General features: G+C 38.3%; 2 protein-coding genes across 2 annotated transcripts; one reads left to right on the plus strand and one right to left on the minus strand.

Moving 5' to 3' along the window:
• The first annotated feature begins 5,702 nt into the window (after nt 1-5,702).
• On the plus strand, nt 5,703-8,924 carry camk2n2 (calcium/calmodulin-dependent protein kinase II inhibitor 2). Its single transcript, XM_015399800.1, has 2 exons — nt 5,703-6,133; nt 6,563-8,924. Exons 1-2 carry the CDS (start codon nt 5,965-5,967, stop codon nt 6,631-6,633), a joined length of 240 nt encoding a protein of 79 aa, XP_015255286.1. The 5' UTR covers nt 5,703-5,964; the 3' UTR covers nt 6,634-8,924.
• A 15,501-nt stretch (nt 8,925-24,425) lies between these two features.
• On the minus strand, nt 24,426-118,499 carry ece2 (endothelin converting enzyme 2). Its single transcript, XM_015399808.1, has 4 exons — nt 118,381-118,499; nt 116,859-117,023; nt 68,699-68,982; nt 24,426-24,942 (listed from the first exon to the last, which is right to left on the minus strand). The coding sequence occupies exons 2-4, from the start codon at nt 117,016-117,018 to the stop codon at nt 24,652-24,654; spliced, it is 735 nt and encodes a 244-aa protein (XP_015255294.1). The 5' UTR covers nt 117,019-117,023; nt 118,381-118,499; the 3' UTR covers nt 24,426-24,651.
• Between the last annotated feature and the right edge of the window lie 1,051 nt (nt 118,500-119,550).

The raw sequence follows: 119,550 nt of genomic DNA on the forward strand, positions 1-119,550 counted from the left end.
TATATATATATATATATATATATATATATAGCATATATATATATATAGCATATATCCTTATAACCTCAAATACACACTTTTTATGGTACAGCAAACAGGTGGTTTGCCAAGATATTCAGCTTCTGCTGCATATGGGAACACACCACAAGTAAAACATCCATGCAGATAATTACTGGGATAAGCCAACAGGTTGAATGTGTCCTGAAACAGACTTCTAAAAGCCATTTTCAATATAAGTTCTTCATCATCTACAATGTCATCCAAAGATGGACATCCTGTTGTAAACTAAGTGTTTGGAGCTACTTATGGCCTGATATAACGGTAATGGCTTTATCAGCTGTTTTCCCTCTTTATTAAAGCGTATTCTCTCAAACTTCATCATTATGAACTTTATTTGTAGAGCACTTTAAAACAACTAACAGTTGAAAACAAAGTGTGTAACATAGCTAAAAATGATACACAATAAAAGAATAAAATACCGCATAGAGATATAAAATAAGGCAATAATCAGAATTTGTTTAAGCTAAATAAACAAGGTCACAACAATTAAATCCTGCCAGTGTTAGAAGCCAGCGAATAAAAGTAAGTCTTGACCAGTGATTTAAAATTTGTCAGTAAAAGAGGAGCAGCGATAGAGAAGGCTCTGCCCCTCTGAATGTCCTCTTAAACCTCGGTACCTGCAGCAGCTACAGTTCTGCTGACCTGAGGGACCAAGCAGGCAAATCAGGCTCAGAGAGGTAAGACAGGGCAAGGTCATTTAAGCACTTATAAACAATATTAAGACATAAAATCAACTGGACAGAAGTGATATGATCATATTTTGGGTTAGCAGTTAAAAGAAGAGCAGCTGCTTTTTGCACCAGCTGTAGGCGAGACGGCAAAGACTTTACACACCAACATGGAGTCCATTACAGTAATCAAATCGAGATGAAATAAAAGCATGGATAATGGTTTCAAAGGGCTGCATGAAAGAAAAGGTTTAAGTTTTGCCAATAGTCTTAACTGATGAAAACAGGATTTGACATCTGCTCCAATTTCATTGTGAACTGTAATTTTTTTCCCAGCTTTTTTTCTCCTTTTTTTTCATTACACTGTCACAAGTACAGAGCAACGAAATTTACCTCTGCATTTAACCCATTCCCTTGGGGAGCTGCCATCGTGCGGCGCCCGGGGAGCAGTGTGGGGTTAAGTGCCTTGCTCAAAGAGACAGAGTGGCAGCCTGTGGGAGTGGGGCTCGAACTCAGAACCTCAGGATTCTAACCACTAGGCTGCCACTGTCGCCAATCTTTTCAAACACAGATGAACATTAACAATGCTCTAATGGATGATTATAACGTTAATCATAAATATATTAAAAATTATAACTGTTTTTGACCGAATGTCAATATGTATCAGTGGTATTTAAACGTAGGCATTTTAAAAAAAAATCCCCAAATACACCAGTAAGAAAACAGATTTACTGAAATGTGTGATGTTGAAATCCTACGATATGAAAACAACAAACATGAAACATTACATTCATGAATGACAGTCCAAAGGGCTTGATGTTAAGTCGAAGAGAAAGCAAAACAAAAAAATTGATAGGGCAGGTTAGTCCAGTTTCAAATGATGGGACTCCATAGCTTGCACAGCTTGATCAGCGATCAACCACCCAATCAATCTTTCAATGACGTTACAATCAGCACGATATCTTGCACAGCTTCTTTAGACCCTTTCATTTATGTCACAAGAGTTTAGAGTGAACCTGCTTCTATCAATGAAAGGAATAAAGGCCAGTGTTGAACCTGCCAATTAGGGGGGTTCCTGTTAAATGCCAGTCAAGCTTCACAGTAGAGTGTAATGAGCAAAGAGCCTATCGGAGAACTTGAAGACAGATTTACCCCATTATATCTATTCTAATGAGTTGGTCAGAGACACTCACACATTATACATGTTTGAAGTCTCTTTGTGGGGCTCTATGTGAAATTATCCTATTCCTCCTTGCTAAGAGCAGCAGGCACTGGTTCCAATGAAGGGTTAGGGACCTCTGCTGATTATGTACAGCTCTCCTAGGGTAAATGCATGTCTCCTGCAATCTCCAACATTGCTCCTCAGACTGTGGGGGGAGACACATCAAACTTTCTTGCAATGTCAGAAACTGATGTGCTGTGCTGTAGAGTTGGACTGACTGCAACCTCTGCAGAACCCAGATGTTGCCCCATGCTCTTACTACTGACCCTGGTGTTGGCCAAATGCAAAAGCACTAAAAAGAAGTAAAAAAAAATGTAAAGGGTGTTACTTTTTGGAGCCTCCACCATTGTATCATTGTTTTCCTTTAGTGTACCTTTTGATCATTTCATTTACACCAAGATACTAGCTAACTTGCCTTACCTTAACTTGACTACCTTAACTTTCCACATAGCCCACCAGATCAGTAATCCAGAAGGTTAATTTACTGGATATTAAACTGTGAATAAATTGTTTGTTTCTTTTTTATCAGTGTTTTTAATAGTTTCCCGATACATATTTTTTAAATAATATTTTATCATTCATAATATTAATTTTAATGTTGCAAATAAGCCGTGCTAGCTTAAATAGTAGGTGCCCAAATAAAACTGTGAGAACTGCTGTAAAACCAGCTATGGATAAAAAGTCTACTGAGACCCATCACTTTAGATAAAAAAAAAATAGAAAAACAGTCAATGACCTGGGCTGTCTTGATACACCACTTATTAGAACTCTTAAAGCAAAGCCCCCATTCTAATAAAACAATATCTCTGCTGCATCCCATGGCATTCAGTCCAGCAAATGCCAACTGTTTTGAGAACAGATTTAGCTTGTTGGTAGGTTTTTTGAGGTTGGACTTGCAGCCTTGCACCTGTGTAGCTTCAAAGTGCTGCACACTTTCTCTATGAGCATTTTTTTATTCAGCTGTGCACTTACTGATCCAAGACAAGGATCTGTGTCAATCCCTTAATAAACTGGAAGATGTTATTCCCTGAGAACCAACAGCAATAATCTTCATGAAGAGAAATGAAGACAGAGTGCTTTGTTATTCAGTGTGTGCAGAGGGCGTGAGAGTAACTTCCTTATGTATAGGCTTTATTAATAAGGTTTTTTAAATTCCCCAGCATATAAAAGCTGGATCTATCTTTCCTCCCTAAAAACAATAAACAAACCTGCTAACATGCAGTCATATACATGCCTTAAAAATTGCAGATAATTGCCAGAAAGTAACAACATTTATGTATAATCACTAATCTCCAAAGAGATCTTGCTGTATCTCTCTAGCCAAAACACACACTCTGATACACCTACGCAGAGGGACAAATTGATCCTGGCTCTGAGCTCTGGGGTCGTTATTGGTGTTTTTCCTCAGCTATAATGTTCCTCCAGGAGGAACTCGATGTGTTTACACAGAGTGTGGAATATTTTTGAGTCTATCTATATGGCCAAGTTGTTATTTTAACCTTATGGGGACACTGTAAGGCCAGGAATATAGTAGGTTGTGGGGACTGACAGGTACTTGCAGGGACCAGTCAACTAGTCCCAATGGGGAAAAGTCATCTTGGTTTTGGGGTTAGGTTTAGTTTGAGTTAAAGTAGGGATCTGGGTATAGTTGTGCAAAAAAATGCAAAATGTATAGAAGTCCTTGGAAAATCCCCGTAGGGATAGTTGAACATAATGTATGAGTGGCTGTGTCTGTGTATATGTGTGAGAGAGGAAGAGATAGAGAGGGAGAAAGAATGTGTAATTTATTTGGTTCTGCTCCTTGAGAGAGAGAATGGGAGTGACTCAGCACAATGATTAATTTGTCCTTATAAGCAGTGCTCTCAGAACTCACACACACATATGCACACATTGGCTACTTTAGGGTGGTTGACCTTGTCAGAGATGCTGAGATCTATATAGCGAGGAACATCATTAGCAACAGTTACCTGCTATGACAGAGATAAGCTGTGATCAGATGTGACATGAACAAAGCAGTGCATCCAGTTGGTACAGTATATTATGCACATATGAAGCAGCATCTGGTAACATCTCAGGGCAGTAGGTAACATTTATTCCAACAGTCCTGAAATTAGTAACAAAACAAGGAAAATGCACCTGGTCTTTGTTTCAAAGATATATATCACAGCTCATTGATGGCAAAAGGCTGCAGTTTATGAAGAAGGAGCAACTTTGTTTTGAAAGAAATCTGCAGGGACGAACCCGACATCTTAAAATTCAGGAGCCCTTCAATCAAAATGATGACATCAGTTTGCCATAATGTAAGTGTGGTCATTTGTGGGTGCACAGTGACACACTCATTCTCATCTTGCTATTCCCATGAACTTTAATTGATTTTTAGCCATTTTCAACCCTTTCTATTCCTACTACTTAAAAATAACGCTACCATAACCATTCCCGTGCATACTTAACTCTTACGCGAACTTAATTCACACCTTCGACTGAACTCCAGCTGGAAGCAAAATAGGAACTGAGGACCAGCAAAACGTCCACATTTTGGTACAAAGGATCCTCAGTTGGATGGTGAAATTGAAAGTACCTGCAGGAGCACCCGCAGACACACACACGCATGTTAGGTTTCATTATTCCGGTGGAGATTTCTATTGACTTCCATTCAATCTTAGGCGATTTCAACAGCCTGACCCTGACTCTTACCCTAAACCTTACCATTTTGGGTCCCAAACCCTAACCATGACTCAATTCATACCTCCTCCAAGGCAGGGGCGGAGCTAGATGGGGGGCAAGGGGTGGCCGTTTCTTTCTAATACAGATGTTTGCAACATTAATAATCTCAAGTGCAATATTAAAAAAAAAAAATGTTCATATGTTAACAATTACTTGACAAAAAAAAAGTAGTTAATTATATACATCAATATACTAACATTAAAAATGATAAGAATTAAAAAAAAATAAATAGATTTTGTGTTTTATGGGGTAAAGAGAAAATGATGTGTCTATGCAAGTCATCTAGGAGTCTTCAGTGAAATCATAGATAAATAACTATTTTAATAAAAACTTATTGAATATTCAATTTATGTAGATATTAGTGCTTGTAAATATCAATTTTATGCATAATGATTATTAATAAATTTAGGTAAGTAATAACAATGGAAAAGATGTTCGCCCAAAACTCAAATCTGAAAGAATTTTATCCATTATACATTTTATATAGAAAGCATAGATGTTTGAATATATTCGTCTATTTGTTAACAAAGGCAATGGGAAAGTATAATTTGTCTTTATTTAGAAAATATGGATGTTTTGCTTGTTAATTTTCCTGTTGGAACAGAGTAGATTGAACGTGAGGTTTTGGTGCTTATCTGTTTTCGGCCACCCCTCAGTGTACATTGGTTATTGCCTGGCCACCCTTATAAAATTTTCTCGCTACGCCTCTGCTCCAAGGGGACCTGGCAGAGGTCCCCATAAGTTAAATGTTCATTAAGGCCAGATTATGCAATGCACATCTGGCTGGCCCCTACCAACATGCACAGTTATGTCGGATGGAAGCTATTTTTTCTGATATTAGTGGTAAAATGCCCAGCAGGGCCTGATCTAACCGGAGCTATTCCACCACTAGTCTGATGGTGTCACTCTTGCTCCTCGATCACTCTTATTACCCAACTCTCCCCCCCACTGGCACGCGCACGCTCTCGCGCTTCAACCCCGGATGGATGACTTCACCGCTTCGCCTGGGTTTCCTTTATGATCCCGGGATCTCCCACATCCCTCGCCAGACATCAGCCAGCAGCACCACTGAACGCAGCTCCCTCCCTCCCTCTCTCTCTCCTTCACGCATAAACACCATCTCTGGCTGCAGCTGCACCGCATCCACAGACCTCCCCGCACCGGGCTCCAACCTAAGAGAAGAGAATAACGGCTGCAACTCGCACCAAAGGGGATCTACAGCAACTCTTCCGAGGAGGGAAGACTACTTTGTGTTGCTTTTTCTTCCTTTCCTGTTCTACCCTTGCCGCGATGTCCGAAGTGCTGCCATATAACGAGGGGAAAATGAGCGGCTACGGAGCGGACAGCGAGGTCAGCCAGATGTCCTTTAGCTGCGGACTGCAGGACTCAAATGCCTTCTTCGCTGCGTCGCAGGCGAAAAGACCCCCAAAGCTGGGACAGATCGGCAGAGCCAAGCACGGTAAACGATGCTCTACACTAAAATCCATCAAAACTTAAAAAAAAAAAGATGCAAAAAACAATAGCATATAAATAAATTGAGCATATGTGTTAGTGCGTCTGGAATAATCCAGCCAAATCCATCAGTGCGCAATAGAGCTCTTTATTCTAGATGGCATTATGTTTAGATTCATAGACAGATTATCTCTGTGCAGGCAGGGACACACCCTGAGGGACTCTTTGTTAAACCCTAAGAATAAAAGGGCCATTAAAGATGCGCCTTTAACCACAATATGTGCCAGCATTTACTTTGGATAGCTCGTGCGTCTCTAATAGACACGGATAAAGGGAAAACAAAGCGTGTGGTGTGTTATTATTGTAATCTTTTCTTGACTCTAAAGCACTTTAATATAAACATCGTCATTTCTTTTTTTCTCCTTTATGTCAACAGTGGTCATCGAGGACGACCGAATAGACGAGGTCCTGAAGGGAATGACGGACAAGTCCTCACCCGGCGTTTAAAGCGTCTCTGATGGCCTTGCAGACTTTTTTAATTTTCGATCACCCGATTTGAAGCACTTGTCGGCTGTGCATGTTCGAGGATTGCAGGAGAGAGGGAGACAGATGAAAATTAAAAACATGGGCAGCTCTGAGCAAGAATGAGGATGATAAAAGGAGGAGAGTGGGGAAAAAGGAGGGTAATGGACAAGGCTTTGAGGGGGAAAAATAGACAGAGGTGAAGAAAGACTGGTGGACTCTAGAGGAAGGGGAATAAAGACCAAGTTTTATTGTGGGATTGCTGGCAATTCTTCATAAGAATCCCGATTTTAACTATGTTGAGATGGCTGCTGTGTATCTCAACCTCTGCTGACTTAAAATGATGGATTAACTTGTCATTTTTTCTTCACGATCATCTCTTTCAGTTGTTCTTTTCCAGAAATATATATATATCTATATATACATAAAGAAGCGCTGTAAACAACAAAAGACTGCAACTATAGAGGGCAAAACTAAATCCGGCCCTATTTCAGTAAGTTGTACAATAGGTAAAGCTATAAGCTCTTAAACGACCCCCCTCCCTGTTCCTTTCTCAGCCCTTTAGGCTTTGTTTTGTTGATCCAGTCAGCCACGAATTTTAAGGGAGCTGTCCTTTCAGCACTGATCTAATGCATCCCCTGTTGCTGCTAATGCTTTTACAGAAAAACAAAAATCAACCAAACTTTATAGAGTAAAAGGAGATTCATTGTATGTATAAAAGACATATTATCCGAGGATGGTGCAATGTTTATATCTTCTGTAGTGGAACCCCCCCTTTCCTGTTTGTTTCAGTGTCTAAACAGCAGACAAACAGAACACTATGCTCATCCTGCAGTTACCCCTCAGTGGTGAATGGTGCAGGATGGCACCTCCATGTAGCTGATTTATTCCTGCACATATCTTTTTTTTTCTCCTCCTCATTTTTATTTTATTTTATTTGTTTGTTATGCATTTCTTCAAATATCTACAGGGGCCTACAGAAATGTGGAGATTTCCTGTATATGATTTAAATATTAGCCATGAGAGTCATGGGGTAAACACGGTTTGAGAATTTTATTTTCCAGTTCTTAGTGGAAGTAGCTTTTTATTTATTTTATTTCTTTTTTGCCTCCATCTATTTTGCATGAAGAGTCCCATTCTGGTGCCAACGCAGGTGCCGCAACTTGTAACCCTGGCACGCTTCTTTTTAACAACAACAAAGAAGTCATATTTGTATTTTTATATCTAAATATTTGTTATTTGAATTATATGCTAGTCTATCGTCTTACGGTTCATCAACAAAGATATTTGTACTTCAGAGAGGGTTTGACTATAGGGACTGGGCCTCACACTGGTAAATCTCAGTTTAGTAGACTGGTCTTGTTCTATATCAAAGGTCAGGCTTTTTTTAAAGACTTACTGAATGTGTCTGGGTTTTTTGCACACATCAATGTTAAACTATTATTAAGAAGTCGTATACTGTGAGTTCAGCTTCGTTGATGAATTTGTTAGAAAAAATATGGCAGTTTTAGAGTATATTGCACTGTTTACGAGTATCCACAAATAACGCATTGTTATTTGACCTATTTTGAACATGACAATTTTTTTGTTTTGTTTGATTGATTTGTTTGACTTATTTTATTTATTTTGTACCATACTTTTCAACAAATGGTTGTGCATGAAACCTTAATATTTTCAAATATAAAAAAAAAAACATTGTTTTACGAAGCAAAAAAGCAACAAAAATGTCATGACATTCTAAGAATGAGTCATTGTATATTATGATGCCATTTTCACTGTATTTGGTGAATTAATAAATGGTGACAGAAAATGTTAATGCGATTCCTTGACGTGGCTTTTGTTCTGAGACATTCAGAGAGAAACAATGAGCCAGCACTTAGGAGAACTAGATCCGTTCTATGAATGAGACTGAAGGCAAAAAATAAAAGGTCACAATTTGTACCAAGTTAGCCACTGCAGGTAAATCTAGCCTTAGCCAGCCAGGGAGAGCTTGCATCATTGCCAGTTTGGGCCTCTGCAGCTTCTGGAATGATTAGCTATGGTCCTAATGATAGAAAACACAGATCCTTAATTAAAGAGACACAAATGAATCAGTGATCCAAGACTTGAGCTGTTAAACAGCTCTGTGCTGGCCTACACAAGTGAATCCATTAAATCACAAATCCCCAGTGAGCCACAACTAGGCACATAATCGCCCATAGGCATGTGCATGCTCACTTTACACAGCGGACTAATATATCAACTCTACAAGGTAAAGGCACATTTTAGGATCCTGAAAGTTATGTTTTAAATGTCATAATTTATCACAGGGTTAAGCTTATTGAATTTGTTCTATTTGCTATATCCTTCTACGGAACTGAATTTATCTATCAGAAAAACACAGGGCCAGTGATGACTGAAATCATTCAGTTTTTGGACCAAGTGTGTCTACAGAAGACAGTCATCTGACTTGGAAGAAGCAGAAACAGTGTAGGTTTCTGGCTCAATATTATTTCATTTTTTTCCTCTGGTAACTTAAGAAATACTCTGACCCAGGTGGAGAATCACTACCTTGACACAATGAAAGATCTGCAAATTCCCTGTGCTACAAAACAAATTATAGATCTTTTTCAAATTTTACAATGTTTTAACCTCCTCCTCAGTGTATTTTAACTCTGAATTTAAGGGCATAAAAAAACAGAACATAAGCTGTAAAGAAAGGGAAACATGGGTCTCCTTGTTTCCCAAAACTAAACAGTGTGTCATAATTTGGTTGTATTTAGCCCTTTAACTCTAACATATACCATGCATAAAGTTTAAGACACAACAAGGTTATAAAAGAACGAGGTTTAAATATCTAACGGAGGACTGTTCAATGCACCATCCGGAGCTCTACCAACCTGCCAAGACCCACCTGTCCTCCTAAAATTGAAAAGTGATGCAAGAAGATAATTAATTAGAGATGTTCAAGAGATATTCAGGGTTACTCTGGAGCAGCTGCAAAGATGCAGAGCTCAGGTGAGAGAAGACCACTGTTATTTGTGGACTAAAAATCTTGCTGTAATGCAGCTTAATGTGGCAGGGTAATGTGGAAGAAGGTATTCTAGTTAGATGAGAAGGATAATTTTTTACTTTATTGCATGCAAAATGCTACACATAGTCAAAAAATAAGCATAGTTCTTCTCTCAGAAAAAACTATTCCTGAAAGAAGGCTGCACAACATTGCAGACTGAAAAGCAGAGGTCCAATCGAAAGGTTTAGATCAAAGCATATTCATGTGATAGCATGCCCCAGTCAAAGCCCAGACCTAAATCCAATTGAAAAATCTATGGCAAAAACCTGAAAATGTAAGTGCACAGATAATCCAAAACCACCCGACCAGGCTTGATTAATTTTACAAAGAAAATGATCAGCATAAACTATCAGCATCTAGATATGCAAGACTTGAAGGTACTCTGAAAACATACTACTGTGAGGGGGTTCTTCAACACCAGTTCAACACTTTTCAAAAGACTTTGGAGACATTCTAAAATAAAACCCGTCTACATTTCCTTCTATTTTGAAATGATACACTCATTCATGTTGTTGTATCACATAAAACCCCATTAAAAACATGAACAGACTAAAGGTTGTAATGTCAAGATACTTTTTGAAGGTAAAGTAGGAAGTTATATCTGATGGGATAAGAAGCAAAAAATAAATACTGTACTACAGTCTTTGATAGCAGTATCAAGGAGGAAATTAGGTCAGCTGGTAGCACCCCTCTTCCACCTGTAGGACACAAACATGACTGATAACCACTCAGCAGTAATGACTTCCATGCAGCCGCACCATAATGTTCCTTGAAACAGGCTGGTTAGATTAACTGTTATTGGTTTAAAATAGCATCTTCAATTCCAGGACACATCCATAAACAGTTGCATGTACTGACAACAGCACATGCACAGCTATCTGTACGCTGTTCCCACTTGCGCTTTGAAGGACATAAACAAAGCATCACCAGTGTAACGCTTCCATTCCCATCAGCAGGATTATTGACTTCTCTGATAACACCAGCACTGCGCTGAATGAACAAATAGTGCTATTGATCATGTTGTTGTGGATGCTGGGGATGAACTGCTTGTATGCGTGTGTCTGTTTGGTGCCATGAACAATTACTCTTTAGCAGTAATGGGTAGCCTCTGCAGACCGGAACCGGACTGACATATTTGGGCAGATATTGGATTGTGCTACAGTAGCTCAGCTTCAAGCGGCTCTTCCTGTCATATGAGTGTCTGTTTGTTTATAGATAATTTTTACTGCAATTTATATTAGCTGACAAATATCTATTTAACAAATCAGTCAGTCTCGACTCATAAAGACTCAATAGATCCACATATTGAATTTCCTACAGGATATTAGATTTGACCATATCCATCCACAATCTGACTCAGTCATTAACATTAGAATGAGAATTTAAAACTTATATCTGAACAGTTTATATCATCACACAACCTGACAACAAAAGTATGCTTACATAATTATCCCATTCTCACACACTGACTGAGGCAGAACATGTGCAAATTTAGTACATAAACAAAGCCAACCAAAAAGGGATTGGGTGAAAGACAGTCTGTGAGTTCAGAAGGAAACAAAGTAGAATATCTAAGGATGTAAAGGTCTATTTGAGCTTCACCTTTGCTCATGTTAGTTTGCTGAAAATCTGCAAGGTTGCTAGGCTGAAAAGATTAAACAAAAGCTCTTAAAAAAAGAGCACTGCTGTGCATTTTTACAATACTTAGGACCATATGGTTGTACCAAGAGACTGCTGTAAAACTGTGAGGTCATGAACACACAGGTCTGGAAAAAATATGAATGGAGAAAAAAAAGAGGAGCACTTCATTCCATTGCAAAAAACATTTATGGTGTTTGAAAAAGGGTTATAGTAGTATGAGTGTCGAGGCATTGTGTTGTAGCACTGGAGTCAGGAATTCATTCATCTCTTTCTAATCATTTAGCAGAAGCTATTTCTACAAAAGGGGTCTAAAGGAAGTAATACTGACACAATCTTATCTACTTAGATAAGTGTCTTGAATGTTTTTATGCTTTGTTCTATAACACCCAAAAACAAGATTTCATGTGATGGATCAACACAAACTGGGGCATAACTATAAAGTTCAAGGAAAAGATAGTTTTAAATAAAACACAAAACTACAGGAAAGACAAAACTAACGCATTGCATGCATCGCAATGCATTGCAACTAATGCATTTTTGGTTAAAAACTATAACCATATATATACAGCTGCATGTCTTTTGACTACGTGTGCTATTTCATACTAGAAACGTATACCCCTGGGGAGTACATTTCAGGTTTTAATACTTTTGCATTGTTTAGATGAAGCCTTTTAGGGAGCCCTGCATTTACCTCCAGTATTAGGTTAATGCTTATTTAGAAAGCTGAAAAGGGACCATGTTTGGGAGCCAAATTCTTAAAGGGAAATATGGGTAAAACCAGAGTAGACTACTGTATAACGCATAAAGCAACATTTCTAGGATATATAGACCTACCCAAACAATCTACAGTATTCTCTTAATTTCCTTTTTGAAAGTGTTTCTCATATCTGCTCTGCTTCCAATACATTTATGTGGTGGCTATATTTTTGTCTAATCAGATTTCAGCTTCTGTATGTTGCCATGTCAATCAAACCTGCACACAGCCTTAAGAACCAGCAGTGTTGGCTGAAGTTCCCTAAAAATATTAGTAAGGAATGTTTTCTTCAACCAATCAGATTTCAGATTTGAATCAGCATTTTCTGTCATTTCATTTGTCAGTTAGAGCAAAAATGTTTACAGCCAATAAGCTAGCAACAATCTGCACTTGAAGGTCACTTATGTTAAAAGTTTTTCTGGCCCAAATGGCTGATTTTAAATAGATACTAATACCTTTTGCACAAAGACAGAAGGATGGATTTTAACTTATAGATAATCAGCATCTCTGGTGGGTGTGATATATATTATTTTCATGTTTTATTCTCTATTGTATCTAGTAATTAGATGCATATTGAATCTTAACGGCTACTCATGATGTAAATGTGGTGAGGCTGCGGTTATAGAGTAGAGGTTTGCTGTTGTCTCAACTGGGCTTCTAGCGTAATTGATCTCTGTACTCACCTTCACACTAATCTGCACTGCCGGCCACTGGTGAATACAAATGGTTACCATACTGTATAGATCTTTAGTTTGAAAAAGAAAACCATGAATTGCTCCCACCATTCACTTCAGAATTATCACTGCTTTGGTTTTCTCTGATGCATGATTTCCCACAAAGTAAACGAAGTTTTAAAATAATAAGACTGCACAAAACAGGGCTTTATAATTTTAGGAACTTAATTGAAAATGTTATAATGCCATTAATTGAATATTTATGAGGTTTGTAAACTTGTATTATTCCACACACTGCAATTTGTGGTTCACATCTCTTTCATGGAGAGTGTGTATATTTTGTCTACATTTTAAAATCCCCCTAGCAAACTTTACAGTAGATGATAGAAATACTCACAATGTTCCAGCATTGTACTTGTGACAGCCAAAAGGTTCTTTGCATAATTAGAATCTAAGAATAATTATTATTTTGTAAATAATCTACACTAACTTTAGTCCTGTTTCTCTGACTAGCTGGATGTGCTCTTTTCATTCTCGTACATGGGAGCTGGCTCAGAGTTTGTCTGCCTGGCTGTGTTTCCTGGACGGGGCCGCCTTTTACAGCTGTCTTTTGTATCTCTGCTTCTGTCTCCTTGAACCCCAGTCGGCCTCGGCAGATGGCCGCTCACACTGAGCCTGGTTCTGCTGGAGGTTTCTTCCTGTTAAAAGGGAGTTTTTCCTCTCCACTGTCACTACAAGCATGCTTAGTGTGAGGGATTGCCAGTCGAAGCAATCAACTGGTTTTCCTTAGATAGAAAACTTTGAATTAATTTGACTGTATGATCTGGTGAACTGTAAAGCGCCTTGAGATGCCATATGTTGTGAAATGGCGCTATATAAATGAACTGAATAGAATTTAATTAAACTGATTGTCCTTGTGGATTAAAAAACATTTTAAGAGTTTATTGCATGTATTGCATTTCTTTCTGTTAGTTTTCCAGCACCAACAATGTGTTTTTTTTTTGTATAACACTAAATGTGTTCCTTCAAGTTTTCTAACAAAATATGCCAAAGAAAAAAATGCATGCACTCTTTTAAATTCTAATGAATGATCATAATCTGGCAGATTTTCTGGATGTGAGGCTCACAGTGGGTTCAACTCCAATATGCTATGTGCCAAATTAACAGCCAGCTCTGTAACCACAGGCTGATAGTTTGGTAAGAAGTGTGATGAAGATGCAGGACACACAGGTTTCGAAACAGGTCAATCCAAAACCACAGCATGAACCGGCCAATACTGTATAAAAGTCACTGTAACCTCTGGTGTCATCGCACTACGCCAAAAAAAAGAAGCACTTTCCATCCATCCTGGACACCCATTAATATTTCTCCTCTTGTTACATAAGTTTGCTATTCAATACACTGTATTATGCCATTGTGCTGCCTCGGGAGTCATTGGCAGATACACCCTGTTGTCATTTCCCACATTGAATGTGGTGTAATAATAATTTGTGTACCCTCTCTGTACTGCTGGAAAGCAACAAGTCAAAGGAATATTTTATTTATATATTTAAAAAAGTTTTTTTTTTACATCTAGATTTACTAGTACCTTTTGAGAACTTTTGAAAATATACAACTGTTTTGATTAGGATGGCAATCTATGTTTCAACCAGGCCTTCTGCAACAACCCTTGATAAACAAGTAAGTAAATATTTTGATGAAAGTCAGCAGTTAAATCTCTATGATTAGAAGATTTTACTAGTCCTGACCTGCCCTGTGCAGTGATTGCAGGGTGGAGCCTAAAGATCACGGCCCTTAATCACTAAATCCGAATACTTGAAAACACTAAGGACAGATAAGCCACAGTGGAAGTTTAGCAAGATTCAATACACTATCCAGAGTAATAATTCTAACCTGGATAGTGTTCTTACCGTTGACCCACAAAAGGTGAAAGGATAGCAGCTACAGTGCCTTGGGAAAGTATTCATGAAGTGGAACAACACTATTGGATATTTTAAACTGATAAAAATAAAAAAAACTGAAAAATTGGGTGTGAAAAATGGTTCAGCCCCCTTTGGATAATACTTTATAGCACCACCTTTTGCTGCGATTACACCTGCAAGTTGCTTGGATTATGTCTCTACATCGCTAAACAGAAATTTGGAGAGCGTTTGTGGACTGCAGTTTTCAGTTCTACCCACGGATGGATTCAGGCCTGGACTTTGACTTGGCCATTCTAACCTGGATATGTTTAATTGTGTATCATTCCATGGAAGATTTTCCTTTATTTTAGTTTTCACTGTTGGAAGATTCATCTCCATTACAGTCTCAGCTCGACTCAAAAAAGGTTTTCTTCCCATCAATTTTATCCATCTTCCCTATCCCCGCTGAAGAAAAGCAGACCCAAACTATGATGCTGCCACCACCATTTCTGACAGTGGGGATGTGTGTTCAGGGTGATGAGATGTGTTGCTTTTACACTAAACATAACATTTTGCATTTTTGCCTATAAGTACAAGTTTGGTTTCCCTAGAGCACCTTCTTCCACATGTTTGCTGTGTTTCCCACGGCTCCTGGCAACCTTTAAACAAGATTTTTTATGGATATCTTTGAGAAATTGCTTTCTTCTAAAGGCCAGATTTGTTTAGTATAGGTCTGATTGTTTCCTATGGACAGAGTCTCCCACCTCAACTCTAGATCTCTGGAGTTCATCCAGAGTGATCATGGTTCTCTTACCTGCATCCCTGATCAGTCATCTCCTTTTTTAGCTGAAAGTTTAGAGGTACAGCCAGGTCTTTGTGGATTTGCAATGGTCTGATGCTCCTTCCATTTCAATACTATTGCTTGCCCAGTGTACCTTGGGATGTATAAAGCTGGGAAAATCTTTTTGTATCCAAATCCAGCTTTAAACTTCTCCACGGCTCTATCTTGGACCGACCTGGTGTGTTCCTTGTTCTTCGTGCTAGTCTCTATGCTTTAAACAAACCTCTGAGATGACCACAGAGCAGGTGCATTTATACGGAGAGTTGATTACACCCAGGTGGATTCTATTTATCATCATTAGTTATTCTGTTTAACATTGGATCACTCAGGGATCCTCACTGAACCACTGGAGAGAGTTTGCTGGACAGAGAGTAAAGGGGCTGATTCATTTTGCACGCCCCACTCTTCAGTTTTTTTTTTTTTTTTTTTTTGCTAAAAAAGCATAAAATATAAAAAAATATATATCAAAATTAATTAAACTTTCTAATTGTGTCCCACTTGTCGATTCTTCACAAAAAAAAAAAAAAAAAAATTATATGTTTATGATTGAAGCCTGAAATAGGGAAAAATGTTGAAAAGTTGAAAGGAGCCGAATACTTTTGCAAGACACTGTAGGAGCTACAACTTATATATATATGGACTGGGTGTTTGGCCCTCATAGGGTCAACGGTTAGAACTCTACTCTGAGTAGGAAAGGATATCCGGACTTATTTAATCCAGATAGCTATATGCTTTACTGATATCATGGCTCAGCAGACATGAATGGTGCTGATCAAATTGGGTCTAGAGCCTTTCAGAAATTAACAACAAAAACCAGAGTTACAGAAATGTAGCGAAAGGCTGAAAGTCGCCATTATAAAGCCCCAAATATATGAAGCTGAGGATATTATAGGAAATGTCACCACATGTCACCAAATAATGTATTTTTGTTAATGAAGTGAGCTATCCTATAAGGTCTATCAGGCAAAGGATTGTGGCTAGCCTTATAGCTTGTAGCGGTTGCTATGGACATCAGGAGGTCTCTATGCTAATTGTATTGCCGCCAGGAAACTAACTGCTTCCTGGTTCTAGCTCCTTCCTATCTACTAGCACCATTTTGATAGCACCAATTATTGTGACTTTGGACACACTTCCACTACAGCTTAAGTGTCATTACCGATTTAAGATATTCTGATTGAGCCAAAAATCCTTGAAGCCCTTTCAGAGCCTGGCAAAGGTTGGCTAACCTCCTGGAGTTTTACTTTTTATTTATCTAATTACTGTTAGAGACCTTGAGTGACGAAGGGACAGACAGAAATTTCAGTTGTAATCAGAAGGTGCTTTTGACTCGGTTTCCACTCGCTTTTCAAGAACTGTGATTGGTTGATAAATGAAAAAAAAAAAAAAAAACTGAAAGCAAAAGTAACCAATCAAAGAAATTAAAATAGATTAAGAAATCTGTGTCAAGACGATAAAACTAAGCAAAATTAATTTGTAACACAGCATCAAGATGTTAAAACAAATGCTATTTACATCCATCCCACTATCTTAAATGTGTAGAGGACAATATGCTGCTGATTATTCTCAGTCATCCAGGTCATAGTCATTCCAAAAAAATTAAAAAAATCCACTGGACTTGGTTTCCAAGTTTGAAGACGTTTCGCTTCCCATTCAGGAAGCTTTTTCAATTCAAAATGTCAGGACTAGCGTTGAGTTTGAGGTTTGTTCCAATTTTTGTCTGTTCTAATATGCATGTTTTCAAAACAAAAACAAGGCTTTGTTGGGCTACTGCATAAAATATTTCTGACATTTTGAATTGAAAAAGCTTCCTGGAAGGGAAGCAAAACGTCTTCAAACTTGGAAACCAAGTCCAGTGGATTGTTTTTAATTTTTTTGGAATATAGAGGACAATCTTTTATTTCCGGATGGATCATCTAAATTAGTGGTCCTCATAATTGTCAATCATTCTGGTGATATGTTTACATAAGGCCATCCTACCAGCTCATCCCATTGTCTTCTTCTGCGCATGCGCACTTTCAGGCGTATATCTGTGGTGACCTATGGTTTCAGACAGTCATTGAAGCTCACCTTTTTTCACCGCGGTTCTTTGAAAATGGCCAAGGGTCATAAGAGAAAAAGTGTCTACGAAGTGTAAGAGAAGAAAAGAAGGGCTTCATAAGAGGCAGATATATCCCATAATGCTTTGCGAGGAAAGCTGTCCTCGCAAAACATTATGGGATTTGCTGTCACAGCGGCCTGCTGTTGCCATAGGCTGCAACTACCTGACAGCGGCAACTAATAACTAAGATGACACAGCCACCGTGCAGTGTTCACTATATAGTCCCCGCTCTTTATAGGGATTGAGGGATTTAGGGGTTAGGGCGGAAGTTCAGATACAGTAAGCTATGAGAACTGCAACTTTTTAACAAAGCATGCAAGAGGAGAAATAGGATAGTGCTCTTGAGAAAATCCTCCACAATACCTTTAAGTTGCTTACTGTTAATTGTGCTCATCATCCTGGTCATTTTAACCTTGTGCCACAAGCTGGATTGTCGCGAGATCTGAATTTTCAGTCTCACAACAGATCCATCTAGAAAGATTCCCACTATGTCCATCTCCGAACAACCAGAAGGTGGGACCAATGACATGCCAGCAGTTTTATATGCGGCAGAACATGTAGGAAAGACGACAGTCAGAAGGGCCTTGCTGAAACATGGCGACTCTGGAGAACTCACCTGTCGATACCGCAATTCATTCGGTTCTAGCTAAAATAGCGAGAATTTCTCATTTAAAAAAGGAGCAAAGAGAAGCACTTCGAGCGTTTGTAGATGGGAAAGATGTCTGTGCTTTTCTTCTAAAAGGATTTGGCAAAATTTTGATTTATCAGCTTACAAAACGTCACGATTCGCTGCTACGATTGGCTGAAAGCGTATTATGGAAGACGGGTACTAGCTGGCACGTCACCCAATCAGCTCGAAGTATTGTACAAAATGTCCCTCCTTTTCAAGGACAGACTGAACGGTCATCCCAGATTGATAACATAGAACTCAACTCTGTTCTATACATATCAATCTGGCTTCTGCCAGGTTATGGTCATTCTATTATTTTATTTTATTGAAATTAATGTACACTAACCTGTTAGTGTTTTACTGTGATTGCCTCCTTTCGTGAAGCAGTCTGATTTCACAAAACCATAAAATGGAGGAAAAAACAAGGCTGAGAAAACCAGAGGAGTGACAACCTTTTAATGTTACTCTGGGAGCCTTTTATATCCCTTGGAGGAGTTGCTGATGTGCTGGTAGGCCAGCCACTCCTGGGAAGTTTAACCACTGTTCCATGTTTTCTTCATTTGGGGACAACCACACTTGCTGTGGTTCACTGGAGACCTAAAGCCTTAGAAACCATCTTATTCTTTCCTGACTAAAAGGGATTTGTGACCTTTTCATCCTTCTTAAATATATTTATATCAAAGCACAATACATTATTTTTTCTAGATCAGTTTATCAACATATTCTGACAAAAGTTCTTTTTTAAGGATTCTTTGATTCTACAGATCTGGCAGTAAACGGGCCTGAGTAAGCTGTTGAAATTGAATTTAGTTTTCCATAAAACAAAGATTATAAATGTGTGATCTTTGCACCCAAGAATGCAGTTACTTTTTTGTAAGTTTTTGTGTGCAGGTCAGATTCTACCATTTTATATAGTCAGGTTATCATGAACCAATATTAAAACCTGTTTTAATATCTGTCAGAAACAATTTATTGTGTAAAAAGACAAAAAAAAAAGATTTGCTTTGCAACTTTATCCCATCTCACATCTTTTCAATAATGCTCTAGTACTGCAATTGATTTTTAATTTCTGAAAGCTGTTGAAGGTAAACACATTTCTCTTAAGAACAAGCATATAGTTGACCATTTAAGTCACATAATCTACCTCATTAAACCCGAAAATAAATCTGTAAGGAACAAATAATGCTTCTAGAGGAAATAGAGGTAGTTCTTAAAAAGATTAGTGATTGTAAAAGTTATATAGAGAGAAGCACTGAGTCGGCAATAGATTAGTGCTGTGGGCAACCGAGCATGAAGGACAATTGCATTGAGAGAAAAAGAGAAAAAATTGGGCTTTGTTTTCTCATCTATATAATGACAAATAAAGAAAGGAACCATGGATTTTATCTGAGGGGAGAGAAAAATGAACAAGTATCTGAAAGACAGGATTTGTGTTGAAACAATGATAACCCTCTCCTGTATGAGGCCCGTGTTTTGCTCGCTGTTTACATAACCTAAGTCCAGGCAAGTTAAATCGCACAGTGGGGTCTCTGCCACTGCAGATCCATCAGTCCCTCCGAGGCAGCAGGAAGCCTAATGTAAACCACTTCTCATTTTTAATACATTCTTATAAGCACAGAATAAGATAAGCACTGAGATAAGATAAAACGGAAGGAAAGAGTCGACGCTCAGGGGCGTTAAAAAACAGGAGTGGAAAACCTCTCCTTCTGAGCAGACATATCCAGTCTATCCATCCACAGGGTAATGAATCCATCAAACATCCCAGTGCAGCACTGCTGCCGCATCCTCTCTAGTCAATATAAAAGTCTTGGCCATTTTGGACTTACATAAGCACCCTCCATGTTGTCCAGGTCAGTTAGGTTCCAGATTATTCTTAAATGCTCTTTTTCAAGTAGCAAAGTCTTTACACCCTTTTTGTCACCATGGAAGCCAGTTTGTAGCCAGACAACCATCAAACGTGCTGTAAACACAGTTTTGACTGTGTATAAATATCATAAAAGGACAAGTTAACGTCATAAAAGATAGTATGCCAGACACATTTCTTGCTTGCCCTGGAACAGATATGACAAAATGCTAAAAAAAAACAAACCCTCTACTAGAGAGCACAATCTTATCTTATTGAATCTAGAACATTGTAAACCTTGCAGATATGTACAGGTATTTAGTCTGGGTAAAAATAATCCCAATTAACTAACTTGATATTTAAAAGTTCAAACAACTACTACTAACCCCAACAGGTTGGTATTTAAATGAACTGAAGCTATATTTTTACATCTATACTTTTAAAATTGTTTACCACTGGCACAAATACATATGGTCAAAAGGTTTGCAGATTTTGACACAGGTGCGAACCTGTTTGTACTCGCAGAGTGGATCTTAAAAGATGGTGAAGTGTTTTGTGTTTGCAATTCAGCAGTGTGCTCAAGTCTTTTCGTTTTTTGCACGTTTGCCTTCATCAATAAGCACAGCATACTGTATTTTAATGACTAAACTGCGAAAATGTAAGGGTAAATTATATGCATATGTGACCATTTAACATGTGCAAAGCAATTTTCCAAATAGAAAGTTAATTGCGGCCGCATCTTATTTTAGTACTTCTGAAAGACAACCGCAAACTGACAACAAACATCTGAGGGAATTAGTACAAGGCCAGATATTGGAGAGAGATTCTGTGTGAATCTAAACATATTTGGAACATCAGAAATAATAAGATTAATATTAATAATTTTGATTATATTTAACTTTTATATTTTTTATTTTCTTCCTTTTTAACTGTTTCACTTTATGATAGGATACTGATTTCAGGTACACAACAAATATTGTTAAAAAGGGTCATAGAATGCAAAACCGAGTTTCCATTGTCATAGATGAACAACCATAGTTCAGTGGTTAAATGGACTGAAGTTCAAACCCCATCGACACCTCCTTTCTCAGCAAATCTCACAATTCTAAGCTTCCACCATAAAACAGGCAAATTCAAAACAAGCCCCGAATTGACGTCAATTCAGGGATGTTGCTTGGTTCTGGGGGGCTGCTGGGCCACTGACTGGACCAGACCGAGCATTTGCACCGGAAAAATGATCTAGGAATAAGGAAAAGTTTCTTAAATTAAGTGTATTAATCCTTAATTTCAGTAGGAAAATGAGATAGCTTGCCAATGGAATTAGTATTTTTACTGTTGATGTAAGATAATTAGATAACATGCACTTGAAATAAGACAATGCAATTGTGTTTTCTTATTTTAAGTGTAAATAGTCTTTTTCCATTTGCAGAATGTCTCTTTTACCTCCTCAATCCAAGAACAAATGCACTTATTTTAAGAAAAAATTACTTATCAAGATTTTGATTTTTTCCAGTGTCAACTGAGCCAGGGGCTGGTCGCTCCGTTCCGTAGCGACCAGCCTCAGAGTTCAAGGCTCGGTTCGACTTTGTGCTGCACTGTAGTCGACCATATCCCGGACGATTTAGAAATTCCATCCCGAAAATATTTTTAGGTATGAAAAGTAGGACATGTCCGGGAAAAAAGAGGACGTCTGGTCACCCTACCATATCAACAGTTTGATGTTTCAGTCAGTGAGTGCTTGTTGCTATGATGCATATTTGCTCAGCAGCTTCGCTCGTTGTAAACCAACCCATCAGCGCAAATCTCTTCTAAATGTTCATGATCATTCCATAAATGGAGGAAAACCTGCCATTTAATACTAGGGCTTTTAGCCAGGCTTGCATTAGGCTCATAAAACAGCAAATTTGCCATTTTCAGCCCAACCAATGTTACACACCCTAAGAAGAGACCTTAAGGACCAGCACCAAATACCCTATAGAATCATTCTATGACCCCTTTAAGTATTTTCTTTTTTTTTTTAAATCATCATCATAACCTCCATCTCTGTGGCTTTAAACCACATCTTTTGTTATAGCCACTCTGAAACTGCTGGTACAGCGTGCAGGTTTGCAACTGTTAACATTTGTGGAGCAGTATTTGTAGATCACCTCCAACAATAATATACATGCTAAAAAAAAACAAAGTATGCACAGGCAATTTAGCGCCTCTTATTTCAAATCTTTCAAGGTCAGATCTTTTATCTATTCCTAAACTTACATATTTCTCTCTGCATAAAAACACGAACAAAACGTTTCTTTTTCTTTGTATGAGATCAACGGTTAACTTCGGATCACAGATTTAGCTCAACATGCTGGGTGGAACCAGGGTCTACACAAAATTATACACCGGTTGTTTTTGTATAACAAAAGTCAAACCTCAACAACTTCTAAGAGAACATGCAAAAAATACAACCAGCCATTTTTGGTTGGTAATGCATATTGTGATTGCTCCGATTCAAACATTGCTATCAGCATTGCAATATACAAAGGTAGGCCATAGGTCAGGATGACTGAGAACCTTCATCAGCCATAGGTCAGGTTTTAGGACAGCCTTATTGGCTGATAAGGCATTTAGTCTGCACTCCTGAGTGGAAAAAGGATCCCTGGACATTACTGAAAGTGTGATAATCTCATGATTAGCAGCCTCGTCTTAAGTTACAAAGCTGTCTGTGCATCTTAAAAATAATTAACGATAACCTTGTTGTTCTAATAAATACATAGAAATGTATTTTCCTTGGGAAGATGACGGCTAAAAAGTAGAAAATACATTTAGGTTGTTTGGTTAAACAAAGCTAAATCTGACCAAACCATGATGTTGCTCCAGCTGCAAACTGGGGGAAGAAAAAGAGCCTTCAGAAAAATCACATCTTTTTTTCCTCCCAAGTCTTAAAAATAGGCGTTAATTAGATCTCTGTGGTGAATTAAAAATACATGATTTTTTTCTTTATTAATGTGATCCCCTTCCCTCCAGTCAGAAGTCCTCATCCCTGTCTGCACGCATGGCTGTGTGTGCCGTTAATGGGCTATATTTAAGCAGTGGAGAGCACATGACCCGCCAGCCAGTATCATGTGTCTCCAACAAATAACATGCAGGGTGAGACATTTCTTCTAGATGCAAGGAGATGTGTATAAAATGCAGTGTGACAGCCAAAGGGCATTTTTTTTTTAAAGCTTTTGGGTGGAATATAAAGCTGATTGTAGTGGTAGGGAAGGAGAGCAGTGTCAGACATGCAGACTGGAGAAGCTCATGTGCAGGCTCAACATGTATGGTTTGTTTTTTTGGAAAATTGTTACACTTCATTGCTCCTAGAGAGTCATTTTCGGTAGTATTTTCTCTCTTTCATAAGCTGAAATGACCATTTCCACAGTTCACAACATAGATTGCATGGTTCAATAACAACCACACTGCATTCTCGGATTTTCAGGCAACTGGAACCAGTTTTCTGTTTGTCTGCATCTCAATCTTGCATTTGTTTTCTTGTCCTTTACTTAATGAAAAGTTAAAAACATGGGGCGAACAGGCTGTGTCATTATCTGTCAGAATCATTTACGTGATGGACGTGTTGAGATTTTCAGCTTTTCAAGAAATGTAGAAGCAAAAAACCAAGGACAACTCAGATGTCATAACTAACAAAGATAACTTTGGTTGATGTTTTTTATTTTTTTATTTACTTTTTTTATTGCCTTTATTTAGCCAGGTAAACCCTGTTGAGATCTGGATCTCATTTTCAAGGGGGACCTAGGCAGAGATCTGCAATACAGTTCTACATGTACAGTTCTACATGTATGTTCTACAGTCACATTAGTTTGTTGCTTTTTGTACATCAGGATAAGATCTTTAGAAGCCTACTGAGAGGCGTCCTGTCTTGGTCTCGGCCTCTAATGTACTTGGACTTGTCTCTGCACTCCTTGGTCTCAGTTGGTGTGGTCTTGACTAGAACACTACTAGTTTGTAAAGTAAGTAAAAATGTAACATCCATTAATCAAAACAGCTAAGATATTGTTTGTAATATGCAATCCCATCACTAGTTCAGCAGTTTTATGATCCATGTTGATCCTGATCTGTTTCTCATAATCTTTATGTTGTTTGGTTAAAGTGTGTCAAGTATTTATTAACCCTTATTTAAAAAAATATCTGTAATGTAGCCTCTTGGTTCACATGTTGTTAGACATTATTTTTTGTTGCTAATTAATGTCAGCAGAAAAAAGAAGTTATGCTTAAGGGATTTTGTTCAAAAACAAATTCCTTAAAAAAATTCAGATTGTTATTAAATGCAGGTCCAGACGACAATTATATGAAATTCTAAAGTTAAAACATTTTTTTGCAGCAATTATACATATAAAAGTTCACAAAAGCATTAAAACATTACAATAGTAATAAAAAAAATTATAAAATTGTTTTGATGATTTAAAAAAGTCTGTCACTTGGCTTTAGCTTCTGCTTCAAAAGGCTGACATATTCCTGAAATGAAAGTCTACATTCCAGCGGGATCACAAGTTTATGTTGGAAAGGAAGTCGTTATCATCTTCATCTTGGTGGGTGGGAATGCTGGTGGGCTGGGATTTAAATTCCTCTAGAAGCTTATTTTCCAGAGCTGCATCTTCAGGGCTGAGCTGCTCCCCTTTGGTCATTACATACACAAAATATTCAAAGCCTTCTCCGTAGCTGTCATGTCTGACCGACCAGTTGTACTCGGTGCGGGCATAGAGGCGTTTCCTGAAGAAAGGCTGAGCGAATGTAATGGAGACAAAGCGGCCTCCGGGTCTCAGGCAGCGACTTATCTAAGAGAAAAACCAGGAGACAAACAAAAAGAATAGTTGGTGAAATGTCAAATATCCTTAATTTGTTCATTTTTATAGTGACATTCTCAGTTGTTATCCCTAGTAAAAAAGTAAAAATACACAACAAAGGCAAATATATTATTACATATACAATTATTTGCTTTTACTATTTAATTTACTATTTATTCAATTCTTCTTTCACAAAAAAATATATATGAAAAGAATTTCTAAACAGATGTTAATATAGTTTTAATATTTTTTTCTTTTCAAAAACTTAAATCTTAAATCCATGCCTTCTTCTTTGCTGAGGGAATATCACGTTTCAAGAGGCCTATTTCTCTGAACTGTTAATCTTAAATAGTTCCTAACAGAATATAGAAGAAAACATGCTAATAATTACAGTAGGGAATGGCACAAAAAAAAAAACAAGTTACGTGTTAATTGTTAAACAACTGAAACTGCGATGTAAAATCAAACCTTTAAAGCTTGATGTTGAAGAACTTCAGCAAAGACTAACAGTCTCGATACCAGCATTTTACCATAAGGGTCTGATCTTCAAAGTTTTCAAATAAAGGGTTCTAAATTACATGTGCAATAATCTTTTTTTTTTTAGGCAGGCGATATTGGGGTGATCAACAAAAATTGCTGAGCAAATGTCAATATATGCCAATTGGTTCAGTCCTACCCCATTAAAATGAAAAGATTGTCTGTGATACTGGTAGCTGTCTAAGAAATATGAGGTTCTGAGCCATGTGGTTGGATGTGAATGATGTGTGGATGTGTAAAGATAATTATCTTAACAATAAAAATGATTACTTTACATAGGTAATGTATGTCAAAGTGCTACGAAAAAAGGTAAAAATCGAAATCATGAAAAAAAAAAAAAAAGGAAAATGTAAAAATACTAAATACTAATTTAAAATAGAGCTTCTCTAAATCTCAGCATTGACCACTTCGGTGACATTTTCCTGACTCTGTCTGGGGGCAGGGTTATGCTCAGGTTAAGTTACACTTTAAGGATTTTTTTTTTTACGTGCTTGATGCCTTAGATGGTAAAACCCCAAAGCAAGTAAAGCTTGAAGCTCTTTTTGGCCTTATACTGCAGCAAGCTTTAACAGGATATAGATCAGGCTGTATAAACATGCAACATACTAATGAAAATGAAGCTAATATAGGAAATAGATTGTGAAGGAAGTCTGAAATATGTATGAATGGAGAAAAATAGCAGTTATTGATATACATACAAAAAACAAAGCAGAAAAAAAAATGTAAAACACTACAGTGCAGAATGTACACAGCTAATAAAACTTTCAGCTTCTACTGTAAGAGTCAGAGATATTTGCAGGAGTTCTGTTCCACCAGCTTGATAATTATAATTACACACTTGGTGCACCATTATGAAACCTCCAAGGTATCTAATATATCATTATTATTATTATTATTATTATTATTATGGACTGTCACTGCTTTTGGTGACCTAATAATAAATCATTGGTTTATTTATTACGGCTGTGGGGGAAGCAATCATTTAAGTGCCACTAAGATCTGAGCTATCTACTTTTTCCTTTGCTCAAAATTTAATAATAAAATCCATCCCCTATCTTTCAGTGTTGTTTTTTAAACCTTTGGCGTTTGAAAAAAAAAAATCCAAATGCGACTAAGATTAAGGTACAAACAGGTTATCCTGACGAGACGCTTCAACCACTAATCTGCTCCTTAGTCATGGAGACAATGAACACGGCGAGAGCACAAAAACACTGCTATGTTTATACAAATGCAGCAGCTTCTTGAAGGAACTCCATGGCTATAAACAGCAGTACAGGATAAGCACAATCACACATTCACATACACTTACAGTTAAAACGGCAATAGATAAATAGATTAAGTCAGACTTTGGCAGCAAGTTTAATAGGAGACAAGAGTGTGAGTGGGAGCAAGTGGATGGGATATGAAGAACACTGAGCTGTGTACAACAAAGTTTAAGTATTCAGTAAACAAGTTTCACTCACCAGGTCCTGCTATTGTCCACTTAAACAGAACAGAATATCATGTCGAAATGCTTGACCAAATCACAGGAAACTGCCCATGTAAGAAATCCTAACAACTGTCTAATGTCAATTAGCTTCCAGAGCAGACTGGTGTTGGTACAAAAAAGAAGAAGTTGCAAGATCTCGTGGATCATGGAATGTTTGCCTTTCCTTGAGAAGAAGAAAAGGAAAAAGACAGAATCCTGACTCTGATTAAGACAAGATGAGATGGGAGAGCTGATCTGATCTTAATTACATTAATGAAATAAAAAACAACTAAAATTGCACTTGAATACATTTGTTTGTGCAAGAACTCTGAATACAACATGGCTGTGGTGGATATAAACACATGAGATATATATATATATATATAAAATTGCACTTGAATACATTTGTTTGTGCAAGAACTCTGAATACAACATGGCTGTGGTGGATATAAACACATGAGACATATATATACATATTTCAGCCCTGGCTCTAATAGATGCCATCAACCTCCAACTCCAAAGACTTCTGGTCTTTTTACAAGGCAGTAAGGTCCAGTTGCAGATCACGTGACTCGTGTGATGCAAAAAAAAAGTGTTTCCATTGCAGTTTTGCAAAATATAACAATTTCAATACCACCGATAAACCACCCCACAAACTGCAGTGTTTCCATTCAGCAAAATTATTTCCATAACTACAAGATGTGAAATTTGATGGTTAATGGAAACACGGTTACTGTAGAGTAAAATTGTATAAAGCTATTCCAAATCTCGAATGTTATGTCTTGTGTCAAAATGTTCTCCAAGGCAGTCGAGTATAAAGGCTTAAACCAAAGAGGTCCAAAAGTTATGGAAACAAGTCTGTGCATGAGTAGAGAGAAACTATGGATGCATGGGGAACACACCATGACGAAAGACCCTAGGGCAGGAATCAAACCAAAGACCTACTCGATGGAAGGCAACAGTGCAGAAAAACTGTGCCACCGTGCAGCCCGCTACTAGAGTACTGAAATTCTTTCAACAAAGCAATGTAACCGCTAAAGCTAGAAAGTCCCTGTACGGCTACAGCAGGTGAAATAAGTATTGAACACGCCACCCTTTCTCTTAATAAATATATTTCTAGAGGTGCTATCGACATGAAATTTTCACCAGATAATGGTAACAATCCATGCAATCCACACATACAATGAAATCAATCCACAGATGTCCAGAAATGAAGTTATTTGTAATAACACACATGGAAAAAGTATTGAACACGTGAAGAATGGGAGGTGAAAAAAAAAGGCAAGGAAAGCCAAGACACCAGAAAGCAATCTTGCCCCTTGTCAGTGCAACAAATATCAGCTGGTTCATTCCCAAATAATGGCCTATATATAGTCGTCTTTGATATCTCAGAAGAAACGTGACATGATGTGTAAAAGTGAAGAACTTTCTCAAGACGTTCACAACCTTAATGATGGCATTGGTTACAGAATGAATTCTTAACTTCTGAATGTTCCAGGGAGCAAGTGTTCCAGGGTGCCCGTTTTAGAGGTATACAATGTTAATACAATAAGAATGACAGAGACTAACTTTATATTTCCACCTTTGTTTTCTAAAATTAGAAAAAAAGGAATTTTACTGATGGTATGGGGTAAATGGTAGTTGTAAGTTTTAAAGGTTTTCTACCTATGATTGTTGTTACATCTGTTCTCAAAAATGTTAAATGGTCACTTCTGTAAGAGAAAACATGGAATTAAATAAAATCTAAACTAATGAGGGAAACTTTATGATATTTATGAATGGGGTTATTTATTTTAGCAGACTTGAAAAAGATTTTCTCGCCTAAAGCAAAGAGGACCAAAAATAAAAAAAAAACCCTAAAAAACAAGTAAACAGATCACAGGTTGTAAAAACTTAATGTAAATCTGTATTTCTGTTTGTTAATACTTATAATTTTAATTTAAGCCAGATTTTTAAATCTGAGCATAATGAAAAGCCATCATGGATAAGTTATGAGGCCAGAATAAAGAGGTGCTCCTTCTTTCTAAAGAAAAAAGAAGTGAATGTGTCATTGGAGTGAAGAGTTTCTCTAATAAGAGCATGTGTATTCTGCTCTTTTTGAGTGATTCATATCCAGCAGCAAAGCAGAACATAAATTATTTACCTTCTGCTGCCACTTGGAAGTAATGCAGAGAAAGTTTGAAGAAGCAGTGGTTTAGGAGAAATATATTTATCACGCAGAAACAGGAGAAAGATGAAACCATCCATCTTAATTCTTCTCACTGAGAAAGTGAGAATGATCGAAATGCAGGGGAAAAAAACTGCAATGATGGCAAATATTTATTCATCTTAAACAGCAAATAATCCACTGCTTATAAGACAAATAACACAATTTTTTTTTTTTTTTTTGCAGAAATTTGTGTCCAGAGTAAAACTGAATTCAGTTGATCTTAAATGAAGTTTCATTGCAGTCTTACCAATATAAAGTGATCCATCCAATCACTTTTTCTTCCAGGCAAACCACAGATTCATAAAGTAAACAAATAAATCTTAATTGAATCAGAAAAATAAGAGGCATATTACATTTAACCCACACCTTCCTTACTCTTCTCTATTTTCATTCAATGCAGTAACTCACCCGCCCTTTATTACCTTATCTCAGTGAATAAAAAATAAAATAAAAAAAATAATCATCTTGGGCTATACATTTCTAAGGTGAAACATGGTGGTTGCACAATTTCCTCAGAAGAGACAAGGATGCAGCTCAGAGTTGATGGGAAGGTCACTGATGGAGCTAATTACGCACAACCCAATGACCCGTCAGAGGCTGCAAAAAATAAAAACAACAACAAAAAAACAATGATACTGGGGCGGAGGTCCACTTTCCAACTGGGCTTCACCAAAAGCACAACCATACTCCATAGATACGTTTAAATTACAGAAAAATCATCTATTCTAAGGATCCTCTCAAAGTCCATTGAGTAAAATTACCTGGTATACAAAGAAAAACAAAAACCTGCAAAAAAAGGGTGTCTTACATATGATCGACTGTGTTGGGTTATTTACACAAGAATGGGTCTGAGATTTTTTGTTTTTTTAATTAGACATAGTATCTGAACTGAGATGTAAAGTGACCCAATGGGCTGAGGAAACTACTCTGTAAATGCTTAATGAACGCCCACCACATATACAGATGTAAACACACACATAAATAAACACACATACACAGCGTCCAGACCTTTGCTGAATTATTCAGCGAGTTGCCGGAAGCCTGTGTCAAAGTGACCTCACCTTTCTTGGGTGTAACACTAAGAGGAAACATGAGCTCTGGTGCTTAGTTTCACATAAGAATTCCCTGGTGATCCAATTAACACTCAGGTGATAGGAGAGGTTTGAGAAACAATTTTTAACGACTGTCACACTCAACAAGAGAGACAGGTTAGGGCACAGTGACACTGCTGGTCGAGTCCATGGAATGGTTAAAGTGGGAAAAAAAACTCACACCTTCAGCTGACATGGTTTACTTACCCAGATATTTTCAGACCAGACTAAAACAGTGTCATGCAGTTGACAGTTTCAAGGACAATACAGTCACAATTTTGCACATATTAAAGAAGGAAAAATAAGCGAGATGTAGTAAATCCGTCTAATGGAGTTTCTGTTGCTTCATCTCTCAATGAAGACTGCATAGGAAATTAGAAAAGATTTTGTCTTCGGTTAGGGCCTCAATCTTTTGTTTAATTGTATTTCTTCTTCAAGTGAACTATTGTTTGTGCTCTTCTCTTCCTTGTTTCAGGACGCCCGGCTGGCAGCTGAACCTCCTCAGGGTTCAGATAAACCATACAGAGACTAACAATTATATGCAGGCTGATGTATAGTTCCAGGGTCAGTTTCAGGGTCCTGGATTGGGTTCACAAAGGCATCCTCCTCTAAAACCAGACCCTGGCACAGTTCAACGTGTTCCAAAGCTTTTATCTGAAGCTTTATTAAACTTGCAAACTGAAATATTCTAATCACTGGTAAATTGTGTTGTTTTCAGAAGACCGTGAAGGCACCCAATGTGGTCCTTGGGGGCCCCTTGGAGCCTGTGTGCACTGCATTGGTGACCCCTTGCTCTTGAGCATTACAACTCCAAGCTTGTAACTTGAGCTAAGACAAATTATAACTCAAGTAACCAAGAATTCTGATATAAGTTGCAAAAAAAAAAAAAATTAAAAAATGATGTGACAAGACTAGTATTGATAACAATGCCTCCAGCCTAAATAGTTTTGTATCCAAGCTAAGGGAAATGGCTTGGAGACCTACAGTAATAACCTGGCCCAGGATACTTCAACACCTTCGATAATAAGCATCCTGCCAGCCATCAGGGGGGACAACTGGGTCACTTGTCCTGGGCCCAGGGGAGAGGGGACACCTGAACCAGCCCCCTCCAGCTATGGTCAAGACCATTTTTTGTTATGTGAAAAGAAATAATGCTTTATTTATTATTAACTTAGAAACTTTTCCTGTCATTATTTTCTTCCAATCATCCACTGCAGTACCGGGGAAGTATCCCCACCTGCCACTGAAATATAAAATGCAAAATAGCAACGGGTGCTGTGGAAAAGCAACATATCATTATTTTAAAATTGGAAGCAGGATGTGGCAAGAAGCTCATATATTGAGAATTAGACGTACCTTTAGCAACCTTTTTCAGATCCACTCTGTTTAAGTTGGCTTATTGTCCCTCACTGACCTTTCTGTGATAGTTGTAAACAAGACGAGGATCCTACGAAAGTGACATTTTACCTGTTTCTCCAGTTCTTTGTCCTTATTTCTCCTTCTAACACTTAAATATTCAGTTCATGGTGAACCACAACATTACTGTTCTATCCCCATATCCTCCTTCACTCCCGTTTTGAGGTCAGTGCCATAAAATGAGGTTCAGGACATAAGTTTACCAATTGCTAGTGGTGAGCAAGTGAGGACACAATGATAAATCGCAAGGGTAAAACTATGGATGATATAGTGTGTTCTAGTGCTTTAGTACCAATTTGTTAGCAGTGTTTTATATTACATGTGACCTGAATAAAACAACTTTGCTGCAGCTGATGAGAATGAGAATGAACCTTACCTTAAAAAATCATCAATATGCCAAAACAGGCTAACATTTTATCTCCACAACACCTCAAACATCAATATATTTTATTTAGTATTTATTCTGAGGAGATCAAAACTAAGAAGTGCATTGAAAGTAGATGGAAAATCACAGTTGTCTTTTGCTTTTTGCGTCTAGAAGCCATTTCTTTTTTAATATTCTCCTATTCTCTTAAGCTTTCAGATTCACAGACGTAATTTAGGGTGGATGGACACAGGGGGACATGACCTCTGCACTTTTTACTGTCCAAAAACAATGTTACGCTACAGCACACCGAGACTCCTCAAGCACTAAGACCAAGTGGAAAACCACCGTCACAGCTTTATCTGAAGCCCGCTTCCCTGAGTTTAGTCTACCCACAAGCTCCTGATTAGCCGTCCATCTTTTCTTGTGTGATAGGCTGTGACCCTGTCACTCCTGAGAAGCTTAATTTTTAAACATCTGATGTGCCACTGAAACAGGTCTGTGATTGGGTGGTCACATGGCTGCTGAAGTCCTACGCCCTACCGTAGTTAGAACTGTTCGGGTCGCAAGTCTTTGACCTAATACCATGCAAGCCCATAAACACTAACCCTCCATTTGTGCGTTCCCACAGAGGTCCAACACATTAAGTGCCATCCCAAACCATGTAGTGGGTAGTTCATGTTCCACATATTTTTTCAGGGGAGGGAGAGAAGAGATGCAAGAGAAAGTGGAGGAACCAAACACAGAAGAACTACTAGAACTTATATATAAGAGTTATAATAAAAAATACTTGCGTCCCCCCAATTCTGAAATAAAAATTTTATCCATGATCTAATTGGATGGAGGAAATCAGTTTCGACACTATCTGATCAGCGCCTCTCTTCTAAATTAGCTGTGTTTTGTATGCTGATGAAGATTCTCAGTCATCCAGGTCATAGTTATTCCGTAAAAGTTCAAAAAAATATCCACTGGACTTGGTTTCCAAGATTTGAAGACATTTCGCAACCTCTCCAGGAAGCCTTCTGCATTCAATGCTTTCTATCAATGATGACTTTCTTCTTGTCAGCGTTTCTAATGGTGCATTTTTATCCAACGCCTTGGATGTACATGGTATCTCAATGCAAACTGTGCGGACAAGTGCAGTGAAGCAGCCAGCAGTGAATTCCAAATAGTGAGAGCGTTCACTGCTCCGCCCTTACTGCGAGCTGCTTGATAGAACTGAGGTGTTGCCAAACAGCTACACCTCATGGAGAGAGCAGAGTTCTGACCACTGTCAGAAAATCTGAACTTATCTGTGAAATTGCATCTCAGCAACCAATCAGGGACTGGTTGTGGCTGTGACCTATGTTGCAGGAGTGCAGTTGAGACAAAGCTTTTTCTGTTAAACTGCAATATAGAAGAAATCATGTTGACAAAGCATGACTGAAGGAATGCTCTTGACAGACGTTCAAAAAAGCTGTTTAATTCAGCCATAGACGGGCTGTAAATCGACCTTCCTTACTACAGAACAAACACCGGCCAGTTTCACATCTCACTGTCCCTTGGTGCACTGCGCCAAGCGGACTTCCACAATGTACCACTGTACTCCTTCCATCCTCCAGAGGAGGACTGCTGAATCATTCATCTTCCTATATCCAGTGCAGACCCTGGCCAGCTGCTGACTCTCCCCAGCACTAATGCCCAGCTAGATAAAAGAAAGTACAGCTAAATCCAACCATCATCCAGATGCAAGCTCTTGGAATCGGTGGAGGTGATTTTCAACCTGGCTCCATCCCTGGAGAATCGAGTGAACCCAAAGAGATTGACGCCAACTGTGTTTTTCGGCTTTCCACAGGAAAATAAGCACCATGACTCGATTGATTGTCCTCCATGTTGAGTTGAAATAGAAACTTGAGCCTCCTCCTATTGGATAAAGTGGTCCGTGTTGAGCACAATGAAAGCCTTGTGCCCTCAGTTGTCAACTGCCCCCATTATTCGTGGGAATTACTGTGCACACCTCATTCACTGTGAGCACACCATTGGAGTCAGGTTTGTAGAGAGTATTACTGATAGTGGTCCTGGTGACTTCCATTGTTACCATGGGCATGCTTCACTGATGAATTACCCTTACCTGGCCTGTCACTTTGGATGGATGACCATGTATTGTAAGGTTTGGAACTATGACACTTGTTTTATTTTAACATGATTTCTGAAAATTGTTATAAAACAGCTTTATGTGGAAGAGTATAATACAGTTAACTTAAGTAAATCAAATTTGTTGTTGTTAACATAAATTAACATAAAATTGGACAAATGAACAATCCAGAGACTCATTCACTGGTCGTTTTTCCTGCCCCCAAAATTAAAAGGAAGCGGTTTTTAATTAAATAATTTTTAAAGACTGGATTAATAAAACGATTTGATGATTTTTTCATTTATCCAACCTGAAGTTGGATGCTTAAGTTTGCGGAAAGATAAAACAGGATGCATGCAGGGGCTGGTTTGGCACTTTCTGTGAAGGCAGTGGGTGAAGCGAAGCGGGAAGCTGTATTTGGACAGTAGACCTTTGCAAACCAAAGCTACCGACTCCTTCAGAGATACTGTACACCCACAGAAATGCATACACACACATGCAATGCAAAACAACACATTCTCACACACAGGTTTTATGTGCTGTTTTCAGTGTGCATGAGCACAGAAATACTTGAAGTGGGGTGAAAAGAAAGAGAAACATGACGAGAGATGTACTTTTTATTTAGGTCATGTTTTCATTTATTTTTTAAATTCCAACACATTCTGAACTTGTTTACTGGGATCATCTAGCACTGCAGTACCCCTCATTAGAGCCCCCTCCCCGCACTCTCTGAACGAATGAGTATCTTAAATCAAATGCCTCCTTTCCTTTCCATCTCACCTCACCCATTAGCCTGCAACCAAGCATGTGGATGGCAGAAACGTGTAAATGTCTTGAGGAGACAGAGAAGCGATGAGGCAGTGGGTGGGAGTAACACATGGAAAGGAGATAGGAGTGAGCATTATGGATGGGGGGTAATTGCAGGTCCCTTAACAAGGAGATCTGCTCTTCTTTTTCTCACCCCAGGACTGCAAAGATATACCCGTTTGATCATTTGTTGTTTTGTTTTTTTATTTTTACCGTAAGTAAACTCTAACTACAGTTTTTAGCTTTTTTATTTTCTGCAGTGAAGCTGAAAGCCTTAACATGTATAAACACACATGTGACAGGTGGAAAACAAAGCATTATTCCTCCCAGAAGACTTACGAAGCTCTAGTGATATGCAGAACGTGAGCGTGCTATATTTCTTGTCCTTCCCTCCCACTCCCAGCCTCCTCCCTTTTTTTTCCCACCCACCTTTCCTCCACTGAATTTTCCTTTTCTCATCCCCTCTCTTCCACCCACCAACCACGCAGCTGAATTATACATCAGAAAGCTTCACTTCCTTTCTCATCGCCCTTCCAATGCTGAGACAAAACTGCTTGTTTGCGCCTGAATACGTGTGCAAGCATAAAGCCTTCTTAAGGGAGTGAACATCAACTACTTCTAGGCTGAACAGCCTCCTTTAACTCTGACCTGATCCAAGTCAGAGAGCAAACTGTGTGGGCTTGTATGAAGACGACATCATCCTGCATTTGATTAGGTTTGAACTTTCCTGCTCGGGTTGCCATGGAGAGAGGATAAAAACTTTTGCTTTGGTCACAGTAATCTATGTAGGTCAAACTGGACATCGCTAAAAAGCTGAAAAAAGAGCAAACTTTTATTTACAAGTTCAGTTCAAAAGGTATATTGTGGAAGCATTATTTCTCAGAGATTTGATGCCAACATGAAAGAAGAAATGTTTCACTGTGGCCTAAATAGTAGCTTAAGTTAAGGTAAAAGTGATGGTTCAATAAAGAAAGGAACAGTACCCAAAAAAGTACTTGATTTATTCTTTTTTTTTTTTTTTTTGACACTTTTAAATATTAATGATTTATTTTACAATCCAATAAAATAAAAGATAAACCATTTTCAACTGAGGACCTCGTGTTCTAAGTGGGAGAAAAACATCCAAAACCTACATGGTTCTGTGTGAGAAAGTCAAACAATAATAACTGGTGGTGTCTCCCGGGATAGAAACATCTGCAATCTAGTTCTGAGCCAGTATCTGATTTGGACAAGGGCTTCCAGGGCTTGAACAGATTTTAATAGAGGCAAACTTTGGAAAGGTCCTAAAGCAAAAAAAAAAAAAAAAAGAAAAGAAAAATGTATATATATATATATATAAAATCTGAACCATTCCCTTAGTAGAATTGATAGGATGCCTAATTTTACCTGATACGGTTTAAAAATGAATAAATCACCAACTCCCTCTTATTTAAAAATCAGAGTGTTTTGAAGTTTTTGTATATTTACAGTAGCAGCCATTTTAAAAAGGTCCTTCCCAGTCAAACGCCAGACAAATGGGAACCCACTTCCCTGCATCTCCAAGCAAAATCCCCTCCAACTTCCAGCCGCTGGACAGACCCCTCCTTCCCCTGGGTGTGCATATTTTTTACTCTGACTCCACCCTTTCACTGAATTACATCTTAATGTCCACAAATCATGGCAGAAAGTATATTTTAGTACAAATATTGATATTAAAAAAGGAATTGTAGGGGACCAGCCAATGACCCATGAAGGAAAGTGGGGAAACTTTAAATAGCTTCTACTGTAACAGTCATCATATCTTTGCAGCAACTGGTAAAAAATAGTCATTTTTATTCATATTTAGTATGAGCACTCTGTTTAAGGTTATGTATCTTGATAAGATTTAGGTCAAGACTTTAGGCCATTCCTTTTTCATTTGGAACCACTAAGAGGTTGAATTGTTGTACTTCATATGCTTTAGGACTCATAAGCTTTAGAACATAAAAAAAACATAAGAGTTAATTGGAGTAATTTTCTAGGTCACCCACACCTGGAATAGATAATCACTTTCTTGCATGTTTTCTTTTTCTGGATAATGGCTCTCACTATGGATTACTGGAGAGTCAAACCTTTAGAATGTGTTCTTGTTAATTGTATGTAGAAGGGAAAATATTGTTTTTAATGCTCCAGGTCTTGTAGCCCACTTCATGTTGTCAGCTAGGTTCTGTTGAATATTCACCTGGTGTGGGATTAATAAGATCTGGCTTATGCACCGACTTGAGACTCAACTTTTGACCCAAACACTATTGACTAGGGCCTTAAATTCAACTTGACCATCTTTATAATAAAGTATTGATCAGGGTAGATATTGTGCTATCAACACTTTAAATCTAACATTTTAGAACAGAAAATTCATCAAGATAAAACTAAAATCTTGATCAACATTGCTTCTCTACATCATTAACATATACAGGAGAGGTGACTGTAACTTGCTAATGACTTGAAATTTCAAGCATAGGGTGTGAACTCAACTTGAAAGACACCAGTCTTGACTTGTAACTTTACCTGGTTAACTATAATGACTTAAAAGTTTTTAGACCTGTGACTTAGGAAACAAAGTTTGATCCTACCTGTGGTTATGACTAATAAAATATTAAATAAATGTATGTATATCTATGATATAACAGGGTGATCAACAGCTTCATATCCGGCCTGGATGGTCAGGAAAGCTTCTGTCCTTCCTCAAATGAAATTATCTGTTGAAAGCAACTCATTGTTTTAATTTAGCTAATCTTTTGTTGGACATTCAAATTAGTTTGGAGATCTCAAAGGTTTAAGTTTAACAAAAAAGCGAAAGCCGACAATCTCTTTCGGGGTCCAAATACTTTTTATGGCTCTACGGCTCCAAACTGGGTCACTGGTAATGCATTCAGAAAGCCGCTATTCAATGGGGAGATGTGAAAGGATGAAAGCTCTCGTGAGCTGGTTGTCTCTGCCTTTACAAAAGGAGAAACTCTCATCTTCGGGCTAATTTTAAACAGCAGACTCATACTGTGAGATATATTGTCACCATGTGTGCGTCTTGGGTCCAAGCAAGGACCCCTACCTTAGCAATCATAATTCTCATATTCAGCCACCAAAATGTCAACTGACTGCAGTCTGACAGGCTAGGTTAAAATTAACACCTCTCTTTTGATCAAAAATAGCTAATACCATTTTTGCTTTTATCAGGTTGTCTTTTATTTTTCCCACACTTCCCTCACAAGGTCCTTCTGTGCAGGAAGAGTAGAATTAGGTTTGCTTTAGTAACTGAACTACTTCTCACACCGCCTGAGAAAGACGGAGATGCGCTTCAGACAATCGCATGTGCCCACTCATGCTTCGCCCCTACAGCTTTTTATATGGTTACTCCCTGGTGTGTGGACACACACATATATGTTTATATGTATATACATATATATATATTTGTGTGAAAGACATATTTCCTCACAATTGCTTAAAACACATGGCTGTGGTCCAATATGCTGAATTAATTAAGCAGAGTTTGCTATTTTTGGGCTTGTACGATTAAGAAAAGACTGATGCAGACTTTGTAGAAAACCTTGTCATGCTGGGAAGGCACAAAGTCAGCGAATCTGTAATTAATAAACTCATCTGCCTTTCAGAGCAGCCGAGGGAAAAAGTGAAACTCTGAGGAGTAGAAGCTGCGGAGAAAGTGGAGCAAACGAGAGCTGCTGGTTCACCGACACGTTCCGCTTAAAAGAAAGCAGAGACGGATGAAAGAGTGTTCCCCTCTATTCTTGCTTGTTGGCTTACATAGACTTTCCTTGTTACTTCAGTCTCAAAATTCAATGCAAAACCAATAATAGTGTGCAGATCTTCATGCAGTTATAATTAATGTTGATATTTAAAATTAATCCTTTATTGAGAAAAGTAGCAAAAGTATCTAATCTTGTCAGATTAGTTGGTATTTAATTTTTTTTAAATCTAATTTTTATTCAACCTTTATTTAACCAGAAAAAATTTAATTAAATAAATTAAATGTTAAATGCTAAACGTGGTGATGCTTTTTTTTTTTTATTTTAGATCATGTTATACATCTGCCAGTTAAGTTTTTGTTCAGTCTACTAAACCAAAACAAAATCAATGATAGGTTCCATGTAACTCATATTTTATCTTACATATATAATGCTGTATTTCATGTGCAGCACTTTAAAAAAAAGTACAATCCTTTCACTTTTTTCACATCTTTGCCACTGTGCAAATAGAAAATATATTTTATTGCACATTTTATTTGAAATCTAAAACAAAATACAATTTAATTCTGTTTTATATATATATATATATATATATATATATATATATATATATATATATATATATATATATATATATATATAGTGTTTATTTATAACACGTGATCTTATGGCCCTTTACAGAGACACTTCAATCAAATCATACAGTCAGATTGGTTAAAAGTTATCTATAGGCCAAACTAACAGCTAATCAAACAACACTAACAAACGAAAAATGAAATGCTTCCCAAAAGGCTTTAATAAAAAATAATGAGGAGCAACCCTGATGCCGATGCCCCCGTCAATGTTACATCTCAGCAAAACCATAGAAGGTTCAGTAAAGAGCATTAGTGAACTTCATGACCAAGGAACACTACAAAGAGGTCATGGTATAAGATGAAAGCAGGGACGGTCAGGAAACAAATTATGCAGCAATGTTCTATCCAGCATTTAAAAAAATGGAAATCAATGACACACCTTTCCAACAGAAGCAGCCAAGATCCTTGTGGTAACTCTGGAGGAGCTGTAGAGATCCACAGGTCAGGGAGAAATATTTTTTCTACAGGACAAATAATAGTCATCCCCTCCACCGCCCCTTATGATGGAGTAACACTAAAGCCTCTTTCCCAATGAAATTAGCGGGTTAATACAGGGTTTTCAAACACAGGTCAACCCACTGGGCGTTTGCTCCCATCCCATTGACAAAAAAATCTGAGTGTGATCCCCTGCTGGCAAGCGGCGTGACCTCTGTCCCTCCCTCGCTGTGTGTCTAGTAGATAAGTACGCTTTCTTGTTTCGCACTTCTATCTCCCTTAATCCCTCTTATCGGTGCTGCGGCATGTTTATTTGATGAATATATACAGAGTTGTTTGGCTTGTTAGATCAGCTGCAGCTGGCGTGCTGTGTTGGTGTCCATACGCTGCATTCAATTGTATCATGGAAATTAGGGCATCAACCTCAGTCTGATATTCCCACTGTATTCCGATTGGAGTTTAAAGGAGAGTTTAACCAGGGAACCTTACCGAGTCATTTTAGCCGGGTCGACACAGGTCAGTGAGCTGTTCCCACTGCCACTAAAAGCTGATTGTTACCGGGTTCAAACGGGTTTTATGGCAGTGGGAAAGAGGTAAAAGAAATCTATAAGAAGTTTTCTTGTCAGTTTCCTCCCAAGCTACCCAGATGAGATTAAAAACTGACTTCTTACTCTAGATGCAAACTAGCTGCGTTTAAAAAAAAACACCCCCCTGAACACACCATGTCCGCTTTGAAACATGGAGGTGGTATGGAGATGCAAACAGAAGCATTCATGTGTCAAATAAACAGTTGCTTCAACACTTTGAGGCAAGACTTAAAAACTGCTGTTCACAGATGTGTTAGTTTTTCCCTTATAAATGAGCTTCAGCTATTCAGTGAAAAAACGATGTGCCAAATGTCCAGTTTTTAAATTGAGAAAACAGGTTAAAACAAAGCCCATTACATGGTTCTATGATGGACTGGCTAACACAGCCACTTTTCAGATTTTTATTTGTACATTTTTTTTATTTATTATTATTTAAAATGCCCAACATACTCCTAACAAAACACATTCTGGTTAAGGGTTTCACATGATCTGTGGCTACAGTGACTTGTGAGTGAACGCATATGTGTTGTTCACCAATAATATGAATTTAGGAGGTGGTTAGACTTCTATTAGTACAGCTGACTCTTGTTAAATAGCTGCTCTTTTTGGTCACTCTTCCCTGTTGCATCTTACACAACTTATACCTATTTACTGCTTTATCTAATTGACCATTTTGTCCTAAGCTGTCAAACAGAAAAGATAAAAAGGCAATCAACACTGACACCTTTTGTGGAAAGACTGAGAGCCCAAAGGGAAACAGCATCAATAAAGTGTGTTTTGTCCTTTTTAATGGGGAGCCACATATAAAAAGCTTGGCAGCAGCTGGAGGAGGAGAGAGATAACTGTGAAAGAGGCAGAGCAGAAAGTAAAAATGGGCCAGCGTGTCTGGCTGCCGAAGGTTTCTCCCGTGGGACGGGGAAGGGGGACAGGACAGCCGGGTGGAGGTTCCCACAGTAGCACACTAACACAGTCCAGTCACTTTAATGGGCCACTGGCACAGGGAAGCCTCCAAAAACTGGAGTTAGATGACGCACAAATTCACCCAGTAACATAATAATTCATACAAGCTTCAAAATCTAGAAGACAAAAACCCGAAAGTATTACAGAGAGTATTGCACCTTGTTAGACTAATATTTCCCCTTTAAATAAGAGTTTGTTTGAAGTGGTATATGTTATCACCGTCAGTTAAAAAAGAAAAAAGCAAAAATGAAAAGAATAATGTGTTTCCAGGTCTTTAAAAAAATAGCAGTTAACAGCTGTTTAAGCTTTTGAGATTTAGCTTATATGTTCTTCTTCTTATAAAACTCATTTACAATATTTGAAGTATTCAGGTTCCATCTGCACTGACATGTTGATTATCATAAAATATATGTCAAAAATGAATTACACATTTAATTTTAGTTAAACTGCTGCATTACCCACTCAGGTGAGGAGCATTGGTATGAAAAAAAGGCCAAATAGTTCTTTGAATAAAACCAGTTCATCTGCTATCATGCTTGATTAAAAAAGATCAAAGCCACAAGTCAGTTTCCCATATTAGGTTAAACGACCATGACATACTACGTCTACCTCAGACTGGCTCCTCTTACACTTTTAAAGCACTTAGAACTTTATGGATGTGTAAAAAAAAACTGAAGCCTAGTACTTGTGGTGATGGTGGTTCACTATATACTGTATACATGTTATGTTAAAATTGGTGCATTGATTACCTGCTCCTGAGAGGCTCTATGAGGCATTAGCTGGAGGGAGCTTGTATACAGCACAGGAATGCTGCAGGCGTGGGCAGGCCAGTTTCCATACCAACAGAAGAAAAAAGATACTAAAAAACACCTGAACAACTTTCAGCCAGTTTATTCTTAAGAATTTGGTGCCAGAGAGAAAGTCTGTGTATGCAGTTCTTCTTAATAATATATATTAAATTACATTTCCATGCGGCTGTCTCCAGCTGTCTGGGGGTGAGCGGCGGGGTACACCCTGGACAGGTCGCCAGGCCATCCCAGGGCAACACAGAGACACACAGAGACAAACAATCATTCACGCACCCTCACACCCGAGGAGAATTAAGATAAAATAATTAACCCAACAGTCATGTTTTTGGACTGTGGGAGGAAGCTGGAGTACCTGGAGAGAATTCACGAATGCTCGGGGAGAACATGCAAACTCCATGCAGAAAGACCCCGGGCTGGGAATCGAGCTCGGTAACCTTCTTGTTGCAAGGCAGCAGCGCTACCCACTGCAACACTGAGCAGCTGAGACAGCTGGAGATAGGCACCCGCTTGGGATAAGTGTGACGGAAAGTGGATGGATGGATATTTTCCTGCAAAACAGTTCACAGCACTGAAACATTTCTAGTGATTGTTAAATCCCACCAGAAACATCAGAGTATTTTTGAAAGAGTAACTAAAACCCCAAATATTCGGGGGGTTTTGCAGATAATTTGTATAAATGAGGTTTTAAGGGCAGTATCTTTAGGTTACTGTGTAAATTTTGACATTTTTGGTTAACTTGTCTAATTCAGTAATACTTGGCCAAAAACTGTCTCAGTGCTGACCTCTACAAGGGAACTGCAGCGGAATTTTCTAACTGGTTAAAATGGTACATGTCTACAAAGCCTGGTACGTGTCTATGTCGCCCCTGTGTTCGTTAATAATAGCGTATGATTTACCCTGGAACAAACCCTAAAACAAAATGTCCATAAAGTCTGTCTGTAAAGCCTATGCTTTGAAGATTTCATAGGGAACCAAAAGAGGATGAGTGAAATTAAAATTGAGGAAGCCAGCCAATTTTTACCATGAAGGAATCCAGTGCTTAGGTGGGGGAATCTTTAGGGAGGACAAGTTTTAATCATGAATTTAAAAAGGGTGCCTCTATAAAACGATTGCAGGAAGGCCACAGTTGAACAATTGACAGAGAAGAAACATCCACAATTTGTTCAGAGTTTTGGAGACGACGGATACAGTTGGAGCTCTGATATAGCGAGGTTCCCATGCTTCACAGTCATATGGTTAAATGTTCAGACAATAACCATCATTGCTTATAAACAGCATTATCACAAATGTTTTACCGATGTCCCATCACGTTAGCAGCACATCAATTAGCAAAGATGGAGGAATGGTGCGAGCCTGCAAATTGATCTTTTGTTTGTAAAACTGTTTAAACTGTTTAAACAAAGTGCAGTAGAATAATCATGGTTTAATTGATTTTCTTTTGAAATAAAAGGACTTTGCTAAAGCTTTTATTACTCAAAGAAAAACCTTTAAATTCTGGCTAAAATCTGAGAATTTTAAACAGCATCTCTAATTTGCCCTAAGATTCAACCTTCAAAGCCATCTAGCCTTAGAGATAACATAGAATTACCTTTAAAAACATCAACGTTTTAGAGCTTAGTGTATCTTTTGCTTTAAAAAAGAAAGAAGTCAGGATGAAAAAGATTGGTGTAATTGCTCGTGGGTTGTAATGTTTTCAATCATACCTTTTGGATCTAAAATACTCACCATGAGATTAAGCTACTTCTCATAAAACCCACTGAGTTGCAATTATGGCTACTAATAAAACTCTAAGGTAGTGTAATAATGATTTAAAGCTTACATAAAAATATCTCCAACCAGAGCCTGTATTCTTGCATATATAAAGGCTTTCTTTAAATTTCCCCTGATCTGAACATGACGGCAATTATCTTTTAGTTTTTTTTCTTGAGCTACCATACAAAAAATATATTTTCTTTTTTTTTTTACTTTTAAATGTAACAGCTCCCCTTGCCACACCGGGCTAAGACTCATTAAGTGTTAAATCACAAAACTGTTTCAGAGCGACGCCTCTACTGTCTCATTATGGAGTAAGAACAGAAGACAAGTGTTGGAGCCTTCAGAGTCAGGCAGTCATAACTGCAGAGGGTAACGAGTGATGGGCTGGAGCTCAGTGTAGTGTGACTGTACTGTATGTGAGGGAGGAGATGAGAAACTGAAAACTCATTAAGGCACCGATGACTACAGAAAGCAAGAAGCAGAAAAAAGGTGGTTGGAGCAGCAGATTACAAAAAGCAGGATTCATTTTAGAGAAGAATAAAACGGGGACTGTCACTTTATTATGCAGGTTTTTTAGTCTTAAGCATATAATCCTCTCTATATAAAGGCTAATGCAAATGCTTGTAAGCTAAAAATGCACACACTGTTGTATATGTCTGGGAATCCACCTCTAAGCTGCAAAAAAAGTGAAATCTGAATAAGTCCTTTTTTCTTAAAATAAGTGCATATATTCTTGAATTGAGGAGGTAAGTGAGATACTTTGCCAATGGAACAAGGCAATTTACATTTAAAATAAGAAAAAACAACTCCATTGTCTAATCTCAAGTGCATAATAGCTAATTATCTTATTTTAAGCGTAAAAACTCTCATTCCATTGGCAATTCATCTTATTTACCTGCTCAAATAAAGGAAATTAACTTAAGAAATTTTTACTTGTATCTAGATAATTTTTGCAGTGTATACAAGTGTCATAGTGGGTAGTTAATCTAATAACACACTAAACTCATGAACCTTAAATACCTATTTTATTGGTATTTGCTTAGCATTTATTCATGGGTTTCAGTTTTTGTCTATGTCATTTTATTGACAAGCAGTGATCAGAAACCAGGATTTCAACTAATAATGCAGTGAATAACTGAAAAAAAGTGTTCTGGGGAGCAGTGGGCTGCCATCATGGGGCGCCTGGGGAGCAGTGTGGTGTTAGGTGCATTGCTCAGAGACCCAGAGTGGCAGTCTGTGGGAGACGGGCTTGAACTCAGAGCCTCAGGATTCCAAGCTCTGTGCCCTAACCACTAGGCCACCCCTCTCTATTTGCATATTCACACTGGAAAAAATCTAAATCTATATGAGTCTATTTTTCTTAAAGTAAGAGCATTTTTTCTTGGATCGAGGAGGTAAAAGATAAATTTTGCCAATGGAACAAGACAATTTACACTTAAAATAAGAAAAGATTTTTGTATTGTCTTATTTCAAGTGCATATTATCTAATGATCTTATTTTAAGAGTAAAAATACTCATTCCATTGGCAAACTATCTCATTTACCTACTTAAATTAAGGGTAAATACACTTAATTTAAGAAATTTTTAATTATTTCTAGATAATTTTCATCAAGGCACACATGGAAAAAAAACCTGCAACTTCTGTCTGTTTAAATGTTTGGGTACATCCAGACCTTTTGAAGATCATGCCCAAAATGGAGTCGACCACAACACTCTTACTTGTGGATGTTCTTACTTAGTGAAGAAAACATGAAGCTAGCTGCTAACTGGCATTTTGTTTTATTGTTTATATTCAATTATCACCTGACAATCTAAAAAATACATTTCGGGGGGCATAACACCTATTTAGACATGCCCTTCTCTGCACAACAAACGTTCCCCTGTTCCTGTCAGAGTAAGCGCATCTTTAAAATAAACTGCACCTATTAGAATCACATCAACCAATTAAAAATATTACAGCTCTGTGCATAAGCCTAGTCAAGAAATCTCATCTACCTCCAATTTTCCCAGCAGCAGCAGTGTGGGCATTATTTGCACGTCAGTGTAGCTGATGTTGCGGTTCAGAGTTGCAGCACCATGGGCAGCGCTGCTTGTTTGTTTGTTTAACGTAGAGGTCACACACAAGCTGCGTACTACAATGCATTAAAATAAAAACTTCCTCATTAATGCATGGTAAAATGAAGCATAAAAGTAATTTTTCTGTGAACAAAACTGTACAAATTTACCAACGTTACAATTTCACTTCTCTATTTTTTTTAAGAAAAAAAATCTTACAGTGTAATTATCAGAACGCCATTACTTTTCTTCATGCCCACCCCCTAGTGGCAACTTGCAAATCCCCAGGGTTGAGCACATCACGCTTAGGGAATCCCTGTCGTAAACAATTGTGTTTTGGTGGTAAGAAGGCATATATCTGTTGTGTGGCCAATGAAGGAGTAGATGGACACAGTGTGCCTAGAAGAAAACAACATTCACTAGAGGATCCTCTAAAACAGAGTTGGCATCAATCTCCTGTTTGATTGCATTGCTGGCAGTGTTTGTGCCTAGCTTTGGCTGCCTGTGCGGCTGCTGTTTAAACACGTCTAATGGTGTCAGTAAGGACACCTAAGATTTAGTGAATCCTGCCAAGAACTTGAGCTGGATTTACAAGGTGCAACTCCATCACTGTCCTGATGGAGGGACTCCAGAACACCGTTAGTTCACAGGTGTTTTTTACCTCTTCTGTGGCTGGACATGACTCCAACTGTGAGCTGAGTAACTCTGCAAGAGCTGATGTTGGAGTGACTGAGTCACTGTTTAGGAAGCTTTAACACCTATTTAACATGAAAAGGTGCTTATTACGTACGCCGCAGTGCTGCAGTGGAAAGCACAGTGAAACACAAAGATCTACCAAGGTCTACAATTTGACATGATGACCAATGGTTTTCAAAGCATACCTCAGCTGTTAAAGAGTTCTGATGTCATGCAGATTTTGATGAGTGCAATTGTTTATTTAACAGTGAATAAATATGGCTATGATAAGATCAAATTCAACATGCTGCAAAAGAATGCAGCAATCAAGGGTTGTGTTCTTTTCCTGAAAAGAATTCTATTTTCAACAAATTTAATTTGGGACTAAAATAAGTACAGATTTCAATCATCATCACAATAAAGTGAAATTAACAAAGAATATTTGCTGTTTTTGTAAAACATATGAAAATCATTAAAGCACCTGCATAGGCTATGAATCACAGAGCAAAAATACAAAAAATACACAAAAAACAAAGATTGCAGATTTTTTTAATACACAAATATTAAGTTAGATATGTCTAAGCATGATATCAAATATATATATGTGATGCTTTTGTCTTTTTTAGGTTTACAAAACAAATCGAGCTTATGAGGCAAAATTATAGATAACATTGACTTCCTAAAATCAAACTGACCGAATGTTTCTGTGTATTAGTAGCCAGTTCTTAAACACTTAACTATAAAAGCATTTTTTTTTTATCTTCTCTTACATTCTGTCAGTTTCAGTTTTAATAATAAAAAAAATTACAGTGGTGAAAGCTTGAGTTAAGTCCTTAAAAACCAGGAAATATGTCTCACTATCTAATCACTATCTTTGTGGAGCCTTTCCATTGACTTCCCTTCATTTCTATAGCCTAACAGTGAACTTTGCCCTGACAATTATGGGTTCATATCTAACCCTAAACCCCAACCCAAACTCAATCACACCTTAGTCCAAAACATGACGCCTGACCCTAAAACAACGCTTCATCTCATGGTGTCTAGGCATCGGACCCAATAAGGAGCATTCAGTACCCACAAGATGCTTTTTTTTCCAAAAATTGCCCCCCTAATATATTGAAACAAGGACACACACATGTTGCAGTGTACACTTTTCCTTTTTGTCTAGGTTATCCAAATGTCTGCCAATTAAACCATTTTACAGTGGTTAACCTTTTTCGACTACTTCTGTAACCATGTGTAGTCAGCTAGTCAAAAAAGACGTCTTATCGCCAATTTAGAACAAATGAAAACACAAAATCTGCCTTTTTTGCTTTAGTAAAATAAAAGAGTCTCAGACATTGAATTACAGTTGAAAAAAAATGTCCAACGTGAAGCACTCAATTTGCAATCTGGGTTATATCATTAATGAGACATCATAGTAGGATTAATACTATGAGATGTTGTGTCACTTGATCAAATTACATATCCAGAATAGCTGCAGTAAAAAAACAAGAATATTTTCTCCTTTATGAAGAGCAGTGATTAGCAGTGAATTCAAATACCGCTCTAACACCTGATAGCAAAGAACAACTTAGAAAATCAAGGGCAAACTGCCACAGCCACCAAAACAAAACAAAAATATTATCAAATCCAAAAAAATGCCATAAGGCATAAACAGACACTGCTACATTTTAGTATTTTAAGCCCTTCCGAGAGCAAAACAAATACTGCAGTGAGCTGTCCAACCTGAGAAATGTCAAATCCAATTGAACAAACGCTCAGACCATTCAGGGAGCTATTTTTGTGTTAACCGTCGATCCTACAGGCAGGAAGCACAGCTTGGAGACTGGCTCAGCAGCCTCCAATCACGTGCAGTAAACCAGGTCAGCGGAAGAGAGTGGGCTGCAACTCGCCCACCGAGGTCTCCTTAGATCCTCCTTTCTTTACAAAACTCCCTAAAACTGGGGCATCCAAAAACTTTAAATATTTGTTGTAATTGTTGCTGAGCAGCAGACGATTTTTAGTTGTTTGTTAAATATTTTGTTAGATACCAAATTAAGAAAAATTAGGTTTGATAGCTACAAGGAATGATGCCACATCAGCAGCAGTCTGTAACTCTCTCACACATCTTCTGTTTGTCTGTTATTGATAGTATACCCACCCACACACACACACACACACAGACACACATCTCCCTCCATCTAAGGACTACACAGATTGAAACTGCGGTGGTTGTGGGAAGACATGGTGCACCCGCGGCTGTTGTTTTTCACGATTAATTACTTGGAGCAGCATTCTGGCTACAAGTAAAGCCCACAATAGACCAGGATGGATGGACTGCTAAGCTGTCCAAACAACGACTCAATATTAAATCCATTGACAACAGGGCAGAACAAACTGACTGTATACAATAATATACAAAGACTTTTAGCAAGTGTGTGGAGACTCCAGAGCAATATTAACTGTTCTGAATAAGTAAAACCTCCCCCTCCGCTGCTATTCCTTTTACACGTGAGGAGCTTTGTGTTTTGAAATCTATGCTGTAAGGGTTTTCTTCCCATCTATTTCTAAATATGAACTGACATAAAAGCCCACTCTTTTTTTTTTTTTTTGCTGTTTCTATATAATTGCATCATTAGTCAGTTACTGGAGTTATTTTAGGCATCTGGATATTTTCCTGTAGAGATTGCATAAAGGAAGTAGGATACAGACTTTTAGATATACTGTATTTTTATGAGGAAACCATTGATGAAAGACAGTAAATATGCCACAAGATTAACAGATACTCAAAAAGGTAAATAGACACGTTAATGTTTGATGTATCTTTAGATTTTTGATCAGTTTTACCAGAAATGTAGCTATGTAATAGTGACATAAAACTTTATGGATGAGATTTAGCTTGTGGCACTGATGTGTACTCTTCTTAGCAGGTAAATATACTATGCAGAGCATTTAGGAAGCTAGAAGTGAGGAATAGCACTTTCTGAAATTAGAATATAGAATCGGCACACAAAGAGGGTTTAAGTTAATCTCTACATAAAAAGTCAAATAATGTTAAAGACAAAACACAGAAGTAATGGATTAGATAATAATAGAAGTCTAATAATTCTTGATTTAGGCCGTAACATTAAGAAAATTAGATTAGAATTTGTTTTAAACTACATGAAAATATAGACCCATCCTGCCTCATATTGTCAATTCTGCACAAAAGTGATGGTATCATAATGTAAAGGATATCAATGTAGTACCAAAAGAGCTGATATAATAATGCAAAGCTATACTGATCGAACATATACGGTGTAACAATCTTCTAAAGGGTACTGTCAATTTATAACAAAGTTCTGATCATCTCATCTAGTCTTAAACATGGCAATAAGGCCCTGAAAGTTAACAAATCTTAATCCAATAGACCACCTTTAAGGTGTATTGAAACGGGATCTTTGCACCATTAATAGAAGGCCAGCCAAGATGCCATTTCCAATATCTTGATTGTAATGTGTGGCTATTCTTTTCCTGTTATGCTTCTACTATCTTGAACCATTCTGTCCATTTTTCTCTTATCTTTCTCTTCTGGGAGGGTACATAACGTATTTTAGCCTAACAAATATTGCATCCAATGCTTCGCATTTCGGATTTTGCACACTTTCATACTGCGATGGCAGCTGCAATTCAATATTTTGTCCAGCTCTGGTCTGCATGCATGCAATCTAAACATCTTTTTAACACTTAGATTTTTTGGGGGAAAAGATTTCCGTTCCCTCTACATTCTCTGCATACTCAAAATATAAGGTACAAAAGAAGAAAAGAAAATCAGAGAGAGATAACTTTCCCTCTCTCCAAACACTTCTTGCATGGTGAGAGCTAGATGGGATGGGATGGGAGGCTCTGCACTGTCACCCAGTTTCCATGGTGACCTGTTGCTATAGAAACAGGCCCTGCAAGATACTCGGGAGTTATGCTGGGAAAGAGGCAAACAAAAAAAAAAAAGGAAAGGAGGTGAGGAAAGTCTTAAAAGTAACCAAATCACAGAGTGTTGCATATTAGGTGTGATTTTACATTTTCAAAGTCCCTAATCATTAGCTGGGCCTCATTCTAAATTCTATCATAAGCTCAGAGATGGGTGGATTAATGTTGAGTTTGGTCAATAGGTAAGATGTTACATGGTGGGTAAAAAGGGATTAACTTCATTTCACATGTTGTTATGTAATCACTGCGGTAGCTCGTAATAAAAGCTGTGTTTGAAGATATTTAGACTGACATGATTTTCATTGTTTTTTTTTTCTTTGCTTTTTGTTTTTTATTTCTGTTGAATAGGTAAAGAATAGGAAATAAATAGGGAAAAGCGTAACACATGCCTCATAGTGTGCCTTAAACCCATGGCTAAGGTCCAGGGGTTTTGGCTCTGTTTAATACAATTCAGACAGGGTATATCTTAGTTTTCTTTTTTGTTTTGTTTCTTCTTAAATTGCTGTAGTCCTGCATTCATGTTGTGACTGCCCCACAATAATCTGAAGTGCAGTAGATCAGGCATATATAGTCCTGTATTTAAAGAAATGCTCCTGTTTAAGATGCATTGCTGTTAAATTTGCCTTCCCAGCAGTTACTAACATCATATAAAGCAGAAAGAAGCAAGGGGCTTAATTTGTTTGTGACTTAGAAAATTACAAGCAGCGAGTGCAGCCTGCCAGCAGGTAAATCAAGTTATAACACTCATTTACGGCTGTCCATAGAGAGAGGTTGCTTCCCAGAAATTACCGACCTACCAACCAGTCGTGATCTCCCGTAATGTCTCCTTGCACTTGAACCACCACCAACCATCTCCTCCTCCTCACCTCCATCTAGCTCTCGAAACTTTTTTTCATTTCTTCTGACTGAATCTCAGCTGCAGCATTTTTTTTTTATGTTGCCACATAAAGAGCGTGGGAACAGGAATGTGTACAAGAGTCGGAGATTCACAATATGCAAAGCAACTGGCAGGGAGCTCTAATGGACAGATGGATGCATACGAGAAAACAAAATCAGACATTTATGGAGTCTAAGAATGCTGTGACAAACTGCCCTGCAAAGTTCAGTCACACTTCCTTCATTATGACTGTAGCCCAAACATGAGTACATAAACAAAGCAATCAGCAAAGATGGATGTGCCGAGGGAAAGTTAAAGACATGCATCACAAGCCTTTCTATGTGTGCGCTTGAAGTAGGATGTTGTATTAAATCAAACCCTAATGACACAAAGCACGTCAGATGGCGAGTGCTAAGGAATGCTTTGCAAAAGTACTCTTAACTCTTCAACTTTATCAGATTTGGTCAAGTCATGAGATCTAAGCTCATTGCGTTAATCAAAGAAGCAGCCAAGATGCACGGTACCATTCGAGGAAATGCAAAGAGCTTATGCGTACAATTCAGAAGAAGTCCAGTTTGCAGTTTGGCGTTAGCTATGTAGGGAGAACGAGCAAGCAAATGTGAAAGCCAAGAGCAGCTTAAGGCTGTAAAAACAATATATGTATACAGGAGGCAAAAAAAAGTAAGAAAGAAAAAAAAATAGAAACACACAAATGCTTATTTTTTCTTCTGAGAATGCGACATACGAGTCTTGGAGTTTAATTGTTTAGAAAGATTCCAACCTGTTGAGGAGTCCAAGGATGCTGCCTGAGCTCAGCCCTGGCAGGACAATGTTTGAAGCAGGCAATCACAACTCCCTGAGCTACAATCACATTCTTATTTCAGCCTTTCAATGGAAACTTTGATGTCTTGATCAGACCTTACTATATCAAAACACTGGCTGGCTGGTTTATAACAAAAACAAACTTTCAGAGGGGAAAATGTTAGCTCTGTTAAAAGATTTGATCAACACTCCGATGCAGCCTCCCTTCTTTGCCAAAAGCAAGTAATCAACGTCAAATCTGACCAAAAAGATGCCTATTTTGTTTGGATTGGTATTTACAAACCTCTGAGTTCAGCAAAAATATAGTTTGTAAAGCGCAGGAGAATTTTTACCTTACAAATTACCGACAGGGATCATCAGAGAATTTCTGCAATTATTGCAAATTGTATTTGGTAAAACTAACTTAGTGCAAATAGGGCTTTACTGTTATAAAACTATGGATATGAAGGAAAATGTAACCCCTTTCAAATATGAAATCAAGCCGTATTTGAAAAAGTCGCCCCACACCGAAGAAAATTTTAAAAAGTCCGGCCTAGGAGGGCAATGTGCTAGAGACACGGCCATGTGTGGGGGATGAACAGCGGTTAAGTGGGGTTATGTTCAGGACGAGGGAGATTTAGAGCTAAAATGGCTAAATAATCTAATTGAACAACTAAAATTAAAAATCTATGGTAAGCATTGGGTAATAAAATTGTCATCCCAAAAAGCTTAGGATTAATGCTTACAATTCCATTTCCTGACTTTCGAAGATAGCCAGTGACTGACTCATTTGGTTTTGTGTTCTTAAAATTAAGAACTAAGATGCTTTTAGGTAAGATATTTCAGGATAAATCAAATCAAAATGAAAAAGTCAACATTTGCACAAGTAAAGTTGGCAGACTGAAGTGATTCTGAATAAGGTTTGATTTTTGTTTTAGTTACTTTAAGGATTTCTTTAGTGCCTGCCTTTTCTGGCACTTTGAGTAGAATAACATAATCTTAACATCATCCCAAATTTTCAAGTGATATTTAAATACCGAAGGGAAATATCTTTATAAACCAGCCTGTTGAAAAAATCCCCAACATACTGTATTTACATCCTAACCAGTCTTTGTCACAGTAAAAGCATATGTACTACAGCTGTAGGTTTTACTTCATGCTCTATCACCTCACTGGTAGCTCAAAATGACAGCTTATCTGATGTAAATACATATGGTCTGTTTAAATATGAGATGAAGTAGTAGTTTTGGTGCTGCAGAGGATAGTCAGTCTTTTTCTATGCGGTTAAAAGGAAAAAAAGAAACTCATATCACAGGGTTACATCTGTGTATGCACCAAAACACATTTTTTTCCTCTGTGCGTGTGTCTTTAGCAGTAAAGGCCAGCTGTTTTGAAGTGGAATCCCTGCACATCTGGCAACCTGGAGTCCAGAGGGTATTCGCCGTGCAGCAATGATGAGAGAACAAGAACAGATGACGAGATTAAAGAGAAAAGAAGACAAGAGATGGACTTATGTAAGTAAAGCATGAAAAAAATGATTTATAGAAAGACACTTGCACTAACTATTCTGACATGAGGTTGAAGAGCAAGGACACTGGGAATTCATTTATGCTACAATGATCCTTTAAAAAAATCTGCGACAGGATACTGATCTGAATGTCTTAAATGAGGGGAGATAACTGCGGCCCGGAAGATCAGAAACTACCAATACTCACTTCAAGATGTGTCTGCGCACTACAGTAACAGAAAAAAAACACAAAAAATAAATGAGGAGTTTCATGTCTGGTCTGGAAACAGCAAAGGTGAAAACAACACATTCATATGTGAAATCTTGCTCTTCCATTCGCACATTATTTCTGTTTGAGCATGTTGAAGGAAAAACAATCTGGCAGTGATAATATGCTCACATAAAAAGATTCAGGAGCAGCCCTGAGTTTTATAAAAGAGTAACAGATTGGTATCCCCCCTCTTTAAAAGCTAAACAGTAAAAACATAATGACACATTTGCCCCATTTATACTACCCCTCTGAAACTGATCTGTGCCGAGTTTGGAACGAGCTTGGACCAGTTAACTGTGCCGAGCTTTGTTCTTGCAATGATTTAAACATCACGCTAGCACGGTTCCTCACCTCCTATCTGGGGTCCACGATAGTACAGCTCTCAAGGTGGGAATTATGCAAACAAAAATGGCGGCGTCAATAAGAATCAGGAACTTATGTGCCTGGATTACTGAGAGAACTTACAAAATAGCAGGGTGTTTAAATACTTATTTTCCTCACTGTATCTCCGTTACACAGCTTGGACCGTTCTTGGATTCTCTATAGATTAATATATGATCAAAAAGCTCATTTATAATTTTTTTGAAAAAGTCAAACTACTAACATGCAGTCATAATTAAAGGGCACAAAAGCACTTGTACTTCCTGTGGAGCATGAGGAGAGCCCACCTGCCCCCACCCATCCTCACCACCTTCTACAGAAGCACCATGGAGAGCGCTTTGACCAGCTGCCTCACTGTGTGATGTGGAGGCTGCAGCGTCACAGACTAGAAGAAGGTAAGAAGAGTATTGAGAACAGCAGAGAAGATCTTCGGGGCTCCTCTCCCCTCCAGCGCTGCGTGTCCTGAGCCTGTAACATCATCAGCGACCCCTCACACCCCCACCATGAACTGTTCTCCCTGCTGCTCTCTGGGAAGAGGCTATGCAGCATTCGATGCAGGTCCAGCAGATTCTACAAAAGCTTCTTCTCCACTGCAATCACACAGCTGAACTGTTGAGAAAACTCTTAATCACGTCATGATTAAGAGTTTTGTGACTGAAACTGCTTGTGCGCAGAAAGGATAGCAGAATCGGGACAAGCACGTAGGATGGCCTTACGTTAACATGTCACCAGAATGATTAACAGTTAGAGGGACCACTTATTTAGATCATCTACCTGGGAATAAAAGGTCTTCCTCTATATATTTAAAGTGGCCAATATGTGCCCTTTACTTTTCATGCACCTCTTTAAGCAGGTAATACTTAGTTGGTGCTTTCATTTGGTCCATTGCCTCAACTCTGAAATAATCATTTTAGTCACTTGCTTTAAGCCAACATATTTCAAAATGCCTATAATAAAAGAGAAAAGGAGATAAACAAAAATTAGATCACAAAGATCAACCAGAGACTGTGAAAGAGCTGACCAGATTAGAGAGAGGAAATGAGTGCAGAGTAGAAAAAGTAACGCAAGTTGAGGCTGAATGATCTGCTGTGTTTAACAATAGAGTCTTCATCATTGGCTGAGTTTTAACAATCCAGAAAGACTCTACATGTATGCACACACTCTCATACGCAAACAGTGTCTGACAATGCATGGTATGTGGATGAACAGTTGTTCTTTTAATGCATTTTTAGAAAACATAAAAAATCAATTTACCCCTGAGAATAAAATATCTAGTTTTCCTGTGAAATGCTGAGAAAGAGGAAGAGAATTGCAGCTGTCATTTGGCTACTGCAGGCATAACTGGAGACGTTAAAGTTTATTGTTACAGTCACAATCTAATCTGTTTTTATAGAAACTCTGATGCCATAAGAGCAGATGTTATTGGGATTATTTTCCTACAAAAACAAGAACCTGATTTTACTAGGCGTTTATTATAAAAATAGCTAAAGTTTTGTTCTAAAGGTCCAGAAAAATTGCAATATATAAATTTTTAAAAGTTACTTCCAATTTGAGAAAAGGAGGTCCTCAGCTTGACTTTGTGTCTTGACAATAATTCGTTTTATTGCTAACATCAAATGTTAGTCTGTAGCTTAAAAGACCCTTAAAATAAGTTGTCTTAAATTTAAAGTACTCCAAGGATAAATACGTAAAACATTATAGAACCAGAACAACCCATCAAGACCTAATATCTCGATGTGTAAATTCCAAGAGAGAAAAAAAATTTTCTGAAACATTTTCCTTTTCATCTCACTCCAAAGCCCTTGTTCTGTGAAAATTGCATGTACCTGAAATTTTACGTAGAAGCACAAATGGGAGTAATGATTAAAATGAATGAAAGCAGATAAAGAAACGGGTTTGTCCTATTTTGAATCTTCTAGACCAGGGCTGCAACTAACAATTATTTAGCTAATAAATTAATTAGTTGATTATTTTCCCAATTAATCAATTAATAATCAATAATAATGAAGAAGATTTTTTTTTACAGAATTAAACCAGGAAAAACAAAAACCTTTCCACTGGAGGAATTCTGGATAGAGCATACTGACTGATGAAAACATTTTCTTCATCTTAAAAGCAAAGTATTCAGGGATTATTTTACAATATGCTATGATTAACTGATCTAAGTGGGTTGATTTTTCAGCTAAAGACATTTTTAAGAGTCTGTATATAGTTCAGTTAAAGGTCAATTGAGTACTAAGTTGGTTGACGATTATTTTAATAATCAATCTGATTAATTGATACACATTGCAAATCTAGTAGATTTTTTTCATAGTTTTAGTGAAATAAAAGAGGGTAAGTAAACAGAACAGGGACTGATTAAGTATGAGCGAAACTAGGGATCCTGAAAAAACATTACTGATAGCCTTCTTGGAACTGTTTAACAGAGCTTTAGAAATGTGCAACAAAAACAGTTTAAAAGTCTCAGCAATAAAAATGTATGTTTCAGTAGACAAGATTTGGAAGTATACAAACCTGTGTCAAAAGGCAGATTTAAGGGATTGTGTTTTCCATAAGTCTACTATAAAGATGGATAAACCCTTTTAGTCCACATGAGAGAATTTTAACCAATCTGTTAGAAACATAGTGTAATATGGAGTAATTCAGGCTGAGCATTATGTCACATAGTGAGAAAATCATGAGTAAAACACAGTCTGTATGATGTATACTAGTATGTAACAAGCTATGTAGTTACAGTACTAGGCTATAAATGAAAAAATGGACACAAAAGTAACACCTTTCAGGACATCACTGGTACCAATAACCTTCATGCAGCAGACTTTAAAACAGCGATTTGAGATTGTGTGAGGAAATGTGTGTTAAGGATAAAATAAATGGATGACAAGAAACTATTTGTGAAAACAGCAACTCAGATTATGCACTTTATCTGACTCGGGCTTTCACTGTTCACTGGTGGGAATCACTTCAGCACCAACACTGAGCAGTAGTGATAAGGAGATTGAGCTTCAGCAGAGGACATGAGGAATATATAGGGGAAGTCCAATTCTTTAGCAGATTTGATTATGTACTAGAAACAAGTCCAGAGTAACAAAAGCAGCCAATATACTGATCTATTTATATCCTGAGACAAAGAGACACCCTTGATTGTCTCAGAAATCTGTTTCCCACCCAACGCTGCAAAAAAAGAATTAAAAAAAGAAAAGCTGTGTTCAGTTTGTTTTTTCGTCTTTAATGCTATTGACAAACTAAATATAACCTAAAACGATTAAACATCAATGTACACTATGTGCCATTTTGGTGTCGGTGTTATGTGTGCGAGGCAAGCCATCTGCCCATGTGAGCAGCAGGCCTGTATGAGAACAAACACGTGCAATGAACCATTCACAGGCCAGGACAACACCTCAAGGGAGAAGGGGCTTCAGCTCAGCCGTCAATTCCCTCACACATATCTAACCATTTTTTTCATACATGTAAAGCACATCGAAGCCTTCATGATGATGCACACACATGAAAAGAGATCTTACCACACTATTCGTACAGAGCAACACAAACACACAAGCAAAGCAATACGCAAAGGCATGCAAGAGAAAATGAATCTGGAGACATCAACAAGCATTCAGAGACATGCCTTCTTTCTGATCCTGAACTCATATCTTTACACATGCGCAGCTAGATTTGCAATCGCACACGCTCCCTTTACCTCACGTGTGCTCCAGTGCTCTACTTTCCTTCTGCTGGAACTGGAAGGGAGGGGCTCCTATAGGGGCCAGCATCCTCACACCTTTGTGCACACTCAGTGACTTTTGTAAAAAGTAGAGGTACACAAAAAGATCCATGCACAGGTGCAGTTGCAAATCTAAAAGCATGCAAATTTAAGGATACAAATAAAACAGAAAAACATGTATACCCATTTAAGTATTATCGAATGCGTATGCATGCATATTTGAACTGCAACTGTAAAAAACTAACTGTTCACGCTTGCATAAAAAGAGCAGCTCGTGTATGAAAAGAGATGGAAGAGAAGCAGGGGGAAGTCATTAGGAAAGATGTCAATATTGAAAATAAATTTTGATACTAAGTGTACACTAAACAAGTAGAAATTATTCTTAAATAAACAACTAGATGTCAAAATGGATACTTAGCACATCAAAAGAATAAATCAACAGCTTTAAAGAATCTTTACACGTCCATCACTGTTCTGAACCTGAGCTGTAACCCAGAATGGAACCAATGCAATCATGTTGTTTACATTGGATCCTGACCCTAATACCTCACATGATGCAGCTGAAATCACAATTCATCAGTCCAGGGGACATCAATGCCTGTTGCTGTTACTATAAGATTGTGGTGAGTCTGTGTGAGCTAAAAAGGTACAAAATGCACTGGGGCCTCATGCATAAAAAAGTGTGCAGAATTTATACTAAAAGTTGGCAGCAGGAAGTTTTTCTCAAAAGTAGGGGTGAAAACAAAAAAAGAAAAAGACATATAAAATACTTTTGTTACCAAACACCTTTCCAAATACACCCTTGTAGAAAATAAGACACAGTTGGAGGATCTGCTTGGAACGACCAGTGCCCGCCTACAAATTAATATGTAAGGTAGTATAAATACCCAGGAGTCACCCGCCGTGTGAAAAATAACCATGGCAACGTGCTGTCATGCCATAATGGCTATGTCAACACACATCAAGCAGATTTATTACAGCCAAAAACTCATTCAGTGACACAGGCGACTAACCAAAGACATGGCAAAAACTGAAAATAAAATCTGTCATCTCCGTTTTATTCTGAAAAATTTGTATGGAGTCCAAAAAGGGCTGTTTAGAAGCTGCTTTGACCTTTGATAGTTCTTTACACTGACCTTTGTGATGTTTAGGAAGAAAATTATTAAGACTCCATGTGTCATCACACATACTATTGAAGCAGGCCACATTAATTGGTTAAAAAAAGGATCTGCCCCTCAAAACAAAAAAAAAAAGAATAAAATATTAATAGAGAAATAATACCTTGACCAATGAGATTTCTAGGAGTATGTTCCTAAAATCACTATAATTTAGTAAAGTTATAATTATTACTTTAGTGGCTATAAAGAGCTGGTTAACCCGGCACTTTGTCAGACACCTTTGTGCATCAAAAATACAAACACAGCTCTGTCATGAAAAATGCCTTGATTATGGATGTGACTTTTTCATCANAACCCGGCACTTTGTCAGACACCTTTGTGCATCAAAAATACAAACACAGCTCTGTCATGAAAAATGCCTTGATTATGGATGTGACATGATAAACCATGATAAAGGAAGGAAGGAAGGAAGGAAGGAAGGAAGGAAGGAAGGAAGGAAGGAAGGAAGGAAGGAAGGAAGGCACGTTGTTGAGTATGTTTGGCTCAACTCAGGTTGAGCCAAACATACAAAAAATTTGCAGCGTCATCTCTGAACATGCCATTTCACTTTTCTGCCACCAGTTCACCGCACCTCTTCTAGCAGTCTACACTTTAATTTTTTTCTCATCGTCGTTACCCACCGCCCAGCTCATTGACTAATATGCATCACATGTAGTAGCCTGGTTGCGGATGGCTCTACCGTACAAACAGGAGAAGCGACGCAAGTAAAATTAGACACTGCCGTCAGACAATGTGAGGTAATTTATAAATGTTTTAAATCAGGTTGGGTCCGGATTAGCCGGCAGGTTGGTCCACCAATCCGTGACCTCTGCTTTAAAGCATAACAGATTCAACTTCAACTTCTACATTTAATTCATCGTACAGGTTCAGGTAGCTGACATGCATTTTGGATTCTAACCTTACTTTTACTATAGCTGCATAGAGACAGAAGTGAGCCAAGGGCCACACACAAACACCCAACTAAGAAGGAACTGAAGAGTTTTCATTGCCTGCCTCTCCAAAAAGGCAGAGGGACACATTTCACATATGTATGAGAATCACACTACATAAAACATTTTGAAATTTTTAAATATATACTTTGCATTATTTTGTTTAAAAAACCCTTGTAACTTAGTACAGCAATACAAACACTAACATACACTAAGACACCTATAGACATGGTAACTTTTCTGCATCTTATTTCCTGGTAAATTATGAAGTTTAGTCATAGTTCAAATCTAATAAATTGAAATATATTGTAAATTCAAAATAGACTGTATATTCTAAATCCCTTTTTGAGTGTCATATTTTACACAAATATGAAAGAAAGTCATATGGAAAAAGAATAGTGTAAGCGCAGAGGAGAAATAAAACGGATTAGCGTAATCCATTTTATTCTGGGACAAAAGGTTCAGACAGCAAACATGCATAAATGGAAACACACAGAACACAGAAACACACACACTGGGGGAGGTGGTTGGAGGAAATTTAGGACACATTATATGTTCTTCAAATTTACCTGCCCTTGTCTTATGTTTTATCTCTGAACCATACTAACAAAAATGATCAAACTAAATCAGTGATTCTATGTTTTGCTTTTTAAATATTTGCTATCCCTACAAAATCTAATTTGTTTAGATGAAAGTTCCTTTTTTAGAAAAAAAGCAGAGGTCTTTATCTGCTGTCTTTGCTGATATGGATTGGTACTACTTTTTTCTCTAGCAGCTCCCACTGTACGGAATAATACCTACAAAAGTATGGGAATGTCTTGCAGGACTACAGGGGTGAATGAGAGATTAGCCCTGAATACCTCAGGTGTCTGGATGTTGTGTCTAATATGCCTCTTCAGCATCATATGGAGGTCAGGGACAGTGCCCCTGGATGGGGTGGTGTTTCCTATTCACAAGAAGAAGGAGCCGAGGGTTTTTTCCAACTAGAGGGTGGTCATACTTTTTATACTCCCGGGTAAGGGATTGTCGAACCTCGGCTTCAGGAGGAGCGGTGTGCTTTTGATCCTGACAATTGGATGCTCAACACCCTCTGCAAGATGCTCAAGGCTTCATAAGAGTCTGCCTAAGGAAAGAAGGCATTCAACCTTGTCCCTCATGGTGCCCAATGAGGTGTGCTCAAAAAGTATGGAGTCAGTGGCCTTTACTAGGGACATCCGGTCTCTTCTAGGAGAGCAGGAGTTTGGTCTGCATTGCTGGCATTAGGTTGAACCTGATCTCATTGCAGGTAGGACCCCGGCACAGCTTCCCCCTGTCAGTGGTTCTGTCCAGAACATTTACCCACAAGATTTCTAGGTGAGCCAAGGTCCAGGGGTAGAGTCTGTTCTGAGGACCAGCAAATTTCATCTCTGCTTTTTGCAGATGACATGTATGTCCCTGCCCCCATCCCCCAAGACCTAAAGAATGCCCTAGACCAGGTGGCGGCAAGGACAAAGATCAGCTTCTTCAAGTGTAAAGTCATGTTTCTTGACAGGAAAAAGGTGGCTTGCCCTATTCATGCCAGAGAAGAGATCCTACCTCAAGTGGAGGAGTTTGATTATCTTTGGGGTCTTTTTCATGAGTGAGGGTAGATTGGAGTGGGAGATCAACACAAGGATCAGTGCGGGTGCTGTTGTATCACCCAGTCTGTTGTGATAAAAAGAGAGTTGAACTAAAAGGTGAAGCTATTGAGTTACTGGATGGCCTAGGTTCCTACCTACAGTCATGAATCCGGATCAGGACCAAAAGTTACCAGTAACCAGCTGCGATGAGCTTCATTAACAGTGTAGTCTGGCACTTCTTTAGAAATAGGGTGAGGAGCCTGGCCATCCAGGAGAGGCTCAGCCACCTCTCCACACCTAAAGGAGTAAACTTAAGTGAACTGGATATCTTATTTCAGATGTCCCTGGATGCCTCCCTTGGGAGGTGTTCCAGGCATGTCCCACCAGAATTAGGTGCACAGGACTGCCCAGGACATGCTGGGAGTACTATGTCTCTTGGTTGGCTATGGAACATCCTGGGCTTCCCCCAGCTCTGCTGAGGGAGGTGCCTGGGAAAAAAAAAAAGCCTGAGCGTCTCTTCTGAGACTGCTCCCCTCTGCAACCTGATTCCTGATATGCAGAGGACGATGAGTACAAGTACAAGTGTGGCAAAAATAAAACTGACAATAATGTTTAGAACCCAGTTTTCCGTACACAGCTTTAACAATCCAAATCATGTTAATCATTTAAGTTTTCTTTTCAATTAGCAATATTAGGATAAAAGAATATATATAAAAGAGAGCATATAGAGTACAGTCAGATAAAGAAAAAACTGAGCACATATCTATGTCTAGAATATAAAGAGTACTGAAATAACTTGTTTCTGGAAAAAAAATAACCTATTAAGTCACAATCTGATTAGATATAGCGATGTCTGATTCAAAATCTGTTGTCATGTCTCATGGTTATTTAATACATATACATTATAAAGTGTTATTTAAAGAGTTTGTTCCAAGTGATCTCATCTCAGGAAAGAATCTGGGAGAGAAAGTTTAAAGGTATAAACATATTGCGTTGCTTTTACACAACTCTTTATTCTTAGCTAGATTTTTTGTTCCTTATTCATAATCTAAAAATTGCGAGGCTGTCCTTAAAAAGAAAAGTTCCTGAAAAACGTACACACATCTGTTGAAAGGGAGCTCGTTTGTAGACGAGGTATATGACAAGCCTTGTTTAAAGATGATAGAGCCCAATTGTCAGATTTTGATTCCTAGAGCTCAGCTAAGACAGTCTAAAAAGGAGCAGGAAGTCACTACTGAACAGAGAGGGTGCAGACTGGATGGCAGCGAGGGCAGGGGCCTAAGCGTTCAAACTACTGCTATTAAAATCTGTCTCTGGGTCAGTACAATGTCACCTTACTGGCAGAGAGGAAGTAAAAGCTTGTTAGGGAAAATGTGTAATAACAACTAATTATAGCTGGGCTCTTGTCTCAAAACCTAAAGAGGGGCTGCATTATCTCTCCTAATCTATAGTATGGCTAAGGCAAAGGCTACAATTGGACTCCAAACTTTCTGATGGGGGCCACTTTAATTCTGCTTAATTCTTTCTCTATTCTCCTATTCTTCTATATTTGTTAGTTCAACCTCTCACTTTATGCTGTCTCTGCTTTTTCTCATCATAGTAGCTTCACCTGGTCTGTTCCTGTTTGGCTGTGACTCCATCCTTGAGAGGATGTATCTTTCCTGGACAGGGCCGCCTGTGGAGCTGGTTGACCGGTACTTTTTGTATCTCAGCGTCTGTTTCTGTCTCCTTGAACCCCAGTTCAAGCCTCGGTAGATGGCAGCTCACACTGAGCCTGGTTCTGCTGGAGGTTTCTTCTTGTTAAAAGGGAGTTTTTTTCTCCATTATCGCTACAAGCATGCTTGGTGTGAGGGATTGCTGTTTGGTCAATGAGTCGATGTTATCAGCTGGTTTTCCTTAGACAGAAAACTTTGAATGAATCTGACTGTATGATCTGGTTGAATTGTCTCTGTAAACTGCCTTAAGATGACGTGTTGTGAATTGGCGCTATATAGATAAACTGAATTGAAATTGAATTTAACTGAACTTATTGTTAGGGGTCATTGTTTTTTTTTAGATCAAATCCAAGGACTATCCTTACCTTTAAAAAAGGACTTAAGGTTAGCAATTAAAAGTGTTAGTGTGCAATGATATCCAATGAAAGTCTCCATAGCAACAACTAGAGTGATTCATAGAGCGTGTCAGTCTGTGAAATAAATTTCACACTTCAATGAACCACAGCCTCTGCAGCAAATTTGGATGTACAAGTAAAGTATGCAAGTTAGAAATAAAACATAAACCTGAAGAAATGTATTGTTCCGTGATTCTGTGTCACAATTGTCAGTTCTTCAAATCATATACCGGTAGGTATAACTAATTGTTGTTTTGTTTCTTAATTGGCTGTAAATCCTGCAACATTTGTTTTGATTGTTTTTTCCAAGAATTTGAAAGTGAAAATCAGGACCATTTGTCATTTATCTGCCTGTTCTTAAAGCTAAAGTAATTTTTGTGGAAAGCCTTAAACCTTTTTATTATGTTTGCTCCATCTAATCAGCCTTACAACAGCACTCATTAGCTTTCTGGAGTGTATTCCTTTTTTTTCTTCCCTTCTACTTACAAACTTTCTCCTGTTTGTTGTCGAGCAACCTATTCATTCTTGTTTGGCTCCGACTTCATCCATTTGCTAGTTTATTGGTAAAGATATACCTTTAAGGGATTCACATCCTCCTTATTGCTGCAACCTTCCATTTGTTTCTTTTTCTATATTTGCTTCATCCAAGTTTTTGTCATAGTAAGTACACTTTGTGTAAGAAAACAGACAAACAACAGACTTCCTGCATCCCTACAAAAATCTGAAGACACTCAACCAGGAGTAGAATCATGATTCCTGTATCCAAATAATCTATTGTTCTGCATAAAAGACTGCAGACATTTCAATCAAGGAAACATAAAGTCCTCAAAAAGTCCAAAAAAAAAGGCACTACAAAGACTTTAGGAGAAAATGTATACTTTTCAATCATCACACAAGAAAAGAGCAGTGGATTTTGAATTGGAGTCAAATCAAGCCATCTGTGCAGCAACAAAACTAGCCGATCCTTTTTTAAAACCTCCCTCTGTTGGTGGAAAATACACAGAGAAATGCCTCGTTTTCCTGTAACCATGTCTGTTGCAATATGGCTTTGATTAATGGAGTTTAGCTTTTACCTAATAAAGCTTATATCCCTGAAACCTTGGCTAATTTGGTAAAACCTAATGTTCTTGTAGAAGTAGAAAACACAGGTGTTTGAAACATTTTCAAATGATATTTCCCCAATCTATTAATAATTATGCACCAATCCATAAGATATCTCTAAATGTATATATTTGCAAATGCATCACCAGAAGGAGCTGCCACTTGCTTTCGGTATGGAACCGCGTAGTTACAAACTTTTTTAGGTACACGATATTATATACATTAATTCTTAAACACCCAATCCTAATCATTTGGACAATAAAAAACATGCAAATATGCTCCCAACATTTGAAGTCACATAAAGAAGAGTAGGGGGTTCTTTTATTTGTCCATACTGTGATAACCAACTTTAGCTAACTTTAAGTCTTACCAGAAAATGTTAAACTGGACTGGTTTTATCATGGGTTCAAAAAAATAGAATTTAAAAAAGCACACATGGTCATTTATTTACATTTAACTTACATATATGTATATATATATATATATATATATATATATATATATATATATATATATATATATATATATATACATACACAGACTTGAAGTTGGAAATTTCAAACATGGAAAAGTGATAAATAACCTCCACACTGGCACCAAACCCAGCACCCCGTGAAACAGCCAACAACATTTAAAGCACTGCAAGTCTCACTTGTCAGGATGAAGAGATGAATTAAAGTGTCATGTTAACCCAGCAATCGTTAAATTCTGATCTGATTGAGCAAAATCAGAATGAGATTGTATTGCAATAAGTTAAATTTACATGGACAAAATTTCCTGATTGATTGAAATGCATTTGTATTACAAAAGAAAAACAATTGGATTGCACCTTTCATTTGGACTTAGGTGATCAAAATAAACCACCAGTTAGACTACAAATATGTCATGTAAGCACGCAGATGGAAACAGATGCATCTTTAGACTGTTGACCCAACTTTGATTTGTAAATTATGAAGCTGCACTTCAAACCTGCCAGTAAGTGTATCTTGAGCCTTTTTAATAAAAACCCTGAGCTACCTACTTCAGTTAATAGCGGTGTTCTCTTGTCTTAGTGTGTCAAGGTCTAGCATGGCTAATGGCCAAAGCATTGTCATTTTCAAACTGATGCGGTGGTTAGTGCAGCAGCCAACAGCCTACAACACTCAGCATCTTGTCAGTCCTCCTACGGGCAGTGGAGTGGAAATGTTAAGTGCCACTATTACGGATTTCACTGTCAGAGAGTAATTTGCTGGTGTACTGTTGTTATAGTGGGGCATTCCAATCATCACAGTGGTGACATTTGTTGTTTGGACAACAATCAGAGGTGAAAGACAACGAAACTTGAGTCCGTGAAACAGTGCAAACATTTACTCCTTTCTTTTATCTCTTACTCTAAAGAAAGTAAATAAAAGCTTATATTCAAGTAAACAGTTAATAAAAGTTGCTGAGTAGTTAGTTAGATATGCAAGTAGTTAATATATTTTCTGCTGTTAAAAAATAGCTTGCATCCTCATCAAGCATGCATCTAGATTAGCTCTGTCGTTCATGTTTTCTACTTAATATTTAATATTTGTCAGAGTTATTGTAGCAAAAAGAAGACAACAGTATGAGAGATGGTAGAATTAACCAAGATATGCTACACTGAGACATTTTATTCTTTAGTGAAGTAATGTGTGCCTGGGACTTTATGTGCTTGCTTAAGTATGAAGGTAAGTGATATATTCTAGCTATGCTATGATGCCCTATCCCTTTGAAAATGATGTTTTCTTCATTAGAACACATGTGTAGCTGTTTCATCTGGGATTCCTTAAATGCAAATAAATGTCATTTGACATTTGTTCGTCATTTATACATATAATGGTACATTCACACGGAATGTGAAAAACATCCCCAGTTTCATTCTTCTAGCGCCAAATTAAAACAGCGTTAAGTCTGCTAGGGAGACAGAGCGCAGAAGGCAGGGGAGAGGGGGCTACGGCTGGCCGGGAGGGGAACAGCGGTACATAGCGGAAGTCCGCCAGGGAGATGGAGTAGGAAGAGGCAAGCTACTGGAGATGTAATGAGTACAGTGGTAGAGCAGAGAAGCCTGTCAGGGAAACAGAGCAGGAGGGAGAAGTGGTTGGAGTCTGCACTGGAGGTAGGACGACAAAACAGCCCTTCTAAATTGAAACTGCATTTTTAAAAGCCACCCACAAACCTCTTAAGATCATTCCCCACTTCTTTCTATGTCAATATTTGTTCTCTAACTTCCATTTTGATTAAGAGAAGCCCATCTCCGCAGCCTCCTTCACTGTAGCTAACAGCTCCATATATGGTATCAATATATCGAATTCACGGGCTGTGTCCTGCGAAGGACAGATTCATCTGCCGATTGGAAGATTTTTATGCAGCCAACAAATGCAGCCTTCTTTTTGCCCGTTTTGAAGGACAGATCTGGTGTATCTTTCGTAGCCTTGGGTATCCCTTGATTTATTGCGAGTCCAAGCATACCGGTTGCTCCGTGCTCAGAGGAAAAAGGTAAACGGCGGTGAACATAGGTGAATATTGTAAGTGCAGTTTATCCATCCATCCATTCATCCATTTTCTTAACACGCTTAATCCCAAGTGGGGTCGTGAGGGGTGCTGGTGCTGGTCTCCAGCTGTCAATGGGCGAGAGGCGGGGTACACCATCCATCGCAGGGCAACATAGAGACAAACAGGACAAACAACCATTCACATACACTCACACCTCAGGAGAATTTAGAGAAGCCAATTAACCTAATGGTCATGTTTTTGGACTGTGGGAGGAAGCCGGAGTACCTGGAGAAAACCCACGCATCAGGGAGAACATGCAAATTCCATGCAGAAAGATCCCCGACCGGGAATTGTACCAGTGACCTTCTTGCTGCAAGACAGCAGTGCTACTCACTGCGCCACTGAGCAGCCCAAGTGCAGTTTAATATATATATTAAACTAATATATATATATAATACAAGTAAGTGAATATTTCCATGTGGAATTAATTGAGTGAGTAAATGTGTGTGGCTGACATTTAAGCACAAATTCGAATATTTGTACAGTGTGGGACCTTTAAATATGATATGCTTGACAATGGTACTGCTGCTGAAGCTCCTCAAAAATGTTATTAGCACCCAGAACACTAGGGTTCTCACTACTCAGAATTTGAGTTTGCTAGGCGATAGAGCGTACAGGCGATGAAAGCTGGAGAAGGCTGGACCTGTTTGAACCCATAGCCAAAAAACTTCCGGCCTCCTTATTTTCACAGACCTTGAAGGACCTGGTCCAGGTAGACTGGTTCCTTGGAGGATTCAGCCTCTAAAATCGAACACACCCCTGGTTCATTACTGGATTTCATTAGGCGAATGTAAACAAAACTTCAGATTTTTCAACTCCTGCAAATTTCAGTTTGCATATTTATCAGGCAAACAGTCATTTGCTTGGCTAAATTTTCCCCTTTCGCCTCGCTCAGCCTCAATGCTCTCCAGAGCTGCCCTCTACATAGCAATAACATGTCAATCCTCAGCTCCAGCTGTGAAATTCACATTTGATGTGAACATATCTTAACAAAATTTGATCAGACATATTTATGCTTTGTTGATAACTCCTTAAAACAAAGACTGAATGAGAAAAGTACTCTTTGAAACAGAACCACTTTAAACTTTTTTCACACCATGAAGTACTATAAAATACAAAGAATTTTACAGCTACCTCTGTGAGAGCTTGATGAATGAAACACAAAGTTTCAGGAGTGACCTCCCATGGTGACTTCTCCTCTACCATGATGGCATCCAGCGTTGCCTTCTCAAGGATAACGTCGAAGGAGGCATCCGGGAAGGAGAGTTGGCGAACGTCCATCTGGTGCCAGGTCATACCGGGATGGCTGCTGTACCTGGCACTCATAAGGCCAATGCAAACTGAGGAATAATCTATGTTGGTGATTGCATGGTAGCCGGCATTATACATGTCTCCACTCAAACCACTGTTTCCACAACCTGAGGGAACAAGTGAAAACAAGATAAGAGACCAATTGGATGACTCTAAACATACAGAAAACAGCTGAGAAGATCAGAAAAATGAATAGCAACAGCTGAACATAAAAACCGAGGACATTTTTTTTTTTTTGGAATAAAAAGCAATAAAAAAAATCAGTTCCTCTAATTGGCTGTCATTAAAGGCAAACTGTTGAAAATCTGTCAACATTTCTCACAATAAGCATGGGGTAGTTCTCAGTTTAAAAGTGGAACACAGTTTTAAAATGAAAAGATTCAAAAAAAATAACTATATGTCCTGCATACTGTATGTCCGTACTTTTCCTACAATGTTGCTGTTTAATTTGAAATATCTAAAGATAAGATAACCAATTAGATGATCTGATGTCAGAACTGGCTCATTACTTTGAGCAGTGAGCTGTGATGATTCTGTTGCAGTAGTGCACATGGCAAGTGTGAGCTGTGGCAATCATGTCGTGTATATTTCGCAACTTGTCAAAAGAATCCTAGGCAGGCTCACCAAAAAATGCTTAACACAAAGCACAGTCCACAACAGCTTAGGTGATATTTCACATATCAGGAAGCACATTTGAAGTTATGCTGCCGTGCAACAAAAGTTGGCTTTTGAGTAGATTTATGGAGCGTCTTGTCTCAAGTCAAAACATTTGCTTTGTGACTAAAAAGCTGAGAGGCTTTAAAAAAATAATCATGATTTCAACCTATGGATAAGAGGTGGATGATTTGAAAGCCAGGGAATGGAAGTAAAATTAAAGAGCATTGAAGAGAGTTTCAGATGTAACACGATGAAAATAACCAACTGAATGTGGCAGCTCACCTTTTGCCTACAGTGACTCAGACTGTGTAAATGGAGGAGGAGGAGGAGGAGGCAGAGGAGTAGGGTGGCATGGAAAAGAGGCAAAGAGGAAAAAAAAAAGAGTAGTAGAAGGAAGAGTTATGGTGGACATATAGTCACTTTAAGCAAAAACTTACAATCTGTGAAAGCATGAAATGGGAGTATTTTGATTACATTATTCCAGTTTGGGTACATGTTCACCTATTTACAGGGTTCTGGGTGCCATAGGTGTGGCTGTGACTTTTGGCAGAACGCTTGCACCGACACCTCAGCTGCAAACGTGTGGCTCCTGCTTGTTAACACCTTCCTGCTTCCACTAATTACCACCCTGCAACAGCTTCACAAATGTGAGCGTGTGCCAGAGAATCCAGGATGATTCAGTTTGCAGTCTCACACTAAACAACATGTTAGTAACCTATTGAGATGCGTGTTTGCTTGTCTGGGCGCTGTACATGCTGAAACCTTATGTTGCACAGCCACAGGTGGCAGGAATGGAGCAGGAGAGAGAAAGAGATATTAATAAATAGGGATTCAGCAGTAGAAAAACAAGCCACTAATATGTATTAATCAGCCACCTTTGCACTGATCAGCTCTTACTGGTGATCTGCATTTCAAATAAATGAAGAAAAATGGTGACATTTCTCTCCAGCCTGCTAGTTAAAAGCAGAGAAACTGGAAACGCACACTGGTTTCATTGGTAAAAATATTGAAAATCAGCAACAACAATAAACCTGGGACTTCATTATTCAGACAAACAAGAATATTTATGTGTGCACAATTATGAGGCATTTATTAGTCTTCATATTCATGTCACACTTGCTGATTTCTGTATAAATGAGTAATAATCCAATAATTCAAAGTTTACAAATAATACAGATCTATATTAACAAGATATTTCTTGATAAACGATGTGTAGGAGAACTTCTCCCTACTTTGTGACTTAACCATCTCCAGCCCTTGTGGCAAAGATAAAGGCTTAGTTTCCATCCCGTATTTGACCCCACAGTGAGTCATATGTTCTCTCCAAAGGGTTTTCCCAATAAACACAATGAGGTCTGTGTTGTGTTTTTCATGGCATGCCACTCTTAGGAAGCTTGTCACCTGATGCATCATTCCTGAGGGTCGTTGAGATAAATTTACTTGCAACACTCCTCAAGGTCGCAGCTCTTATTATAGGTCAGTGAGATCAGTGGTTGGTATTAAGCCTAACCTCCAACCCTTTCAAACACACCCCAAAATAAGATACATGCAGAAATCCTAAAGAAAAACACTGTTTAAAATGTAATATGTTTTCACATAAAGTCAGAGAGAGAGTCTGATTGCAGTATAGGATGGAGTATCTAATGATAGCATGTCTCATTCCAACATCTGCATTTTTCTACAGGAGATCAAGGCAAAGCAGACCTCAAAGAATGATATACTTATAAAATCACAGCTGTGATGTTCTGGTTGTGCCCATCTAGGTACAATTGCATCATTATTATGCTGTTTAAATTGCCTGGTTTTGATGGTTTAATTTTTTTTTGACAACAACAACAAAAAGGAAACAATTTCCAGATATAAAGGTTTAATAATCACACATAAGTGTGCATGCACCGGGTCAAATATGTTTTGAGGCATCTTTTGATTCCCTTTCAGCAGTCAGTTTGGTGTGAATCTGTTTTCTACATTCCGACTTGTCTACATTTGCCCGTAGTGCCGTTTTGCAAATCTGTCAGACAGTGAGGACGTCTCTTCAGCGCAGCCCTCTGCAGTGATCCGAATGGTTTCCTGTCAAATTTAGTTCTGGTCTGATGAACTAAATTAATTCAAAAGCTTTAATCTTCCTTTCATGAATCATTCCTTGGTTCATTTAGACATGTGCCCAATGTGTTACTAAAAAGTTTAACTACTTGGCAACCTCTTTGGCCATTTTTTCTGGGCTTTAACTAAAAAAATAAATAAATAAAAACTACTGAGAGCTCTAATGTATGGCAAGGATAACCAGATTTAAAATCAGGTTGGTGTAAACTCAAGAAGCACAAATGCACAAAAGCATGAGTTTAAGGATGAGCTTAGATTCCTTCCCTACATCGTAAATTGTAAGAATAAAATAAGCTTTGATGTTTCATGTTGTTACATCATTTTAACAGAGGTGTGTTCACAGAAAAATGGAGAAACTATAAACTGCAAGTAAAGAGAGAACACAGACTGATTGGATTATTCAAAATGGAAAAGAAGAGACTAAAGTTAGAGGTGTTATATTATCCTGTTTCAGATGCCCATGTGAGTGTGTGATGGAAAAATGAATGCTCTTCAAAATGTTTCCTAACACTCAAAAAATCATAACACGAAAACATAAATACATAAAACAAGTAAGCACTGAGCTACTGAGTAGCTTGATGAGTAAACAAAGGTGTTTGCTTTTCTGTTTGCATAAATACAGAACATTCTAAAATGGTGTAAAGACATATTTTTCAGTGCAAAAATGATGGCCATAGATGGACATGGTAACTTCCAGTCCATCAATGGTGGGATATGGAAGAGGTGGTCTGGAGTCTGCTCCAACAAATCCTTTGATATTTAAGAACAAGCTGAACATGTGAGTGACAGCTGTGGAAACCTCTGAGGTAATCCCCAGGAATAACGCCAGATTAGTCTGCTGATAAATGGGGGAGGGGCGGACTAGTGGTTAGGGCATTGGGCTTGGAATCCTGAGGTTGTGAGTTTGAAACCCACTCCCAAAGACTGCCAATCTGAGTCTTTCTGCAAAGACCATTAACCCCTGATTACTCCCCGGGCACTGTACAGTGGCAGCCCACTGCTCCCCAAAGGGGATGGGTTAAATGCAGAGAGTTAATTTCTCCATTGTGAGATCAATAAAGTTCAATTTATTTATTTATTTATTTTTATTTTATGATGAGAAAAGCGTGGAAAAGGGCCAAATAAAAATTTCACATGCATCTTGCAAATTAAAATAATGTTTTTAATTGGATTAAAAAATTTCAGTCGGTCAAATAAACTATATATTGGGCATTTTTCAAGTAGTTAATTATTATAAAAGTGTTTTTCAGAGGTTAAAAACAAAAGGACAGACATTAATCACTTCAGATACGTATTGAAATTATTCAGATAATTAGACAGGAAACAAAAAAAAACATATAGCAAGAGACAATAAAACAATCAGGTATTAAAAGTATGAAAAAATCAATCATTCAGAATGAAGAACTGTGGAATGGTGTTAATTATTTAGATTGACGGGTTAATGGCTGTGATATATGAAAACTGTATAAGAAGAGATCTAAAATGATGATGTATAAGTAAACATAACAAAAGTTAGAATATTAAACATATATTTTAAAGGATCATCAATGTCTTACACAGCAATAAAAACAAATTAAAGCTGCTTTTGTTTTAAAGAAAATAAAAAAAAAATTGAGAATGGTATAAAAATGAATTTAAGAAGCAGACTGAATTAGTATAGGGATAGGTAATCGCGTCATCTATTCCACTTAAGTTTAGAATATATACTACAGTAAAGAAAGTCAAAGTTTGATGACAGATTTGGAGGACATGTCTGGTCAAGGAGGGGTGGGTGAGTGAGTGGGTGGGTGGGGAACCCCTGTGCTTCAGCCAAGCAATGTGAAACATCCAAGCCGCTAGCCATGAGCTGAACTGAACTGAGCACAACAGTGGAAACTCCATGATGTCAGAGGCATTTGTGGTATTCATCCATATGCCAGATTGGTTCCGACACATTAAGGATGGTGACCTAGGCCCATGCTGATGAAAGGTGATGTTCATATGAACACATAGCAACACAGAGCTCAACCAACCCCCTAAACACCAAGGCTGAGGGCAAGCCCGGGGTAAACTGATGCCATGATGACACCTCGCTAAGTTTAGTTGTGACAGTTGTAAATGTTAACCAGTGGAAAGCTCCCATGTGGAGCGTATTTGTTTTTGTGTCACTCTGTGTGTGCATGTGCATTAACTCTAAGCATCATGTAAGTGCATGATGGAGCCAGAGTTTATGTAACTCATATTAACCTACATCAAATAAAGATAAGAAAGGAGTGGGATTTTCCAGCATGTACACAAGTGTGGAGCCACACTAAGCATCTTAGTCTAGTCATAAACACTAACTGGAAAGCAGTTAAACTCCCTAATTGGTTAGACTACCAACTTAGTTAGCAACATGACCAATTAGGTAACTGGTTCAATCAGATGAGCAACTGGGATTGGTTTAACTGGTTTTCAGTGTGCTCAGGAACCAGAATGGTCACGGAAAAACAAAAATAAATGGAGAGGGAAAAGCAAAAACAAAATGCCATTTAAAAAAGGATTTGAAAATGCAAGTTGAAAAAAGAAAACTGAAATGGAATAAGGAATAGGTTTTAGCTCTAAAAAACATATAACGCAGCATTAGAGTTGATTCCTTCCCACTATCATCTCAAGGAGTCTTGAAGGCCAATAAGGACCTCAAAGACTCCCCATTACTGAGGGATGGACCTGTTTTCGATTCAGTTTGCATGTAAGCCATAACAACACTTTAGTTGGGCTACTCTATAAAAGCCAGGAGCTTAATGCTAATCCAGATATTTTGCTTTCAGGATGGGAAGCAAAAAGTCTTCAACTTGGAAAACAAGCCCAGTGTTTTTTTTTTTTTTTTACTTTTTATGGAAAGAATAAGGAATACCTTTTTTATTGTGTGATTAGGAAAGGTTTTTATAATCAGGTTTTTAAATCTCCATTTAATAAGTTGATTTGAATTTTGGTGTAGCTGCCATGAGAGTCAACTAATTTAAATATTTTAATATTTAGTTAAAAACAAGAGTTAATACATACTAGTATTGAAATAAAAAGTTAAATCATAAATAGATAAATAAATAACTTTTACTAAATTTATGTCGTTTATGTACATTGGTTAAAAAGCACATTAATATTTAAGGAGGAACCTATATTTTTGTTCCGCATGTCATGTTGTTGCCCATGAGAAAGATTGATTGACAAAATTCTTTTTTGCACCCGTTTTTCAAGAAGTTTAATCAGAAAGCTTTAAGAAATAATTTATCTTTATTCCTCTGGAGTTTATGCGACCAATGAGGTACAACTTTGTTTTACTTGGATTTATTTGTGTAAACCTTTATATTTGTTTTGAGTTAATTTGGGTTTCTGTTTCCCTTCTTAGTTTGTGACAGCATTTTTTGGGGCTTTATAAAACGTGTCCACAATAAATGGCTGTTAAAACCAAAAGAACAGCATTGAGCCTTGATTATCTCGAGAGGAGAAACAGTTGGATTATACTAATGGATAAAAATAAAATAACTGAATTTATTATTAATGGATTAATTAATAGTTTACAATTCCTATCTAATTATACCTCTTAAAGTGTGCAATTTGATGCAAAAATGACTTTCCACTTGGAAAATGTTATCATTTTTTAGGTGACTCTCCAGGTCCTCCATAACATGTAGGTCCCAATGAAAAAGAGTATGAATTTACCATAATCTATTTAAAAGACATCTCACCATCAAGTCTTCCCCACTTTCCTTGATGGACCCTCGGCTGCTCCTTGGCTGGTCCCCTATAATTCCTTCTTAAACATCAACCTTTTACACTTAAAAAAGTCTTTTTTTCAAGATTTGTGGACATTAAGATCTAAAGAGAAGCATAATCTCCTGGTCAGACCGTGTAATTCAGTGAAAGGGTGGAGTCAGAGTAAAAAAATATGCATGCTCAGGAGAAGGAGGGGGTCACTCCAGTGGCTGGAGAGTTGGAGGGGATTTTGCTGGGAGTTGCAGGGAAGTAGGCTGCCATTCGGCTGGCGTTTGACTGAAAAGGGCCATTTGAATGGCTGCTACTGTATAAAAGTATGATAGCTGCAGTAATAACGGGGTTTATGCCAACATTAAAGCTGCATATGAATTGGCAGGGATCTACTTACATTATCCCATAAGGCAGCAGATAAAGTTCAGAACATTATCTGTATCTACACTGAAATGACTTGTTAGCTACAAGGAGTCAGTGTATCCCAATGGGGAAGGACTCAAACTTGGTAATGACACGCCCAAAAATCTGTTAAGATCGCACAAGTGAACACGGATGCTGGTATGTTTGCTTAAAACGTAAAATCATACCTGCTGTAAATCTATTGTTTAACCACTGCAGCCTCCCAATGCTGTATGTTCAGCAGATTAAAGCAGGCATGGAAAGGTTAAGTTTAAATGTTGTGCTTACAAGGAGTAACAACTAATGCGGTTGTAAAACAATAAGCTTAGAGACTTTATGAGCAATGGTGCAGATTAAGCATCTGATGAGGGAACAGAGGGGGGGAAGAGATAAGCAGAATAACATGCTGGGAACCTTCAAATGAGACACGGTTAGCAGTGTAGAAAGAAAAATTTAATGGAAAATGAAGCAATTCTTAAGACGACTACCCCACGTCAAAGAGGTAGAGATGAAAAAAAAAAAAAATCTCCCTAATGGTAATGTTTAAATTCATCTTTAGTAAATCTAAAACTTAAAAGTAAATGGTTCCACTTACACTTTTTTAATGCAACATTAAATAGTCTACAATCTGAGATCCAGCCACGATGTCAAGTCAAGGGCATCTTAATTTTTTTAGTAATGCAATTTCAGAAACGTACAGTAAGCCAGTGTCTCTTTTGTTACGAAGAGGCGTTAAATGGATGAGGAAGCAGTTTGCAGTTTTAATGACTAAGCTAGAAAAATGGTGAGAGGATGAAGAAAGGAGAACACAGAAAGAGAAATATAATCTACCAATATGTGAAGCTGTGAAAAGGTAGGACTAAAATATAGTTAGTTTCAGTTTGAATAATTGAAAAAAATATGTATTTATATAAGTAAACAACAAAAACTAAAGAAAAGAGCTATATAAACTTTTATTCTAATCTTAAAAAACATAACTCAATATTAGGGATGCACGATATAATCGGCCCCCTATCGGTATCGGCCTGTATCGGCCTTAAAACTGAATATCGGACATCGGCCACCCCACCGATATTTAACCCGATATTTGATCAGCTTCTGAGTTTCTAAAGCCAAAAAAAATAATAATAAAATACTACTTCTTCTTCTTCCTCAAAAACTTCTTTTTTACAGACTTAAAAACTTCTAAAGACGAGGGAAAAAATATTGATACATTAAAATATCACAATATCTTCATATGCTGATATATTGCCATTTAAAAACACCATATCAATCTCTTTCACTAATGAAATATTGCTATATGTCATCGTTATGCTACGAAATCCCCCGAAAATTCACTAAATTTTGCCATATTTTTATATGTTGATATATTGACGCGGTATCGATCTATTTTACTAACAAAATCTCACAAGAATTTGCAAAATATCACGAGAGTTTGTAACAGAAAGATGAAATTTCATGAGATTTTGAAAGTAAAATAGATCGATACCGCGTTTTTAAAAATCAATTTGATATCAGCATATGAAAATATATTTGAGTATATTATTTTTCAAAGTGTCAGAAATGGATAACAAAACTGCTATTTTCAATGACTACTTATTTTTGTCCAGCTTTAACATCGGTATCGATATCGGTTATCGGCTACATGAGTTTTAAAATATCGGCATATCGGATATCGGCCAAAATCCCAATATCGTGCATCCCTACTCAATATTAAGTAGGTGGTTGTTCTCTTTAAACATCCAACAGTTAGAGCCCGACGTTTTATTCTTAAAATACATTATTTGGATACAAGAACAAACGGTATGTTTTAAATACACTGGTCAGCTCACCACCAGAGATAAAACTATTATTAAGGACTTAAAAAAAATCTAAATAAAAGTTTAAACTGCACAATGCAACATCAAAAATGATCCTAAACATGCCAGTAAGTCCAGCAAGGTCTAACTGAGAATTAAGAAGGATAGTCTTAGTTAAAGCCCACATGATAATGGACTGTACACACAAGGAGCCTGTCAGATATCTAAGGTGGGAATTTGGGCTCACCAGCTATTAGAAAGCATGATGTCTCCACTTTTTCCTCAGTTATTAAGCTCATTTGAACTTTTCCTTTACCCCTGCTGCAACTAGACTCTACAATGTAACAATACAACGGCAATAACTTGTGCAATGTAAAATGTCCAATTACTAATTTGATACCCTGTGCAATAACCTGTTTCTCTTTATTTGACACGCAGTGCAATAACTGTATATATAAATATATATATTCATCTATGTAAATACCCAGGTAAACATCCTGTGCTATAACCCTGTAAATTAATCCTACTATAAAAGAAAAAAAGCTGTCATATGTGGACGCACTGTATATACTGTTTATGCACCTTTTTCCTCCTTTTGCATATTCTTCTCCTATTTGAGCTGATGTAACAAGTAAATTTCACCACTTTGAGATTTAATAAAGTCAATCAATCAATTTAAATAAATAAATAAAATATATGTGTGTGTTTTGGGTGATCAATTCTAAAGAACTACATATATTTTCGTTTCACATGAGGTTCCAACACCAGTACCAGCTGATATATCCAGATGGAAAAAGAACATTTAAAACCTCTGTATGAATCCATATTCCTTAAATTAAATGTTTCTCAAGCTGTTTCAGGAGCTCCTGAAAAGTTGCGTCAGCACATCAGCCAGATGAAACTTTCAAAAGCTGGTCTTTTTTCGGCAGCCTCTCTATAAAACGTCTTCTTCCCTCCCCTTACAAAAGAAACCTCAGTTATGTAAGCGGTTGCAAAGATAATTAGTGACTGAATAATTAAGCGTGAGGCTGTGACTGTTTGATGGAGTGTGTGTTGTATATGAGCGTGTTACTGTGTGTGTGTGTATTTGATAAAGAGATGGAGGACTTTGGAAGGACTCCACAATATGAATCTGCCTTTCTGCTGTGGTAATAAGACTCAAGCCTCTCTTTCTCATCCAAAACACCAACTGGCACCAGGAGTTGGAGAGAAGTAAACTGCAACATAAGAGTCATCTTTTCTCACTTTATTTGCCAGAACCAACAGTTGCTAAAAGCCACCCACGCCCCTCTTTAAATTACCATTTATTTCTTATCACTGGTCGAGCATTTGCTGAGCATCTTTTCTTGTGGTTTCAGTGCATTAGAGCACACTATTTGCAAACAGGTTTACCAGTGAAAACTGCAGCACTGCTTCCTACATTTAAGTCTTTTTTCCTAAGTTATGGCAAAAAGAGACAGACTAATTTATAGGTTGTGGCAAAATGTTAGAAATCCAAATAATGGATGATGCAATAATGTGAAAGGTGAGCAACTGCAAGATAATGTGATTGACATGAAAACAAGTGAGGCTAAAGTTAAAACTAGGAGCAAAACAGAAAAGAAGTTGACAATGTTACAGGGAGAATAAAAAAAGTCAGAGCTTTACATAGTATAGTTAAGGCATTGTGCTGTGACACAGCATTAACTCCTTAAAATATGTTTTTTTCTTTGCATTTAACACATAAATTCTTCCATTTCATAAAGTAACATATGAGACATATAAAACAAAAGACTAATTTTGTCTTTGAAAGTATGATTTTCTTTATTATTGTAAAAGAATATCTGAACAAAGATATAAATAAAAATAAAAAAAACTTAATCAACTTCCATGTTAAAGTGATAATTTACTGAAGGTAACCATATCTTTTGAAATGCGGGATTAATTTCCAAGCCCTTATACCTGGGGCCTGAGAATCTCACCAGATAGAAAATGTCCAATTACAAGTAGTAGGTTAAAATATCAAAAAGTAACACATCATGCCCTAGTCTAAAGGAATGTGAGAAAATATGAGCAAAGGGCCATGACAGCACATATTGTCAGGGTTCGAAGTTTCTTCCGGGTGGCGTTTTTTCCAGGATTTTTCCAAGCTTTTTGTCCGGCCAGAACAGTTTCCTCCGGAAGAAACTTGGAATGTCAAATTTACTGGAAACATTTGTTTGTTTTGATGAATATTTTGCCTAGCCTGGGTGCCAGTCAGAACTTAGTCCCGCCCACAAGGTTTGAGTTCGGGGAAGTTCGGTCTGGCTCTGCTCCATAGTAGCGCGAGTATTAAAGCCCACTGTCAGGCGATCCAATCAAATTGTCAGGGCGGGCTTTATACGATGATGGACAGATGATCAAGAGTAACGTAATCAACCACGTGACCAAAGCGCGCTAGGGTGACAACAATAATGGCTGCCACTGGAGAGTTTAGGTGAGTAGATTCTGCTATTAGGTCTGTTCTAGAAGATATCGACAGCAAATTAATTTTAAAAGAGGAACAGAGAAACGCGATCAAGTCTCATCTTCTTATTCTAGGCGTGAAACTGCATGCTTTGATTTTTGTGGACAACAACTATGCCTCGCTTAACATACGTCACGCACTCCGTTGCTCTTATTGGTTGTAGATCTATCCAATTGAGTGCAGAGGCATTTTTTTTCCTGGTTCGTTCGAAACACGCCCCATAATCACAGCTCTATGGAGCAGTATCAGACTCATATTCTGACTAGAATTGAGTCGGACTACGTCAGGCTATATTTTGCCTTTACCAGGACCAAATTCAGTGATAACTTTAAGGTGGGGTTAAATATTTATAAACCCAGGGTGGATCGGGGGCATGAATAGCAGAAGAAATTAAAGTAAAATAAAGCAGCTGTGTAATCTTAGTATACAATTTAATGGAATTTCTCAAGCTTCGGTATGATTCACACAAAGTTGAGGAATCATCTTGGTGTGGCAAAGGCTTCACAACTTGTATTCTGTTTCTGTATGTTACATGGCAAGAATAAGCTGGATTACCGATCTGTATTTTTGCTGCTATATTGCTGCTGTTCTGTACGTGTAAATGCAGTGTTTCAACGCGGTTATTACTTTGTACGCTTTGTGAACAATAGTTATTCATTCATCTAGATTTGTATTACATACACTTAATAAATTATATAATTTCTTAATTTGTGACAGTGTATTCTAAGATTTTGCCTGGTGGATATAGTGAGTTCCCTATTCAATGGAATTATCCCAGTTCTCCAAAATATGATCAAATACCAGGACTTTCTTCCAGTTTCTTCTGGAAAAAATGGAAACAAAAAAAAAACTTTCTTGCAGTCAATTCCACTTGTCTGGAAGAAACCAGTTTATTCTTTTCCTCTCGTTTCTGTTTTTTTTTTTTTTTTTTTTACATTACTCAAGTAAAGGTATCTAAGTAAATATAACTTGTTAATATCCATCTCTGCAAAGGAAACACTTTCACTTATTTTGAATTTAAGACTTCCTGGCTTTTAACTCCATATTAGTTGTTTAATGTGACCTAATTTATCTATTGTATTAATTCCTGTGTACCTGCATTTAATTTTATTATAGCACTTTGATGAACCCTGTTTTTTTTTTTTTTCAATTTTTGTGTAAAGTTGTATTAGGTTATGAAGGATGATGCTGTGGCCTGTTATTCTTCATAAAATAAGCATTTGTCCCTCTTCAAATTCTCACTAGTATTGTAAAATCCTGAGATCTTATAATGATAAGGAACTATTTATATAACTACTGTTTCAATCCATCCATCAAAAGAAATATTCATTGTTTTGAAGTGGACGTACATAATAATATCACTCAACAACCTACAAAGAATATGTAAATTCATCTGTCTTCACATCATTACGTCTATTGTCAGCAAGATATAAAGTGACAGCTCTCACGTTTTTAGTATCCCTTGGAGGGATGATTTTATTTTTTATTTTTAGGGCTGTACATAGTGGAGTTAATATTGGTCGGTACATGGTCACAAATATGAAAGGTCTGATTTATACTGAACCCACAGGACCTTTTGAGGAATGTTAGTGATTGAATGGATGTACAGGCATATTTTTTTAAATGACTTGTTTGTGCCAAATACTTGGAAACTAGTCTCAGTTATGATGACCTCTTTAAACTTCAGCACTTTCCATAAATCCACAAACAGTCCAATTCTAGTACCTCTCTACTGTGAACCATTATTGAAGTTTACATAACCAAACAGTTTTTCTTTACAGTGCCTAAGCCAAACTGAAAAGAGAATCCTCTCAGCCAGAATCTGGGAGAAGCAGTCTAGGAGGTAGAAGTTGAGCACACGGCCCCACCAGCATTCCCGGCAGACCCCCACTGCTCAGCTGGGCCTGCCCAAAGTGTCCAACTTCCTCCTCTTCCAGCGTGTCCAACTCACCCAAAGTGTCCAAGATATGCGGCAGATAGTCCGAGGATACGACTACAAAGTCGATCATCAATCTCCGACCTATGGTGTCCTGGTGCCACATGGACTGGTTGGAGAAGAGTCCCTACCTGAAGTGGAGGGGTGAAAGTATCTTGGGATCCTGTTTACTGATGAGTGGAGAATGGAGCGGGATATCGACGGACAGCAGCCTCCGCATTATAACAGCAGCTGCACCGGTCTGTCATGGTGAAGATAGAACTGAGTAAAAAGACAAAGCTCTCAATTTACGGGTTGGTCTATGTTACTACCCTCACCTATTAGGGGTGGAACGGTTCACAAAATCCACCGTTCGGTTCACGGTTTCGTGGTCACGGTTTTCGGTTCGGTTCGGTATATGTTTATTGTTACACCGAAAAATAAAAAAATTTATAAAAATCATAAAAATGAATAAATTATTTTTTTTTTATGACATTAATGAAAAACTCCAAAAAATTAATGAATTGTAATTATTTTTAATGATCCGCGGAAACCATGGATCATTTCTGCATGTTTTGCTGCTTTGAATTTAATCATCTGGCACATGCCCTCTACAATCTCCAAGGAACTCAGAGCGGAGCGGACGGGAGCCACAGAGGAGGCTGTAGGCTTTGCTTTGTGCAGACGGTCTGGAGCGGAGCGGGGCACTGATGGAGTATATGGGATTTCGGGGTTAGCATGACATTTTGGTCGTGTTGCTGTTAGCATAAACAAAACACGTTGCACAATGCTTGCACACTGTTGCACTTTTATCCAGATCTTTCTTTCCGCTGTCATCGTAGGTCACTCTAAATGCAAAGCGCTCCCATACAGCAGACCTATAAAGTGCTGCTGGCGCGTCTTCCAACTCCTGTTCTTTCCCACGCACCATACCCACATAATTCTCCAAAACAACTGATTTTTTTCTGCTACACCCGGCTACGTTGCTTCACCTCTTCTTCTTCTTTACTACTGGTGGTTGGCTTTGGTCGCAGTACCGCCACCTTCTGCTCTGGAGTGTAAACGCCTCGCCTATGAGAAAAAGGAGCCGCGCATGAACCGAACGCAACACACGCGAACCGAACTGAGACAGTCGAACCGAACGGTTCGGACGGTTTTCATAAACCGTTCCATCCCTATCACCTATAGTCATGAAATTCAGATTATGACCAAAAGAGCAACATCCTGGATACAAGCGGCTGAAATGAGCTTTGTCCACAAGGTGGCTGAGCACTTCCTTAGAGATAGGATGATGATCTCAGTCATTTGGGAGGGGGTTGGAGTAGAGCCGCTTCTCCTCCACATCGAGAGGAGTCAGCTGAGCTGGTATTGGACATCGTTTTCAGATGTCCCCTGGATGCCTCCCTCATAGGAGGAAGCCTAGAAGAAAACCCAGGACATGTTGGAGGGACATTGTCCCTTGGCTGGCCAGGGAGCTTCCCCTTCAAAAGACTTAAGTGATCTTATATCCCATAATGCATAACTTTACAGAAATATACATAACATCCACATGCTAAAAAGGAACACTAACACAGGAGTAAATTAATTAAATTTTCCTATTTTTTCTAACCAGGTAGAATAAAGGATCCACATATATGTCATTACAATTAGCACAAGATGAGTGAAACAATGACGATCTATTAGGTATCCATCCTTTTGAGTTTTATAAAGGTCATATTAAAAAAGAAAAAGCCAAAAGATGATGCTGGTGAATCGTCTGGATCATACTATGAAGGAGACCCAAATACACAAAAACAGACGAGCAAAGAAAGAGTAACAGCAGTATAGGTTTTTCAATTAGCCTCCTACTAAGTCTACGTCTGTGCCAAAATGAAAAAGCGGAAAAAGTGCAGCTTTTAAGCTTAAAGTTACACACATACACAAACTTGATTTGACTGGTTAATTTTATGCCTGGTTGGCAGGCAAGTTTGCAAGTTCAAGGTGCCTACATCAGTATGCAAATGGATCTTTTTCCTGACCTTGGGGTAATTATGCACAATGGATCAGGTTTTAAGGGGGGCAGTCCCCTGTAGGAGCTTTCTGGCTGACACAGCATATTGATCCCTATAGGAGGAAATTGCACTTCTTCCTGCAGTGTCATTGTGTCTTAACGTGGTGAGTACAGACACCAAGTCGACTGTAATTTCAGAAATTAAATGTTATTTCATCACATTTTAAGAGTGATACATTTAAAATTGTACTCCTTAAACAAGTTAGCATCAATTTAACTTGTGCTTAAAAGAGGGGTGTCAAACTGGTTCCAGAAGGGGCCATGTGGCTGCAGGTTTTGTTTTCAACAAAGCAATAGAACACCAGACTCCATTCATCTCATCAAGTCATCATGTTCAGACTGGACTCACTTGATAAGATGACTGGTGTGCTTTTGCTTGGTTGGAAAGAAAACCTGCAGCCACATGGCCCTTTCTGGAACCATTTTGGCACCCCTGGCTTAAAAGATTGACAACATCTAGTTAAGATATAAAAATAGTGAGTTAAAAAAAGGAAAAAAAAATATGACTCAAGTAGTTGGTTAAGATTCACTGGTGGTGTTCATCCAAAGACAGGCCTTGGTTCTCTGCTCCCATGAAAGAACTACTACTGCATCTAAGGGTGCGGCTAAAGAATGAAGAAGATGAGTTGCATGTTTTTGGTTAGTTATTTATGAACATACTAAGACATGAAGTGCAACAGGAAAAACTACTGGTCATTTAAACTAGCATATGGGTGGAGGTTGTTTTTCCATTCAAATATTAAAGAAAGGTAGTGGCTAAAGGTATCTTATTGACCCAAGTTTTTGTTTAATTTGATTTAATGAGGAAAAAGCTCAGCTTTGATCGTCAGTGTCTGTAATTTTATGCACAGATTTGTATTTGAAATTAGGGTTAAATCATTGACTGGACCACTCAAAAACATGAATATGCCTCCATTAAAATATTTTCATTGTAGTCCTGGCTTCATGTTTTTTTGGTTCATAGTCAAAGTACATCTACACCCACTACAAGAAATGTTCAGGATTTTATCATATCTATACTGCGACACACTTTGACCTGCTTCCATGTCCCTGCTGACAAAAAGCAGCTCAATATTGCAATTTTGCAGGTTGGATCCACATTTGTAGTCTGGCACTTTGGAAAAAAATAATTTTATTTTAAGGGCAGTAGAGAAAATTGAGTGAAACAGAAATATTTTACAATTTATATTTGGAATAAAATAGGAAGGGAAAGACTATATTAGGACTAATTTCATGCTCAACACTTTACATTGGTTCAGTGATTTCAGCAAATGAAGCTGAGGGAAAAAAAAAAAAAGGCAAACAACCTCCAACAACAAAATGCAAGCGTATACTATTGCTACAACCCCATAAGGAGGACCGTGTCCAGACAGTCAATGACTCGATGCAACTTGTTTACCTTGATAGAAACCTTTAACCAATCTGACTGCTGTCTCTGTAAAGTGCCTTGAGAAGAAGTGTGTTGTAAATCTGCACCAGTGTTGGGAAAGTTACCTCCAAAATGCAATATATTTCATATAACAAGTTACCTACGTTTCTTTAGTAATAAGTTACTGATTACTTACACAAAATAAACATTTAGGACAAGACATTACAAAATAAAATGGTCAATATTTTGTCATAAATAGTTGATCGCAAAAATATAATGATATAGAATAATTACACACAAAAAAAAACCTTAACACGACAAGATACTTTGCTTGGCAACTATTGAACTATATGTGGAAACGTGTTTATACTTTATGGGGAATATGTTTTACTAAAATGGAAAGCTAAAAATTACCCAAAATATCATATAGTAAGTTAATGTGCATGATTTCATTCACACCTATGCAAGTTATACAACTTTTTAAATTACTAAAGTTGGTAATTAAACAACTGATGAACATTAAAAACAATCACAGAAAATAAAACCACAGAAGTCTTTGCTTAAGAACTCTTTGTTGCATTGTTTCCTTTTTTTTTCAGCTTTTAATTTTCTTGTTAGATGCTACATCTGGCCTTGATACTATTTAGCGGATACAGTTTCCTGGAGGAAAGTATCTCTAAGAGGTTGACCATCTCTGGCCTTACTGATAACTATTGGCTGAGATCTTATTTCAAATAACTGTGGATGCTCTCTTTCGTACTACAGACAGAGGCATGTGATATGACAATATTACACCGTGAAGGATTAGAACGTGCAGACCATCTGCCAAAGTGAGGAGATTGTGGGATTGTTTAGGTCCCATTCAAAAAATTAGCAGTTTTATGCTGATCACATATGACATAATAAATCTGACCGACCATTAATAGTGAATAACCTATAGCAGTACACTTACTTAACCACTTCCCTGTTTGCGTGTTTAGGGACAGACACATGGAGACAGGGGACTGGTTTGGCTTTTCCCCCGAATGACAAGAAACAAACAAAACATTTTTTAAAAGTTTGCTCTGACACGGTTCGCATATCGGAGGGAAACATGACAAACATGTTTAATCACTTAAAGGGAAAGCACCCATAAAGTAACCTGAGAGGCAAACAGGGGGGCGACCACCGGCAGCATCTCAACCAGAGGGAGTCGCTGGATCCAAACAGACAACGTGAACACACACATTTGCTAAAACCACTCTGTATGAAAAGACAAGCAAGAGTTGGAAAGAGGTAACAGAACCAGTTACTTTTATCATGCAAAGGAAAAGGTTTTGTTCAAGACGGTTGAAAACGAGGGGTTTAAATGCTTGTTCAAAGCAGTTGACCAACTACTTTGAGTCCACTAGCAAGCTAAAAAGAATCGGCGCATTCAAGCGCTCTATTGAAACCAGCCGTCACCACAGGTGGCAACAAAGTCACTTGTCAAAGCGTTACTCTCAGGCCAGATAAAGTTGACAAAATTGTTTGCTCGGCTAAAAATCTGTGATAGGAGTCTGACATGATTTCTCCTTTTAGACAAAGACTTGAATCCTTTTAAAATGACTGCTAAAGAAATTGAACACTCATGTCTTTATAAATGTCTGCCCTTTTTCTAATTCTTAAAATAAAACAAATAACAGTTAAACAAGTTTTCATTTTTGTTTGATCATTTTCAGAAAGGTATTTAGTATTTTAATGCACAGAAATGTAGTTAACTATTGAAGAAAACAAACAGCATTGTCTTCATTAATATATTACAAAGTTTCAGGTTTTTTGAAATCTACTTTTTATGTTGCAGGAGTGGGCTTTGTATGAGTGTTTACCTTTTAGTATGTTTATGTTCTTTGCACGTTTTAGCAAAGCCAATTCTATTTTAAATAAAATCTGCACAGAAAGGGTAGTCTGTTATACAAACAGCAATGGTTTGCAAGTCTCAGATGAGTGTAATTATTCTCAAAAACACAAGTAAGATTTTGATATAAAGTAAATTATGATTTTTATTATACAAAAATTGCAATATGATATTTTTGCAATATTGCCCACCCCTAACTATGGACTTTAAAATAGTACTTAGCTTATCTGCTTACAACTGTTGTTAACTTTTCTCTCATATAGAAAATACTAGGTATACTGTATCTGTGTTCCTTTTGTGTCTGCTCTGTCCACTCATAAAACATTAGTGACAACTGACAGTGGATCGCATTGAGCCTGGTTCTGCTGGAGGTTTATGCCTTTAAAAAGTTAGTTTTACTCTCCACTGTCGCCACATGTATGCTCAGTGTGAACAATCGCTAAAGAGTCAAAGACATGTTGCAAGTTTCTGTCCACTTTCACCGCATGCTCAATCAAGACAGGAGATGGCTGTAGTGCAGTGACTGGATGCAAGTTTGCTAAGACAGAGACCTTTTATTTAGGATTTTGCAAAATAAAATTAAATTGTATAACCTTGTTTAATAGCTAGGATCAAATTGTGATAATTGCAACTGACTGAATCTGTATGTGATTGGATTAAATTGTGTTTTCATTTTATTTTTTTACATAACATTTCTGGAAATGATATGTGCTATGAATTAGCACTATAAAGATAACCTGTAAATTGCACTGAAAATAGTTACTGCACTCTGTACTATCAAGAGTGTGTGTGTGTTTTATAGTCGGTACTTCAATGAGCAGCTGACAGCATTGAAGCTGCTAATGAAGAGTGAGTCAGCCTCTAAGACAGGCTGGTGGATGAAGATGGTGATTAATGCAGCAAGCTTCGTCCCCTCCTCTGGTCTTCTGCCACATGCAATATGCCGGAGAGTCAACGTTCCTCTTCGCTGCACACATCCAGCTGCTCCTCTAAAAATCTTCTGGGAAGGTGTGATTCTGTCAATCTTTTTTATTTATTTAGATCTTTCTGCTTCTCAATGCTTACCAACTGGTGTGCAGCATAGCTGGAAAAAACATTGACTCCTCACTATTATAAACACACATTTGGACCCGTTTAGTGAATAGTTTCTATTGTATTGTAATTATATCCTAGTTTACAGGAACTGGGTGTCCTTATTGTGAGGAAAAAAGGACAAGATAAGTCAGACACTATGAGTGTAAAACAATTATGTTGCGGGTATTTCCCACATGGCACCACGCAGTACGAAAAACATCCGATCACTTCCAGCTTAATGAACACTGATGTTACACACTGGGCACAAAGGAAGTACAAATATGGGCATGCTAACAGGAAGTCAAAGAGAGGCTGTGACTGTCACAGTGGTGATATCTGTGATGTGGCAGTGTGCAGCGTAGAGATGGCTACTAAAACTCTGAATATCTGTTTTTTGGGCTGCAGAGGAATGAAAGAGAGTTATGAATGACATTCAATTTGGTGGAACTGAGAGAACATGGGATGTGAATTGCTGGAGAAATGAATGAGGATAAGAGTGGGAAATTTAGGGGCTGGCGTAGAGAGTAAAAAGGAAGAGATGCGGAAGAGGAGCAGGCTGAGATAGATAAGTGTGAAAAGGCATAATTGGCAAGAGCAAAGATAAAGAAGAGAGCACTGGGGCTGGATGAGAGCGGGTGGTATGACGTAGTCACAGTTTTTCTCCAACTCTGTCTTCTCTCTGCTGCTTTCTCTATTAGGCAACTGTGCTGCAGAGTCGACTCTAACAGCATACTTGATGAGAGAGAGAAAAGAAGACCCAAAAAGGATACAAACACACAAAAGAAATAGCATCATATATGAACAGTCTGGAATCAACGATGAACTACATTAAAAAAACATTTCCAAGCCACTAAGATTTTCTTTTATTATGATGTAGAATGAAAACACCTAAAACAAATCTTTAGCCACCCCACACCAGTGCTACAAACTCCTACAAGATAACTGGTTTTCCTGCAAACTATTTTCTTTTTAAGAAATATAGGTCTTGCGCAATAAAGGAAGCCCTACTTTTGGAGAACCCTGTAAAATTAACTTTACTGCCAAAGGAGAATAAAAACTGTAATCCGAGAACAAATCTCACTCCCCCATGCTAGTTAAGCTGAAGTGAAAATTGAGTCTAAAAGACTTAATTTTAGTCGTACCTGTCATTGAATTGTCATCTGATTATCCTCTGCTGCAAACTCTATCTCTGTGTCAATGTCTCTCTCACTCATAGCATACAGCTTGATGTACAGTGATAATGGGCCAGATCCATATGGGCAGATGTACTCCATTTATTTATATGTATATTTATATACACTGCTCAAAAAAATTAAGGGAAACACTCAAATAACTCATCCTAAAGCTGAATGAAATAAACATTCTCATTGAATACTTTGCTCTGTACAAAGTTGAATGAGCTGACAGCATAATCACACAAAATCCATCAATGTTAAGCAAATTTGTTTACCAATGGAGGCCTGGATTTGGAGTCACACACAAAATTAAAGTGGAAAAACACACTAGAGGCTGAATAAACTTTGATGCAATGTCTTTAAAACGGGTCAAAATGAGGTCCAGTATTGTGTTTGGTTTCCACATGTTGTATGAGCTCCCTACAATGTCTGAGCATGCTCCTGATGAGGTGGTGGATCGCCTCCTGAAGGATCTCCTCCCAGACCTGGACTAAAGCATCAGTCAACTTCTGGACAATCTGTGGTGGATGGATTGAGACATGATGTCCCAGAAGTTCTCAATGGGATTCAGGTCCGGGTGGGCCAGTGCAAAGCTTCAGTGGTTTCACCTTGCAAGAACTGATTAAACACTCGATCCACATGAGAAAGCCAGGGCCAACTGCACCAGTATATGGTCTTGCAAGGGTACTGAGGATCTGATCTTGGTACCTAATAGCAGTCATGCAACCTCTGGCGAACACATGTAGGCTCTGTGGCCCTCCAATGAAATGCCACCCCACACCATTACTGACCCACTGCCAAATAGATCATGCTGAAGGATGTTGCAGGCAGCAGTTTGCTCTCTGCCGTGTCTGCACACTCCACTGAGCACAAGCAGCTCTGTTGCAACTCATTTGCATGTGCTTAACATGAACCTGCTTTCAACTGTAAAGATCACAAGAAGCCAGTTGAGAATTTGCCTGTCCTGGTGGTTTCTGGTAAATGCCCATCTGGCAGTGTGTTGTGCTGGGAGCACAACCCTCATATGTGGATGTCAGGCCCTCATACCATCCTCATGGAGTCAGTTTCTAACAGATTGTACATGGGGAACAACCCTGCTGCTGGTTGTTACCCTCCTTTGGCCTCCTCCACGTCTCCTGGTATACTGGCCTGTCTCCTGGTAGCGCCTCCAGTCTCTGGATACTACTCTGACAGACACAGCAAACTTTCTTGCCACAGCTCCCATTGATGTGCTATCCTGGATGAGCTGGACTACCTGAGCCACTTGTGTGAGTTGTACAGACTGTCTCATGCTCCCAAAAGTGTAAAAAACATCAGCCAGAAAGGTAGTGAGAAGTGGTATGTGGTCCTCACCTGCAGAACCACTCCTTTATTGAGTGAATCTTGCTAATTTCCAATAATTTCCACCTGTTGTCTATTTAAATTGCACAACAGCATGTGCAATTGATTGTTAATCAGTGTTGCTTCGAAAGTGGACAGTTTGATTTTACAAAAGTTTGATTTGATTACAGTTGTACTATTTTGTTTTACGTGTTCTCTTTATTTTGTTAGCAGTTTAAATCATGCTTGCTAGTAGAGAGGAGATTATGATAGCTTCATAAAAAAAAACAAAAAAACCTTCAAGATAACATTAAAACCAACAGAGCTCTGGTATAAGAGAAGGTTCAGGATCTGCAGACAATTAAGAAGCTGAATGGGATTAGAAGTGAAACAATGTGGATTGGTGAATCACTAGCCAAGACCTTTACTAAAACACAAAAGATAAAGATAAATAAATAAACCATGTTTTTTTCTGCTTGATACAAGAGTAAGGACACAAATAGAGAGAAAGGTGGAGAGAGCATTGATCTGGATTAAAGCTTTGCCTTTTAATACTCTGGCCTTTTCAAATCATTGTATACACAAACGTTCTCCATCCTTCTGTACACACACGCACAATTACGCTGCCCTAGACAAATGCTAAGATAAACATCAAACTAATACCCACAAGCAACCGCATACAAAGATAAATGCTGGATTAAAATTCTGATGTCTGACAAAAGGGTACTTGGAAGTCTCACAGTACACTGCACTGCTAAGAAGAAACAAAAGGTAAACTCTACTAGAGACAGTGTGTGTGATCAGACAATGATGTCATCTCACTGAGTCCCTGTGTGGAGGTTTCAACATCTGAGTCCTGCTATGACATACAACCTAATTTCCTGACTCAAGAAGCAATTACTCTCAGAGTGGAATTACAAGAACTCCAGTATTATGGAATCTAAATTATGTCCTTGGGGACCAAATGACTAAATGTTAGTCATATTTTCATACAGCTGATGCAAATTTAGCTGTATGAAAATATCAGGGAAAAAAGGCAGAGGAAAGAAGAAAACTGCTTGCACTGACCAACTGTGAGCATGTTACACACCTGTGACTTCATTGTAATCATGTCAACATGATACAAATAAATGTTATACTTGTCAGCATAGTGTTTTACAAAGATATCCAATATGCATCAATCTCTATGCTATATCAACTGGACTCAAAAACATAAACATTTTACTTAAAGTTTAATATTCAATGAACCGAATTCATTAGTGGTGTCATCAACTAGAAATCTTTCTTTTCCATGATAAAGTATTTGTGTTGGGCTTTATTTAAAACCTGGAGTGCGACAATGGCTTGGTTCATTTGGGTGGGCTCTTTGTTTAAACCAATAATACCAAAACAGTATAACCGGCACAAAGCGTCGTATTTGTCCTCTTCCTTGATTAATATTAGCCAGTCTTGCCTCTTTAACGCCCGTCTCAATTTCAACACAAGGTATGATTCCAACAATTAGGGACTCACCTGCAGGCAGTTTGTAAGAAAAGCTGCATGATTAGGTTTTTACTTATGGATCAGTGCTAGGATCAATTCTCTTTATTATAGCTTTGCTGCCAATTGGTAAAAGTATTAGACAGCATAGGATTAATTTACACTGTTATGCCGATAATACTTAGTTGTATCTATCTATAAATCTTGATGAAATTAACCCATTACATAGAACACAGGCATGTTTTGAAAACATAAAAACCTACACGACTTATATTTCTGCTCCTGAATGCAGAAAAATCAGACATTAAAGTCTCTGGACCAGAGTCTTGAAAAAGAGGCTGATTAGTCAGTCACTTCATCTGAATGGAATTAAATCGATCTCAGATAATAAAGTAAAAAATATTGGTGTTGCCTATTATTTAAATCACATAAAGAGGTTTCTAAAACATCATTATTTCATCTCCGTAATATTGTAAAAATTAGAAATATCTTGTCCAGAGGTGATGCTGAGAAACTATTCCATGCATTTGTTACGTCAAGGATGGACTATTGTAATTCTTTATTATCAGGAAGTCTACAAACTGTAGTTAAAAGCCTTCAGCTCATTGAAAATGCTCTAGCCAGAATTCTGATGAAAGTTAAAAAGAGAGATCATAGAAAACTTTGAACCAATCTGGTTTAATTCTCTCTCTAAAGTGTGTTGAGATGACGTGTTGTGAATAGGCACTGTATGAAAAAACTGAATTGAACGGAAATTGAATTGAAATGACTGATTCTGTAAGAGACTGGAGAAAAATTGTTACTGAACCATGGCAAACTGCTGCTAATTCTACGTTAATATTAAAGTGCATACCCACAAGTTGAATTTTTTGTGTGTGCACCGCGGTTCCAAGCCGACAACACTGGAAGAGGAGAGATCACAAGATGGATGTCTGTCAGCTTGTAGGAATCTTTCCATTACCAAGTCAACTCCTCTATCTAAAGCCAAGATATCAATTCCTTGTATGTGTGGACTAACTTTAATACATAACATTTTGGCAAAAAAATGTCTATTTATGCTGTGATGTGACATTTACCAAGTAATTATTATTAGTCAAGTCCATTCATGAGAACAACCAACTTTTGGAATAAAAATTTGAAACACATCTCTTCTGCAACACACCTGAATCAAATTATGACTCATTACCAGGCGTCAGCTGTCCCGCATGACTTGTTTAGGGGATTCAGCCCATTTAGGTCCGGTGTTTTGAAGAAGACATGCAATAAAGCTGCAGGTTGGTATTTATTCAGAATTAAGCTTGGGCCCCCCAGTCTAGTACATTGATTAAAATATTTTTCTTATTTAAAATCCACCCAATACTCCTTAAATTGTAGTACTTTAAAATATATGCTTTTTTGAGTACTTTTTGTGATATTGCAAAAAAAAGGCAGCCATAATATGTTGAATAACAAGATGACAGGAAAAGCAACCGTCCTCACAATGTCAGTTTCAGTATTTCATATAAATAATCAGCTCCAACTGATGAAGCCTAAATTACAATTCCAACCATGAGATATTTTACAAATAGCAGAACTCAAATAAATGCCCGTTCCTATTCTGAAGGATATCACGAATCAGAAAACACTGAACTTGGTGCTCGGGTGCTGGTTTTGTAATAACCTTTTCAGATATTAAAAAAGCAGGATGTGGTATGTTTTATTGTTGTACAGCTTAAGCATCAAATCATGGGGGAACTCTACTACATTCTACACCCGCCCATTTTAATCTCATTCTCTCCACTCATGTCAACCTACTGCGGGAGAAAAAAATTGCAGACAAGATTAAGACCTGAAAAAAATGCTCCTGAGAGAGAAGAGTGGGAGGCAGAGACGAAGCGCGCTCTGAAAGATGGGACAATATAGTGCTTAGTAAGGGTGAAGTCTGCTGGCAAAGTGTAGTTACATCATCACAGGTCAGCGAGGCAAAGCGTAATCATGACTGAGATGAGTAACGGATGAAAAAAGAGTGAGAGAAAGAGAGGGAAGGAGGGAAAGAGAAGAAGTGGACAGGCAACCCAGATGTCCGCTCCTGAAAATGAAAATGAGCTAGTCTGGCAGAAAAAGCTTCATCCTCTTAAAATTATGCCATGTGGGGATAAGAAAGGAAAGCGTTCAGAGGAAAGAAACAGGCTAAAATCCTCAAGAAGAAACAGGGTAACAAAGCTACCATATACAGACACCTCAGCTTCCCACTAACAGCAACCTTTGACCATTTGGCAAAAAAATGAAGGCTAAGAATCTGATTTGTCCGAAAACAAATACCACATCCTATTTCTTCTTCCCTAGTTCAATCAATTTAACTCGCTTGATTTCACTACTGCATCCAGACCCCCCCCCACATCTCAGTTATACACATTATGTAACCTAGGATACAAGCTCCCGAGAGGAGGAGAAGCACTGGAGATGAGGAAGGGGGATGACTGGAAGCCAAGGGTGAAGGCAGGAGGGCACATACGTGTGGACAGGCATAGAAATGGACCTGAATTCAGAAGATGCCGAGCAGGCGAGATAGAACAGAGGTGTGAAGCGTGAGAGGAGCTGCACCATGTCGTGCGGAGCAACGACAGACAGAAGAGTTAAAAGGCAGACCTAGGTGGAAGGCAAAGAAAAAAAAAGTGGAAGGAAAATACTTTTTAGGATCTATTCATGGAAGAAGAATAAAATAATAGACAGCAGTCTGTAAATCAGAGGGAGTAACTGATTCTCTGATCATCAAATAGGTATGGCCCTGACAGTTATTGGCATTCATGCAGCCTCACGGGCAGCAGACAATGACAGAGAGCACATTTATCATCCAAGCATAATGCACAGTAGGCAGGGCTCAGATACTCTAAACTAAAAGCTGTGTCTTGTTAGAGGGCTCCAGGAAACCTCATGGGTTGAAGTTTGCACTGATTCACCACCTGAAACATAACATGACAGCTTCTGTCATAATACGCAACTAACATTACAGTTTAAGGGGGGAGTGCAGTTAAAGTGTGTGTTTTTTGTACGCGTGTGTGTGTTGGATTTAATCAGCAAAGGAACATGAGGTTTGGAAGGACTCCCATATGTGGGATTTGTGAAAATCTAAAGCTCAGCTCTTCATCTCAAAATCTTTCCTTTTGCTCCATTTTTCCTCTTTTCATGGCAGTAAAGAAGTTATTCTCTTTATCTGAGCTATATCTTTTTTTATCTCCAGAAATGTAAGCTTATATGCTATATATGTTTTTGTGCAACTTTTAGGCCTAATTCCTACTAACCCCCTACTGAACACCACTAGCTCGTACTGCTACAACTAGCCCTCAACCACTACCAACAGATGCTCGAATTGAAGCCACAACAGTTAGGGCTAACCTTCCCTAGGAATTGGGACACCCCTTGCTGCATGGTTGATCTTCTGGTACCTAAGCAACTGCGAATCTCCGTATGCACATACATAGGATATACGTGCCACCATGAGAGAGGAGCTTTAAAAAAAAAAGTAAAATGTCCTTTACCTTATCCTTTTCCATTTCTATTGTAATAAATTACGAAACCATAGGACAGAGTTACACTGTGTGTAGGGGCTAAGCCGACACTTGAAGCCACTGGAGTGTTTTTAAACCGGAATCTTATGGTTGACGCGCTTTGCCGAGGTTACCCCTTGCTCACACTGGCTCCGGTGCGGTTACCGAGCCGACGGAGACCGCAACTCCCGCACACCCCCTCTCACATCGCCCTTTTGACTACGGTGCGGTGCGGCTCTGCGGCTCCGGCAACAGGTCCGGAGATTTAACTTGCGAGAACAGAAGTTCACTTGAGTTCACGTAACTTCACGCGATAACACGGCCCAAATAAGGATATTTGCGAGAGCTTGTTGCGGAGGGCTCCGGCACGCCGCAAGGATAGCTTTCTTGCTGAATTTTCTGCAGCGCCGGAGTGTCTCGGTAACCGCAGCCGGACAGCTCAGCAGCCGGTGAGAGAGGTTTACGTCTTTTTAATGACTTGGAATCACTGCGGCGGCGCACCCACCGCACCGCAACGGTAAGACCGGAGTCGGTGTGAGCCGGGGGTTAGATGGCGTGAACAGGAAATGTCCAGACGCTGTTCTTGCTGTTTAAAGGCTGATTTATTCCCACTCTTGCTGATACAAAACAAAACAAAAAAATTATACAACAGCCAGCTGTGAGTTGACAGCGTTTCCCCGCCATGCGGTCAAACCGATTTGCCCTTTCCGGTGAAACACACGCCCATACACACATCATTTCCCTTATACATAATGGCTTCGACATAGTACAATGCCATTTTTTTATCTAAATGGAACATAGAGAAAATGATGTTAACAAAGGATAAAGCGGGTAAAGCTCTTAGGTTATTAGGTGGGTTTTACAAAACTAGTTTAAATTTAGTCTTAGACACTGGCCAGCTAATCAGCCAGCAGAAATGCTGGACTATTTGCCCTGCAGGCTTCACTGACCATCCGCTTTATTGCTTTCATATCCTGCAGTTAACCTTTAGAGGCTAGCCCAGGCCAGTCGTAGCCTTTTCCTGCTCTGTCTTTTTGACAGGCTTCTCCAATGTAGCGCCGCCCTCCTCCCATCAGCCGTAGCCTCTACACCACCTTCAGTGTTTTGCCTTGGCAGCGGACTTATCCAATCTGTTACTGTGCACCTAGTTACTATAGCTAGCCCTGGACAGCTCTAGCCTCTCCCCAGTGTTGCTGTTTCCCTGGCGGGCTTCTCCGATCCATCATTATGGTTCTTTAGCTCTAGATGGGGGCACGACTGGCAGCCTCCTCCTGGTTCTGGTTCTCTGTCTGTCAGTGTTCTTGCACTGATTTCCTGCTGCTCTTCTCTGAGCTCCAGAACACAGTTTCACCTTAGCTCAATTATCCGTGAGAATCTGGCAAACCCAGGAATGCTGATGACTTGGTTTGGTTTTCAAAAGTAAAAATAGAACTGTGAGTTACTCTGTAAAATCCCTGTCCTCCATGTTTTCTGGGAAATTGCCTCTGGCCCTTCCTTTCCAAGCCAGGACCTGAAATCCCTCGTTAATAAGGCCTAGATTCATACCACCTACCCCTTGTTATGTCCACTACCCCTACAAGCAAAGAGGAAGTGGGAAATCATTACCCTCACAGGAATGTGCAAAATTCAAGGGTAGGACTGAAATGTAGGGCTGGGGGGTGCATTGGGATTTGGCCTTAAAAATGGGAAATTTAAGGTTTAAGTCATTTTTGAGATTGTGATCAATCTTAAGGGTCAATCACACACAACACAAATGTGGTAAATTTTCCATGTGGTTTGCCCGTTAATCAGCTCGCTTCACCACGTCATAAAATCAAGCGTCTGTCTGATTGCCAAATCCGGATGTCTTTTTATCTGACCTTGGCAGACTTCGATTTAAGTGAGCAAGTGACCCTGGATGTGATATGGAGAGTCAAACAATGGTGTTGTTATCTCTACGTACCGTAGACGTGTACTATTAACTACTTCTGGAGCTGCAGCTGAACGATCACTACTCCAATCTGTAAAGAACCAAGCAACTTCTGATACTGGGGAATGGATCAACCTTTGGTGAGTTATTGAGTGAAATTAAGGTTTGTCTCACTTCTTCACCATACATCATAACCACAGCCAGTCCCTGACTGTTTACCTCAATGTGAATTATCAAAAAAGTTCAGATTTTTAATTCTAGTGAAACCGCACTTTGCTCCATCCCAGTTTCGTTCCGCTATAATCTCACTCCAATCACCACATTATCTTTTGGTGTGAATGCACCTCAAGACAGACATACATGATGAAAAATTAATACACTATACACTGTTCTCCTGAAAGAAATGTATTGGATACAAAAAACAGAAGTGTTTTTATTCTAACCCCCTAAACCAGATATACTAACTGTGAGGCACACGGGCAGAATCTGGCTCACAGTGAATTCAATGCAAACCCTGTGATACATCTTTATCAGTTGCCTGTCTATAGATAACATTGTATTCACACCAGTCATACTATATATCCCAAATTGCCTTGCAAGAGCAAGTCGATACTCAGTCCGGTGTGCACACACTATGCTTGTGGAACAGTCAGCTGCAAGAAGGCAGCATTTGGCATTTAACAGGTAATGACAAACCAGCTCAGTCCCCTTAGGTCACCGAGGGCACATTTGGCTAATAAACAGATTCAGCTTGCAAAGTGAGTTCAAACAGTACTTTATTATTTAAAATGGGACACAAACACATGAGTGAAAGTAGTAAACTGAGGGGATTAGATGCCTCCTGATTATGTTTATTGACCATGTACGTCGTTCAAGTCGTTAGTTGCTGCAACCAAAAAGATTAATTTCTGTGAGGCTTTTCGAGCATTATTAAACATAAACAATAAAAGCTTTTATAGATGTTATATTGGGTCATTGCCATTCTTCTAGTGACATATTCTTGTTTTTTAGAAACATTTCAATTACATTTCTCAGCACAGCAAAAGGGAACTGATGCATCTCACAGGTCATTTATAGAATGTTTCTAGAAATTAAGCAGCCAAAGAAACCGACGGATGCTTCATTTATAATTTAAACTTCATTTATGTCAAACACTAATGCAGTTTGATAGTGGATAGAGGTTTTAAATTAAGTAGAGGGGATCGATGGGGATGTATAAAGAAGGTATTTTTTTCCATGTATACATCTAGTAGTTAAATCACCACAAACTCCTGAAAAAAAGCTAAATTCTTTGTTTTGTGATCCCTTAGGTCACAAGTCGGCAACCCAAACTGCTCAAAGAGCCATACTGGACCAAAAAAACCTGAAAAACTGTCTGGAGCCACAAACATGTCAAAGTCTGATATAAGCCTCATGGCAACACAGGCTCTAAGTGTATTAGCCCACTATAAAAAGGAATACAAGGACTTAGATATATAATAAGCATTCATGATGAAATGTTTATACTGAAACACATGTCACATAGTAGCATCAAATAAGGAGGGGCAGTGAACGCTTTGACCGAGTGGAATTCACCGTGCGCCGCTTTACCATCCTTCACCAAACAGTTTAGGTTTTGTTACATTGATGAAATTATAGAAACACAATAACGGAATCTTTCTATGGTGGATGTGTTTCTTTTGGGAGGAGTTGATTATGCTCTTATAGGACAAGTACATAGAAATCACAGTTAGATCATGTCTATGGTCCAGATTCTTTGACAACACATACATGGGATGCTATCCAGAGAAAATTTGGAAGGAAGAAAGAAAGGTAATTTTTTTTACTTTAAATCATTTAAATTAAGCCGTTACTAAGGGTCTGGTTCCATATTAGTTGATGATCATCTCTCCTTAAGGTACGTTCACACCGAAACGCAAATTTCGCAGCTGGAGCGAAGGTTTCCAGTGTTATCTCTATGTTCAAGGTTGGATCTGGAGAGAAGCAAAGAGGAGCAAAGGTGAACGAGGCGACGGTAGCATATGTAGCGAAGCAAATGCCACGATTTTGGCGAAGCTGGCGATATCCGATTGCTGCCTTGCCAGTGAATGAAGCTAATAAATCTGAACTTTTCTTACCCTTTGCTCCAAAAACGAGTCAGGGACTAGAAAATAAAGTTGACAAATGAAGAATGCTCTGAACAGGATTTGTTGTGGCTATTAAAAAAGCATTTTAATTTAGCCCAATAAGGACTATTTTGTCACCCGATCTCCAGCCTAGATGATGCTTTCCCTCTCCAGCTTTGCTGATGTCTGCATGGGCAAGCTTCGCTGATCATCGCAGTTAGCTTCTATAGCTGGTCCAAAACCCGCTGTAGCCTCTCCACGCTGGTGCTACTTCCCCCAGTGGGTTTCCTGCTCTGCCTCCTGTCCCCGCTCTTTTGCCCTGATTCCCCAGAGGAATCCTCTGATCTCCCGCTGTGGTTCCATAGTTCCAGATGGTGACACGGCTGGTGGCCTGGTCCCAGTTCTATTTTTGTCTCTGCCAGTGTTCCCCAGTGAACTCCAGAATTCCTTCTCACCTAACTCTCTGTTGTCCGGGTGATTTGCCCGCCAATGCAGGACACAGGGGCCCTGAAGTGGCTCACAGATACGCAGAAGTACTGCTGCAAACAACCAACATCCAGACGTAGTTCCTGGAGTAGGTGGTGACATTCCCCATAATTATTCCATCTCCAGAGAATACTGTGAACCCAGGTACGTCGACACAAACGGTTTTGTTCTGCTTTCAAAATTAAAGAAAGAAATGTGAGTTGCTCCGAGAAATCAATGTCTGCCATTGTAGAAATCAACAACCAGTAGACCTGATGACATAGGAGCTGTTTGCCCCCCCCAGGAGAATTTGTCTGCTTTGCCAATTGCTTTTACTGGCTAGGTCAGTTTCAAGGTGAGGAAAAGTCTTTGTTCCATCCTTCCTTGTGTCCTTTGCTCCATCTTGTTTCATTTTTTTTTTTTTTTTGGGTTCAGGTTCAATAATTAAAGCTTCATCTGCCATAAGTTCATCTCCATTATTTGATACCTTAAATTCAACATTTTAGACAGAACACCCTTGGAAAAACAGTCAAAAAAAAAAGCCTGGAAAAAATGGCAAATGGGGAGTTACATAAGAAAATCACGACCAAGCTTAACTGCTCTGCATTTCACATCAGCAGTAGAAGATAGAGGGAGGTAATATAGCCTCTGATTGAAGAAAACACACTAAAGAATGATTAAGGTAGAACAAAGGACAATTTAAGAAGAAACTGAAAATCACATGTAGAAATTTGGGCTATTAATCATGGAACTCACAGGCTTTTTGTAGGCAAAAGTCAGAAAGTGAGTCAATCATCAATTCACAGAAATCAGACTAGATAGTGGGATAAAAGTCTGAAAGCTTAAAGAAGCAGATAGACAAGCTTTAAGATACAGAAGTCGGGGTGCGGGAGTCTGTGCCTGCAGCGTTACAAGCATCATTATGTAAGAGTGCTGGGGACTGCATCGCAGAGAGCCGGCGCTCTTCTAATAAAGATGCTACCGGGCAGACACACATACGCAACAGACACCCAGAGACAAGAGCAAATACAGTAAATAAAGATTAGCTGCAATAACAGTCTTAGGGAGGATGAGGGGGGCATGATGAGACAGAATGTTGATAAATCTGAAAATTAATAAAAACATCCTTTAAAATGAGAAAAAAGGGTCATCATAAGGACTTTGAGGGTATGTTGACTAATAAACAGCGACTAAAACTTTGGCAAAACAGCAGCATGAGAAATACATTGTAAAGATAATATAAAAGCAGTGAATGGATTCTTTGAACGAGAAAAAATTTTATATGGAAAAATCGGTTCAACTTTGACACTGAGGCTCTTAACTACTAACATCAAAACAAGGAGCCGTTCACACTGAGTTACCGCTAATTCTGCTGTTACTGTGGCTTTCTGTTAAATAAAGCAGAAGACACACTTTAAAAGACAAAATTCCCACTGCATCAACCATTTAACACCTCGATAAACTCTCAACACGGAAACTGCTGCTTCATATAACCACTTCTCTTAAAGTCATGCGGCACAGGTTCCTTAAAACACTGACTTCTGTCACCTATTGTAGAAGCATATAACTCTCCATTATCACACAAGGCTTGGAGCAACAGTGCGTCACCAGAGATAACTAGATGCATTGGGACAACAGTGACGCACTCGCACTGCTATTACCTAGCTGATGGGGCATTCCCTTCTCATAGCTCAGAGGAAACAAAGTGATGACGCAACTAAAGCATCACACACAGACTCCTGTCATGCATCAGCACAAACGACACCTTTTCTTGGTAGCACAAGAAAGCAGAGTGTGAAGCTGCATGAAGCTGCATTTTCCACTGTTTATCCAAGATGTGCTCTGTCAGGCTTCATGTGTTCCCTTTTTTATGTGAATGTTTAAGTCAATATTATCCTTTTCTTTTATTTGAATGGTAGATTTTATATGACTTCTATCCTAGGTCAGGCTAATTAGACAGCAGATATCAGAGGCAGAATGTTTTTAGCTTATGCTTTTCACTGTGAGTTTAATGAACCCAGATGACCCTTTCTGAGGCCAATGTAATATCTTTGCAAAGCAAAGCCCAGTAACCTCCTGAGTGGAACATTAACTCCTGAGAAAGGACCCTGGCTGCAGCAGCCAAGCTTCCCTCCAACCACTCCTCTCTGCCAGAGAGGAACCGATCAGAGAAGGGACCCTGAAAAAGGGAGGAGGGGGGAAAGAGGGCCAGATTAATGTGTGGCCAGGATTTTATTAAATAACTGTCCAGCTTTTTTACATTATGGTGCTGAAACCATAATATTAGCACATAAGCAGCTAGTAGACTAACTGACAAAAACTGCTCAGACTGCTGTCAGTAGAAGCCTAAGCCAGGAAAATTTGCAGGATCATGGGCTCTTTGCTTGATTCAGACACACAAACACATACAAATCGAGTAACACTTGAGCAAACATCTGCAGGCACTTGAGCCGAGCTCTGCTAGGAATGAAATTAGACTGTTACATGTTGCTTTTTACATGGAGCTCTGCATGGACTGTCTGCACTTCAGTTCTGAATTGCTACCACCTCCTATAATGGTTGCAAATGTTGATTTCATTGATATAATTAACGTAAATAAATTTGGTGTTTTTTTATTTAAGAAACCTTTTGCATGCTGGCTCTGTGCTGCCATGTAGTCAAAAAATAGCAACACTGGAGCCCTGTGAACGTTGTTCTGTTTAATGTTGAATGCTTAAAAAATATGGCAGTAAAAACTAACTGTAAGGAGAGAGGTTTTGTTTCGGCCTGTGAAATGAGCTGCTTGATGGAAGCGCGCAAAAAGGCAGGGGTAAATGTTTGCAAAAACTTTGATAAACACGCCCGGACTTCCCTGGAAAGACTTAAGTGGATGTAGGAAACCAAAACTGCTGGAATGAAGTCCAAGGGTTTGTTTACAGGCAGCAAAATGAAGCACATATAAGGTAAAGAACAGCCCAACAAAAGCAAAACATTTTGTCGATCTTGGGCAGATGTTAACCTCACATTGAGGACTCTGAGCCCTGGACCATTAACTATAGTAACAACTCGTTTCAGTTTTGGGAGAATAAAAGAACTTCTAAAAAAAACCTGAGCATTTTTACAACTTAGCTGATGTTATTTGGTGTGAACTGTCTACATCCCACCCACCTAAAACTCTGTATAGTTTATCTCCAACTTTGCATGAGAGAGATAAACTATTTCAGCTAAATATTGATAAAATGATGAGAATTCCGCCCCAGACTTCAACACCATTATTATCATTCCCACTTTGTTGTGGCAGGTGAACATCAAAATGCAAGGGAATTTATAACAGCTGAAAAATAGGTTTGGACAGAACTTTAAGGAACATTCAAAAAGAAAAAAACACTCAAGATGCCAAAACAATCATACAGAGAAGAACAGGAAACTGGTACTGTGAAAGAACATAACAGGGGAAACTAAGCAGAATATGAAAAAGACGTCCATCTATATACTAGCTTGCTTTTCTTACATGATGCAAACCGAGAAGTAGCTTCAACTGACCAAGGCTAGCTATAGAGCACAGTGGCAGATTGAAAAGCCCATCACCGAGGCAGAGTGTGGAGAGGCTACGGCAGGCTGAGGTGGAAGGAGGACATTTGTGGATCAAAGGAGTCTGCATAGCGGAGGAGAGAAGGAGGCTGCTGGCCATTGAATTTACTTAATTAAAACTGATTTTTTCAAATAAAGCTTTTCCCCAATTCATCCTTTATTAACATTATTTTCTCTATCTCCTGTTTTGATAAATTAGAAATAGTATTTGCTGCCTCCTTCTCTAAAACTGGTCAATTCATAATACCTTCTTAATTTTCATACTTAATAATGCAATGTGAAAGTCTTGAGACGACAATTTTGGAGAATTTATGGATTCCATGCTCTGATCAGTGAAAGTCAGATACTGCTTATGGTGACTCACCCCCAAAAATCCTGATCAGTGCATTTCTAGTAAATCTGCACCCATATACAGGACTGTGATTACACACACACACACACACACACACACACACACACACACACACACACACACACACACACACACACACACAGCCTATAATCTATTAAACTTTATAAGTTCATTATTAGAGCAATAGTTTTTATCTCTAGACCACTAAAACATTTGTGTTCATATAAGTTGCATCTCCCACTCTGGTTGATGGATCTAAAGGAACCATTCAGAAAATGGCCAAGTTGAGCTCGATTTCAAACGTGCAAACAACCCCTTTCAGCTGAACAAGTGGTGCCAGAAATGGCTAAAACAGGGAAGTCAAATCTGGGGATACTTAACTTTACAAATTCTACAAAAATCAAAGAGTAGTCTGACAAAAAAAGAAACCGATCAATAGGAATCCCTAAATATTAACATAAACATCTACCGGTATGTAAAAATAATCATACAAGGACTCCAAAATTGTGCAGCATAAACACTAAAGATACTGCTGAAGAACAAATCAGATTGTTTTCCATCCCATTGCTCTGTTCTTGCAGCCCAAGTCTCTGAAGTTTTAAGAGATCTATGCTTGATATATTTCCTTTACAGAACTGTTTTTAATGAACAGTCAGAAACTTGAAATATTTGCTGTTTAATACAATAAGAGATGCATGAGAACTTTGTAGGAGTATGAAATGTCCTGGCCAGAAAGAACTTGTTCTCACCAACTCAAGTAAAATAAATAAATAAATAAAAAAATTTGGGGGGTATTCGGGGTAGCAACAATAACTAACTTAACTCTGAATCAAGAACAGAGATCATGACATCTTTGGTCCTCATCTAGTCTAAGTAAGTCTAGCTGTTTCCCTGTTGCCAATCTCTGGTTTATAGAGACTATGACCCGCCACCTGCCTAATGTCAAAGGTAGGTTTAATCATTTCCAGTGGTGAGAGCGGAGAAATGGGACAATTCTTGAGTTTAATGAAAAAAACAAGGGATGTTACTCTCATTTCATAACATTACTCATAGTTTGTAAGTGTAAGATTATGTTATGAAAATTACAGCTGGATTTATATTTATTCTTATTTTTTTTCTCCCATTTTCATCAAAGCTGCCCATAAATATGGATGAGACTATATATGACCTCAAATGAGGAGCAATTTATTCTCTTAATATTATGCTCTTTATCAACCATCCTATCTTAAATCCATCAATTTAACAACTCTTTCTTAAATATGCTGTTTCAACCCAACAAAAGTATTTCTCACTCATTTCCCTCCTCAGGTTATCCGTCATATCCACTGGTTTCCTGCATGATTTGCACTCTTGAGTGTGAGTAACAGCCGTGTAGCCTTTTAGCTGTAAGTGTGGATGAGTCAGGATAGTGTGTTCACCCCTCTGATGGGAGGTGTGGAGGTGACCGCACACATCCTCAGCAAGCCTCATCAAGGACATTTGCTGCTACTGAACATCAAATACTCGCACCAAAGAAGAAGTTGGGAGAGATTTGTACCGTTTTCTACCAGAAACAAAGAAATTCCCTCTGCAGCACCAGAAACCCTCGGACACACAAAAAAACAGACACATGCAATAAGCGCAACCCTTCTGTGCTCTGTTTATCGGGTCCAGAACCATCGATCACACTTGCCTGGTTGCCTGGGTAACCCCATTATTATTCAAAGCACGGAGCAGCAGCTTGCAGAGAGGGTTGAGGGTGCTGTGTATGTGCTGATTAGATGGTGGAGGTTCCCATTGGCTGACAGGCCCCCTTTCTGAGCATCCGCTTTCCCATCATTGTACCTGATTCACATACCTATGAGAAAACACATTACATACACACACACATACCAACCATGCACACACACACGCAGTGGAGTGACAACTCGGTCACTGCGTCTGTAGCGTATCGATCGCTCCAACACTCACTCCAGCTTCTACCAGCAGCAAAACATCTGTTTTGTTTTGTTTTTTTGCTTCCCACAAGCTTATTTTTGATTCAGCACCTCTCTGATGTTCTCTTAGCTTCTTTCTAGTTTTCGCAAAATTTCATTCAGTGCAACACTATCTACTGCTCACTCCCTCCCTTTTTCAATTCACATTATGCGGCTGCAAGGCTCATTCATAAACAGCACCACTCCTTACAGCGGCAAAAAGACGGGAAGGGCTGATTGGAGGGAGGGTTGCCCCTACTGACTTACTGTCTGCATGGTGAGGGCTCCCTGAACGCTGCAGGCAGCCAATGAGGACCCAGAGAAGAGAAGGGGGAGAAGGAAGAGGATCGGGGGGGACTTCAATTCTATCAACCCCTCCCCGTCTACATTCATTCATTCATGCTACTCAAACCGTAGCTCATTCACACATTATTTTCTAGCTTTGTACAGTACCTGCTGTGGATGTTTCACCCATTGCCAGAAATCCCTGCAGTGGTGTGCAGTTTTTTTTTCTGTGCATGCAGGTATTTGATTTTCTTAAGGCAGAAACCACAGGACATTTCAGGCAAAACAACCCCTAAATCCTTTATACACAGGGCAGCCATTTTACCTTATGTACACATCACCTTCTCAACAAACAACACTTGGTTCCTGCACTATTCCATACTACTGCAGACTCCAATTTCTCTGAGTTCTTGGTCCTTTTAAGCCAAAACAGATATAAAAGCTGGCACAGAATTTATGCAACCAGTGGTAGACAGTTATAAGGCATCCAGGCTTCATCAGAGGGACGTAATGAAATAGAGGAAGGAAGACTGGACATAGAAATGAACAGATGACAAAATAAAAAGCACACAAAAAGGACAGATGAATGAAAAAATGATAAACGAGTAAAAGCATAGTTGAAGATATGAGTGAGAAGATCACAGGTTCAGAGAAAATCTGCTTAAAGTCCAAATCCAGCTGTCAGTGGCATTTGACCAGCTCAAAATTCCCTACATTTAAAAAAGCAAACATGCAATCGCAAAAACCTCTACTGACAAATCTTTTTGACAAGAAGTCTTTCCCCAAAAGGTGCATTTTTGCTGAAATGCACCAAAAACTTCCTATACTACAACTTTAAACCCAGGAGTGCACCAAACGAAGATCTTTATGTTAACACAGAGACATATAGACACCTGAATCCAAATATTTACTATTCCATTTTCCCCAGTCAAAGTAGAAACCATAAAAGTATCAGAAACAACTAAAAAAAAGCTAAATTAAAAGGGTCAACAATTGAAAAACTTTTTCATCACAAGCAATAGTAAGAAAGCTCTGTTATCATCCAGTAATTTTAGAGTGGGTTAAAGCTTCATGCTTTGCCTCCAGTTACCAGAGGAAGGAAGGGGTGCAATCAATAAAGGAAGGGCAAATGTGAGCAAATAGAAATTTATCTCTTGCTTCTGTTTTTCTGCTAGAAGATTCTTATGTACGATAAGTGCTGCCTTGTGTGAATGCTAAATATATAGCTCTAGAGACTTGGGTGTTAAAAAACAGATATGAACTCTGCAGGAGATCTGATACCCCTCTGACGCTTGCAATGTCTATCAAACCTCAGTGATTTTCCATGCCATCAGCATTTTGTTCCTGTGTGGGTGGGATGTGGTTTGTGTGTTTGTAACACTGTTTTTTTTTTTTTTAGGGAAAAGGCATGCATCCTGTTGCAAAGAGATTTTCTTTAAAATATCAACATCAATACAGATAAAAAATCATTAGTTCCTAATTTTCTTTTTAATCATAATGCAAAGATAATGCATAATGTTAAACATTTAAGAACTACTTTCTGCAAGCAAATCTCCTCACATTGCTTTTTTGCCCCATTTGAATGTTTCACATTGAAACACTTAATTACTTCATAGATAACCTGAATACGCAATAAGTTTTACATTGTGACTTGGCTTGTTAGCCATTTAGAAGTAGACTTTGCAACATATTTCCATTTGGATACTTTGCTACAGAGCGAATTTTATTGTTGCATTATAGTTGCATCAGTTGCAGAAGGTTCTGGAAGTCGCAAAGCACCTCAAAACCATCCCACTAAAACCATCAAGTTGGATTTGCACCATAATTGATTTATAAGCCCCACAGATTACTTTCTAAAAAGTCATGTAGGAAAACACGTTCTTAGACAAATCTAAAATAAGACCTTGTGTTCTTTCTTGTAGGTGATTAACAATAATGTTGACTCAATCAACAGAGAAGACTAGAGCTTTAAATGTTGCTCTTTGTGACATTTTTTATTGATATAAGCATTTGCCTGATGATTCAAGCATTAAAAAGAGAAATGGAAGAAGTTTTTTAATTGGGAGGGGGCAGTTTTTAACAGCTAATAATGAGCAAAATGAAGTCGGATATAGCCTGGGATTGTTTTGGATTGTTAAAACATTGCATATGAATGATCCTTCAGGCATAAATGTTTGAACATTTTATGCCTGAAGGATCGGAAAAGTACAGGGATTTCTGTAGGCTTCTATTAAGGGTTTTCATATTAAAAAAAGTTAAAAACAAAATGATTTGATATAAAAAATATCTGCTCTTGATTATTCTCCTGAACTTCATATTAATACATCCTTTTGTTTTGGCCTATCTCTTAAGGTCCCATTAAAATACAATAAAGTCTGAAGTGATTAGACCGTATATGTGCACACTACTATACATTGATGAACATGTACCTATAGCCAACTAAGGGTTAAATTCTGTGCCCTAAGGGGGGCTCGATAAATAGCTGTAACTCAACCCCAGATCTTTATGATTTAATCTGTTGCATAAGCAGGTTTCTTTTTTCATTAGATGGATCAAAAGGTCTCACATCTGTGTACAAATGTGTCTGTCTCAATATGTTGCCACTAATGAGTCCTTTTGAAGAATTTTGCAGCCCACCTACCTGCTTTTAACGGAACTCATCGCATTAAGCAGCCATTATAACCTGAGGAATATGGTGGGATGCATTTGGGAGGTTAACAAAGAAGCTTTATTCATTAATGCAGTAATGGATTTGTTTATCCATTCAACAAGGGGTTACTGGGGTCAGCAAAACAACCTGCAAGAAATTAAACTAAGAGTTAACTTGTAAACTTTTGAAAAAGGAAGGAGCAACAGTTTGTAAATGTGATATCCACAACAAATTCAAAAGCTTTTATAAAGGAAGATTCTAAAACAGAACCGCAACTTTGAAATCAGCATATGTTGCTGTTTTTGATAGCGCCTGCATGTTTAGGGGGGTAAGGACTACGTTGTTTCGCATGTCAAACACATTTTTGTCTAGCAGGTAATGTTTATAGGAGTATCAGGACAGGGGGTGGCTTCAAACCTATCTAATTTGGGAGTTGGTTGCAAATGTAGCTGGTATTGCAGAAGCTTAGGCTACATTCACACTGCAAGCCTTGATGCTTTATTCCGATTTCTTTGTGAAATCCGATTTTTTTTTTTTTTTTTTGCGTTGCCGTTCACATTTCCAGATATATGGGACTTGTATGTGATCTCCTGTGTAAACTGCATTCATACAGCTTAAGTGTCCCAAATGCGCAATAGAGGATGGAATGACGTCACAAGCCAGCACGCTGCGTGTTTACGGAAGTAAACATGAATGTAGTGCTGGAGCGCATCTAGCAATCTTTCCAAACCTTAAAACCTCAATATTTTCAAGATGGTTAAACATAAATACTGGTTGTTGTTTTTCTTACCGCTTCCGTGTAGCAAGAAGCAGAATAGTGACCTCTGTCGGTTACTATAGCCCTTCAGGTCGGATAAATGCATTCTGGCTGTTCAGACACAGGTCGCATTTCAAAAGATCAGATTCGTATCTGATCCAGGACCACATAGCCAAGCGGCCTGGGTAGGATCTGTGTTGTTCAGTTTACCATGAAAATATCAGATCCAGGTCGCATGTGGGCAAAAAAAAAAAAAAAAATCGGATTTGGGTCACTCCAGGCTGCTGTGTGAACGTAGCCTTAGTCATGATACGACTCCTAACAGACTTACAAGCTTATCCTATACAATCTAACTCTCTGCTATTACAAAATAGGGCTGGGCAGTTAATTGCATTTGCAGTTTATCATAATGCAATTTTCAAATCACCAAGGTACCCAATTTTAATCACACTATATTTGACTAGGGTAAAAGAGTAAATGTCTCACTAAAGTGCTTTAGGTGGTGGCAAAATTCGTGACTGGGTTTGTCACCACACAGAAAGGTAGAGAGAGAAGAAGTAAAAACTTTTTTCACACAAAGGTTACAGTAAGGTTCTGCTACAGTGGACTATGGGCAAACAAATTTTCAAAAACTAAAAACCTAGGGGATGAAACATCTACAAGCTTGCAGTTAGTACAATGGAAATCTAAATAAAATTGCAATCGCAATGCTGGTTAGAAATAATAAAATAATTTTTACAAAACATTTGAGGCCTGATCTTTACAGAATCCCAGTAAGAATTGCTAAACTGCATGCTGATACATGATGGGCTTAAAATTGTGCATGTGCAACAAACTGGCACGTTAAGTGTGATCGACTTGCAAAAGTGAAGAGGTAAGAAACCCGTCTAGTTCTGCCCCATTTAAATAAGCATATTGTTTGTGCTACAGGCAGACTGAGAGTAGCTGTAAAAGAAAGAAGTGCTAAGCGACAGATGGTGATAATAATGATTACTTAAAAAAGTTGACTTTACATACAGTGAGGAAAATAGATTTTTGAACACCCTGCTATTTTGCAAGTTTTCACACACAGAAATCATGGTGGGGTCTGACATTGTCATCGTAGGTGCATGTCCACTTTAAGAGACATAATCTAAAAAGAATTCCAGAAATCACAATTGGATGGACAATTTGGACAGTTCTTTGGACTTGGCCATGTTGGATTCTAACTTATTGTATGGGGTGGACAGGTTTCTATATGCAGCAAACGACAGGTGCATCTAATTTAGGATAATAAATGGAGCGGAGGTGAACATTTTGAAAGCAGAATAACAGGTCGTTGAGGGTCAGAATTCTAGTTGTTAAACAGGTGTTCAAATACTTATCTGCAGCTGCATCATACAAATAAATAGTTTTAAAAAATCATATATTGTATTTTCCGGGGTTTGTTTTTTTTTAGATTATGTTTCTCATAGTGGACATGCACCTACTGTAACAATTTCAGACCCCTCCATGATTTCTAAGTGTGAGAACATGCAACATAGCAGGGTCTTCAAATACTTATTTTCCCTCACTGTCTCCGATTGATACAAGGAAAAGTAACAAGAAATAAAACAATGAAAATAAAAGTAACAATCTAAAAACGGAAATATTGGTCAAGTTGCCTCCAACCCACAGTGAGAAATTATGTTCTAAACAGCTGGATTTACCTCCAGTAACTCCTCACGACACCATTATCCAATATATTACAAAACAAGAAAGATCCAGGACAAATAATCAAAAACTTTCTGCAGTTACTGAAAAATCTGTATAACAATATTGAGGGGGGGAAAAAATCCCCCTGCAACAAGTTAGAGATGTACAGTAGCAGAGACTGTATGTCAAACACTCCTTGTATCAGGCGCACTTAACTCAGATGGTATTAAGTACAAAGCACGCATCATGGATCAAAGTTATATTACATCATTTCCCAGCGCTGTGGGGAACAAACATGAGCACTGAAACTCTGGTATACATTGGGTCATTACATCACAGGCAGTAGCTCACCACAGGCTACAAACACAGGAGCTAGAAGAAAATGGGTCTTATACGAGGTGAGAAATGTTCATTTTTGGTAATGACAGAAACATGCATCTTTGTCATGGAGGAGGTCACACACCTCTCCAGACCTTCAGGTATGTGCGCAGTCAGACCAGGTAGAAAAGAAAGAAGCATAAAACACAAACTAATATATGTTCACAATGTTCATTTAAATATATGTTATTATACATTGACACTCTGCAACCTTGTTACAGGATTCTTATAACATAAGAATCTAAATTCCTAAGAATGGGTAAGAACTAAATCTTACCTGCTGTCTGAAAATACAAAAGGATAAACAACACTGTCTAAATGTCAAGAGAACGAAGTGGGTGTCTTGAGTAGGCAGCCAAGCTTCTGTGCAAGTTGTGCTATTATGAATGAGTTTACCACCCTACTGAAAGATGCATCCTTATGTAAATAGAACAAAGGGATATGCTTGGTCTTTCTAGTTGTAAATGCTAAGGACCACCTATAAAGAGTATCAGACAATAATTTCAGTTTCCTGGGAGTTTGAGGATTCTGCAAAGTATCTTTGCTGTTCCTAGAACCAGAAGATGTCTGATGTATTTCGAGGGGTTAGCCACTCCTTTAGCCACTCCTCGAGTTTTGAGGTCACTGCCCCCAGTGCCTCAATGACCACGGGCACCATTGATGCCTTGACCTTCCAAATCCCTCCAGCTCATCTTTGAGCCCCTGGTATTTCTCTACATTCTCATGTTCCTTTTTCCTGATGTTGCAGCCACTTGGTATGGCTATGTCTACCACAACGGCTTTTATCTGCTCTCTGTCCACCACCACATATATAAATGATCAGCAATTAGCAGGACACACTCACAGGAGTAGTTCTGCAGGTGAGGACCAAAGACCACCTCTCAGTATCTACGCTTTCTTGCTGATGTTTTGGTCACTTTTAAATGCTCGGGGTGCTTTCTCGCTTGTGGTAGCATGAGAAGGACTCTACAACCTGCACAAGTGGTACAGGTAGAGCAGCTCATCCAGGATGCCACATCTATGTGAGCTGTGACAAGAAAGTTTGATGTATCTGTCAGTGTAGCGTCCAGAGGCTGGAGGCGCTACCAGGAGACAGGCCAGCACACCAGGAGACTTGAAGGAGGCAGTAGGAGGGCAACAAATCTGCAGACTGACCGCTACCTCTGCCTTTGTGCAAAGAGGAACAGGAGCACTGCCAGAGCCCTAAAAAATGACCTCTAGCAGGCTACAAATGTGCTTGTGTCTGCACAAACTGTTAGAAACCAACTCTATGAGGATGGTATGAGGGCCCGACATCCACAAATGGGGATTGTGCTCCCAGCCCAACATGATGCAGGATATTTGCCATTTGCCAGAAAACACCAGGATTGGCAAATTCACCACTGGCAGCCCGTGCTCTTCACAGATGAAAGCAAGCTCACACAGAGCAAATGGGACAAACGCCAAAGAATGTAGAGTCTCTGGAGCAGATGATTCTCCACACAGTAGAGAACAGAAGCTTTTTTCTTCCACATGACGGAAGTCATATGTTCCTACTGTTTCTTGTGTCACCATTGTTCCCTTGGAAATACCTTCACACAGCTATAAAAGCAATACTGAATAGTCGGGCTGCCAAACATAAGGTAACCGATTATAATGGAAACACTAAAACCAGAGTTAAACTACTAGTGGAAAAGGGCCATCAGAGAGTAAAGGAATCTTTAATACAAATGTGTAAAGACCTAGACCTTTTAAACATGAAACATAAACAACAACAACAAAAATGTGTTCTGGTTAAATATAAAAATATAATAGGCATGTATTGAGAAAAGGCATTAAACATTTTTTAGGTTTGAAATCTGACTGCAGCAAAACATTCCTCATTGACTCAGCAAATCAGCATTAAGTCTTTCCCCAGGTCTTTCCTTCCTCTGCATTGTCTCCGTACAGTAAAACCTCTGGGATGGGTAGCGACTTCCTCTCTGTGTAAGACACTGTAAAAATGACAAACAAATGCTGCCAGGGAGATATGTGGCAGGCATTCGCTCAAGCATTTAAAATCTCTTGGTTTCTACACAACAGGCGATCCCTCCCACATCTTCGGCTATCTCTATAGCACGCCATCTGAGCTGTTGGTTATTAGAAAGCACAAACTGCTCACAAGAAAACAGGATTCCATGTTTTGGGTCAGATAATCATCATGGCTCTTTATATTAAATCAGCACAAAAAGGGATCAACCTAAAAAGCCTGGTGAGGATTCCTGATTATCGATATCAAAAGTCTTAAAACAACAAGACCTCAGTCCTTTAACTGTCACTTAAAAAGGAACAGAAGTAAATAAGGATGGAGGGAATAGAAAATGTGAGGAAAAACATTAAAAAGAAGACAAAAGGGGTAAGGAAGAATGAGAGAGTAAGAAGGGGAGGAAACAATGAAACAAAGACAACTTCTAGATAAATGAATTAAGAACAAAGCATTAAAATACGCCGGTTTTTCCAAAGAGTTTAATTCTAATACCTGCCCAGACCTGGAGAATGTTCTAAAAACATTCCAGACATTTCCTGACTGCGTGGAAACCCTGACTGCAGGAATGACGAAAGGGATGTAAACATGCATCCAAGCTTTTGGGGTATCTGTTCCTGCTCTGTCATGCAAACTAAAATTACAAATTACCTACATTTAAACTTTAAACCTACATTAGAGGTTGAAAAAAAATATGTGGGAAATCTTAAAGAACAAAAGCAGTGTAGAAAGGCAGAGAGATTTTGGCAACCCCATGACTGTCATCCCCTCCAGCTGTCAAACACCTAACAGAGACCTCCTGTCAGTTTGCAACACAGATTTACCAACCCCCACTAACACACAATCCACCAGTGTGCATACAGACTGAGGCCAATATCAGAGAGAAATGGCCAAGTCTCGCTAAGGATCTAAATCACTCCACAATGTCCTTTAGAAGTTGTTGATTTTAGGGTAGAAAAAAACCAATATAAATTTAAATCAACACCACTTTGTAGCACCTTGTTGTGATCCCACCTTTAAAAAAAAAGAAACTATATTCCAGTAATAAATGACTGTAACATACAGAAGTATACTGATTTTATAAAATAAGAACAGAAAGATAAAACTTAATTTTGTGTAGCACATCTTGATTTTGTGTAGCTCCATTGCAGTCAGTATTTAGTAGAAAACAGGGATGCATCAAGATGAAAATGTTTACTGTGGTTTATAGGAGGGAAGCAGCCCCACAGAGAACGTGAAAGCCTCTTTGGCATGGAGCAATGGCATCAATTTAATATTGATGCAACAGTGACATCTTGTGGACATTTGCAGCAATGTTAAAAACACAAGAGGTTTAACAATTATAATCTGGGCCAAAAGTTTGGGGGTTTCAATAAGATGTGTTGAACTTGTGAAATCCACTTTTAGGGTGACAGTTCATATCCCCTTTAATAGATCATGTCTTGCGATCAGATGTAGAAAATAGTAGACACAAAGGACTTGATTTAATTTGAGCAAATATATTCTCTAGTGATGGGTTTATGAGGCATCATGAAGCGTTTCCACACATTAGCAAACTATTCATACTGTGTAACTGAATAATGCCCTTTTGACAGACTAAACTGACACCTATATGATGACCTCTAATATCATTTAATTCATTGTTTTCTATAATGTAGTATTTAATATCTTCGTTAAATTGAAAATATTTGTGATTTTTTTCAGATGCAATCCATGATGTGATCATATGATGGGAACACTAAGTGAACATGTGAATAAGGATGGTTGTGGATTAGGATTTATTAGATTTATTATTAAATAATAAATGCAGTAAGAAAAGCAAACTAAGAGTCAATTTTAAAATTCAGATGAGTGTTAACTGATAGGAACAGTATGACAGAATTAGAAAATTAAAACACATATGAGATCAAAATAGTCCAATTAGCTGAAAGTTTCTTTTACCTTGAGGCTGCTCCATATTTCTTGATAATTTGATGATAAACCGCAAAAGATCAGAGATTTTTTGGCAGATGGGTTGCATTGACATATGCACTTATAAACAAAGTTTAGTGCGTCCGTCAGTTCGAAACAGCTCCTGCATAAGTCACGAGACTTTCTTGAAATGATACGCGCAGCGCCACATGCCGATGCATCGGTGTTAATGGACACATCACTAAGATTCTCCAAGGAGGATAAAAGTTGAGGAAAATGTCAAGCAGATTGAAATATATCAACAAGATGTGAGCATTTCACCAAATGGGTGCTGGAAAGGACACTGAAATAATGAAGCAGGTTACATGTTTGGCTCCATTTCCACTCCCTACCTGATATTCAGCAAAATCATTCGTTCCCAGCTGACGTATCTCATCTGACAGATTTATGCTGTTTTAAAAACAAAATTCATACTTAAATCTAGGTATCTGTAAGAAGCTGATGATTCCACGGCTAACAAACACATGGGCTCTTTTTCATTATTAAGAATTTAAGGTATTGCCTCATTTGTAATGTGAAATATTAGGTAACCAGCTGTAACTGACAACTGAGAAGTTTTTAAGAGCCCATCTATTCATAATGGCAGGAAGTGAAACTATATAAATGACACGTGGCAGATCTAATGACACAGGGTGCCACGGATTTCATCTTTAATTTGACAGCAAACAGGGTAGAGGTGACAGGAACGGCTGAGCGAGAAAGAAGCCTTGACGTCTGACACGGAAAACCCAAACTCAAGGCAGGGGCACAAGCAATCTGAGGCTATCAATTATCCAGGATGCTCTTCAAAAGTTAACATGATACACGACCTAAAACATAACAAAAGATTAAAGCCATAAAATATCGCAAAATTAAAAGGGAACCAAAGCATCAGTGTCTGCGCGAAAATACAAAACTTTCCGGTTCGTGTGACTTTTCCATTTCTACAGAGGAAAAAGTTATAAGCTACAAACCTAGTATGAGAATGGAATCTTCTTTCTTGATTATTTTTTCCAGGAGGTGCTGAAATTTGGAAAAACCGCCCAACCAGTCATAGTGCTGCTCTGTCGTGTATCTCTCATCCCAGTAAGCAACGTCTTTGTAACTGGAGTTTTTATCTGGCAGGTGCTCCATATTTTCTGTAACATGACAAAAAAAAACGTGTTAATCTCTCCCTCAGAAGCATGAGCAGGTAGAACAGAAACAATTGAAATATCAGACAGAAGCAGCAGGGGTCCGGTTCATATGAACATTCAGGTTAATAAGGGATCCATTGGTGCAAATTTTATTTTGAATTAGATTCACATTTAACACCATTACAATGAACAGCAGGGGTAGTTCATCCCTGACTCAGACTCAATAACAGCAATAACATGTGTACTATCTAATGTGCAATTACTATTTAATACCCTGTAAAATAACTCTGTATAATAATCCTGTCAATTAAAAGACTTCAGCTAATATTTATATTAGGGGTGCAAATCACACCAATCATGGCGATTCGATCCAGTATAAATTTTCTGAACCAACGATTTGATTATTTTCGATACTCAAGAATCTGCCATGTCTGACTTGCCTACTGCTTAGACGAGTGTGTGTGTGCATGCAGAAAGAGGGTAGTGGCGAAAGGAAGCGAGGTAGGAGGGCAAAATAGGTTTACGGCAGCATGGGAGTCAGAATTACATCCAGGAGCAAATCGATAAAAATAGGCCGGAGGGGAAAAAAAACAAAACTTGAATCGATACTCTTGCGGACATGTTGATGCATCGGATCGTCAGCTGTTGGATCGATGCATCGATACAAAACGGTTATTATTTACACACGATATATATATATATATATATATATATATATATATATATATACACACACACGTGTGGACACACTGTACTGTATATGTCCCATGCACCTATTCCTCCTTTTGGCTACTTCTTCTTCTCCTTTGACTAATGAGCCATTGTAACCAGTAAATTTCTCTGTGAGATCAATAATATCAATCAATCAACTGATGATGAAACTCGAACAGAAGTAAGAAGAGAAGCATACAGTAGAATGTGACTTTGTATGGAGATGTTATGATGTATGTATGTTCTTATCATTGAGATGTTAATGAAAAAGTTATTTCAGAATGTGCTACGGTTACAGCCTTATTTAGAGGCGTAGGTTCGTATCTAAACCCTGACTGATTCTGTTTGCAATGACAAATAAAAAGGTTGTTTTTATTTATAATTAATGAATGGATGCTAATAGTGACAATTCAGTAGTATTTTTCTCACATTTTTTTCTGCATTTTCTCCTTTACTTTGTTTTATTCTAACAGTTTTCTTATTTTACTCTTTTTTTTTTTAGAAGCTACACCTGGTTGGATGCAGCAGGTATTTGCAAGTTTGAGGGAACTTTTAGCTTTATGCTGAGAAGTCACACAGCGCATGCGCGAAAGTCGCAGCACTTCCTGCTTGTCCATAGTAACCGTTTACAGCCTCCAACATTACTTACAGAGAGTTGCCTTTGACTTGGTTATCAATTATTATATATAAACTCCTCGGTTTCTTCAGTTCCTCCTTTAACCTTTAAAATATGAGTGGTTTCGTGGTCGCGATGAATCCACGTGATGTCCAGGGACTCCGTGGGTTAATTCAGAGAAATAATATTTCTGCTGCACAGTAACAAAAAAATAAAGTTGTTTTGATCTAAAAGGTGTCCTTATAAGATCACAGTGAAATCATTTACAGCTCATGTTCCCAAAGTCTATGAAGCGTGGAAGAGGCGGGGCGACTTTCCTTTAACACGTGGGTTCCCCCTGATGAGGCTTTCACAGGCGACTTGGATGGTTGTTAAATCTGCGTCTTTGGGGATGTTTTTGTTTTTGTTTTGCATGGTATTAATTATATTGAAGAGGAATAGGACCACTGGAAAAAAATTAAAAAGTTGACTTATTTTAAATTGTTATTTCTGTATAATATAAAAATTCAAAATTCTGACTTTATTCTCAGAATTCTGACATTTCTTCTCAAAATTCTGACTTTAATCTCAGATTTCTGAGTTTTTTGTTTTTTTTTTCAAAATTCTGACTTTAATCTCAGGATTCTAACTTTTTTCTCAGAATTCTGACTTAATTCTGGGAATTCTAAATTTAATCTCAGAATTCTGCTTTTTTCTCAGAATTCTGACTTTAATCTCAGAATTCTGACTTTAATCTCAGAATTCTGACTAATCTCAGAATTCTGACTTTAATCTCAGAATTATGACTTAAATCTCAGAATTATGACTTTATTCTCAGAATTCTGACTTTTTTCTCATCTCAGAATTCTGACTTTAATCTTAAAATTCTGACTTAAATCTCAGAATTCTGCCTAATCTCAGAATTCTGACTTTATTCTCAGAATTCTGCTTTTTTTTCAGTGGCCCTCAAAACATGTTTTTCTTTTGCTATATTCAGTCACATTAAAGTGTTTTTGAGAATTAATAATTTGATTTAGATAATTAATAATTTGATTTAGATAATTTACTGAGTGGTGGAGGTTGTTTCTTTATAAACCAAGTATGTCCATTCTAGACCAAATTTAGCAGGAAGGGGTACTTTTAATAGGGGCACAGAACAACAGACTGAAGCAAAAAAAAATGAAAATAAAAACTGCATGACAATAGTTTAATGTTAAGCACCAG

Source organism: Cyprinodon variegatus, unplaced genomic scaffold, assembly GCF_000732505.1.
Source record: "Cyprinodon variegatus isolate N-32 unplaced genomic scaffold, C_variegatus-1.0 Scaffold1048, whole genome shotgun sequence".
Taxonomy (NCBI): Eukaryota; Metazoa; Chordata; class Actinopteri; order Cyprinodontiformes; family Cyprinodontidae; genus Cyprinodon; species Cyprinodon variegatus.

Bases quoted from the DNA above. Each gene is read 5' to 3' on its own strand.
- camk2n2 (XM_015399800.1), top strand. From the start codon at position 5,965: ATGTCCGAAGTGCTGCCATATAACGAGGGGAAAATGAGCGGCTACGGA. The intron at 6,134-6,562 runs GTAAACGATGCT...TTATGTCAACAG, and splicing joins GATCGGCAGAGCCAAGCACG to TGGTCATCGAGGACGACCGA.
- ece2 (XM_015399808.1), bottom strand. From the start codon at position 117,018: ATGGAGCACCTGCCAGATAAAAACTCCAGTTACAAAGACGTTGCTTAC. The intron at 68,983-116,858 runs GTTTGTAGCTTA...TTGTTCCCTCAG, and splicing joins AGATTCCATTCTCATACTAG to GTTGTGGAAACAGTGGTTTG. The intron at 24,943-68,698 runs GTAGCTGTAAAA...TTTTTCTCTTAG, and splicing joins TTCATCAAGCTCTCACAGAG to ATAAGTCGCTGCCTGAGACC.